Source organism: Centruroides vittatus, unplaced genomic scaffold (assembly GCF_030686945.1).
Source record: "Centruroides vittatus isolate TY-2023 unplaced genomic scaffold, ASM3068694v2 contig_377, whole genome shotgun sequence".
NCBI classification, from domain to species: Eukaryota; Metazoa; Arthropoda; class Arachnida; order Scorpiones; family Buthidae; genus Centruroides; species Centruroides vittatus.
The window spans coordinates 927,089-1,071,267 of NW_027122198.1; the positions used below are offsets into that span (position 1 = coordinate 927,089).

General features: G+C 34.6%; 2 protein-coding genes across 2 annotated transcripts; both read right to left on the reverse strand.

Annotated features, from left to right (window-relative positions):
• Positions 1-13,827: 13,827 nt before the first annotated feature.
• On the reverse strand, positions 13,828-18,275 carry LOC136975624 (ETS domain-containing protein Elk-3-like). The gene is given in 4 exon segments (XM_067270692.1): positions 13,828-14,066; positions 14,069-14,920; positions 15,907-15,958; positions 18,122-18,275. Coding segments are annotated over 2 exon segments (918 nt in total). The 5' UTR covers positions 14,919-14,920; positions 15,907-15,958; positions 18,122-18,275; the 3' UTR covers positions 13,828-13,998.
• Positions 18,276-26,603: 8,328 nt separating this feature from the next.
• Positions 26,604-110,977, reverse strand: LOC136975651 (actin nucleation-promoting factor WASL-like). Its single transcript, XM_067270746.1, has 12 exons — positions 110,695-110,977; positions 99,287-99,427; positions 87,687-87,773; positions 82,677-82,773; positions 78,523-78,579; positions 57,637-57,760; positions 46,158-46,194; positions 41,669-41,828; positions 35,125-35,588; positions 28,121-28,213; positions 27,660-27,765; positions 26,604-26,970 (listed from the first exon to the last, which is right to left on the reverse strand). The coding sequence occupies exons 1-12, from the start codon at positions 110,800-110,802 to the stop codon at positions 26,921-26,923; spliced, it is 1,524 nt and encodes a 507-aa protein (XP_067126847.1). The 5' UTR covers positions 110,803-110,977; the 3' UTR covers positions 26,604-26,920.
• Between the last annotated feature and the right edge of the window lie 33,202 nt (positions 110,978-144,179).

A 144,179-nucleotide genomic window follows, 5' to 3' on the forward strand; every position in this document is an offset into this window, starting at 1 on the left:
CTCGAGTCATTAGCGAAGGGAAGAATGACTTCTGTCATCCCTTTGTGTCGCCAGAGTTTCGTAATTTCCGTAATTAAAATCGAGTTTTAAAATTCTGCTCGTTTAAAAAAGAAACACGAGTCATTACGCGCTCTTTTAATTGTAATTCACTATTTTTACATTCAAAATTAGAAGAAAATATGTAAAATGTCGAGAGTAACGTCATTAATTTCAAAAAATAAATGAAATTCTTCTTCTCTCGTCCTCTCTTATTGTTAAATAAGTCGAATTTTCCAGCCGTAATATTTTTCTAATTTCCTCTCCCTGACGCAAATAGGGTCTACATAATAGTCTAATAGTCTTTAAACATTATTCCAAGTTTATTACTGCTTTACCAAATATCTTTCGAAGTACAGACCGACGGACGGACGAGGCGACAGAATAACATATTTTCGTTAACGGAAATTAATTTTTTTTTTAAAATTTGATTGATCCAAAGAAGCTATTACAGAAACTTTTAAAATAAATCTTAAGTTTTATCCAATTAGAATGCATTTTTAATGAAAAAATTAAAATTTTATTATGAATTTTCTTGGACAAAATCAAAAATAATGAAGTAAAATGCCCAATTTTCATTATTTTTTTATAGATTAAAAATTTATTTGTGTTTTTTACTTAATTTGATATTTTATTCTGGCGATAATCAATAACTAATGAGTGCCGAGACAATTTTATTTCTTTTTATAAAATGATTAATTTAATAAATATTTTATAATTCATTATCTATGTAAGAAACGTCAAAAGATTAATATTTTAAAGCTTTATTTCTTCTCTTCACTTCATTTTTGTGTGGAGACAAAAAAAATTGCAGTTATCGGCTTAAAAATGCTTTTAAAATAAAAAAGATCCGTATAAATTAAACGGGATTGGTATCTATATCATAATAACTACAAAGATTTATTAAAATTTCTTACAAGTGTCCAAATTTCAACTTCTCAAACTTAAGATTCATCACGTCTCATACCGACTTTAAGTGTCAAATCTTTTGCATTTTAACCTAAAAGAAGTTTTTAATATCAAAAAACGCATTAATTTATACTGAAAATTTGAAAAAAAAAGTATTAGGAAACTTATAAAGAGGACAAAGAAACGATAACTTATAACCTTGAGCATCCTTCCAACAAACTTCTCCAGTTTAATTGCCTTAATTTTTTTTAAAGATAACCATTAAATAACCGCTTTCTTCTTTTGTTAACCGTTTAACTATTTGAAGAATTTTAATTTAAAGACGTAAATTTTGCCAAAATCTTAATAAAAAAAGTATTTTCAATTAAGTAAGTTAGAAGATAGTTAAACGAAAGCGCTTAATATTTTTCTGATCGTCGGACGTTGGCAAAATGGTATTTTCTTTTTCCATTTGAAATGTTAGAAAATAGAAAATGATGTGCGCGTGAGGAGTTTAATTAAGGATATCCATAAAATCATAATCAGAAACTTCAGAGGAAAAGAATTAGATGAAAGTTATTTTTAAAAGAACGTTTGTCGCGGTAAATTATGTAAATGTAAATAACGTTTTCTTTTCCTTCCGGAATGAAATGATTTAAGTTGGTAAAATTGACTTTTCTAAACTAATTGAGCTTTAAATGTTAAATATCACTCGAAGATTTAGAGTAATAAACGCATTCCTAACAACAAATAATGGAGAATGTAGGAGCATCTTCCAAGATCGTCCTTTCCAGGCTTTTAATGATCGATCATCGATCGATGGTTGGGCCGTAAAATCGACCATTCGATGCTAATTCTTGCCACCGCGTTAAAAACTTTCTAATCAAAATATATTTATTTTAATTAAAGTTTTAAGCTACGTCATTCTGTCTTTCGTTCCTTTGAGCATTATTAAGTCGTTTTGACGAATAATTTCAAGTTCGGCCATCTTTATCGATATTTAAACGAAGAAAGGTCGTGGCCTTCCCGAAAAATATGAAATAATTTGTCCACAAATTGTTTTAAATTATGTACAAATCGTAATTTAATTAATTGGAAAAGCATTTATTATATCGTAATTAACTGTTTTATTTAGAATATTTCCGTTTGCAAACGAGGCAATTCTAAGACGGTTTTGGTAAGCGTAAACAATGTCTGGTGTTTGCAACTTGTGTTAATTATCTTAAAATTGTTTTATTTTTGATATTTCGTTGATACTTTTTGAAAAGTACTTAAGTTTTGCATAATACCCTGGCACGTATAAACATAAATAATTACAGTCATTTAAATACGTTATATTCTAGCTCTTATAATAAATATGCTGTAACTGATCAGTCTCATCGTCTAAATCTCCATCTTTATCCACGCGAAGATGTTTGGGATTTACAAGAATGCTTCGGCAAACTGCCGGGAAGATGCTTCTTGTGGAAGATCTCATTCTCCTAAATGCCAAAAATTATATTTTGGAAGACGATGGTTGCGATTTAGGAAGATAAAAGATGCTTCGATAACGGTTCTATTAATTGCCTGCACGAAGAATTACATAAGTTTCTCAGTGGATCTTTCTACGGAGCAGTGCAAATATAAATTTGTCATCTCTCTTCCCTGATCCGACTCCTCTTACCAGACAAAACTCTAATAAAAAGAAAAATTAGACGTTTCAGTCTGTCATCAGTTAAGAGGTTTATCGACCACGCAACCGTTTCGCTAATTGCAATTAACGATTCAAAATTTATTCAATAAAATGCGAAAAAAATCCAAATAATTAAACGTTAAAAGAAAGAAAATTGATATTATTTACCATCCAGACCGACGGACTAACTACGATTTTTGTTACAAAACTTATGTTTTCTTATCGAATTACCGAAGAGATGAATTTAAGTAAACTTCAAGTTAACGAAACCTTTGGGACGATAATCCTCAGATAAAACATTTCACTTAGATTTTTTTTAATTAATCGTTAGAGCCGCGGATTATACGACGATAAATTACTTTTAAATCGGTCCCTTAAAATCGCCCAATCGATTCTTTTCTATACGAATGCATTTATTTTGCCGGATTAAGTGATTAAAATAAAAATTTAAATAATTTCTACTAAATAAAGAGAATTAGTCGCTGCTGGGAGGAAGGAGACTAGACCGAGTTACTCACTTAAGGCACGAAAATTTACGTCTTCCCGAAATTATCATCGAAAGAAAAGGGAAGATTTTAGCTTCTTTTCGATCGGCCAATCAAATGAAAAAGATGTTTGAATTACTTTCTTGCCAAATTTCCCTTTAAAATAGACAAATTATTTCGTTTCTTTATCGGTACTTGTTTTCTCGTTACGTACATTACGTAACGCAACATTTTCTATTTTTCGACTCCTCCCTTCCTCTAATTAAAAGCCAAACACGCCCGCGTGAGGATGTGACGTCACAAAAACGACCCCCGGACTTCCGCTGGGCTCGACGTTTAAATGGACATTAAGATTAAATTACAAAATTTATTTTTAAACTCTTCGTAATTAATAAAAAAAAAATAATGCGGCCGAGTAAATATTTTGTAGATTTTTATCAATTTTAATGAAAGAAAATTCGATTTTGTTAGGGAAAATTTTTAGAGATTTAATATTTCATCGGCTTCTTTATTAATAAAAGAACAATTTTATTTTCGTATTGTATTCGATTGAAGAAGAATTTTTTGTTTGTCCAATTTATGAATGCGCCGGAACATTTTTTCGTAATTAATTTTAGACTATTTAAACTAAGTTTTAGACCACGTGATTTCATTTAAATTTAACTTTAAAACAATTTCTGTGTCGTGACATAAAAACCACTTTTTATAAAAAACACCAAAGCGTAACGTCTACCGTCGATTTCTTTCTTTCTTCAGCCCAAAATTTTTGATAATTCTAGAAAAATGTTTAATAACAACTGTACAATTATTTCTGGAATTTCCGGAGTATTCCGACGTAACGTTACTACTACTAACGTAACTAAAATATAGATAAAATCTCACAAATTTTAATGCCGAATTTATGGCGTAGGTGGAGAGAAATCACAATTAAAATTTAACTTTTTCCTATTGATTAAGGAGTGTGTGAATTATTGGCCAACGTTCGACGCAACGAACACAATATTATTGGAAGAAGAGTAAACACTCGCTGATAGACGAAACAACAGAAACGTACGAGAAACGAGTAACTTAAACGCGTTACAAAGAACAATATTAAGGGAATTTGTCTCCGATAAAAAAATAATAATAATAATGGAAATTATTTCCAATAAGACGATAGAATTCACGAAAGAATTTGTTTTTCGGTAAAAAGAATCTATTGTTTTTACACTTAAGTAATTGCCAGACGAATAATTTTGTTGGAGCAAACAAAAAATCATTTTCTAGATGCACTCCTGTGTATCATTTTCCAATAGAAACCAAGCGCGGGCATCGTTTCTTCTTTAGGGCAATACGTGATTTATCGATCGACCAAAATTCCTTCTCTTCTTAGGGCTGTCCATAAATTACGTCCGCATTTTCTTCGAAATTTTTACTCCCCCTTTCCCTCTCGTACCAGTTTGTTCAAGCTTCCTCAATCCTCCCCTCTTCGGACGTCCGACAAATAGCCCTTAAAACCTTTATCATTTCACCAATGACGGATACCATCAGTAGAAATTCTGAAATAAATGTAATAAAATGCATAAACTGTATAAAATTTAACGAAATAAACGGACGTCCACCGAATTTCAAACCCCTGTCGTCCGACTTTGTCCGACTTGTCGTAACCCCCTCCCTCCCAGTGTGTACGTCGTTTACGGACGGCCCTCTTATACAATAAAAGTATACAAAGAACCTTTCGTTTCCTCTGCTTTACACTTCGCTACGATCTCCTCGTTCTATATTACACGAATTAAACTGTAGCTTGTATCAGATTTATCGGAAAAATTACGGGCTGGCTCTTAAAGCACTCTTAAGGCAATTTCACGTGACTTAATCACCTTGGTCTTAAAGGAAGGAGCGAAGAATCGTTGCCTTCGAAGGGTATGGCTTACTCCGCAACGGAAGGGAAAATCTCTCTCCAAAATGAATCTTTGGTTGGGAAAATGGCGATAAGAACAGAAACAATCGCCGCGATAATAAAAAATAATAAAAGGGAAGATAGAAAAAGCAATTTGTGCGGTAAGCGGCATCGTCGTTATCGCGGAGACCACCTTCCAAGTAATTGTGCTAAGAAAGTAATCGTCGTTTTATCGCATCGGAAGTCGGAAGCCCAGCGCGCCTCACGGCTTCCGTTTTTCGATCCCCTATCGCCATCTCGGAACATTTTCCGGAACTAAAGACGACTGACGTTTCGCTATCGCCTTAACGCTATATCGGGGTCGAACGGTAAGACCAAGCTGGAAAAGTTGTCTTATCGAAATTTCCAGAGAAAGTTTTGCAGAAAATAACCAGGAGACGGAAAGAGTACAAGTCGGAAGTTAAAGTTTTACTTCCGACTTTCACGTGACTTCCGACTTCCGATTTCTTGGTACGGTGTTATGGATATTGCAGCTGCCGTAACGCGATAAGATGAACGATTTTCTACTTATCACGCCCGGCGAAACGCAGAAAAAGAAATAAAATAAAATGGTTTAACCCGCCGAAACCATAACTTACATTTGCGTTCGAAAGATTAAAAAAGAACAATAAAGCGGGGATTTAGTTTACTAACTTGGCCACTCAATATCGGGATAAGACCTCGAGATAGAACGTACAAGACGTAAAAGACGTTATATCGAGTATGACAGAAGAGATAGTAACGCCATCTGACGTGCCAAAATGTCGTTAAAGAGTTATAACACCGTAACTCGTGTGACGTAATAAAAATATACTAGAACTAACCGAGTTTCCAACGAAATAAATTGGACCGAACGTTTAATTATTATACGAAAAACGTAAAGAGGCCTAAAAGCTGTTTAAACGCCATACGTCTAATAAAAATACGTCCTTATTCTAGAAATTAGGAAATTTACACTTAACGCGGGACATCGATATCCTCAATTTAAAATAAAAACTGGAGCGGGGAAGTCTGTAAACGCCATCAAAATAATCAAGAAAAGTGCAAAACGTCTCCCCGTAATTTACTTTTTACTCGACAGATGGCGATAGAGTGGCGCTTCCAAGACCGGAAGCGCGACGAAAAATAATTAGCGGAGAATACAATAAATTTTAATAGCAAAAGTACGGGTATTGTTGCGAATTACGTAAAACGACGACAATAGGAGAGGGTGTACGGGACGGTGGTTATAACGAGAAAAAAAGTATTTTCAGAAAAGCCACCAAACAATTCTAGTGACACTAGGGTCGTTCAGGCGCAGTGGTAATTAATGAATAATACTACGACTAACAATTAAACAAACCATCGTTTCTTTGTTTAAAACGCCATTTATATAACAGATTTATTGTCGAAAACACCGAATTGCTCGTTACCTGGCTGTAAATGAGCCCTTCTGTTTTCGATAAATAAGGGGTTTAGGCATAACCGTCTTAGGGCCTTTAGACGAGTAAAAAATATGTTTGTCACCGTTCGATCTGGTTCCAGCGCAGGAAATTCGGCACTACGGAAGGCGTGCGGTGTGATACTGGCTTTAAATAATATAAATTAACACGGAAGGAGCCCGGTGAGTCTACTCCTATCCGGGCCCGGAGCTATCGGCCGTAGAAAGTTTCGTATAGAAATTAAATAGTTAAGGGAATTTCTCCCCGACACTATGCCACACTATAAAGTGGTAGTTAATTGTAGGCAGCGATAGACACAGTCACAATGGACTGTTCTGTCGATCGGTCCGGATAAATAGTCGTTGTCAGGGAACAACGAATCTTTCACACTTTATTATCAACAGGTATGACCGTAACCCATCTCTAAGATATAATGCGCTCGTTTATAAATGGAAAACATGAACACAAAGATAACTTTCACCCTATTTAAACCAATTCGTTTCGTTTAGAAATTCCGCATAACGCATTTTTTTTTTCCGGGCTAGTTTAATCCGAAATTCTTGCCTTTTCCCTTTATTTTTTCGATATTTTCAGAAACAAATTTTATTGTTTCAACTTCCGGTTAACTTTGACCGGAACGTGTTAATTGTCCATATTTTGCGTCCATTGTGGAAAAATGTTGGCGCGTGGGATCTTTTATGCGCAACTTCCGAACGAAAAACGGGAAGAATGTGATAATAACGAACGAAGTACAGACAACCGGATGGACCGACCAAAATTTACATATTTTCGTGCAAAGTTACCTGGGGAGGAGAGAAAATACGAAGGCTTTTTTCGTGCCAAAGCATATTAAGTACTCGACAATAGAAAAACAAATAAATCGAAATATTAAATTATACTTTTATTCTTTCTCGTTAACGATAAATGAGTAATCGGAATAACATTTCGTGTCTTTTTCCAACGTAAGAGAAGCCGAAACACTTCTTATTGTGTGCGATAGGATGTTCACTAGTAATTAGAATAGATGTTATCTTTTCGAACATTTTTTCCACTAATTAGAGCTTTAATCTTGCAGAAAAATTTGACAAACGTCATTAGTGATATAGATAGTCGGTGGCATATGGAAGCCATGCAAAGTATTTATAAGGGCAATATCAAAAATACACCACTACGCTACTTACAAACACTAAAATTTACATCTTTCTACTGCAGGAAATTAGTTCTACTCGTAGTATGTTCACTCCGTAATTATTTTATACACTTTATGTATAGTTCGAATAATTCTAGCGACTTGTAGCTTACATCACACTGGTCTTCTTTTTAAGTAAGGTATACAAATTACGCTTAGTTATATAGGAGCGAGTCGCATTTGGAAACAGATGATCCCGGTGAAAACGTAAAAATTTCGCTGGTTTAAATCAAAAAAAGTAGAGAAGGGCGGGCGATAGAAGAATACGATGGTAAGTATTGTTTACAAACGCAACTTTGAAATTAAAAACGGCAATCGTGTGATATTAGAATAAAGGTAACGTAACAATTAAACGATCTCGTTATATTCTTCGATAAAGAAACCACCAGGCGCATCGAACGCTTCTCGTTAGCCTCGAATTTTTGGCACTTGTGACGTAATTGGGGGAAACCACGCGACACGAATATCGTGACGAACGAGGAACGAACGACATAATTCGATCCCGACTCAAGAAAGTTACGAAGCACAATATGTAATTATCGTAGTCGAAGTTTTAAATAGCCCGGTGACGTCAAATGCCCCGTATTCTCTATTGCAAACAGATAAATAAACATTGAAATTTCGTAGCCCGTCGGAGGGTCGTCGATAATCAAATGTGACGAAAATAATTGAAATAAGACGAAATTGCAGGTATCGGCTAAATAAATTTCGTCTTTTCCTTCAGATTCTTACAAATTTTCCTGCAAATTTTACATTGGCAAATAAAAACATTTCAGCTTTTTTAATTTTCACGGTATCCTGAAAACGATAAAACTTTAAAAAGTTGATTTCTACTTTATTACTCTCCACTTTTTCAACCAATTCTCACTTTTTTATGTATAACCCGCGGGATTTTTCCCGCAGTCACGAAACATTCAACTCTTTTCTGGGTAGCCATTTTCTCGAGTTTTTCTGGTTAATAGAATGACGTAACTATTATATCAACCCGAATTAAGGCAAAGTTCGAGTGACGTCACTGGCTTTTTACGCCAATCGTATTGTAGGGAATTTATTGAACATTTATTAATTTAATAGCATGGAGAGGCGGGCGCGATTTTTGGCGCCAAACACGGGCCGACGTGCGAATTCGATTTGGAAATTCGGACGGAGAAAGAAATTGCGGACGAGGATAAAAGTCGAAACATCCGCGCTCTTTCACTTCTCGCTCGACGGCCGTATCGAAGGGGGAGGGAAACACTTCGACTTTCGTCACACGTCGTAAGCTCCGTTATTGGGATTCTAGGACAAGCAGATCGTTCACCGGAAATTCTAGGTCAAACAATGATAGAAATTCAATGGCGACTTTCCTCTACGCGTGCGTTTCTTCCAACCTTTATCGTTATAGAAACGACCGACCGCGAACAAAAACCCCGCACCGCGATTCCGACATCGAAAGGTTCTTCCTCTTCGGGCGGAGGAAAATCCTCCGTTTTCCTCCTTCCGAGGCGTAATTGACCTTTTTCCAAGGACAAAGTAAATTTCGACGACACAAATCGCTGCTTCCACTTCTCACTTCGCCACATTTCCCCGTATCATGCCATCGAGTGCAACAACCCGATTAATTGCCGTACGCGCCGGGCATTAACTACTCGAAATACCCTCGGGCCCTTTCCGATAACGCTCCCCACCGACGGGATAAATCGTAACAAAATGCGAGTTACGCGTAACTGGCCTAGCTGCCTCCACTCCGCCTCGCGTGACCGGCAGTAAAACCTTTAACGGGACGGAAATTTTGTATAATTTGGGTTTTTGGCCGGTAAGAGGAAACGCGAAAACGCGGTTTACGATATAAACGGGTAGGTTAATAGAAACGTAATCCAAGACGGTTGTGGGTGTAAGGCGTCTCGTCCAGACATTGTTAGGGTACGAAACGGAGATCCGTTTGAGCACTCCGGCGATAGAGCGAAACAACACTTTTATTGTCTGCTCTTCGAATGCTCCGAATCCATCCACGAAAATCCTACTTTCAAGCGCGTCGCGTAACGGATCCGGAATCAGAAAAAGGATATCGAGTTACGACGCAAAACAATACGTAACCACCGTCTCCAATCAAAACGCTATCGGCAAAGCGAAACGTCAATAGAATTTGCTCCGAAAATTCAAATTATAAAGTTTTTCGGACGTTCGTGCGGGTGTCGCGACCGTTACGCCGTTACTTTCACCCCCGTAGAGACACCAGAGATTTCTGCTCGTATCGATATTTAGAGTTGAAGTTTGCAAACTGTCTAGGATTATTAAATAATGCGCCACGTAAAAGACGACATTTTACACCGAGAAGCGTCGAATTTTCGACGGAGCTTGGCACGAAAGACGGCGGCAATTTCTAAATTTACGGATCGAATTATTTCTTATTTGCCCAATTCAAAATTCAAATTAAATAAGATAATGTAGATTATTTTCCTGGATCGGAAGAAAGATTAAAGAACGGAATAAAAGGGATGGTTATCTCCGCCAAACAATACGTCTGTAGTGTTTAATAGAAGTAGATCCGTACTCGGACCGACCTATAGTCGTAGACGACGTCCGAGAATTAACGGAAATAAAGACGTAAGAAAGAAAATTTTCAGGCTAGAGAAGTTCTTAGATGCAGTTTTAATTTCGTCCGGCCATACGCGTCTAGTACCAAACACCGGGACGATTAAGTCCGCATCGTATCGACAGACGAAGCTGGCGAGAAGTAAATTTTCGTATTCCTCTTTACACTAGTTGGATCTTCTTTTATGCAAATTTCTTCTTTCGTCGCGCCTCACCGTAGGTGTAGACTAGGTCGTATCTAAATCCCCGTTTGTCAAAGACCTCCAACTGCTAAAACGGGAGATTAAAATTGCAGATAATCGCTTGGTAATCATCTAGAGCGAAATTTCCGAGTGAAAGCTCAACAAAAGAGGAAAAACAAAAATTATGTATGCGAGACGATTTCTTGTTTAGTTTTTCGTTAACCCCGGGCGTAACTAAGTATTAATACGTCTTTAATCTTAGCGCGCCATCGCTTCTCGTCGATAGAAGAAAGAACCAAGAAAGATTACGTTTTTGCACGCCCGTAACCTTCTCGCAACACACGCCAAGTACAGAATTCGTCCACGACGTCTCGAGCGTAACTTACTTTTCTAAATGCCTTATTTTTGTTACGTGTATAAAATATAGTAATATAGTTTTTACGCCGCGTTGGTAGTGGTTTTTTGATAGCGTCGACCCTGATCGTATTTAAAATAACCTCATCAATATTCGGTACTTAATGTTTATGAGGAAATCCTTATAGGCCGGCAGAAGAAATGGCCATTTTTCGCTTCCATTTTAAAGCCGCGCCGAAAACTTAACAAAAAATTGTACAGTACGTCCCTTCTCTTCTTCTTTGGCCAGAGAATAACAGAAACGCAACAAATTCCATTCCCCATTTGTTGGGTTTTTATCTACTTATTTTATTTAACACGAAAAAAGCTACTTGTCGCGGCATACATCTTTCGGTCCCCCACCAAACAAGAACAAAACGGCCGTGGAGTAAGCGCTTTCTACATATTTAAATTAATATTTTAATATAAAATTATATGTTTTTTTTTATCGAAGATCATCTTGAATAATTGAATTTCTGGAATTGCGATATACGGAATTCTGCGATTCGTAAGTAGATGGCACCGGGAAAATTCTTACACAACAGGAAATTAATATTTTATAAAACGTGCAACAACTCGAACGCAATTTAAACGAAATGCGTCTTCTCCCAGTCCGATTCCTTCTTTTAAATTCGAACACAGGTGGGTTCGATTTCCCCGAGACGATTTGCACGGAGATGCGAAACAACAATAGAACAAATGTTTGTATCGGGTCTCCGACAATCGAAATTCCAAAATATATTTATGTTTAATACAGTTTACATTTATATAATCAGATACGATGCAAATCTTCTTGTCCCGTCGACGAAGATTTGGACCCTTTCGTCGGCCGCACCGTCTCCACGAGTGGAAAGAGCAAAATCAAACCAAACACATTGGATAACGTAAGCTTACGCATATAAATATAATACCGAAGGTTCGAAAGCGATTCCGTAAATATCGATTTATTTCGAGAGGATTCCGAAAAAGCGATCCCTACCCGTCCCGGCCAATAATTAAAATATAAAAGTAGGCCTAAGTCGTGGCCACGTGACCAACCAGGGTATATTTTAGGGGAACGTAAGCCCGCGACCTTACGGATACTCTGGGAAAATTTTGCAAGTAAAACGGCGCCGAACAATTAATAAGTAGTCGAGGTGAGCTGGTTAACGGCCAATTATTATCGTAAATTTGATAAATAACTATCTAAACAAATAATAATTATTCGCTTCCTCTGCGTCGTCGTTTAAACAACTCCGCGCAAAAGTGGAAATTCAGAAAAGGTCAATTCAATATCCAGTTCGACCTTAGGAAGTGTTTCTCTACTTCAATAAATTTCGTCACTCGCCAATTTATCTCTAATTATCATTTCGGACCGATAAAAATCGTTTTTAAATTAAAAAATCTATTTTGGCAGGTGTATTGACATAGATTATTATTATTAGAGGGCGAGTGATAATAAAGCCAGATAATTCTCTCTTAAATTCAGTCGCTTATTTGAATTTCGAAACGAAAAATACTTTTCTTAGAAGTATTGCCACGGGCTTTACTATTTCGATTACGTCATCGACAACCAACGTAAATATTCGATTATTTTTACGTCTCTGCCAATAGATTAGCGTTAAGGATGTAGCCACCAATAAACGGACGGAAAATGCAATTACGTCGCCGCCGCACTCGGAATAATTAAGTGCATGATCACGTCGAACGTCGTCGGAAAATTCCCTTTCGACCAATGTAATCGATCGTCCGACCAATCGGACGATGGGAGAGGCCGGCGTAGTACCGGAAGTGACGAGTAGAATTTGGACTGGTTTTCGTAGAATAGAATTAATTCGGTAATCGCGCGTAGATAAGGGTAGAAGTATTAGAAGAGACCCAGAGACGGACGACACCGCTAATCCTTCGACGTCTGCCATCCGGTGGTTACCAGGACTGTTAGCGGATGCGACGTCAAACGTCCCCCCCCTCTAAATAGACTATTTCTATCCGGATCGTCGGTGGCCGGCGGTGACGTCCGCACCGTTAAGCCTCCGACGTCACCACTTCTCGCCAGTTACGTAAACTCGGTAACGGAAGCGGAGAAGGATCCGATAACGATGTTTAGCAACGCTTACGATTTATGTAAACTCGGAGAGGGGGCAGTTACGTTTAGGAAGCGGCGGTTAACGTGGAAGAAAGGGAGGAGGAAACAAGGAAGAAACCCGCGCCAGGAGGGTAGAGAAGGAAAGCACCTGTTGATGGGAGGACCCGGCCGGGTTGGGTTGTCTTTGACAGGTGCGAAACCAATTATTCGTACGATACGACGATTAAAAACTGCATTACGTACAGTACGTTTGGTGTTGGTTTTATGTATAAAATTAACCACGGAAGTAACCGGTGTGACGTGGAAATGCTAATTTTTTCCTGGTAAACGGAGGGGGAAGATCCGTCGGTTCCGGGACCGGCGTTTCCGGTTAAGGGAGGCCGAGTCTTCCTAATCCGGTTCGGTACCGGATTTCCGAGAGACGATGGCGCCATTCGACGGTCAGAAAGGAAAAAATAAAACACTATACGAACGCAATTTTGTGGATAACCGCGAAATTCCTGGCCGAAAATATCAAATTTCGTCATTCCGAATTTCTACTTTAATCGGTTCGTATTCATTTTTGTAATCTGCCAGCGGAGAAGACAAAAGTTTATTAACAAAGGGCGTCACTTGGCGCATACCTGCGAGAGAGACGAGTTAGGCCAGCTTTCAGTCCTGATTGCCCTCGTAAGAAGCGTTGTTTGATTTATTCACTTTTACAACGAAAAAGAATGTACGGACAGGAACTAACGGGGAGAGTGTTACCTCGGGCGCGGAAGGAGTTACATAAAGAAAGAGATCGGAGTATGGTAAATGGTAGAATCATTTTATTGCTGTACAAAAAATATACTAAGATTTGAATCGATACAGAACGAGCGATCGGGACGACCGCTTGGCACGTGGTCAAACCACATATTGAGCGGAGTGGAAGGAGGTGGTTCCACCGAGGTTGTCCTATATTCTCTAATATATATCTAAGAACTATATACACTAATTATGTATACAAAACACTCTACGTGTGCCTATATTCGATAATAACTCTTTGGAAAATGCCATCGTTACGACGTGTCCGAATAGATGGAAGAGTGGAGCCAAGTACGGAAGACTGGTGTTTATATCCCGACTCGGGACGGTCCTTTGGTGGATTTACGTAGAAGGAGACGTCTTCTACCGTCGTGAGTCCTCCCGCTCCCTTACTCCAGCACCGGGATGGACTTGGTGGGCGACAGCAGCAGCTGCGGGGCGAAAGGCGAGAAGGGGGACCCAGATAGGGCGCGAAGCCCAGCTCTGGACAGGGAGATGGAAACTGGAAGTGGCCGGCGGAGAAACGGGGACTGCGTAGTCCGAACGGATTCCACAGCGGCAGAGTCATGATGGGGGTCTTGTTCTGGCCCAGGAAGGGGCTGGCGAAGGTGACGATGGGCGTCTGAAGAGAAGGAGGAAAGACCGAAGAGGAAGAGGTGGGGCCCAGAAGGGAAGAGGACCCCACCGACGACAGGGGAGGAGGTTTGCACTTGGATTTGGAGCCCGAAGACGAGACGGAGGGGGCCGGAGATGGGCAAGAATCGCTGTCGCCGTCCGTTTTGGGGCGCTTGCTGGAACTGCAAGTGGAAGTGGGACTGGCGGGAAGCGATTCGTCGTCCGCCAGCGCCCTCTTGAGCTCTCTGCTCTTGAGCGGGGATTCCGGAGAACCCTTGTCGTCGGCGGTGGGCGTTTCGGGCGAAGCCAGGGGCTGTCGAGTCAGAACGAAAGCGTCACCGGGATGCGTTCGCTGATAGACCCCTCCCGTCTTGCTGATGCTCTCCATTTTGACATGGAAGGGGATCTTGTTCTCCATCTTGACGATTTCCGGAAAGCTGACGAATCGGTAGACGAACTTCTGTCCCAAGACCTTCTTGATAATGTTTTTGTCGTAGTAATACCTGAGGGCGCGACTCAGTTTGTCGTAGTTCATGTTGAGCTTGTTCTTTCTCAGGCCCCACAACCGGGCCACTTCCTCGGCGTTGATCAGCTTGAACTCTCCTTCGCTGTTGGTCCACGTGATGATGTGATTGTACTGGTTGCTGAGCAGAAGCTCCAGCAGAAACTGCCACAGGGTGATGTTGGTCTCCATACCTGAAAATGAAAGCAGAGAAGAATTTAGCACTCCGGATGGGACATTCATCGATCGACGGGAAGTCGTAACGCGTGTCCGGTAAATAGAATCGGGGATTAAATTCAGTTACAGGAAGACCTTCGCACCGCCGTTTCTATATATCCGCATTATATGTAAATACTCTCGTCGATAACAGATGTACGGGCACATCCGGCGCCGCGCGGAAATTCTTTCCACCACCGGAAATCACCGCTGACCCACATTCCCGCCGGCCAAACCTGGCTTCCGGCCCGCGCTTACTCTTTCCCCGGAGGCCCGCGGCCCGATTCCCACCGGCACTCAGCTCTCGGCAACCGGAAACGCTAAAGTTGGCGGGTCACAAGGCGCCGCGACTCGTCCCGCGCTCGAAGGTCGACTCGACCCAGCGCGCGTTACGCCGAGCCGGAAGAGGAAATAGTTATCGCGACCTTCGAGGTCATCCGATCCACGAAACAGCTTCAGGCACCCTCCTCTCGCCTCGACTAACCTCGGCTCCGGAGCTTGGATTCTCGTCGTCTTTTCTTCGAATCGGGCCGAGATCCGGAGGAAACTCGAATTTAGACGGCAGAAGGGGCCAATTGGCAGTTTTTCGGAACTCTCGACTGGGAAACAGAAAAGAAAAGTAAGAGAGCCGCACCGTCTTTCGTTGGCCGCCATCCGGCGGGGACGTCGCGTGGCGGCCAGAGGGACGAAGCGACCGCCCGGCGCCCGACCGCTCTTCTTCGCATCCGGGTCACGGCCGGGTCACTCGGGCAAAATCGGATGTGGAGGGGAGGAGGCGCCGCCTCTTGGCGGAAAAAGTCGATCGTTGGCCTTTCGCAAAAGTAGCGGAGAAAATATTTACCGGCACGCGGTTTCGCAACCGCCGCTCCGTCATCTATCGCATCCTGTTTGTGTTTTCTTCCGTCGCGGCCCGCCGAGCGCCGGAAGTGGAGAAGGCAGCGACAGAAGAGCAAAAGGTTCTTACCGTTGGAAGTCAGAGGCGTTCCATGGGCGGGAGGCGCGTCGTCTGGGATTATCTGAAAGATAAGAAAGCAAAATTAAAACGGGAGTTACAGGGATAAACGGCGAACGGAGGTCGAGTGTGTCTATTTACAGTGTTATGCAAAGCGGCCAATGGCGGCAGGAGAGAAAAAAAGCCAAACAAACGGCGCTTTGAGAGCGACGACAAGTAGCGCTATCTGGACGCCGTCGTAACTGTCGAGTTGCAAAACACGTCCGAACCTCTAAACAAGATGTCGTCCTTCGCCGTCAATAGTTTAATTGCCGTCGGTGACGGAAGAAGGCCCCAACCCTTTAACTCGCTCACCCCCGTTTAATTGGCCGTAATGCGGCTATTCCCGGAAATGGCTCATTTCGCCTCCATTACGACTTCTCTTTCGTGTGAAGAGCGGGACGGCCGCCCGCTCGGCCAATTACACCCCCGAGAAAAGCGGCCCGCCCGCCCCCGCGCCGCGCCGGGCCACGCAGCACGCAACGCACCATTCGCGTCGCGCGCGGTGGGCGTCCGTCTCGCGCACCGGATTTCCATTGTCGCTCTTCCCGCCACCAGGACGATCCGACGCTACTACTGCGCCGGGAGAGAAACAGGATGTCTGCCTCTGCAATTAATTTATCCAAACCGGAAGCCGTCCCGATGGGGAAGTTTAAAACTAAAGGATGTTCAATCTGTGCCGTTAATTCACCCCGGTCCGGGCAAACCGGACAGAGGGACGTTAACGTCACCATTTCCTCAATCGCTCGCTCTGCATCTATTGGATTACGTCGCGCTTTTCTTACGCGCGCGCGCGCTGGCCAAGGCACGCGCAAAGGGGTCGGGCCCAAGAACGTAAACCGCTGGCCCCTCCAATTATTGTTTTCGCCCGCGCGCGAGAAGCAAGAAATCTTGTTACCCGAGTCGAGGCTTAATTCGTCTCCCGTCGCACGCGCGGGCCTCTTTCCTCTTCTGATTAGCGATTTAACCAGCGCCAACAGACCTTTTACTCGGCGACTCCTCGGGCGGAACGGGCCTTCCGTTTCCGGTCGGCGAAGATCCAAAATCGCGCGCGCATCTGCTGGCGGATGCGCGAGTTAAGGTCCAAGTGGGAGAAACGGAAAAAAGCGGCCGAGGGAAGTCGAAGTTTCTTCGGTAGGCGAGTGTGACGTCAGAGCACGTCACCGCCGTCGGAGGCCTCTCGGTGGGCCAAGATCCGTGTCAAGGACCTTCCACACAACCGTCGCGGGGGTCGTTCAACCTGAGCGTGTTTATAAACTTGGAAGCGAGGTTGGCGCTGGAATCGCGGAATAACTAATTAAAATCGGACGTTTCCCCGTCGCTCCCGAAAGTACGCCGACATCCAGAGATCGTGTGACAATTGCGGTTCGTCGCACCGCGGGTTGTTGGCCCAAATTCGCTTCCTCGTCCGCCGCGGGAAGGGCTCCGGGCCTTCCCTCGCCGGTCGTTGGCGGGCCCGCCGACAGAGGGCATTTTCCCTTCCGACCGCCGATCTACTTCCGAAGAAGACGACGCTGGGCGCGGCGCGCCACGGCGTCGGTTCGTTCGAACGAGAGAAACGCGAGGAAACGGGAGACGAATTACCTTTAAACAGACGACTGTTAATTGGAAACCGGTCGGCCAAGTTCAAGGTACGAACCACGCGTCGTCGGCCCGACGTTCCAAATTCCGTCTCCTGCGCCGGCGCGGCGCGGCGCGACGATGGAGGCGGGAGTCCCGGATCCGAAAGAGGACCCGGGACGGAAACGGAGCCGCGGGACGAGTGTGTCGATCTCGGGACGACGCACCGCCGGTGACACAGATACGAAGAGGACGCGCGCGACCGAGACCGCGGCGCAGCGTCCAGGGAGGACGAAAAAGCGGCAAGCAGAAGACGTCGACTGACCTAGAGCGCTCGTCCCACATTTCTAGCCACTGTGCAACCCAAATTGTTTCCAGCGTTTTTCTCCGGCAACGGCGCGCGGGCGAGCGGAACGGCGCCAAGCACCGTTGATTTCAATGCCAGGCGACGACAAGGTGAACGCCCAAGTTCGTTCGACGCTCCGGCGCGCGCTCGGCCCGGCGCCGAGCCCGATAACTGCGCAGAAAGCGGACGGCGCTTTCCGGGAAGGGAAGAGCGGCGCCCGCCGGACGGCCGACGGCGACGCGCGAGAGAGAAGCGCGGCGGTGGCAGCGCCGAAATACTTACGGAGCGAGAATCCCGGGAGCTTCGATGCCGGGGAGGAACGAGCGCTGGCGCATTTGTCGCAGTCAGACGAACAAATAGACCTTTGACAGTCGCGGCTCCGAGTCCATTCTAGCACGTGCCTTCGCCAGTCTCCTGGTCTTTAGAAACCGGTCGTCTCTCATTGGCTGCCGCTCGGAGCACGTGCTAACGGTGACGTCGGTGAACGGGAATCAGCGCGCGACGGTGACGTCAAAATGCCACTCTTACCGGGAACTCGACCTCTACTTTCCGCGCGCGCGAGTTTCGCCGGCCCGGTTTTAGGGCGAAAACCCCGCTAATTCGGCGGACCGTTCCGGAGAAGGTTCGGGCCGCGCGGTTCGGCGTACGCGGGCCGACCCGAGGAACGGTGCGGCGGGCCGAGAGAAATTGCGGGAGGGAAGCGGAAGGGAAGAAGACGCAAAATAAAAGGGCGCGAGAAACGGAAGCTAAAGACCCGGGGAAAGAGAAAATCGGCGACACCGGTGGGTGGAAGAACCACCGGCGGTGGCGGTTGCGCCGGCGCGGGGGGGGACGGAGCCGCGGCTTCGGAACGCATCAAGGTCAGTATCGCCGGAGGAAGCGGCGATGATACCAATTAAGGTCATCGCAATTTAGGCGAGACGGAGAAGTAGAGCGTAAGCTTCGTTTCCGCCACTTGGACTTTCAAAAACGCATCTTATCCGAGCGGAGAAATCTCGCGCGGCGGAGAAAGGTGGGCCCGCGCGCCGGGACGGCGGGCCCGGCCTTGCATCGGACGGCCAGCGCGCGGCGCCACCGCCGAACGAAGGGTGGGTGTCGCATCCGGGTCGGAGTCGGTGGGCGTAGGCTCCCCGGCCGGATGTCCGCTGCCTCGATTGAAACCGGCTCTTTAAACGCTTCCGTTAGCGTCGTTTTACATAAAGCCCGGCGTAATCGATTCGGAACGGCGCCCACCCTCTCCTTCCGTCGGCGCTCGCCGCCGCGCCGCTCCGTCTAAGACCAAGACGGAAACGACGGTGCGGTCGCCACTTCCGTTTATTTACCTCTTTCCCCTGGAAATTCGAACCCGATCCCTGGGCTTCGGCGCGCGTAACCGCGTTGGAAATCGGACGGGGGAGCCAAAAATTGCCTCGACCGAGCTCTTTTTCCCTTGGCCATCCGGAGGTCTCGTCCTTCCCGTCAGCGAAGGGCGAAGAAGAGACGGAAATCCGTCGGTCACCCGGAAGTGGCAATCTCGGTGGCTAGATCGACACCCCACGCGCCTGCGCCCGTGGAAATTATAAACGTACTGTCGTTGACGTTTAACGTGAAAATATTCCGGCGAATCGATAAACAGATTTGTATCGATTATAAACGGGAACGGCGCTCCGATACGAAAATGATCGATTCCCCGCATTACGCGGAAAAGCGGGACCCGAAAGAGTCGGACGGGACGGAAAAGTTGTCCCGAATGCAGCCGACAATAACGACGACGTTTCTCGTTTACGTATTCTTTTCGGCGCTCGTCTATTATTAACCGGGACCGGGCGAGAATCTTGGAGAAAGAAGAATTCCGGTAGACATCGAACTCATTCGAAACAGAAAAACTCGCCTCGACCCGTCTATAATTAAGCGACGTCGTTACGCGGCGCAGAAAAAAGAAGAGTGCAATAGTTTTCTTCGGGTGTTTCCTATGGATATTTGGGGCATCCGACGAAGGTTAGGGCACGACACCTCTGGCATTGTTACTCGGTTTCTGTCTTTTTTGCGCCGCAAACTGCGACCACTTCATTCTCCATTAGATTTTAGTGGCTAATTATCGGCGCAACGTCGGCAATTTATAATTATACCAGTAATTTTGCGTAACAGATATTAGCGTAGGCCACGTAACTCCGCCAACAAATTTGAAAATCTGGCGAATTTACGCGGGGTCGAAGGACAATTTATATTTTTCTCCCCGGGTTTTCGGATACGCAGCTCGAAAGGGGTTTTAGAAACCGTACGATTCGGTCTTGGTCTAGAAAAGCCGCTCGATCTACTTATAAACGTATTTGGAGAGCGCCGGAGGAGGATAGAATTTCCGTTCGTCACGGTAACACTTCAAATAATATTTCGTTAATAAACGAAATCGGAACTGGCAGAAATACGTCGGAGGAGTTTCGGCGGAAGAAGCCGGTCCCGCATCACCCCTTCGTCCGCGGGAAAAGTGAAGCGGCAAATCTCTCTCACTGTGGCGTTTAGAGTTAAGTGACAATAACCGCGTCCAAACAAAGGATGGAAGCATACGTTGTTATTTACATTTTTCTGTTTTAGTAATACCTGGAAGGGTAGTTTTCTAGAATATCACCCGTAAAAAAAGTAATAATAAAATACTGGAATACGCCACTAGACTAGGGAAACTTACAAATTGGAGGGGGGTCGGAAAGGAAGTAAACTTTTCTGGCGGAGAGTTTTCGGGACGGAGCGATAAAAAATAAAACGAGTTAAATAGGACAAGGAAAATCAAAGGGAAAAATGTGCGGAGTGAAATTATTGTTTGTTTTCGAGTCGACGAAGACGCAGGAACGCGTTGGATACCGGATGCCGCGTCTCGGAACGACTCCCAAACTATTGTACGGCGTGGCCGCACCGTCACAGATCGTATTTTCGTCGGGTGAATATTAAAAAGAAGGAAGATTGTCCCGGTTATCCGATGCGTTCGATAACGGTGACAATCACCTTTCTTCCTTTTTTCCACTCTACGCATTCCGCACACGCAATTAAATACTCTCCGTTACATTAAAAAGTGCTGGTTTTAAGTGGAACGAACGAGGGTTAATAAATTTTACCCGGGTCGACGGAGGTTTTGCCGGCTTAAAAATTACCAACGGAGATGGCGCGGTAAAAGTAGGGGCGAAAAATTTATCTAATAATTACGAACAGAAGACTAGAAACGGCGGGCAGGCCGCACTAGAGTATCGAAGCGGGCGACGACCAGAAGCGCCCTCTTTCGGACCCGATTAGAAACAGAAAGCCGGGACAGGTGGGTTGGGGCTAGGAGAGGGGGGCAATTCGAACGGCCGAAATTCCGTTCCGGAAGAGGATTTGGCCAAACGTGGTCGGGGCACGGATGGGCGGATAAATTCCCTCCCCGTCCGGATTTACGGACCGGTTTCCTCTTCCGGAATTTTCCGGGACCGGAGGTCTTTCCACCTCCTTTTACTAATGGCCATTGACGAATTTAGCACTCGAGAGGCCCCGGGCGCAATTCGATTTTGAGATCCCCTCTAAATATTTTCACTACCCCTACACCCTACAGTGTGCATTCTACGCGCATATTTTTTACTCTGGTAGGCAGTAGCGGATTATGTTCCTCGGAGGCCTTAGGCACAATTTTGTTAACAAATAAAATCCTTAAATATTAGCAAGTTTTTCTTTATAATATACTTTTTAAACGTTTACTAAAGTCTTAGAGGCATATTATCTTTTTGCTATGTAGACTTTGAGGCCCCTTGTGACGATCAGGCCCAAGGCGCGCGTCTATTGGATAATCCACCACTGTTAATGGCGGGTGGCTAACGACGGTTATCTTTTTTTTTTTTTTTTTTATCAGAAAGAAAGGGAACGACGGTCGGGTGCGGACGAAATTCTTACGGAATTCAGAAAAACCACGGAGATTTGGTTGGACAAAAGTGGCTTTATAAAGGCGTGGCCGAAAGGGTTAGAAAATTGCCAGGGCAACGAAGGTTTTTGTCCAGGATAGGACGGGCAAAATCCGCTGGCAATCGTTGTTACGGAGCGTTTGCAACTTTGCTCCTCGACGGTTCTGTTTTACAAGCTTCGAAAAGTTGGGTAAAAGCAGCTAACGGGGGCAATTAATCATTTGTAATCGATCGGCGGCAGGCGATTCCGGCTTTTCCCGAATCTCGTTTATTTACCGTCGGCGCCGAAACGACCAACCGCCAGCAAATATTTTGCAGACCGGAATTCTTCAATCGCTCCGACGCTTTACGCAACGCGTAAAGTCATCCCGGTTTCGCTTCCCACGGACGAGAGCTAAACGAAAACGGCGGTAGCGAAATTACCAAGGCGACTGCGCAAATGTTTTGGACCCTATCGTTTTCCCACCATCCCACCGGCGGGAGGTGGACGAAAGGTTCCGGTTAATTATTCAAATATTTTTAATTTCCCGGTTAGCCCCGCTATCGTGCGCCATTGGCTTTAAAAAAGTTTCGGCGCCCGATATTCGTCCCGTTAGGTGATTTTGTTAAAAAGTAACTTTTATATAATTCATTTATTTTAAATGGTAAAAAATCTGGGCTAAGTCGGAACCCGTCGGAGACACCCCACGACTTTCAATCGCGAAATTTAATACCGTCGTGCCGAATTTCGTTTCTTAATGGTTATCCCGTCACGAAACGTTAAACGAAATAAACACCCCGCGGAATATTTTTCTTTTTTGGGTTCGGAGTGTCCGAAGGTAGATTGGCAAAACTCCGAAGGGTGAAATCGGACACGGTCCCAATGTTTTACCAGCCGGCGCCGTTTAAACGGTGATCTACAGTTAGCGTACGTACTTCGTTACGTAAAGTAACTACGGACCAGCCTGAGAGTTTTAAATACGCATAATTACCGGTCCGCCGTCGGAAAGTCTGGTCCGTTTTATATTATTAAAATTGTTCTTATTGCCGCAATAAACGTCCCGAAGTTAAATTGCCCGGTTAATGGAAACGGCACCGACGCATTGCTATTTATTATTAGTTCACTACCCGTCATCTATTAATAGGACTTACAGTACCCACCAAACCTCCGGTGGCAAAAACCACGGGTTTTACTAGTCTACGGCGACGATTCTCCGTCTTTCCCACCCAGTGGGGAACCACTGGCGCATTGTTTACTCGGAACGTTAGCGCAGATATGTCGAAAGTCGATAAGAAATTACTTCTACTATCCTGGGGAACCCGGAAATAAGTTAATTATATCGAATAAAATACTAAACACGGAATTGTCTACCACTAAATATCTTGCAACACATTTAAGCTTTTATCAAAAATTCTTTTTTTGTAGAACACCCCGGGCACTTTGAGCAACGCCCGCCACGGGACAAATGAAAACCGTAGACTAATAAAATCTCTGCTTTCTGCCACCGGGGGTTCCGTAAGTCCTATTAATAGCAAGGTCTATAAGGTCAGAACACGCGTACTGTAGCCGCCATTTTGGGACTTCTGAGCCGCATGTTTAAAACAAACTTGTACGAACAGTCAGTTTTATACGACACAATTTAACTACAATTTCATAAATTAGTTTAATTAATGTCGTATAAAACTGATTGCTCGTACAAGTTTGTTTTAAACATGCGACTCAAAAAGTCCCAAAATGGCGGCTCCAGTACGCGTGTCCTGACCTTCTTATATAGATCTTGATTAATAGATTATAGTGGCAGTAAATTAATAATAAATAATGCAACGGTTAAGCATTTCGCTTAAAAATAAAATATTTTTCTAGCCCCTCCAGTTTCGTGCAATTTGAAAATTGGGCAAAACTAATTTAAAATCTCTAACCCATGGAAGGCCGAAACGTTGCATATAGAACTACGACGGAACGTTAGCCTGGCATTTTTCAAAACGTTTTCGATGGGAAGGGCCGGGCGAAAAAATAATTTCCGGTCCACCGAATTTCAAAATGGTAGTGTTTGCCCGTGTAATTTCGAAACGTTTTCCACCTCGTCTTTAATCCCATTTTATCCTTACGTCCTTCGGCAACTACGGCCTCCGTTTTATCAACAACGATCCGTGCCGAATACCAATTAGCCATTTTTCTATTTCCAAAAACGCTCCCTAACCGTAAAATTATTACCGGAAACAAAATATTTTCACGTAATCATGGGGGGAATCCCTACTATATTCGCTGGGTTGACATTGGAGAGGCCCGACTGGCCGTAATATGAAAGATGCCGACTTATGAGAAAAGGTAATTCATTTTCTAAATGAAGGCCGCAAACATTTCACCCGCGTCAGATTATAAACGTTTGTTGTATCAATCGGTCGGGTTAAAGAATAATTGGATGGTAGACGATCCGATTATCGTTCTTAGCCGAAAATACCACGCGACTACTAAATTTTGTTAAATTATTAAGTGGTTCGCATTTACCCCATTCCGATAACGTCCAAACCTTTATCGTTGGGCAGATATTTTATAATAAAAAATTAATGGAAATCGCATTTATCGTAATAAGTTAGAAACCGTGGAAAACGATGGAACAAAACAAATTACGCCTTATTGAATTTTTACGAGTTTATAAGGCAGAGGCTGGCCTAAACGGGTTTTTCTCGGCTCTCCCTTAACGAGACAATACGAACGCAAACAAACAATATCGTGTTTACTTAACTATTTTCGAACAGACTACACAAACCCAACTCTATATTCTTTCCGCCTATAACACTTACTTCGTATGACAATATTATCCGACCGTTCTCGCGCTAGCACCGTCGGAGAAATATGTCGATAAAAATAAAAATAGCATTTTATTTAATCTTTCGATTATAGAAATTTTCTTCTTCGGAACATTTAATTATAAATTATAAACCAGCAATTATTATTGTGACGTGGTCACCATGTCGGGCTGCAATTTTTAATCATATTTTTCATTTACAATATATGCCCTCCACCTCAAATTAATAGTGGCTTGCCCCCGTACGTCATACTTTTCCTTTAACAATACAGTCGTTCCGGTCATCTATTAACTCCTTTTCGGGGAAAGTTGTAAATTGAAATAACCTGACTTCCGGTTTGCATCCGAAGTTCTTATATAGTTAATCGGGGCCTCCCGCCCCTACGGCTTCCATATCTGGTCCCGTCTTTCATCTATATAATTCTGTTCTCGAGATTAAGGACGGACAGCGACAGTGAAAAGTTATAGGTCTACAATTTTTTCAAATTGCACCCCAACAATTATTTGATTAAAATAAACTTAATGTAGAAAATTGAGCTTTTTGTTTTTCGGTCAAGAAGCTTTTAATTTTCCTAAAAACATATTTTCTGACAGCATTTTGTATTTAATTTAACAAAGCTTCCTTCGTACGTTTTTATTCGATTTAAAATATGTCCGCAACTTTAATTGCCGATTGTACCGATTGTCGTCGTTATAATTAAGCTATAAATGATTTTTATACAAATATTAATCGTATTTACACTTAAAATACTCGATATAAATTGCGAACACACACCAAAACAAAGAATTATCACCGGCGAGAAATGCTGCTCTCTTTAAATTTTACTCCGTACGAAGGGAAAAATAAAATACAATTTTGGAAACTATGGCGATGCACTTTCTTCGCAACTATCTTTCGAGTATATCTCCTCGGGTTACTTTTCAAAATACTCACTGGCAAAATATAGAAAAATATTTCTACCAAAAAGTACCGGAGTGGAAAGACAACAATCCTAACAAAATCATAAGGTTAAAAAAATTTTGTTATTATTGTCATCTTTGTGTAGTATGCAATCTCCACATACTTCTTTTATGATTAATACGAGTAAATATCAATGGATACAATTTCGTATTAGTCACGTTTCTAAGTCGTGAATCCAAATACTCAAATTATTTCCTATCTAAAAAAATCTGAAACGAAAAGCATTGGAAACATTCGGCATTATTTAAGGGGAGAGAGATGAATTCTTGGAAATTCAAAAATTTAAGAATTTCGACTAAAGTGTATACAAGTGAATGAAGAAAATCATTTAATAAAATAATTACAAAATTTGGATAAAATAAATTAAATAATCCACTACTTTTATATAATCACAGAATTAGGCTACTTTAATGTAAATTGCTTAACATCACTATCTTTATTCTGCTTTTAACTAATAAAGTAATTTAAGTTTTAATTTTAAGTAGATATTTATTCCAAAAAAAATAAATAAATATTTGCTTTTTTTTAAGACCAAAAACAAAATCGTTAAATTTACAACAAAATTTTCGATGTGTTGAATTTACCATTTAAAATAATCATATTATTGTGCCAACAATAATCTGCATTCAAAAACGTTACAACAGCAGATATCAATTTCAAAGAATGTAATATAATTACTTGGAGTATATATTAACAGTCATTACCAATAGTTAATTTAATATGACATATATAAACGTGTTAGTAACTTGAGACACTCTCAGCATTTTCAAACTGTTACGTTCCACTTTTGGGAAGCAAATATAGAACTATTCAAGTTTTGTACAAAATTCAAAACACTTGTCTGGAAAATCAACTTATTTACATAAAAATATTTATTTTTGAAGAAAGTGTGGAGAGTTTCGTACGTACAGTTCGATACAACGGAACGGTAATTTATGAATCAATACTTACCTTCTTAACGTTCCATATTTCTGAGCGAAAGTTCGACTTACACAAATACCAACTCCACGTAGCGTATGTTTTTATGGATAAATTTTCCATTAAGAAGATGCTAGGGAAGTATTTTTATACGCCGTACTTTCGTAACGCACGAAAACAATAGAATACAACTGTAATGAAATCCATAATTTATTTCCCGTTCATTGACAAAACGTAACAACAAATTGTCACCCGAATCCACACAAAATATAATTTGGACAGGTGATATTTAAGTCTGTCGATCGTAGCTTTGGTATAAAGAGCGAAAAATCCGAACCCAAATCGATGTTGGAAATCTTATTCCGAATTCTCGTTGGCGAAAAATGGATTCTGGCACGTAAGGGCAACTCCTCCGTTGCCCGCTCTGGGAAAAAAACGGAAGATGGCCGTGGATGGCCACCGAAATTTTAAGTACGGTAGATCTCGCGTACAAACCCTACTCGAAATCCTAAAATCAATCTTCCCATTCGTCGTCGTCTTCGTCGCTTTCCGAATCGCTATCGTCTGCAACATACAAAATATTAAGTCCTACTTTGACCTTCCGAAACTTGCTTACATTTATTTTTGTGTATTTCACAGTTCACAAAATAAATTATTCAACTAGATCATTCTAAGCAAATTCAAAATTTAAATATATTTTCGGTTAATGAAAACGTAATAATTGAATTGGATCGTCTAAATACAATATTAAATACTGTAATTCAGTTATTTGTTATTAAAGCAATAAAAATGAGAACTATTTCGTAAAACTACAAATTTTTAATTGAAGATTTCCTAATCACCGTTAACTTCCTGTTTCCGGTGTCCACTGTCTTCAATTAAGTGATCATTCGACATTGTTACTGCAGAGTATAAAAGTGTATGTAATTTTTCGAGTCGGAGTGAACGTCGAGATTTAAAATTAAAACCAACTGTTTCCATTGAAATCCAAGAAAACAGGTCGTCCGATGCTTTCTTAAGCCACTGTATCTCGATAAAGTGTTATGTTTAGACCAATACACAAATTTATTTATTTTTAAACGTATCTAAATATTAATAAGATAAGGCGTGGTGAAATAACCGGGAGAAAATGTGGCCTTTTCCATCTGACGGTTGACCACTAATTTTTTTATAGTGTTTATTAAACGAAGTGACAACTTTTAACTACCATCGATTTTATATTCGTGGACTTTATTAAATTAGACAATACTCACCTGTTTCTTGCAGAGCTCGAGCACGTTCTTGAAGAGCGTGTGCCAGAGCTCCGGCTAGTCCTTCTAAAGGAGCAGAAGTGGGCGCATTCCTAACTTCTTCCGACACCTAAATCATAAAACATTCGACATTATTAAATTAATAATTGAGATAAAACACGTACTGTTTATCCAACTATTATAAGCATTTAATAATTACTATTGAAACTGTATGTTTTGACATTAGATTTAATAGATTTATTTGAAGTTTAATCGTAACGAAACGCTTAAATTTTTTATTCAATTTCGAATTATATCATGCCAATGACAATACCGTCGTTTAAAAAATACAGTGTTAAATATAAATAATTATTAACTTAACATTTGAAAATAGTTCGGAGCACTGTCAGAAAATAATACGGCCATTAAATGCAAAAACTTTTAAAAAATCGCAGGTCATTCTATGTTGAATATTTTTCACTTACCGGTCTGAGCTCTATGCCTTGACGTATTTCGTCTAGAAGTGCACTTCTGTCATTTGGCGATACTTTAACAGACTCCTCGCTGACATCCACGTGCTTTTGTAGAATAAACATGAAAATGTACATGTATTAGAATACATCTTTTTAAAATTATTATTTTATTTATTTTTTATGTTTTGAAGGATTCGCTGGAAATGGCGTTTATCATTCCAATCTTTTATATTTGAAAAATGGTATGAATATTACAAATACGTGGAAGATGGCAAAAATTGTATTAGTAAAGTCACAAGCATAAAAAATTTTTTATTTCCAATTGCCAGACAAATTCCACCGAAAATGCTTGGAAAATGTATTTAATTCTTTCTGTACCAATGCATTTTAAAAACCTAATGGCCCTCTTCGGTACTGCATATATACGACTCAAGAATTCTCAAAATTATCAAGCAGAGGTTTCTTTGAATATACTTAAATTTGCGAACTTGATGTCCCGTTTGACATCTTGAGGAATTGTGCAGTACGTGAATAAGTCATTAAATCTTTGCAATTAAACGAGCATGTGATAAATTTTAGCAAACAACAACGGCCGGATGACATTCGAACTATCATAAGGCTAATTAATAAACAATTGAATAACAAAATTTGGCCTAAAGGTAGGAGGTTAGGCCATCATCTTGTTTAATTTAATAATTATCCTACAATTTATTATATTTAACAAATTTAATTAATAAGTCTAAAAGTTTGTGAGGCTGATTTGAATATAGCTATATGAGTAACATGGTGGGGTAAAGCTTAAAGTTATTGCACTTGAGAGAGTCACAAGAACAAAGGATGAGACGATTATCAAGTTAGCCGATTAACGATGAACTATTAACCGGATTGTATAACTGTACGATTAATTATTAACTAATCTTTATATTTAAAAAAACCTGACAAAATTTCAATTTCTTTTAAATTTTATTTTTTACAACCTTTTTCAGTTTAATTTAACCATTTGAAATAGTGGTTTTGCTTAGTACCTGTCAATTAAATACAATTAAATTATGTATGGTACTTCTGGTGTAAAGTTGTATGAAAATTTTGAAAATTAAATTACATAAATTATCCTTGATAAAATTAGGTTCTACTATTATATTAAGTTTTATAAATGAGATGAAAACCATATTTAGACATTTATCATTTGGGTGTAGGGCATGGAGGCTTGCTTTTGCTCATTGATATTGATAGTTCATCAAAGTGCTTCTTCTCCATTCTCCCCATCTCTTCTTTATACTGCTGTATACTCCAATAAATGTATGCATGCACTGTATACACGTATATTTTTTGTGATGTGATTGCTAATTATTCAGTGAAATTTGCTGACACTGGAGGGGCAAAATGCCCATCAAACCCTATTCACCAATCAGATATTTGATTTGTACACAAAGAAAAAAGGCTGATTGCTTTGTTTTTTTTCCTATCACTATTGATCAGTAAGAAACACTACAATCTCTATCAGTTTATTCAGTATACTAGCAAGCAAACAGCATGATATTGTAATAAAGTATGTTTATTATGCATCATAAAGAAATCAATAATAGAAATCAGTCTCTTGCTTAGTTAACATCCTGTCAGTATTCCATTCTAGCAGGGCTGCTTGCTTGACGTTTAAACTAAGAATAACTGTATAATTGGCTATGTGATTGACAAAACTGATACAACTGGCACATAAATAATTACATTCATCAGCTATGTGGGATTCTTAAATTTAAAATGCTTGGACACTATGCACACACTCTTCCTCCATTCCCTTAATGTCCTGGCAGATCATTTTCTATTCTCGAGTGACAAATATAATTAACCAAACTCATCCGTAATAGCTAGGGTTGCCAACTGTCCAATTTTGTCTGAAACTGTCTGGTTTTATGAGTCTTGGTTTTAGTTTGGTCTCAGCTGGAGTCCAGCTGAGACCAAACTAAACATTGAACAATTTCATTTGAAGATTGTACTGTGATAATTTACTAATAACTTAATTTATTATGATAATTTTGATTATAATAAGTTTCTTGATATTAATTCAGGATAATGTTTTGTTATCTTTCTTAATATGAAGTGTGGATTATATACTTTCTTAGCAGTTCTATATTGATGTCATTCTGAGGAATAAATGCTACTTCTGGCAGTCACATTTTTCCATTATTCTATATATATAAAATTACATGTCCTGACTGACTGACTCATCACCACCCAGAGCAAACCACTGAACCCAGAGGTGAAATTTGGTACACAGTTAGGGTACATCATGAAAGTGCACACTAAGAAAGGATTTTTTGAAATTTCCCCCCACAGGGGAGAGGGAGAGGATTAAGTCTTAATCTAAAGAACAGCTTCTACTGTACTATTTTAGATGTGAGTTTTTGTTTTTGGTAGAATAACAATTTCCAAATGTACAATATTTACCAAATCATCCAAATCATTTGCCTGAGCAACGCCTGGCTCATTTGCTAGTAATTGATAAATTAACTGATTTATGTCACAATTACCGCAATGCAATGCAATTAATAAAATAATTAGCAATGCAATAACTATCTACTTATTTAAAAATGAAAAATTTCTTTCAAAAAATAAGCAAATGGCATTGAAAATTAATCAATTTGATGTGGTAATTAGATCTGAATAAGGCTGAAGCTTGTTTTTTAAAAATATATATTAGTACCATAATAGAACATTCATTTTGAATAAAAAGTTTAGACTGAAAACAAGTATGAAAAGCTAGCAATTTTTAATGAAACAATGTGTCACCACAATTATTCTGAAACATCATTATTGATAATCGTCATTTCTTTAAACATCAGTCATTTTTATTTAATATTAATTTACTACTTTTTAAATTTAAAGTTATTAATGTCTTTTTTCCAATGGAATGATTATTGGAGGAGCCTATTAGCAAACTTAATGGTTACATCTCCAACAAAAACCACATATCTCTGGTATTATATCAACACAGCAACATGTCTTCATGTGATTACATGATCTAACTGAATAGCAGGATATTCCTGTAAAACTGACCCCACTACCAGGTCTGAATAGTAATTTATAGTGCACATAATAGGTAAATAGAAGTTGGTTGAAGCCCCCACTCCGGATCAATTTTTTTTTATCAAAATCTTTTAAATTAACTTAATTTATAATTATTAAATATAAGACAAGATGGTGGCCTAATCACTTACCTTTAAATCAAACTATATTTTTTAATCAATCACTTAATTACTAGCCTTAAGACAGCTCAAATTTAATATGGCTCTAGCTGTTATAATAATTAAATATTTAAGTTGGTGTGAATACATTTCAACAAGTTAGAAAGCTTTATTTATTTGGTATTGTTATACATTTCAAAAATGAGAAGCTTCCTCTTCAGATACAATTGAGTACAGTATTTTTTGCAGCAATTATAATAAGTTACAAATCCGAATGCAATAATCCACGATAAATCTTTTAATTATTATTCTATTGCTAATAAAGTATTATACAAACAGCTATTTGTAATGTAAATGTTTAGCATCCAGACCTATGGATCTACAAGCAAATCTTGCCTGTGAGTATTTTCATATTAACAGGATGATAAATATATGTTTTCCTTATATATAGGGTAAATTTAAAAACTATAAAAATTTTTTTTACTAAATTTGATATAGCTGCAAAGTTAAAGAATAAAGTAGATTTTAATACATGATGATCAAATTAAATTGCAAAATGTGAATTTTTCAGGTGTTGTGTATAAGTTAAATTGTACTTGTAGTGAAGAAATGTATTATATAGGAGAAATTAAACACTGGGAGCAAGACTGAAGGAGCATGAAGCCATTTTTCAGTTAAAATATCATGGTTCTCTCATTGCAAAGAGAATAATTATGGATTGATACCCGTAATATTAAAATATAGGGTTGAATCAAAAGTTTGTTTGGGTATTTACATAGTGTCATCTCTGTCATGTTGATCAAGTTTTAACTTGTCTAGGTCAGAATTATGAATATGCAACAAATGCAATTATGCAACAAAAACTCAAAAGAAGATATGTGCTGTATATGGGAAGATGCAGTTAACTGATTGAACATGCCAGAAATGGTTTGCAAAATTTAGGGCAGGAGATTTTTCTCTTGAAGCCACCTGAGTCAGGATGGTCCTTGACCATAATGGCTTTAATCCAAAATGATTGGGATAGAATAACACAAGAGATAGCAGACACCTTAGAGACATCCCAAACATCTGTTGTCAGACATTTGACTAACCTTGGATACAGTTCCTGTTATGTTTGGGTTCCCTATCAGTTAAATGAATGAAACCTTATTGAGCATGTTTGTTTGTGATTCACTTTTAAAATGCAATGATGATGATCCAGTTATAAAGTGATTATAAAATGATGATGAAAAATGGATTGTTTACAACAATATTCAATGAAAGAGATCTTAGAGTAAGCCAGGTGAAAGCTGGTTTGCATCCCAATAAAGTAATGATTTCAGTTTGTGGGATTGGATACAGGTTCTTTATTACAAGCTTTTAAACAACAACCAAACAATTGATTCCAATAAATATTGTCTCCAACTGGATGAACTGAAGGCTGCAGTGCATCGAAAAGTCTGAAACTTGTGAATTGATGAGGAGTGGTATTCCATAATAATAATGCAAGGCTGCACATATCATTGAATGTGTACTAAGAACTTCTAGATTTCAACTGGGATGTTTTGAGTCACCCTCCATATTCTCCAGATATTGTTCCCTCAGACTATCATCTTTTTCATTTGTTGCAAAATAATTTAAATGGTATACAATTTCAATCTTTAGAAAGTATCAAAAATCACATTAATATTTTCTTCAATCAGAAACCCATGCAATTCTACACAGATGGAATTATGAAACTACTCATCAGATGGTGTAAGATTATTGAACAGAAGAGAGAATACATTGTGTATTAAAGGTTAATTATTTATTCCAAAATAGTGTTTTTTTATTTCTCTCTAAAAACCAAACAAACTTTTGTTCAACCCTATATTATATAGGGAAAAATATGTATATTTGCAATGGTTTGAAGAACACATCGCAATAATAAAATGTAAAAATTAGTTTAATTTAAATAATAGAATGGATATTATGGTATCCCTTATAATATGATGTACTATACTTCTCAACTATAAAAGAAATTATAAACGCAAACTGGTAAAAGAAAACAAGTTACATGACTAATTTGTTGAACAATCAGTACTTTGTATCTTTTATTAGATATATTAATTACAAAAATTGTAATTATGTATTCCTTTGTGAATTTATAGCCTGAGGAGGGATTAAGAAAAATTTAATCCAAAATGCAATTCTGTTTATAAAGGAAAAGAATAAAATAGCTGGTTTTTTTAAAAATATTATATGTATATATATTTGTGTATATTGATACAAGTACTTTTGCAGATTGTATTTATTTATATACGAGCCTGTGCATATAGGAAAATTCAAAAATTTATAACGTTCCAGAACAAATATCTGTTTAAAATGAGAATCATTCAATTATTTTTCTGATGAAGGCCTTTCAAAACGGCCGAAAATGTTTGATAATTTGAATTAAAAGCTGCATTATAAAGGTGTTTGTGTGTCATTTAGTACTAGTTTAAAAAAAATATAAATTGTTCATCTATTAAGACATTTAACTGGTTCTGTGTTTTCCTTTCCTATTCAGCTGAAGCGAGTACTGAGACATATTTTGTCTCCTTGATGATGATAAAAATTTGAATGTATTGAATTTATTTAACAGATTAAGAAGTAATAAGAAGTCTTAATCTATTAAAATGTGTTGTACTGCAATTCTTTGTATTATCAAGCAGTTATAATACATATCAATACCCTTTGAAATAAAATATATTTTTTTAAAAGTTCCATGACACTGTAATGTTAATATTTCATTCTTTATACACTAACCCAGAAAATTATGGATGTAATTTTATATCAAACTTTCAATTTTTTGTATTTATTTTAAGCTATTCTTAAATATTTCAAGAATAAGCTGATTGCAATGCATAAATTTTGTTTGTGTTTTAACATTATTATAATGTGATATTATTCCTTTAATATTATCTTAAATTTCAGGATGTATTCAGTTATTTGATCCATTTACAAAATATTCATAAAACTTTAAATATTTTACTGCAATGAAAGAATTAAATTGAAATTCAATGAAACAATATTGAAACAAATTATTGAAGATAAGAAATAAATTTTCCTTTCCTTTGAATAATAAAGAAGATTCAGGTTAAAAACATATTAATCAAATTAAATAACATGTTAGTTGAAACTATTCAATTTCCAATGTACGTACAATGTACTGAAGGATTTCATTTATATATTTTCTATGTATTTATAATCTCTCTGTCCTGTTAAATCTGCTTTGAGTTTACGAAAAACATGAAATATACAGATAAAAGTATAGATTACAAAGAGAATGGTAAAGCGCACTCTCTTTCAGTTTTCTTATCATTTAATATAATAATGGTGCACAACTATATTTTGGGCATTTTTTAAAATTGGTCTTAATTGTTATCTTTTTCAAAAAAGATCAGTCCTTTGTAATAATCAATTGTTCAAAAATAAAACTCTTTCATAATATGTTAATAGATCTCAACTAGTAAAATAAGTTTATAATAATAAATTGCACATCACTATGACATTATTTTGAAAATGTTCATATAACCTGCTAGGGATTAAACATTTTGTTCATTAATCCTTTAATAATTTATTGTTCACATATTTGAACAATCAACTTATTTCAAAAATTATTAAAACAAAAATATACTTTATAATACACAATGAGATCTAATTTAATTTAACTAGTGGAACTCATTTTCAGTTATTTAACAAAAACAAAAAAAGTTATTAATTGAATTATTGTGAAATATTTGGAATATAAATAAATTTTTAAAATATTTATGCTATGTTAGAATTAAGATTATAGCAAAATTAAAATGAAAAATTTTTTTAATATATACTTACATTTAATGTAACACCTTTTCTAATACCCTCTAAAAGAGCTGATCTAGCATCTGGAACTGGAAAACTACTTTTGCTATTATTTACATTATTCTGAGCTGAAGGACACATATCCGGAGGAGGTGGCGGCGGCGGCGGAGGAGGTGGTGGTGGAGGCGGAGGAGGAGGAGCAGAAGTGGGTGCCGAGGGTACTGGTGGAGTGGGAGGAAGAGGTGGTGGGACACGCATGGATGTCGGAGGTAGTGGGGGTTGAGTAGTATTTGAAATTAATAATGAAGTAGGTTTATTGCTTGGAGGAAGTGGTGGTGGTATGGCGGGACCTCTGTTTGGAGGTACGGGTGGAACTGGCGGTGGCGGAGCAGCATTTCGCATTGGTAATGCCGGTGCAGCCACCCGTGTCGACGGTACGGGACTCGGTTGGTGATGTGCTGCGGAAACATCTCTGGCAGGGACTGGAGGTGGTTGACCTAAAAAGTATTAAAATACTATATTAACCTTAATAGTCTAATTTATTATCCAATTTAATGATTTAAACTCATATAAATTTAAATGCCTCAAAAGTTAAATGGCAATACCATGAAAAAATGCATGTAGCCACATGAGAACTGCTGGACTGGTAGGTGACAATGATATCCAAATGATTAAGTTTGCATAAACATCAGGTCATGTGCTATCCAGTTTTGGGCTATATAGACCAGCAGCCAGTTTGGGTGTTAAATGCTATTGGCAATGGTTTGTGGCAGCCAAACTTTCAAAGAAGCATAGAAAATGCCTCATAGATGTCAGTGGGCTGAATATCATCAGTTAATGGCTGGGGAACAAGACCGTATCCTGGAGCTTCAGAACCTTGGTTTGTTGATGTGACCAGTTGTTTTGTGTTGATCACGACGTGAATACCATCCATCAATTTAAGACACGACAGATGTAGGAACATCTCCATGCTGAAGAGGAGTGAATTGCACTGTCATACGACAGAACGCACAAACCAGCAAATTTGTCAAAAGGCCGTCAGAACCCATTTGCCTTGGCACAAGCCACCAGTCACCGTCAACAGGTGCATCTTTGTCCACCCATTCACAACAGGTATGAAGACAGGCCACGTGCACGACAACTGGAGTGCCATTAACTGATTAATATGGAACTGTATGCCTTGTGTGGTTATTTGTCATCACAACTGGACCATTGAATGGCATCAGGTATTGTTTACAGATGAATCCCACTTCTGCTTGTGAAGGAAGGATAGCTGAGAACAGGTGTGGCAGTATCCTGGGAAACACTATGCTAACCCTCTTCACTGAGAATCACACTGGGCATCATGTTCAATCAGTGGACAGCCCTGGTGCACATTTCTGGTACTCTGACAGCAAACCAGTATGTCACGTGAATTGTGGAACCAGTGGTTCAGCCACTGGTGCAGGCTGCACCCAACATGGTAATCCAGAAAAATAATGCCTGATTGCATGTCGCAAGACAATCTCTCCAACCTGAACAGAATTCGCATCCTTCCCCAACCAACAGCCCAGATCTCTCTCATGAACACTTGTGGGACCTCATCTGATATGAGGTTCACCAAGGACTACTGCCACATACTGTAGATGACATGCATGCCACAGTGGATGCAGCTTGGCAAGGGATACCTTGGGCAACCATCAATCACTTCATTGATAGTATGCCTTGCCATATAGCGACCTGTATAGTTGCCCAAGTGAGCCATATTTGTTACCGAATAAATAGTCTGTTGCATATCTTTGTTCTTGTAATCATTTGCACATCTCTGTCACCTCTATCAATCCTGCAATGTGCATGTAGCTACATACACATTGCAGGATTGATTGGACCTGCATTCCTTCATGGTGCTGTGATTTCACTTTTAAATTAAGGAGTGTATAATTATAAATAATAACAGTAAATGCAATATAAATATTATATTTAAAAATTTCAGTATATTGGAAAAAAATTTATTCTCATTATAAACTTTTGTTAATAAAACTGTTCTTATTACAGAAATCTATTTACAATAGACTGTCAACAGTTAAACTTTTGTAACTCAACTTTTATTTTTTAACCAATTTCCACTGACTTAATGCATCTGTAGTTCTGTAAGGTCATGGTAGTTTTGAGATGACATTTTGCTACTCAAAATTTAAGATCAAAAGACTATTTCAGATCTAATGTTGTGTGCTTTCTTTTGTATTTTCAAGAGGATGGATATTATCATCACAGAATTGAAGATTTGTATTGTGTATGATTGCATCTCTGGTTCCATGACATAAAATTCAAATTTTTGCAACATTTTATGCCTAAAATAATAATCTTATTCTTAAATGCAAATTGGTCAATCAAATCAGCATTTTAAAGTCTTTTTTAAACTTTTTGATTTTGAAAATGAAAAAATATAACTAACCTAACATATCTGTGATTTGACAACTTACTGAATTATCAACTAATCAAGTTCATCTGTATCTCATGATTTAAAACTTAACATTCATACTGTACAAATTTCACTATAAAGTTTGAATTGTTTGCTGATATTGGCTAGTTAAACAATCATTTTCTTTCTAAATTAGACAGAAATGGCAAACAAGAGAAAACTAAAGACTTTTTTGTCAATATAAAAAAAAAATCCAGTAATGAGTTGCTTAACTTTCCCAGCAACATTTAAAACTGTGTGTGGTGTTATCTGTTACAATATTACATTTTTTAAAAAACTTTTATATTTTTAACTATTATAAAATGGCAAAAAGTTAATTTTGAGTGTAGGGATGAATTTTATAAAAAATTGTAAATGCTAATAGTAAGAATGAGCAGGGCTGTGGAGTTGGAGTCGTGGAGTCAGAGAGGAATTTCTGGCCAGAGAAGTCGAAGTCAGAAAAAAATGTGTCGACTCCAACTCCCACATTTTAAATTTACTTCAGTTTTTTTTATTTAAATGAAAAAAAAATTATTATATATTTATTAATTTTTAAAAATCTTTTTATATTTTGTTATAATTCGCTGATTTTAAATACAAAATGCATCAATTTAATTTATTAAATATGTAGTGTTCTTTGTAGTATTTGTGTTTAGTAGTTAAATTATTTTGACCCAATTGAATTTAAATATTTTTGAATCATTCTTTTATTATCCCTGTAATTTATACATAAAATAACTGTAAATTACATGGATTTATACATTCTGTCTGTTTATTTTCTATTAATAATGTGCATTTTCTCTTTGAAAATTTGTTTTTGGAATTGCTGTCTGTTAAACCTCAATTTAAAGTTTTTTTTACATTTGAGAATATATGATTATTATGAATAATTTGACATTTTAACAATTAAATAAATTTGAAAACTTATTAGTTATAACTCTCAATATCACACTGAATTGTTATATGTAACAGTAAACAATCATCTTTCAACATCACTTCTCTGGTTTCTTATTGTTTATATAAAAAGTATATTCTTTTTTCATAATTAATAAAACAGACAGACATATTACGACTTAAATTTATTTTTAATAAAAATAATAAAATCAAACTATAGAATAATTAATTATTCAAGTTTTAAAAAAACTTAAATTTAAACAGACAATTACAAAAATAAATTTTCAAAAAAGCAAAAATTCAATCTTTAATACAAAATAAAATAAACAAAATGTATAAACCCATAAAATTTACAACTACTGTACTTTATATAAAAGTTGCATTGATTTGAAAAAGTTTATTCATTGAGACACAAACCAATGATCTCACACCATACATTTCTATATTCAATGGTGAGAAAATGCTGTTTCACTGTTGAGCTCAGTGGTCTCAATGACCTGAAAGACTGTTGAATACTCAACAACTAACATGGCAACTTCCCTGAAAAAGTAAATTTTGCTTATAGAAACTATCCATTCACTCCTGCTGTGGATGCTGTAATAGACGACAGGTTAATGAACAATCTGCATACAATAAAATGATTGCATGATTATGTTGGACAATTTGGTCAATATTGAAATATTAAGCTTTTTTTCATAAACAATCTACCTTCACGAATTTGTCCAAAATTGATTGAGATGCTATTTGGCCCTCTAAGTCTTTCTAATGATATAAATATTCAAGAAATTCAAATTATTAAAGAAAGACGCAGTATACAAGAAAATGATACAGATAAGGGTTCATTTGAATAAAAAGATTTATTCGAATAATGGTTAAGCGAGTTACTGTAATTATTTAGCAAAACAGTCACAATTGTTGTCTTCTCCTTAATTAAGTCAGCCGTCATAAAAAGTGCCCTTTCAACGAAACCATTTCTTTTTTCTACAAAATGTGACATCAGATCGTTCAACGGAGGGACTCAATGGAAAATTCACTGTTGAATCAACCATTGAATATAGAAATGCAAGAACAAATACGAGTAAAGCACACTGCCACTGAACCATACAGTCTTCAATGAAAGATTCTGCAAAACTTACTCATAAATTACTTGGAATTTTTTAACTTTAATTTTCTTGAAAACATTTGAGAAGCATGCTTTCTTTGTTAGCTCAATAAAGGTTTATCCACACAAGCAATGTTAATGAAATCCCAAAAGACCATATAGTAACCTGCCCTTGTTAGAAAAACAAATGAACAGTTCAGACAAGTTTGGACATACTGGATCAAAACAAGCAGCAAGTGATTGTGGTGAATGTGCAGAAGTGCAAGAAGATTGCAAAAAGTGGCTGAAAAATTTAACAAAAATTATAAACTATAGCCTAGATGATGTTTTAAACCTAAACAAAAAAAAAAAGACTTAGTATTTAAATTTCTACCAAACAAAACAAGTGTTCAAAGGTGATTCATATCACAGAGATAAATAAACAAACATGTAACTCTTCTTTTGAGAGCAAATATAACAAGTAAAAAAAAAAAAAACCGTTGTCGTTATTAATTAGAAAATCTTTAAAGTCTTAATGTCTCTACAATGGCAAGGTGTTTCTTATAGAATGTGTAACAAAGAAGAAAGCATGTCATCTTTTTCTGACTGGTTAAAAAAGTTAGGCACCCACATGATTACTAAAAGCACAAAAATTATTCTTTTTACCTACAATTGCAGTGCATATTCAATGATTTCCATTTCTTAAAGCTATAACAGTTGTTAGCCTTCTTAACATCAACCACATTCCACACAGTCAAATAAGACAATGTGTGCTTAAAAAAAAACCACTTCAAACATCATCAATGTTCTTTTTTGTCATCTCCATGTGTTGGGTTATTTTATATTAAATGTTCTCCATGCAGTACTCTACACAGTTACAAACTGGTAAGCTATCTAAATCAGGGATTTATGCATTAAGGCTATCTAAACACAAAAAATTCCCATTTTTACATTGGCTCAACAAACAGATTTGTTACTAAAAGAAATTAAATAACATTTTAATTCAGTAGCTTGTGGGCAGGCATATGATCATCTCACATTCAATGGACTTGGCAAAAAGAAGTTATGGTGCACAGGGACAAGCCAGTCCTTATTGAAGAGTATAGAGCACAAGGCACCACAAGAATACTAGATCAAATAGACATTTAGACTATCTAAAAATATCAATATCATTAACACCAAAGAGGTTATCATTATGCAGGTTAGCTGAAAGCCAATTTTAAACAAAACAATGTAAAGAAACTTGTCAACAGAATATTAAGAGAAAAAGAATAAATTTAACATGCAAGTAATTTAAAAAATTGATACTTGTAAGAATTTTAAACTTATACAGTAATACTTATGTGTAAATATTTAACTTAATTTACAATATTTTTAAATTGTTATTGTTTAAAAAATCTTATGCAATTTTATTTAAATGATAAAATTTGAAAATTAAAAAAATAAATAAAATATCTATAATATAAAGTGAGTTGTTCTACATAATTTAAACTTAAATCGTCACTTTCAAAAGGCGGGGGATTCAGTCGGAATGCTCAGGTGATAAAGACTGTTTTTCTGACTTTGTTTACATAATTTGCAAAACCAGTAGTCCAGTATAATAAGTCCTAATAATAGATATGTCCTAGTTGACAATTTTAGTTTAAATTATTAATATAAGGACAGAAAGGCATATAAATGAGTTGCTCTAAAGCTCAACTTAAATATTTTTGTTCTTTTAGTCAAAGCCTGCTATACTAAAACATAATATTAAATTATTTGTTGTTCTTTAAATTTAAAACTGGTTTTATGTGGAGATGGAGATGGCTCTAAAGGAGCCAAAAATTTTTTTAATTACAGTATATGCTTGGTAACCTCAATAAGCAGTATGTTTAATATTTGTTATTTCTTATCATTTTTTTACATATTAAATTAACCTTTTTTTACTATTGTACTAAAATTAAAATTAATGTTTTTACTTAATTTAAGAAATTTATCTTTTATATTCTTTTCCTACAAAGTGTAATCAATTATCTGAAGTTGTTCCACATAGATTATTTTGGATAATCAACACTACTGTATTATGAATTGTATTACATTATGAAAAGATTTTAAGTGTAAAACAATCTCTGCATAATATACAATTAATTAAAAAGTATTTTATATCTAATAACATTTCATACCAGCTGGTTTTACTTCTTTAATTGCATTCATAACATTATTTTTGGACAGGAAATCATAAATAAAATTTCTTGTCTGCTTATCAGCCAAGTGTTTCTCAGATACACCTGCACATTTAAAAAATTCCCTCAATTGTGGATCCAATGCCTCTGATTGCGATATCTATAGGAGAAAATTAAATAAGTGAGAAAATATATTATTATAGCAATTATAACTGTGAATCATATTCATAATTCTTCAATAAAATATAAATTCATAAATTAATTAGTTTGTTTATTTTAACATTTAATTGAAATTTACAGATGCATAATTTATCTTAATCTTAATTCAAAAACATGACTTTGATAAATAAAAATAACATTTGCTTGTCAAAACAGTAAGAAATTACTATTAAGACAGACAAAACATTAAAATTAAAAATACAGTAGAGCATCGATTATCTGACCCCCGATTAACCGACTTATCGGTTAACCGACTGCGTTCTAGTCGGCAAATTCAAATGTCCGCTAGTGATGTGACATTACAATATTTGGTTATGTCTTGGCTACTTTAATATTATTTTTGTTAAATTTTTGCATGTTTTAGCTGGCAGCACTGGCTCGACCATGAAAGGGAGGCTAGTGTTTATTAAACTAGGCCTAATACACTATACTAATAATGTATTTTTTCATACTTTTCGGTTATCCAACTTTTCAGTTATCCGACCAACCCCAGTCCCCAATTGAGTCGGATAATCGATGCTCTACTGTAAATAATTTTAATATTAAATGAAATCAGATGAAAAAGTTTGCTAACTTTTTTCAAGCTTACATTCATTATTTCTTTACAATAGTAATAAAAACCTTTAAACTATCAAATATTTTATCAAAATATTCATGGCTTATTTGTTCTTTGCAAGAAAGTCATAAGCATCTCAATGTCCTTTACTGTATATATTAAAAGTAGCTGCTCCTAGGTAGTAAGTGTTCCTGGGGATATTCTGATCATTCTCTCTCATCTTCGAGAGGTGGTATCTATGTCACAAGCTGATTTTTGGTGGCTAAACATTTGTTTACATCTCGAGAAATCATTGCTTCTCCCAAAATTTGATTCTGGACAACTTTTTCTCTCAAAGGTTCTCTTGTTTTCCAGAGACAAGTGGATAGCTGTCTTTTGAAAAGTCTTTTGTCTGTAACTTCAATTTAGTTATATGAAATATGGACAACTGAATGCTATGCATGTTAGACAATTATATCAGAGGACATCCTCTATCTTGGAAAAGAATATTTCAAGATAGAGATAAAACTTTTGATCTTTTTTTTAAAGCAATCACTTATATTTCATTCTGATTCTGAAACACCACTGATTTCATCTCTTTTTAATAATTTTACATTAATTATTGAACCAACTGAACATGCTGTTTGTTAACCTTATCCATTACTTCCAGCCATCCATCCCTAAGTATTTTTCAAAATATTACCATCACTTTTCTAACTAACTTAGATTATTAAAAGTTCTATTTGTCAAGAGAGAACATTATCTGAAATATTTTAACATTATAAACAAATACATCTTTGTCAAAATTACAGGGTGGGAAAGTAAGTCACTTAACACCACTGCTACAGAATATAGAATATACCCAAATTTAATTCACTTATGTTAAACACATTACATCAAGGGTCAGAATTTCACAAGAAATTGATTACTGAAAGATTTATTGACCTACCGCAAACAGTTACAGAGTTATTAATGTGTTTCCTTTGTTGTTACAGGTGTGAAGAACAGACAACACAATGTCCCTAACAGAAAGAACAAATTGAAATCGTCCTAATGATAGGAGAAAGAAGTTCTGGGTGAAAGAAGTGATTGCACAGGATTTTTAATCAATGTCATCCACACTGAGAGCCTGTGTCACACATAGCAGTTGCCAACCTATTCCAGAAATTCAGGGAGACAGGATCAGTCCATGGTAAGAAATGTTCAGGCCTGTGCAACTGCCCTGAAACTTCTCTCCCCTGCTATCAGGATAATTTTAATGCATTCTTTGTGTTAGAGGCATTGTGTTGTCTGTTCTTCACACCTGTAACAACAAAAGAAACACATTAATAACTAACTGTTTGAGGTAGGGCAATAAATCTTTCAGAAATCGATTTCTTGTGAAATTCTGACTCTAAATGATGTGTAACACGACTCCCTTCCCATTTACAGTTTCAGAGTTGCATTCAATATGGCCATGCCTGTAACACACACAAATCTGTTTCCCCCTTGGTGTAATGTGTTCCTGACATGAGCAAATTAACTTTGGGTACATTCTATATTCTGTAGCAGGGGTGTTAAGTGACTTTATTTACCACCCTGTACATACAGTACTTTATTTGAACCTCATGCTTTCCTTATAACGTGATCTCTAATTTTGTACTCGAAATTTTCAAAAAATTTTACAATTTCATTGGTTAAACTCTGTGTCATATTGTGCATGCAGATAACCCGAACATGTATAATCAACCTAAAAGAATTGTGACAATAACAAAGACCACAAAAAAAAAAAAAAAAAAAAACCACACTTTTACTGACCTCCTTCAGTTACGAAAGAATAGAACCTGAATACAAAAATTTTAAATTTATTTACAAAAATTTATTGTACATATACAGTATAATGATAGGATTACATGATTAAATTGATAGGTAATTATCCAATTTTTTCTCAGCAGCTGCAACTAATTATATCAACATGCTTGAATTTTTTGCTGAGAAATAAAGAATACGTTTGAGAAATAAAATAATTTATTTCTCAAACGTTTTCAACCTACTTGTTATAGGCCATCTTCAGGCTTATGATTACTGCATTTGAGAAATAAAATAATTTATGCTCGGCAAAAATTTCAAGTGTGTTGATATAATTAGTTGCAGCTGCTGAGAAAAAGGTGGATAATTACCTATCAATTTAATCATGTCTTCCTATCATTATACTGTATATGTACAATAAATATGATTCTCTATTTGCTCTATTTCCTGGTGTAGCATTTTTAATGGCCAGCAGTGTATTTTGTGATGTTTGAATCAGATTATCAATCCTCAAACAATACCCAAGATGTCAATATAACCACCAGGAATGAAACATCAGTATCATTTGATATACCAGGTAACATAACTGTTGTACTCACAAGATCAAAGAGTGCTTCTGTGAAAACTCCTGGCCATGAGAAGGACCATTTCACTATAATACTTTCTAAAAAACAAAATTATAGCTATTCATAATGTTCTGACATAGCATTTGTGATGTAAACAGATCACAGGATTTTAAAAAATGCCACAATTACATACTCACAAATGAATGAATAAATGAAAAACTAATAATCACATGACTGGAACAAGTCTGGAAAATTTCATTCCAAAAAAAACTGCTTATATGGGATACCACTGTCATATTAGTAACAGTATAAGAAAGAAAGGAAAAAATATATATATATATATATATATATATATAATGGACTTGGCTGTTATTTCAAGTGGTTGCACAAAGTACGTTCAAGTTGCTAATGCAGTATGAAATAAGCTATTTAAGAATAGCTTATTTCAGGATAAAATGTAAACTTATAATAAATGAATGACTGGTGATAACAGCAAACAGCATCTAGTTAAAAGTACTATCTTGGCATTTAATAGTGATCTGAATTCTATCACTTGGAATAAACTCCCACAGGATAAGATTGAAAAAATAATTTAAAGATTGTAAGATAAACAAGAGAAATGGGAGTGAGGACAATTTGTTATGTTGTTTTAAAGACAAACAACCATGTGCATAAGGAAAAGATGAGCTCTTTTCAGTCAGACAGTGAGAACCACAATTGACAATACAAAAGAAAGTAGAAGTATAAAATTCTGATGTGTTAGATGAAAATGAGGTAGTGATTTCTGAATTAGACAAACAACATTTGAATTAAAAGTAAAGAAAATTCAATAAAACTTCTGAACATTTCTAAATTTTGTTATTTACAAGAAAATTAGTGATATTAATAAATAAGAACATATCATGTGCATTATCGTAATAATGCCATACTAGATATTACCGAATAAATGCCAGTCAGCTTTAATTTTAAAAATAAATACCAGTTTATTGAAGGAATTAACTTACAATATATAATAATTTCAATGTGCATACATTTTTTATTATTTTTGTCATTTTATTTGTCTTTCAGAATTTCCAAGTAAGAAAGCAGATATATTTATTGATTTTCTTCATGAAGATCCATATTACTATAGAAATATTAGTAAGATAAAATAAATTTTTATATCTGTTTTCTTAGGAAAAACTTTCAGATAATTTGGAATTGAGTACAAACAATGGAATTTATTTTTTGGTTTTAAATTTTTATATAGTAATAACTTGCAGAAACACAGTTTTTTTTATTGTATTAGATTTATAGACTTTTATATAAAATTAAACTAAGAGAAGTTATTTCCAATTTATATCTAATCACAAATATAATTAATTAGTTATATAAAACTTACATCAAAATCATTATCCCAACCAACATGCTGGATATGTCTGCAAAAGTAATTATATATCAATATCTTTCATTAACTACTTGCATAATTTTTCAAATATTAAAATAAATTTTTTACTGATAGAAAATACTAATTTATAAATTTTATCTGAGTATTATCAGATTTATTTTAAAATAAAGTTTACATGTATTATTGCATTTAAAATACAAATAATAATAATCCCATGAAAGTATAAAAAACATAACAACTGTGATACCCAGCACACAACACAGATATGGAATAGCAGGCTGAGGTATTCCAAAATTTTATGACTAGGGAGAGAAGAGTTTTTAAGGAAATGATAAAAATGATGAGAGCAGAAAAGAATGAGGAAGTGAGAAATTGACTAGTAAAACTGAAGTTAAACAGAGATGGATTCAAAGTTGGGAAAAAAGTGTCAACTTCAAAAAATAACATACAAAACTGTACATTGTTCTTTAATTAATGAATTTTTAATTATGACAACATATAAACTTATTATTAATTAAAAATACTTATTATTACTAAGCCAAATGATTACCATAATTAATCAAATTATTATTATGCTATAATTAATAATTAGAAACTAAGTAATTTGGTATTAGAGGTAGACATTAGGTGCCATCTCTTATCTAAATTAATAACTGTTATAATTTATTAAATAATTTATAACATTCTGGAAGAATGTTGATATATATTCTTATTATTTTCATATATAGATTTTAATAGGTGAAAATTATAAATTTTATTATTAAATTATCCTTTAACATATTTTATTCATTTAAACTTATTTTTTAATTATATTTAAATTATTTGACTTACTCTGAAAGGCAAATTTATGAATGAATTATCCAAAACCCATTTGCTACTAAACAAACTTGTCAATCTACCTTACACCATGTCTTCCAAAATAGCTCATGCCCACTTAAATCTTCCATGTTTTGAAGATAGTTGTCTGTTTTGGCAGATTACTCACTTAAATTTTTTAATGGTTTTATTTCCCTTTTATTTTAATTTAAGCACACCAAATTTTAATTCTCATAATTTCCTCATACTTTAACACTCCTTCTTTTGATAACTGGCATCACATTTTTGTATTTCATATAAATAAATTTATTTATTTTCAATTATATTTTTGTGAAAAAATAGTTATGGTAAAGAACAACATTTAATGACATTAACTTAAAAATAATTATTCAAAAACTTATTTAATTTCTAACTCTGCTCTGAAAGCACTAAAACGAAAAGAGTCTTCATTATTGATTAAGCTCTATTTAAAAATATAAATCATTATCTCCAAATATGGCTATAAGATATATTATTATAGAACAACATAGATTACTAAAATCAATATACAAAACTTCGCAAAATAATTTAATTAACTATTACTTAAATATTAAAATAATAATTTTTGGACTCAACTTTTCACATTATTATTTAATAATGATATAGTCATGAATTTAGTCACTTTATTTAAAAAGTAATTACTACATTTAATTAGTTAGCAATTTTGTAAATTTAATCAAGTTCATATTATTTATTTGTAATTCTATAAATAAAAAGTCATATCAAAAAGAAAAGTGAGAAGGTATCTTGTTTTATATATCAACAGATCTTAACTGATATGTAAGAGAATCAGAGAACATCAAACAATTATACAGGACCTAAGCCAGTAAAAAAATGGCTTCCAACCTTGAAATCTATTTGTCCATGACTAAAATCACTGTTGACCAAATGTTTTTAGTCAAGCAATTAATGGGGGGGGATTACCAATTCTACTAGGATACGCACTTGCTCTATATCAACATCTCTACGGCTTATAATAGTATTAAATGAGAGAAACTAAAGAATGATGCTAGAACTAGGGATTCCAGAGAAACATATAAATCTAACAAAAATATGCATAAATGGAATCAAGAAGTATGTCAAAACCCAAATTGCTAAATTCTCAAGCTTTGAAAAGGTTAAGGAACACTATGACTTAATTACTAGGAACTTGGGAGGTATGACTTTGACTGCCAATGCATCAGATGCAGATTTAGAGATTTAATTTGACAGAGCTCACCTTCTGCATCAAAACATGGTACCATTGCATCTAAAATACTTAGAGATTCTTGAAAGATACAGGGCGATTTTTAGAGGAATGGCTATAAACAGCAGGGATGCGACTCCCATATCGCATGCATGGAGGGCAGTAATCAAGTGCATTTAGCAACTATGTAATGTTTTATAAACAGTTCTGGTTTAGTATATATATTTTGTTCATATCCTATCATTATATATCAGCACTCCAGTTGTTTTGGAGTATAGTTTATTCTAACTTTAAATGCTTATAAATAAACAAAATCTTATTGTATGTGTTGTTTTCTTTTGTATTTGTTTTTATTTTATAATGTATTACTGTACTGTGTTCCTGTGCATGCGACATTTGTACACAAGTGTTATTTAAATTACTTTTATGTTCAATTTGCACTCTACCAATAGAACCTAAAAATGGCTTTTGTAAAGGTTGAAAATGTTTGTTTTTCAATAAATTCAATAAATGTTTTTATTTTTCTCATTGGATTTTACATTTGGAAGTGTTGAAGAACAAAAATATGAAAAAATAAAATATTAATGTTATTTTCCCGCATCATGGTTAAAACCAGTATGCATAAATAAATAAAATGTTATTTTCAAAATACTAAAAAATTTTATATAAGTGAACAAATTTCAATTAATTGCCATTTGTTTGCATTAGTATTATTATGATCTTTCATTTGAAAGTAACTAATATAAATCTCTTAAGAATGTGTAGACATATTTGTACATTTGATACTTTATAGTGTTCTTGTGATATGTGCAATTTCCATTGTTTCGCTGTCATGCAAAATTAAACTGCTTAATAACTCATAAAACAACTTCTCAAGTAGATTTTAAATAATCTGCATGTTATCAAAAAAAAGCAATACAGTGGTGCCTCGTATAATGTACGCCTCGAACAACGGACTTTCTGTTTGGCCATTACGTGACTTGAGCAAGGGACTGGCTGTGAACAACGGACTTTCTGGCATAATTGGTGACTGCTCCACGGGTGCGGTCTTTAATAGCGGTCACTCTGCGTCTCCACTACCACGGAAGTGCGCTGCTGTTTGTAGGCATTTAGGAACGACGATGAAAGAAAGAAAGATAACAGCTCCACACTATCGATAGTATCGTGATGGAGGAATCTATAATTCTAAAATATGAGCTTTTAAAGGCAAAAGAAGGATCCCAATTGTAAAATTTAACCATAAAATGGATTATTTGTTGAAAGAGCATTCAAAATAGCCACGGAAAAAATTAGAATGCCGGCTACCACTCGAAAAAAATTCGTAAAGACACTTACATCACCGCATGCGCTAACTCGTGCTTTCACAATTTGTAAATTTTCATTCATAAAACCACATAATGGACCCGGAAACGAAACTATCTGAGCCATGGAAAACGCCATGTTGCTTTCCATCGTAAACTACTGTTACAAACGCCGTTTTTGCCGTTCGACGGCACGCGCTCCCACCGGAATTTAGGAACGCGTTCTGCAGAAACTTTTAAACGGATGTCGCTCGCGCAGAGTTACGCGGAGGAATAAAAGAACGCACCCCATGTTCATTTTTTTATGATACAGTACGGTTATTTTATGCTGCGGAACGAATTAGATGCTTTAATATGTATTTCTGTGGAAAAATGAGTTTCGTATAATGGACGTTTCACTTAACGGACGTGCACCTGGAACAGATTAAGTACGTTATATGAGGCACCATTGTATATATTTTGCATTTACAAACTGTAAGCATAATTTTTGATAAAATTGCTTTTATATTATTTGGATAATGAGGAATAGTTTGTATTTAGAAAAGTTTAAGTATATTTAAAATAGAAATCATAGTATCATACTTATAAATAATATCAAAAATAAGAATAAGATATAGTTATAACTTGAAAATTTAGAATAAGCATAGTAAATCTGCCCATCAAGAATGTTGAATCATATAATGTTTTTTAAAGTGAAATTAAATGTAATAATTACTGCTAAGTACAATATTTTACATTGGGTACATATATAAGCTATTTTGCTGCACTATTTGAATGTTTTTGGTACTGAGAATGAATGACCTTGAAAAACTGAGCATCTAAATTGTACAGTTAGGTATAAATTAGATGCTTGAGCTGGATATACTTTTTAATCATACAAAACAGATGTAGCCAATCAGCAAGAAATAGGATAGTTTGATGTCATTTTCTACAAAATGGCTCAGTGGATAAATATACCAACTGAAAAATTAATAATAGTAGTTTGCAATTTTTTGAAAACTTTTCATAGAAAGAAAACGTATAAAGATGAAAAATGTTAAATAATAATAATAGTGAGTCATTTTCTTTTTTCTATAAAGAATAAGTATGTCATTAAGATGATTGTGTCACTGTCATCCATCTTTGATTTATTCTCCTTTCTGCCAGATAGCATTCTGATAAAGTGTGAATTGCATAGTGATATCAGCTGTGTGAAGAGTATATGAAAGTTATATGATTACATGCTGGCTTAGTGCAAATTCTCGTGTGGACATCTAGCTTTAATGAAGTAGAATTTAGCATGTACAGTGAAGCATTTGAAAATCCAGATTAATGAAGCCAGATCCCATCTCCAGATTTTCAAATATATGTGCAAATTAGCATTTTAAGCACTGTCAACTCCAAATGCACTATAATTAAAGTTTAGATGTTCTAAATTCAAATCAGTATTTCATAATGAATGTAAGAATACTTACAAAAATTCAAAGTATAATTTACAGAATCACTACATTTAAACAATAAATACACTATAATTTCAAAGTTAAAAACCTACAAATTCTGAACAAATATTAGAACCCATCAGCAGTGCAGGATCAAAAGAACAACAACAAAGTTACTATTGAAAAGGTTAATTCTTCATTTAACTGCACTTAATTAATCGACACACACAAAATTTATAACGTTCCAGAACAAAGATCCATTTAAAATAAGAATCATTCGATTATTATATTCCTGACAAAGGCCTTTCAAAATGGCCAAAAACATTCGATAATTTGAACTAAAGGCTGCATTATAAAGGTTTTTGTGTGTCGAAAGGGTTAATATCCATTTTTGATGGCCAAATCCAAATTTTTGATGTCTAAAAAACCAATGTTTCTGATATATCTATCACCATCACGTGTAATTTTTATTTTTATGAAAAATATTACTGGCTAAACTTAAAGTAATATCCTGATTAACACCATTAGTGGCTCATCTGAAGTTCTTTACAGTTATTTAAACCTGGCAGCTTAATGTAGAAGAAAGCTGACATCTTTTTGGAGATCCACCAGATGTGAGCAAAGAACTTAATAAGCTACTAATCTTGACTTTAGAATAGTTATTTACAATACACTAAACAATATGGATTACTTAGATTATTATGTTGCCACAAAAATATAAACTACATGCACTGATAGGTACTTAAAACCTCCAATGTTTTATTCACTAGTTACTCAAACTTTATGAATTAAAATGAAACATGTGTAAACATCTTACTTATGAATAATATCACCAAGGAGAAGTAGGTGATAACACAAACACTCAGTCATATGAGAAAATGTAAAAGTTTTTATACATATAAATGTTACAAATGGATTTGAAGCTTACAATCACCACAATACTACTGGTATATAATTAAATAAAAAAACAATTACCATTAAACCAGCATAGTTTAATGGTAATTGTTTATTTTTATTTAATGATGATGTGTGATGTGTTTTTATTTGATGAAGATGATGTGGTAAAACCACAACATCCTCATTTACACCAATTACCATTAAACCAGCATGGTTTAATGGTAATTGTTTAATTTACCACATCATCTTCATTTTTAGACTATCATCTACAAAGAAATAATGCTTTACAAGTAACAGGATCGCTTACAGACTCCGACTGTTTTTTCCTGTATTAGAAATGATAAGGACCGATTGGACCAAAATTGTATCCCAGGGGTCGATACTATCCCTATTTACAATCTTAGAGTGAACTGACCTGGTGAATATATTGGTGCTACCGCATGCAGTCTAAAAATGAGGATCAAGGAGCATAAATACACCATTCAGAAGAGTCTTTCCACTACCACATTGGATTCTTTTGCTGTCGATAACAATGTCTGGGTTGACTTTGACAATGCCCGATTACTGCAATGGTGCGAGGACATGGCCAACCTCAAATATCTTGAACAACTGGAGATATTTAAAGTGTTTAAGAGGGGAATAGCGATTAATTTTAAGGACATGGACTCATTAGCATCTGCCTGGAGGGCGTGCTTTGACGTATGATATATAAAAACAAATTTGATGAGGGTCTATCTTTATAAACTTAATATTTTACAACTGGAATCCGGCTGGAAGACTAATTTTTAAATGCATCATTGAACATGTGCGTATTTTCATGACATGCAACTTTTTAAATTTTGGAATTTATGTTCTTTTACAAACATTCCATTGAAACCTGACAGCAACAGTTTAAAACAAAAGAAAACATTTGTTTAAATGACAATTAATTGCTGGTTTAATGGTAATTATTTTTTTTTATTTGAAGCTTTGTAATTTTTATGAAATATACACATTAAGACAATTTAAGATACAAATTATCATATGTTTGCAATGCAAAAGTTTCTAATAATTTACCATGTGACAGTATTACTGGTCATGTAAATGACACAATTGCTAAAATTTTTGATAATTCATCAACTCAAAATACATTTAAATTTTTTTCTGCACATCTAGAAGTCATGAGATTTAATTTGAGACCTCATTTGCTAAATTTGATCAATCAATAAAAAATCTGATTTATATAATTGTACAATATCCTATAATTTACAGCTAGTACAATAAACTCAATAATATACAGGTAACCCTTGACTTTCGCACATAATAATTGGTTCCTGAAAGTGTGTGCAAATGTTGAATGTTCGAAAGTAGAGGGATGTAAAAAAATATGCACCAAAAACTGTGTTTTTAAAGTACAGTAGAGCATCGTTTATCTGAAAACTGATCAACCAAAACGTCAGTTAACCGAAAGCTTTCCAGTCGGACTGTGTCGTGCTGAATCAAACATTTTTAATTACATTAGAAACATTTTTAATACTAGATTTACTTCTAAAGTATAATTTTTTTGTTTTTATATTTTTCAATATATTTATTTTGTTTGTACAAAATAAAGAAATAATTTTTAACGATACAATAGCCTCGATTATTATTATAAAAATTTTCATTAGGCTTAAAATCTACGAAAATTCAACACGAAGCGACACGTAACGGAGAAAAATTTCAACATCGGATAGGTTAATATATTTTTTCGTACGTAATTGGTTATCCAAAAAATCAGTTATCCAAACAACCCCAGTCCCCAATTGATTTGGATAAACAATGCTCTACTGCCATGATACTCAACCTGCAACCCTCTGAGCTTTTGTAAGTGGCCCAGACATGATCTGTAAATAATGCAGTCAAAATATAAATTTTGAAATTTTTGCGGCAAAAAATAGATTCGGTCACTTCGCCCACACTGCTAAGTCCCTTTTATTCTTTCTGTAAAAAAATGTGCTCAAATTTTACGTTGTTTGCATCAACGTATCTATGTGAAACGTCATACTCAAAAATGAAATATGCAAAGAACATATATATATAGAAATTGGCTTACTGATTCACACCTGGATGCCGTTTTACGAGTAGCATGCAGCAGTTACAAGCCTAATTTAAATGAAATTGTGAAAAAATGTTTGCAATATCAACAGTCACACTAAATGTCTAGGGCAAATGAGAAGTTATATAAGTTTTTTATTATAATTGTTATGTTGTGGCCCGCACGTGATAGCTATCATGTGTATGTGGCCCGAGAAAAAAAAAGGTTGAGTAACACTGCTCTACTGTATTTATTTATCAATATGTATACTTAATGAAGTTAATGAGGTGTGTTTAAGTGCTTTTGGATGTTTTCTTTATAAAGTTGTCAAGAGTTAGTTCAGGGGTGGGGAACCTTTTTGTTCGTGAAGGCCACATTACAATTCATCGTCCTTTATAGAGACCGCATTGAAACTTTTTTTGTCATTTTATCCCTAGGCTTAGGCCATTAAGTAATTTGAAAGTTATGTAATAAAAGAAAGACAGTCTATATATGCGTGTGTGTATTATAAATTTATGTATAATAACTATAAAAAAAAATTAAGGTCTTAAAAAATATATATATCTCAGTTTACACCACAGGCCGCAGAAGGCCACACTTGTTGGCCCAAAAGGCTGCAGATTCCCCATCCCTGAGTTAGTTGAATACCGTATCTCATTTTAAATTTGTCGAACCAGCCATTACTTGCTTGAAACAGTGTTAGAATCTTCATTTAATCTAGTCTTCCAATCTTCATGCAAACTAATAAGCCTTAGTTTGAATAATTAAAAAACTCAGAGGGACATTATTTTAATGTTGTTCATCAATCCATGATGACAAATATCTTTCCATTTCATCCATCACTATGCCGTGATTTTTGGAAACAATCTTTGAAGATATATTTCCACAATTTTGAATGTATTCCTTAATTTTACTCTTATTTTTCAAAATTGAACATATCATAGATCTGTTTACATCATACAAATGTCCAATTGAAGCAAAAGATTCACCGTTTTCATGTTTAATTATTTCCATCTTTGTCTCGATTGTATGAAGTTTATGAGTCCTTAATTTCTTTTTGTTCGTATCAACACTGCAGTTTCTCCATTTCTCACTCATCAAGAATGAAACATTTAAACAAACAAATAAATTGGCAAAACACAAAACACATCAGCGCATGCCCTAATGCAAAACTGAAACTGTTTTGACCTCTTGCTCAGAACAACGCAGTAGTGATTAGGATTCTGAGAAGTCAACTATTGTAGGAAGAAATGTGTATCCGAGAACATAGAGTGAGCTACCGCACTTTGTAGTGTATGAGCGTTCTGCATGGAAGCAAATTTTTTCATTATCGACAAAAGTATTAAAAAGTTGAATTTTTAAAAAATGTGCAAAATAATGTGCAAAAGTAGAATGTGTAAAAGTCAAAGGCCACCTGTAAATGCAATTTTTTTTGTATCATTTTTAGAGTAATTCCATATTTCTTTTTCCATAACTTCGCTTTTTTGTTTTTTTTTATAGAATTAATATTAAATGTCTAAATCTTTATTTCTACACATTTGATTTTAAACCTTAAAATAAATGAATAAATTCTGATTTTGTATGGTTGAAGGGAATGTTTTATTGTTTACTTCTAAACTAAGTATAGAGAAAGAATACAGTAGATTGCAATTGACAAAGGCAAATGCACACAGATTATAAATTTAGTAGCATTGGAATTAAAGTAATTTAAAAGTGATAATATGGCTAGATATTACACTAAAATTAAAATCAAATTTATGTAATTTGTGCAGTTGTGAAATACAGAGAAACATTACTTAGTGTTATGGTTGTAATAGGTCTCAAAATAGAGGGGAAAAAATTTAATCTTTTAGTCAATAATTTATAAGATAATATTTGCATTATAAATCATAAGGTTCCATAAACAAGTTTTCTTTTTCTTTCAACTGAAACTATGCTATTATTCTGCAACAAAAATTCAATAAACTAGAAACAAATGGTATCCATAAAATGATTACTTAGTATATTTTGCAATATATTTGTGAACTGTTACAAAATCATATACATGTAGTTTTTTAGAAAGATGAAAATAAATATTCTCTATTAAAAATCTAACAAAATTATTTCACTTACTCTGAGCAAAATTATTTATTTTTGCTTGATATAAGTTAATAACAACAACATAATATGAACTGTATCATCTGGAAAATATTTTATTTTTATTAATTAAAGAGAACTAAATAATTTCTTATTAGTTTGTTAAAGTACCTGGCTGAAATCCATTATACTAAACTTAATATTTTAAATACTATAAGAAAGTTATTTTAAGTTTCAAATATTATTATAAAATATTACTCTCCTATTCACACTCAGATTCTTTAATTTTATAAAATTAACACACCTTAATACTGAGAAAGCTCATTTATTCAGCTAAACAAAAGAGCTTTTGGGCCATCATCAGGTTAAAGACCATGGGCCATTATCAGGTCTTTAACCTGATGATGGCCCATGGAATGGGTTGAAAATGTTTGTTTAGCTGAATAAATGAGTTTTCTCAGTATTAAGGTGTGTTAATTTTATATAAAATATTAGTTAAAATATATGTTAAATATTTTGAAAACTTAAAGCTTTTTGCTGAGATTTGTTTATATTAAAAGCAACCACCAGTTTATTCATAAATATTAAAACAGAAAAATGTTCTATTATTTAACTATATGTTTGGAAGAAATGTTAAATAAAGTTTCTAGCTGAAATCAGATTTATCAGAACAAAACTACCACATGACAATACATTAACCTTACTGTTAGTACATTGGCCTGTGAAACAGTAAGTTTCACAGGCCAATGTACTTAATCATCATTTATTCAAAACATAGAAAAATATGCTGTTATTTAACTGTCTTAATATATGTTATGAATAGACAGCTAATTGTTTTTACTATAAACAAATAGTACCGAAAAAAAAGCTTCAAGTTTTCAAATAATAGTTGTTATAAAAATATTAAAAATGTATATTAATATTTGAAACTTAATATTTTAAATAAAATAAACAACTTTAAGTTCAGCATAGTAGTATTACATTAAACAATATTTAAATTGCACAAGATACTCAACATCACTTTAATATTCAAACAAACAAACATAAAATTTTTAATTGTAACTTTTATTCTAAAACTTTTACGTTGTAGAAAATAATTTTCTAAAAAACAATTTCGTTTTTAATAAAAAAATTTTTATAACAACAACTCAAATTAATTATTATTTACTAACCACAAATTATTACACTTGTGACTTTAACAACAGAAATAAAAATTTCATAATTTATCATAATCAAAATTATAAAATTATTTTTAATCCATAACAAGCGTTTTAAAATAAATACAAGTGTAAATAAACTGCTAAATCGGAAATAAATAAATAAATTTTGTCGTTAATAAGTTAAAGTATAAATAAATAAGTTTTTTAATATTAGATTGTTACTTTTGGTTTGTTTCTATGTCAATGCACTGTATCCATGGCAACTTCATTCTGTCATACTCGTTCCCCCCCCCAGTTGCTTAAAAATGATTGAAAAGCCAAAACCACATACTCATATTTATTCAATCCACAGTTACTTTGATTAAGTAGTTTATCAACATTTATTATTTTTTGTCAATAAAGAACAGCATTATATATCAAAGACAATGACGAAAAAGTCCATAAAATCTTTAAAGTTAATTAAAAGACTTTCCATTTCTAAAACTAGATTATAGAATTTGACTGATAAGAAAATTTAAAATACTTACATGAAATTTTTTGGCAAACCAATATCTTTTTTCGTGATCTTTGGTCGTTTTTTATGTTTTTTCTTTTTCTCTATGTTACTGTTATTACTCAATGATGGCAATGATTCAGCTCTTCGTCCTGTTACTTTAAAATTAAAGTAGCTTTAATAAAATGTATATATAAACAAACATTATATGAATCAATTTGATATATAAAAAGTAATTATACCCAAATTCTATTTTTCAATATGGTTTCATAAAATATATATTTAAGAAATATTTTAAATATTGAAAATTATACAGAGGTGCCTCGTATAACGTACGCCTCGAATAACGGACGCTGTGAACAACGGACTTTCTGTTTGGCCGTTACGTGACTCAAGCAACGGACTGGCTGTGAACAACGGACTTTCCGGCATAATTGATGACTGCTCCATGGATGCGTTCTTTAATAGCGGTCGCTCTGCGTCTCTGCTACTACAGGACTGCGCTGCTGTTTGTAGGCATTTAGGGATGACGGTGAAAGAAAGAAAGATGGTGGCACCTGCACTATCGATATTATCGTGATAAAGGAATCTATAATTCTAAAATATGAGCTTTTAAAGGCAAAAGAAGGGCCCCAATTGTAAAATTTAACCATAAAATGGATTATTTGTTGAAAGCGCATTCAAAATAGCCAAGAAAAAAATTAGAATGCGGGCTACCATTCGAAAAAAATTCGTAAAGACACGTCACCGCGTGCACTAACTTGCGCTTTCACAATTTCTAAATTTTCATTCATAAAACCACATAATGGACCCAGAAACGAAACTATCTGAGCCATGGAGGACGCCATGTTGCTTTCCACAATAAACTACTGCTACAAGCGGCCGTTTTTGCCGTTCGACGGCGCGCACTCCCACCGGAATTTAGGAACGCGTTCCGCAGGAATTTTTAAACGGATGTCGCTCGCGAAGAGTTACGCGGAGGAATAAAAGAACGCACCCCATGTTCATTTTTTTATGATACAGTACGGTTATTTTATGCTGCGGAACGAATTAGATGCTTTAATATGTATTTCTGTGGAAAAATGAGTTTCGTATAATGGACGTTTCACTTAACGGACGTGCACCTGGAACAGATTAAGTACGTTATATGAGGCACCACTGTATATGAAAATATCTTTAAAATATGAAATGTAGTAAAACAAAAGTGTAATTATATGAATACATAAAATAATGTCCCTTTATTAGTATTTTTTGGAAGTCATCTAAAATTATAACTGAATATAATGAAATATCATTAATCTTTAGTATTAAAACAATACAATATTTAATTTTTATATATAAATAAAAGTTATATGCTGATTTTTTTTTGGGACAACATCAACTGAATAATGGTGAGTGGGCAATGGTCATCTGGACAACTGACTGGGTGCTGGACTTCTTATTGCAATGTAAGATCAATAAAAAGTTTCCATTTGAATGTTCCAGAAATAGAACAAAAAATAAATTTATGTATACGTAGACCTGAAGTTGATCTGTAAAGCAGATCAAAAACATTTGTCCAATTATTAAATTTGTGCTGGAAAGTGAAAAGGTTATTTGCATGGTATTGTTTGATTATTTTCCTGTTTGAATTTCTTTTTCATATGACGAGATAGTTCATCAAATTTTTTTAAACAAAATTACCAATTTTAACGAAACTGATTAACTTTATTTCTTCTGTCATCTTTGATTCTATCATGTTAGAGAATCAGTTTCCATTATATGATTTAAAGATTTATGAAGAGCAACACTCTTTTTAATGTAAATTATATAATCAGATTAATTTTACAAAGAGATCATTGTCATTAAGTAAATGGTCTTCTCCAAAGTCAGAATTCATTAATTGTTTTGTCATAAGTTATCAATGAATAGAGAAAACAGCTCAAATAGAAAAATAATAATAATAATTTGTTATTATTATTATTATTTTTCTATTTGAGCTGTTTAATAATAATATAATTAAAATAATAATAATAATTTGTTATTATTATTATTATTTTAATTATATTATTATTTATAATAATTATTATGTTGCAAATGTTATGCTCAGCTGATATTGGTGCCAGTACTAACACTGAACTAAAGTCAAGGCATAGCTACCCAAACAATTGTAACATTGTGTGTGTGTGTGTGTGTGTGTCAACATCTTGAAACTTCCTAACAATGTGATGTGTTTAATACTGCAGCTTTTTTTAGTGCCATGTAAATGTTTTTATTAAGGTTTAACACGTCTAGACTTGTGTAGTGTATATGGCATAGCAACAGTAGAAGAGAAGACAACAAGTACAACAATATATCCATCTTCCACAGTTGCCTTATTTCTTGGGTGAATAGAATGTATGTACTTGATTTTTTTCAGTGTGGACATTTTTTGTTATGAATGTTTGGAATGTCATTATATAAGCAATCTTACTGCATTTGTCAATGAAAATGATGTCAGGTCTATTTTTATGAATTGTTTTATATGTGATTATGGCTCTGTCGTAGTAATTTTCTATGTTTCATTTTCTAATACTGACTGTGGAATATATTTGTAGTATGGTAACTGGGTGTTAAATATGTTTTTGTGTGCAAGCTTTCAGTGTATTATATTTGCCTATTTGATAATGCCTAAATGTAAATAGTCTGAGCTAAGAGCTTGCAACCAAAGGTTGCATGTTGTATTGTTTCTGGCAGAATGTGACATTTTCTGCAAGAGTCATTTGTAAGTGATATATCCTTCAGGATTTGTTTTCTGTAGTTTTTAGTGTTTATGACCTGATCTTGAATGGCAACCAAAAACTCCTCAATCTTTTCAAACAGGCAGCCCTAGTCAGCCAGCAGTTTGATGCAGTTTTGTCAACACAGTCCTGGGTCAAGTCATAGGCATACTTGCCTTGAAATGCCTTTTCAATCTATCACTGCTTAATGGTGTCTACAATATTTGTGTGTTGAGCTATGTCTAGGTGCTCAGAGCGTAAGTTTAAAGGTGTGTTGTTACTGTATGCTAGTTATAGTTTTATGTAATCTTGATGTTTCTTGTTTTTTCTGAAAAAAGGAAAAACTCCCACAACATCAAAATTTGTTTGTAGTGCAAGTTAATTATATTAGTTATGCCAAGGCCACTTTATGAGGAAGAGTTAGTCTTTCTATGAATAATTTTGGGGTGATACTAGGTGTAAACAATAAGGGTTATTCTTGTTGTCCTTAGCTTGTGATTTGTGCATGTCCACTGTATAACTCCAAAAGAATGAGTGAGTATAGGGACAACATAGGCATTAATAGCTTTAATAGTATGTTTTGCATTTAGGTGTGTTCTTAGTACTGCATGTAATCTGTTCTGGTATTTGAGCATTAATCTTTGTTTTAATCTGTGCATATTCTGTATGTTTGAGTTTGGCCTGTTGCAATCTTAAATATTTGTAACTCCCACCCTCTTCCATGGATTCAATATCATCACTTTTGAGTACAAAGTCTCCTTCGAAACTTCTTTTTCAATGTGTAATGTTTTGCATTTGTCTAGACCAGTGTTGTCCAACTGAAATTGCTTACTGGCCAAAACCAAAAATAAAAAAACACTGTGGGCCACACATTTATTTACAACAAAATATATACAAGTATACAGTATTTTGTATGTATTTTAATGTGAAACTTGCTTTTCAATTTTTTCACTTAATTTTTAATAATTTTTTCACTTTATTTTTGATGTTGTACAACATAGTTGGTTTTTTATTGGTCAACCTATTCCGACTTTTACATTTAACAATCTTAAATTTTGAGAGAAAAGATTCACAAAGCTAGGTGATTCCCATTGCAGCTGTAATGCTTATCAAGTTTTTTCAGGTCAGAGAATTTATCATTACAGATATATTTTGAATAAAACTGAACTTTGTCATTGACCTCAAATCTATATTTCAATTCAGAAGATGACTGGAGATCTATTAAGTCTATATGAAAATTTGTTGGAGCTTGTTCCACAACAATGTCAAATGGACATAAGAGAATATGGTTAAATTTCGCTTATGTATACTGTCATGGCAGCATTTCCATAATCTTGAAGTGGACAATTGTAGTGTCGCGAAGTTTGAACCAGGTGACGGTAGTGTTTTTTTGTTTCTGCCGTTGATGTGTGATTTTTGCTGAAGTGGTGATTTTGTATTTGCGAGGTTTTAATAAAATGAGATTTTTTTAATAATGGAATTTTGGAATTTAACGTTGAGGGATTTTTTTGTTATTTGAAAATGGATTATCTGGAGTTAAGTATCAATGTAAGTATTCCTTCTGATATAAAATTCGCCATTAAGATGGGTTTGCAACTGATTAATGCGAAGTGTGTTAGGTGCAATGGCATTCGTAAAATTATTTATAGAAAAGGTACTGATTCAGTTTATCTCCGATGTCATAAGAGTAATGTTAATACTTCGGCATTCGAAGGAAGTTTCAAGGGTAAATTTGGCAAAATTTTGTGGGGGATGATGTTCACTGTCATATGGCACCTCATTTGCATAGATAGTTCATTGAAATCTTCGAGTTTGGCAGTTGCAGTGAGTTCTAGTACTGGTGTTGATTGGGCTAATTTCATTAGGCACGCGATGACTGTTTCTCTTGTTAATTTAACAAATTTGAAAATTGGCGGTCCCAGAAAAACTGTCGAAATCAACGAAACAGTTGTAAGTAAGCGGAAGTTTCTGAAATGGGTTAGTTTGAAGCCAGGCGAACGTTTTGAAATTTTTTGTTGTCATTTTAGCCGAATTTATCCAGGAGCAGTGCCTTGTGCCCAAATGGAAGGAGCCAGAAACTGTTCTGGCAGCCCCGGGAGCAACACCAAAGCGTGCAAGTGGTGCAAAGAGACTAAAGAAGGATAAGTGTTGTTCCAGTGTAAAGAAGCAATTATTGACAAAAGAAGAAGGAAAAAAAAAAAAAAAAGGTTAATACCGAAGTTTGCAAACATAGTAATACTCGGTCAAAAAAGTGTTTTAAAGTTGACGAATGACTGATACTAAAGGTGAGTGGGCTGATTTTTTTTTTTTTTGTAATAAACGGTTTAGTTTTATATTTTTTTTGTGGTCAATATTACCTACGGTACTGAACACAAGTAATTTATTAGAATAGGTTAGGTTAGAAAGTGCATCCCCACTGTTTTTTAAAGACGATACGCCCCGCCATGTTTGCTACAGTATGTATAACATTAACCCCATAGGGATCTTTTTATATTTCTGTTTTTTATTGTTAGTATTAGTATTTTGTTTGTTATTTTAGTATTATTAGTTGTTATTATATATTAGTATAAGTTATCTTAGTTTATCATGTGATCCAGGCCGGTAGGGTTGTCACGTGATAACAAATCGCTCCAAACTGAAGGCGTCGGGAGCGAGGCTAGCTGCAACAGGAAGTGCTGCCATGACAGTATACGTATCTGAAATTTATCCAAAAATATTAAATATATTTTCAAAAATTTTTAAATATGAAAATCATCGGCGCTTGAAATTAACTGCCTACGTAAATTAGTAATTTCTTGTGCATATTTAGAAAAATGTTTTTGTCACTATTAAATTTATGTAATTTTGAAAGATGGATTGTAGTTTTTGATTTTAACTGACTTTCATAACGTTTGAGTTTTGCTATAAATGCTTCTATATTTTCATAACAGTCAATTTGTTTCCACCTTGAAGCTGTTTATTAAGTTTGTTTAATTTCATTGTGACATTTGTAAGGAAACATAAATCCAAAAGCCACTGTCCCTCATATAATTCAGAAACATTCTGATCATTTTCATTCATACATTTTAAGCTTTGTAAAAAATATTTAATTAATAACTGTTTTAATTTCTGAGTGTATGTGATAAGGTGTTATAATCATATTAATGTATTTAACTATACATGTATAGATTTTTATTACAATGAAATATCACAAGATAATTACTGTTTTAAAAGGGCTGCACAAAAACATTGAGTGAGCCACATGCAGCCTGTGGGCTGAACATGGCAGGTCTAGACCAAACTCCATTTGTATATCACTTGAGTAGCATTGGGGATGAATTGGCTGCTGCCAAGTGTGGGGGACACTGTTGAATGCTTTGCCTTGTAATCAATGTGTAAGGAACTGAGTCCGAACGTTATTTTTATTTTATTATTATTTCTGTTTTATTATCTTTTGTTTGGGGTTTATGTTTATTTAGGACGAAGGTTCCCCACCACTCTCTTGTTAGTAATGAAAAATGAAGATAAAACAACTCACGGAGAAATAAGCGCCGTAGGAAACATCTTGCGCACTTGCGCTGCCCGGCAGAAGTAACAGTCCGCAGAGAAAAAAAATGGAGGGGGAGTCCCCACAATCACTAGTAGAGAAATACTTGATAAACCGTCTTAAACATCCCAGAAAATTATGATAAATATTTTGTAAACGGTTTATAAGCTTTGTCGGAAACTTAAAGCTGCCAGAAAAGAAAAGTTAATGTTAGCAACTAAGTATGTAAATAAGGGGAGTAACCCAGCTCAAGTGTGACGTCACCTCACAGTATAAAACCCGTACGTTAACCGAAGAAGGAGAGGTGAATTCCAAATCCAGGCGACGTTGAGAGCGAGGTAGATTCGAAAGCGAAGTATTTTCTGATAGAAGTCCAGATTGATAATTGAACGATCCAAGGTGTTAAAGAGGAGTTCGATTGACGATTTGACGATATCGAAAGTATTGAGGAAATAGTTTTCTTCGTATAGTGAGGTGACGGATAGACGTTTAATTAGTAAGAGATTTTGTTCATAGTTTCTAAGTATTTGATTGTCGAAATTCAAAGGGGAATTACTATTAAGTTAAGCTAAGTAGCTGAGTTTATTGTCGGGTTGACTTGTTGATTTTCGTTAATAAATTTTGTTTGGCTTATTGACATTTGTACGTAGTACGTTCTAGTTATTAATTAAATATATTTGAACTTTTGACTTTGTATTTTGACTTGGTATTTATTAACGATTTGACTTGGTATTTATCGTTATTATTACTAATCTTTCGGTGCACGCTTAAAAGCCCAGGCCTGGAAAACTAATCTCGAATCCGCGTAAAGTACCCGTTAGGTTAACGGAAGTTTCACCGACCGTAATTATAGTCGGTTTCCTAAGATACTAAAATTAAGTACTTCACAAATGTATGCAGTTTATATATTTCTGTGTTGCTTATGAACTTGCCATAGAATGACAGAGTCAATGAGTAGTTGTTCTTTGTACTTTTGCAGTTTCTACAGCAGCCTTTTTTGTTGTTCTGTAAGAATGTTGTATTCATCAGTATACAGTAGAGCGTCGATAAGTGGAACCAACTGGGGACTGGGGTCCTTCCAGTTAATGATTTGTTCCAGTTTCTGACTTTGTACGAAAAAATACATTAACCTGTCCGATGTTCAAATTTTTCTCCATTGCGTATCGCTTCCTGTTGAATTTTTTCTCCGTTGCGTGTCGCTTCGTGTTGAATTTTCGTCGATTTTAAGCCTAACGAAAATTTTTATAATAATAATCGAGGCTATCGTATCGTTAAAAATTATTTCTGCATTTTGTACAAACAAAATAAATATATTAAAGAATATAAAAAACATGAAAATTATACTTTAGAAGTAAATTTAGTATCAAAAACATTCGATTCAGCACGACACAGTCTGACTGAAAATCGTTCCACTTTCTGGCCATTCCACTTATCGACGCTCTACTGTAATTGCATATTTTGTTTGCAATGCAAGAGGTAAGAATCTTCTAAAGTGCTGGAAGACACACACAGCCTGGTACTCACATGCAGCAATGAACAATAAAAAGGCAAAATGATGTCATTTTTGCCATCGAAGCCAATGGAATACAAAGTTGAAAATTTTCAACTTTTGCCGTGGCAGAAAGCGGAACGGTAAAAATCAGACCAATGGGAAGCCTGTTTGACAATGTTGTCATAAACATCATGTGGGATTCGAACTATGGTGGTCAGCATGGCTAAAAAGCTTTATTTATATACTAATACACTGTTATATTTCATTTATATGCTATATTACAATCAGATTTTAATATTAACGTCAAATAGACGTACTTACTGCATAAAGTATTCAGAATGGCATAATCATAATTCAGTTACAAAAGTATTTGATATTCCTAACTTTTAACAATTTAGAATATTTTTCCTATCCAAATTCTTCGTTTTTGAGCTTTTTTATTTGAGATAAGATTGTAGGCAAACTTAGAAAGTTTAATTAATATAACAAAGCAATTCTTGTAGGTGCCATTTTTGACTATTGGCACGTGGCCTACCTACTGTAGTGTTACATTTATGGCTAGCAGATGGGACTTGCTTCAATTTTAGGATACTTTTCACATGTGAGTACACACAACATGGAAAGACGATGGAATGGCAACCGTTTCCATTGTCCGTTTCCGCATGTGAGTACCAGGTTTAATTGGTCTGTACTGTGCAAGGTCATTGGTGTTATTGTTTTCACGTAGACAATGTCCTGCATGAGAAAATTTGGCACACCTTGTAGATTGTTGGTGATTTTCAACACAATGCATATTAGGTGTGTCCTGCATGTCTGCTCTCCTCTTTAATCCAGTCTGCATCAGCATTGTGCCTGACAGCAGTAAACCAAAGAGAAGACCAATAATTTGCGAGTTCTTCTTCAGTTGGCATGCAATTGTGTTGGTAATCAGTAGTGCATTTAGTATTAATTTGTCTATAGAAAAGTTTTCATTGTTTGTGAATAATTTATTTTGTTGTTTCTATACAGAGCAAATTTTGTATTGTTTCTGTCATCATGCTTTTGCTGCAAGTTTTTGTTTTTGTGTATCAATGTATTCCGAGATGTGGACATTGTGTTGTTCATGCTTTGTGTGTGTGTTTTAAATTTCTTGAAAATTTTTTTAGTTGTTCCATTAGTGTAGTTGTTGTTTTGTAATTAAGCATATTGTGTCAGCTTGCCTAGCTACTGTCTAATATTGTTTATTTGTGGTTCTATTCTTTGCCAGGTAGGTTTCTGAAGAGGTTTTGATTTGTGTGCTTCTGTCCGTGGATGCACTTTTAGTCCATGGTAAGTCACTAATGTGACTGTACCAGCATAGACTAGTGTGTGGATGTCTGAGTGTGTAGAAATAGAAAGAGTACAATCTGGTAATATGTTCACATAGTGTTGTGTTTTCACTGCTAGTTTACGCCATAGTGTAGGGTCACTGACTATAAATTTTGTGAGTGCTTCCTGGGACAGAAGAGAGAAAATATAAAATTTATTATCTGAAATAGATTCAGGTCTATAACTGTTGATATTGTTAGCATCTGTGAAAATAGTGTGGTAAGAACAGTATTGTTAATGCAAATATCTTGATGAGCCTGAAGGATTATGTGATTGTGGATGATGTTGGGAGTATCTGTTTGTTTATTTAATTGTTTTGTGATTTATTGTTTGATATGTTCTAGTATTTATTTGTTTTGTTGAAACAGTGTCTTCTTTTTCTTGTTTTGTTTGGTGTCATGACTTGGTGAATTTATAGACACTTGGCAATTCATCTATTTAATCCATAATCTTTACAGAGATGCGTTTTGGGCTTTCGCCCCTCATCAGTCTGTTACGAAATTACACATATGTTGTATCTGGTGGGCATCTGTCCGGCACCTTCCGCATTATGTCTTCCCACTTACTTTCCCCTCCCTGCTAACTTGACTGCTTCCCCCGCATGTCTCACAGCGTGTAACTTCTCCCTCTCAGAATGCTGACACAGCCATGCCTACAACTGTATAAATATACTTTTTAAGATATTTTATTTAATAGTTGTGTAAGAAGTTTTTTAGAGAAAATCCCGTGAGGAGGCGAAAAAAAAAAGCAGGGGGCACTAGTTGTTTTTTTTTTCGACAAGAAGAAGAAGAAGAAAGATGGCTGCTTAGTCACTGTATATAGTCTTTTTTGTTATAATTAAAAATTAGTTCAGTCGTTTTATCATCGTTGCCTTCTCGTGTCTTTTAAAACAAATTGTACACTTCAGCCGGAGTCGTACAAGAATTGGCGCAGTCGACAGGATTAGCTGATGTGCCACTACCAACCACGTCTACAAGAAACGAGCCGAAACGAGTAAGGCGCACGGACGAAGGTAGGAAGTCTTGAAGTTTAAGATTGAAGCTAAAAGTGTAAAATTTTGGTCGTAACCGAATCAAAGTTATAGAAAAGTTTAAGAGCTAACTCTAGGAAGCAATAGCTTAAAGATTTAGCGCCGATATTAGAAAAAAGTAAAGAATTTAAGTTGACGACCGTGATTTGGTTAGAAGCTAACATGTCTACGGTTGAAGAAATTAAACATGATTTAGAAGGAAGGACCATTGAATATTTGAGAGAGGAATTGGAGAAAAGGCAATTATCACGAGTCGGTAAAAAATCTGAATTAATAGAACGACTAACTAGTGCAATGTTAAGTGAAGAAGAGTATGTTAACAAGGCTAGCCAGGCAACGGAGGAAGAAGTCGTTAATGAATCTCCTTCTGAAGATCAAGCTGTAAATTCAAATCCTATGAGTATGATGCAAACGCTAATGGAAAAAGTAATATTATTAATAGATAACCAGCAACAGACAGTGCGAAACCCAAAGGAGACAGTTATCGAAGTACAAACTGTACCTGATTTGACGAGTTCTCTTCCTGAATTTAGCGGTACTACTACAGAGAGTGCTGACGAATGGTTGAATTATATTGAATTGACTCGAAATCAACAGAGACTAACTGAGACCCAAGTTCTTCCGCTAGCCATCAGCAAACTGAGAGGAGCAGCAAAAAACTGGCATAAAGCAATGGGTTACCAGCTTAACAATTGGACTGAGTGGAAAACAAGCCTAAAAAGCGAATTTGGTAAAAGACTGACGTTGAGAAGGTGGTGTGACAGAGTGAAAGAAAGAGAACAAAGACATGATGAGAGTCTCACAGATTATTTCTATGCTAAGCTGTGTTTGTTACGTACCAACTGTCCTGTAAATGTTACTGAAGCTGACGAAATTGATTATTTGCTGGATGGAATAAAAAATAAACAACACACAGTTACTATTGCTACTCATGATGTGCACAGTATTGCAGAACTACAGCGTATAGCGCGCAAGATAGATGAGCAAGAGACTGAGGTCAGGATGCATATGAAGACTCAAGTTCAACAACCTCATAAGTTCCCAAATAATACAAATGCTCGAGTAAAGGATCCGGCTATTGCAGGTGATGCTATTAAACGTACAGACGAGAAGTCAATAAGAAGAGACCCCAAGTGGAATGCTCAGATGCCTTTACAAATGACCCGATGTTACAAATGTCAACAGTTAGGACATCTAGCCAAGACATGTCCAAATGAAAATAGTGCACAGGCCAATGAATACAAAGCTGAAAGAGGAAGTACAAAAGAGATTAAAGACAGCAAGAAACAAAAACAAACGAGCAGCGCTTTAAACGTCAATGCTAACAGTTCTAAAGTTCATAGCCCATATATTAATGTTGAAGTGCTAATGATAGGAAAGATAAGAGCCCTTGTTGATACAGGTTCATGTCGTACAATAATTCGTCGGGATCAGTTACCTGTTGGTATAAGGATGTTAGATGACGACACCACTGAGTTCACTGGTATCGGCATGACAAAGGTGAAACCAATTGGATTTGTTGATCTACCTATTCGGCTGCAAGGACAAGTCACCACAGTGAAAACAGCAGTGTTCGAGAACAACCCAGTCCCTTTGACTTTGGGAGTAGATTGGATTGGCCAAGCAGGAGTGAAAATGACATTGAAGGAAGATAAATGTGAAATAGTCACAAGAGATGGTAATGTGATTCCAGCACAACCTCCCATTGAAGAATCAACACAAGAATTATGCTTGTTACTTCCTAGTGCTGTAGCAATACATACAACGGAGAGTAAGACTAAGTTTGAAGATCAGTGGAACTATTATCCCCATTCTGAAGAATTTGACGAACTACCAAACCCAGAAGAGTTCATACTTCAGAGTACAGAGAGCCAGGAATTAATTTTAAATGAAGAACAAAGGAAGGAAATTGAACTGCTAATTAGACAATATGACCGTATATTGCAAAATGAACCGGGAGAATATGATAGAGTTCATCATCGTATAGAACTGACAGACAAAACGCCGGTAAGAAAAACACCATACCATTATTCTTGGAGTGATCGAGAATTTATTAATGCAAAAATAAAGGAAATGCTTTCGTTAAACATTATACGAAAGTCAAATTCACAGTATGCATCTCCAGTCGTATTAGCCAAACAACCTCACCATGTTACGACAAAAATACGACTTTGTATTGATTATCGGGATCTGAATAGCAAGACAAAACGCGACTCATTTCCATTACCAAGAATAGATGATATTCTAGATAAGTTGCATAACGCCAAATATTTTTCGTCTCTTGACCTTGAGAGTGGTTACTGGCAAATTCCGATGGCAGAAGAAGATATACATAAGACAGCGTTCATTACAGCAGACGGATTGTATGAGTTTAACAAAATGCCGTTTGGGTTATGTAACGCTCCTGCCACTTTTCAGAGGGCGATGTCAGAATTGTTTCAAGGACAAGAAGGAATATTAGTTTACCTGGATGACATCATTCTGTTTTCATCAGATTACGAACACCACAAGAACTTAATCAAAACAGTACTAACAATACTAGCAAAAGCTCATTTAAAGATATCACCACAGAAATGCCAATGGGGATTAAAGGAAATTTCTTGTTTGGGATACCTTGTGAATGGAGATGGCAAGCGACCGAATCCAAAGAAAACAGAGGCTGTTAGTCACATAAAAACTCCTACGACCAAGAAACAGTTACAATCTTTCCTGGGACTTATGTCGTACTACAGGAGGTTTATTCCAAACTATGCCTTGATTTCAGCACCATTAAGACGAATGATGAAAGCAAACAACTATGAATGGAACGAAGAAACTCAAGATAGCTTTAATAGATTGATTCAGTGTCTGAGGGAAGCACCTATACTTGCCCACTTTGACCCTGATGCTCTAACTGAGGTACACACTGATGCCTCTCAAGAAGGTATCGCAGCAGTACTCGTGCAGGAACAAAATGGAAAGAAAGTTGTTGTGGAATATGCAAGTCGAAGTACCAGTGATACAGAACGCATTCTTCATTCGACCGAACTCGAAGGGATCGCAGTACACTGGGCCATCTGTGAAAGATTTCGACATTATTTGGTTGGAAAGAAATTTACCCTATACACTGATAATTGGGCAATCAGTTGTTTAAAGGCTAAAAGAAAACTTGGACGCAAACTCGCTCGCATAGCTTTAGAGTTACAGGAATATGAATATGACGTTAAGCATAAGAAAGGAGCTACCAACGTACTACCTGACATTTTATCTAGAAATCCAATCCCAGAATTAAACGTACAAATGCTGAGCTTGGAGAGGAGAATCTCTAGTGAAATCGAACGTCATCAAAGCGACGACCCAAAATTAGATAGCATAATTAGAATATTGAAAGACGAAAATCTCTCACTAGAAGAACAACGTAAGTGTACTTCTACAAAGAATCGTTTTGTGCTACAAAATGACATATTATATCATTACGATGTTCAAGATAGAAATCATTTACAACTTGTTGTACCAGAGAAGCTCAAGCCTGAAGTTTTGAAAGCCAATCACGACAATATTTTAGCTGGCCATTTTAATGCAGAGAAAACCTTGTCAAGAATCCTAGATCACTATTGGTGGGAACATATAGTGAAAGAGGTTAAGAGTTACGTTAGCAGTTGTCAAGTATGTCAAATGAATAATGATTATCCATCAAAAAACAAAGCTTTCTTACAAACAAAGGACGTACCGTCACGGCCCTTTGAAATGTTGGGTCTTGATCATATTGGAATACTCCCATCAAGATCGAGAAATTCAAAAAGATGGATTTTGATGTGCATAGATTATTTTACCAGATATTTAATCGCTATCCCTGTGAGTAGTTTAAGCACAGAAACTACATTGAGAGCTTTACAAGAGAGTGTATTCGATGTGTATGGATTTCCAAAGACGATCATTTCGGATCAAGGAACGTCTTTTGTGTCCGAAGATTTTGAGAACTTTTTGGAGGACCATGGCGTTCGTCATATCCGAACTTGCGCTTTCCACCCCCAAGCAAACGGACTTGTGGAGAGAACAAACCGTACTCTAGAAGACATCTTTAGGAAATATTCTAACGACGATATCACAGCTTGGAAAAGACATGTATCAACAGCAGTGTTTGCTTATAACACAACAAAGCACAAGTCAACTCAACAAAGTCCTTTCTACTTGCTCCATGGTTTTGAGCCAAGAACACCAGAAACACAAAGATTAGGGGAAGGACAAACTCTGAAAGAAGCTGAGAATAGATTGACTGAACTGTTTATTAATCGGATACAAGCAGTTGAAAATCTTGCTCAAGCTCATGATCAGAATAAAACATCTTTTGACAAAAATAAGCACGAATCGAAGATTAAGGAACACGACTTAGTATTGTACCGTCGTTTAAACAGACATAAATTTCAGAACAAATGGAAAGGCCCATATATAGTAAAGAAGATGGTAAATCCCGTCACCTATCTTATTGAGGGAATTCAAGATGATGACAACAGGATCGTACACGTGAGTCAGATCCGTCCTTATCATCAAAGAACCGATCGAGAAGGACAACGTGGAAATGAAGCTACGAACAAAAAATAACTGTTACTAATGTCTCTAGAAGATAATTTTAAACAAAAGCTGTTGTTTTGTATAAAAGCAGTCGTAGCCGAGATGTAAGAAGTTTTTTTAGAGAAAATCCCGCGAGGAGGCGAGAAAAAAAAGCAGGGGGCACTAGTTGTTTTTTTTTTCGACAAGAAGAAGAAGAAGAAAGATGGCTGCTTAGCCACTGTATATAGTCTTTTTGTTATAATTAAAAATTAGTTCAGTCGTTTTATCATCGTTGCCTTCTCGTGTCTTTTAAAACAAATTGTACACTTCAGCCGGAGTCGTACAAGTTGTAACCAGCTTTTATGAATTTCTATGCTTAGGTTCTTGTTAATATTATTTTTGTCTGTAGTAATTTCATAGCTTTCTTTAAATTTTCTTTTGTACCAATTTTTTTCTGTACTATTTAACATCAGTTTTATCTATGCTGCAGTTATGAGTTGTGCAATGTTTGTAAAAAACAGAGTTTATTTTCTATTATATTTTAAATCTGCAAATGTGTTCTTTTAATCTTGTTTCCAATCTTCTTTTTGTTTCTCCAATGTATGCTTTTGGTGATTCACATGCGCAAGGTATTTTGTAAACGATGTCAGTAATGCTGTATTTATCTGGTTGTTTATTTATGCCAGGTTTAGTCTGCCAGATTCTTTTTTGTAAGTTTCTATAAGTTGGTGCCAGTTTTATATTTATTTTATCAAAACTTTTATTTATCTGTTCGAAGAAGCCACGAATGTAGGGGAAGGATATCTATCTTAATCTGCTTTTATCTTTGTTTTGTTTATTTTCCAGTCTTGTATTGTAGATTTTACTTTCCCAGTTATTTATTATTCGTTGTGGGTAGCTGTTTAATAGAAATTTAGTTCGTAGTTCATTAAGATGTTTTTACTTCTTCTGTAGTGAGCTTGTTCTGTTCATGATTTTTTTTATATTTCATGTTGAATATGTTTTCTTTTATGTACTGTGGGATGTTTGAATTGTAGCTTATCACCTTCCTGATCTTGCATGATTTAGTCTATGGCTCAAAGTCAATTCTCTTTGCTTTTCTGGTTAATTTAATGTCTAGGTAATTTATTTGTGTTTGTCTCCTTCTCAACTTAAACAAATTAAATGATAATATTAAATTTAATTTTTTCTTCTATTTCTTCTAATTTTATTATTTCTTAATCATATAGTATAATTATGTCATCCACATATTGTTTATAAAACTCTATGCCTGTAATTTCATTGATTGTTTGATCTATATCTACCATAACAAGTTCTGCTAGGCCCAAAACTAGAAGAACTTGTTATGGTAGATATAGATCAAACAATCAATGAAATTACAGGCATAAAGTTTTATAAACAATATGTGGATGACATATTGATGATAAATGCAAATCACACAAATTTTCATATTGATATGTTGATTATTTTTTAGTGTACAATGCCATGTCTAGATTTTTATCCAATTTTTGCTGAAAAAAATTAATGTTATTCAAATTTTTGAATAATATATATATAATAATTGATACATTTTAATATAATTCAGCATCATAATAAATGTATGTTTTGACATTGATTTTACAAGATTTTAGATTCAGTAATAATTTATTTTATCCCAAGCATCCAATATAGCTAATTTCAAATCATTAATGTGTTTAAACTTCATATTTTCTGCATAAACACAGTGTGTGACTAAATACCAAATATTTTCAATTGGATTTAGGTCTGGGCTTCTAGATGGCTATATAAGAACAGCAACACCTTGTTTAGAAAGACATTTTTAAATTGATCTTGATATATGCACCTGGTCATTGTCATGCTGAAGCGTCAATTTGGCCCTCCACTTACAGGTCCAAACATTAGATGATTGTCTTGAAATATCTCTTCACAATGTTGAGAGTTCACATGACCATTTTTAAACACTATCTATCCACATAAAGCAAAATCACTCTCACTATCACACTTCCTCCACCTTGCTGTCTGCTCAGTCTTGTTTCTTTGTTCTTCCTTAGATTTTGTCAATAATAGCTCAACCATCTAGTCCTTACAAAATCCATTTCTTTTCATCAGAAAATACAACTTCCTCCCATTCAGTTGTCCAGTTCATCACACTCTTTACCCATTTTAGCCAAGCTGTCATGAGCTCAAAGGTCACTTTTAGTTTGGATTTCATTTTGCTTTAATCCATTAAACTGCTCTGTTCTTTTTTTCATCCAGGTAGACATATGGGACACTGGCTTTTGAATTTGTGCTGCAACATTACAAACACTCAAGTTCCTCCTTGATCACTAGGCTCAGAAACACATCTTTGTCACATTCATTAAATTGCTGTGTCTTTACTGCCCTTAAGGTTTTGTAATACTTTCTTCATTTCTAATAACATTTGGCTACTGCAGTCTCAGACCTATTCACTTCTTTGCAAATTTGTCTATAAGATATTTATCAATTGCATGGTAAAAGACTTTTCCTTGTTTCTCTTTCACTCTGCTCACAAGGAGCAGATGGGCTCCAAATCCAAATGTTAGCATGTAGCCCTAAACACAAACAACTCCTTGTCCAAATAATAGGCCCCACTTCTTGAGTTTTCAAAAAATGGGCCTCTGAAAATTGAGCATTTAGCTTATAAGTCTTTGAAAGTTTTTATGTCTCCTCAGAATGATGATAGCCAATTGGGTAAGATGCTAGGCATTGGACCTACACCATGTAGGTTTGAACTTTTGCAATTCTTTTTATTAATGTGTAACAAAATTATTCTATATTTTTACTGTATCACACTAGCATTATTATTACTATTATTATTCCACACATTTAAAGCTTATGAAACAAGACATTTAAAAAATGTGACATCATTTCTTGTTTAGCAAAAATGAAATCTCTGTAAATTTAAACTCTTGTATGTTGTCAAATAAAATTTTCATTTCTTCATATTTATTTTCAGATCTAATGGTATTATTACATTTGAAATGTAACAAACATGAGTGCATGAAGAAAATGTCCATAACATTAACAATTGTAAAAACAATAATAAAAATGCTGCAACTATGCTATCCTATTTTCGTATCAGACTTGTCTTTTTTGTTCACGAGCAGTAACGTCTGAATCTTATTTGCTTGTGGTGACATAGTATTAAACCAAGAGTGAAGATATCTGAAAATGGATACGAAGAAAAATTTTATTTCTTCATGAAATAAAATTTTTATTTAACAACATACAAGAATTTAATCTACAGAGACATTGTTTTTGCTAAATGATATAAAACAAGAGATTAAAAATTGTGACAAGCTTTAAACATGAGGAACAATAATAGTAATAATAATGCTAATGATATGATAAAATAATAAAATAATTTTGTTACACATTAAAAAAAATTGCAAAGGTTCAAACCTACATCGTGTAAGTCCAATGGCTAGCATCTTATCCAAGTGGCTATCATCATTCTGAACAGACATAAATCTTCCAAAGACTTATAAGCAAAACACTCAATTTTCAGAGGCCAGTCTTTTGGAAACACTTGAAACGTGGGTCCTATTATTTGGACAAGGAGTTGTTTGTGATTAGGACAATGTGCTTGCCAATTTTCATCCAAATCAGACCTGAATGTCTGGCCCTCTCCTTGTCAGTACCATGAGACATTTACACATTACTGTTGCTTTAGAAGACACTAAATACTATAGAACATGCTGAAAAATGTAAAGATGGTTTTGCAAGTGACAGATGCTAGTGCGTTTTGCATTAGGCTGGGGTCACACTTACAGAAAAAAAAGCTAACTGAACCATAATGGCAATTTTCCGTTCAGTATGAATTCAGTGTTTCGCAGGTAAAATTGCAAAAAGTTCACATTACTAGCAGCGCTACATGTACATTCATTCTGACTCCCACCAATTCAAGCCAAACATAGATTCTTTTGTGGTGTTACCAATTATACATTGCTCAATTTTTAACTGTATGTGTGGTGTTTCGATGACATCTGAAGAAGCTTAAGATTTGGGTGAGGAAGCTGTTTATAGCTTGTGAGCAGCTTGGTTTCAGTGGAAGCCTGATTAAAGAATTTCATCTGCATGATTGGCAGTATTACTACGAGTAAGTAAAGTTTTCCATTCCAGTGTGCTTTTTAAGGCCTAGGGTTGTCAAGTGTCTTTTATTTCAGCTCTGTAACTTTTTTTTGCACAGAATATTTTGTCATAAATTTGAATAAAAGCTCAATCGGTTTCTTGTTTTCAGCCTCAGGCAGCACAGCAGCAATGTCAGTGACGTTGTAAACACATCATCACTCCCAGGAATCTGATTGGCCAACATCTACATTTTACGCAACCAGAAAAAATTCCACTGAGCACCTCTTGACTTAATTTTCCAGAAATTTTGAGTGACAGACAAAAACTTTTTCTGGCTTTGGCTTTCAATTTGCATTTTCAATGGTGTTAATTTAAAAGATAAAAACAAAACTTTTCCTATAAATTAACATCAAAAAACTAAATACAGTAAACCTCTGAATGAGCTAATTGGGGAAAAAGGTGTCTTGTCGTTGCTGAATATATATATACACATGCAGCCAAATGATTGCCTTAAATACTAAGGCAATAAGTCTGCCAATTTTAATAATTAATACTAAGTAATTTGCTAGTAGAGGTAGATGTCATATAATAACAACATTTAACAAGTAAAATGGCAAAACCATATTTGGGACAAGATTGTCTCCGAGACTCACTACTAAGCGGGATCACTTTGACGCTCAAGGCAGATCTTGTTCTCATTCTCCAATCTTCTTCGATATTGTTGGTTTTGAGCGTGATCGTTCAAACTTCGCCAGCCACGACCACAAGGTCATCCACGATGCATTTTCACTGAAATTAACCTATCCAACGTAGAAATTTCTTTCTGTTGAGTGTTGGCCCAGGTTGAATTTTTTCCAATGCCTAACGGAAATTTCCCGTTTTTGAAAAAAAAAATCGTGGCTATTGTATCATCTGAAATTATCTTTTTATTTTGCACAAACAATACTGGGTCGCGTCCTACCTTGTCTGTTGACCTCGACCATATGTTCTGCATCTTTTGTTCTGCCGGTAAAAATTAACTGAGAAACCAATAATTTACTTAATTTGTATTGGTTACGTGATATTTACAATAATGTCGAGATATAATATAAATCCAAGATTGGCACGGCTGTCAAATCGAAAAGTTAACTGAATGAAATAAGAAGATGACTCTCCCTGTTAGAGTTTAGGAGCAAAGTGAGGTCAAAGGGCAAAGGTGACGCAGTGGCGCCCCGTGCCCTACACATCAAATTTTTATCAGTTCCACAATTTTACTATACTAGATAATGTTAAAAAAAAACCCACTTGTAATGACATATAACCCTGTTTTAACATCATATTTGAAGTACTCCCAAATTTACAAAATTAGATTACAAATTTTATTTAACATAGAAGATACTATGTTTTCAGTCCTAAGGTCACTTCTTAGAATGACTGAGGGTGGTACTCTCCCCACCTGACTGTAGTGGGGTGAGATGCCTGTTTCGCCTGTTCGTAAAAGAGGGTCACCATTTTGTATTTTATTTTGACTTGGTTCTCTGTCCTCTGACTACCTACAAGTCTGAATTTTTTTATGCGCAAATGATTTGGGCACCTAATACTCTGTGCCAAATATCAACTCTTGACATGTACTCCTTCATACCTCTAAGCTGATAACAAAAACGGCAGTATGATTTTATAGACAAGACATAGTTTTGTCAATAAATTATTTAAATTATAATTATTAATTTAGATAAGAGATGGCACCTAATGTCTATCTCTAATAGCAAATGACTTAGCATTAATTATTAAAATTATTAGATTTATAGCCCGAGTATTTAAGGCAATTGCTTGGCTATGTATCAATGTACATTGAGTAATTTATATTTATTGCCTTATTGTTCCAACTTTATAGCATGCTTTACTCAAACAAAAAAAAGTTTCAAATTTTTCCTAAAGGACAAATTTTTTATCCATTAAATTGAGGGTTTACTGTACCTACAAACAAAAATAAATTTTTCTTTAATTTATTTTAAAGAAAAAAAATTACACACACACGTGTGATATATATATATATATATATCTTATCCATATGTATCTATATCTTATCTATATATTTATAAGTATGATTTATATTTTAAAATACATTATAAAAGCCACATCTTAAAAAAATAATATTTTAGTTAGTTATGTTTAAATATACATACATGAAGCAGCAACACTTCTTTGTGAAGGCTGTAATGACTGATGTGCATGTTTTCTTTCTAAACAAAACACAAAATTTATTTAATATGTACAACAATAATAAAATTTAACCAACCAATTAAAATTAATAATAAAATAGAAAAAAAATATATAATAATAAAATTCTTTTAGTTTTTTTGTGTCACAACTAGGTGCATTGATAGACAATGGGCATTTTGGTATCACTCTCTATTCTGTAATATCTTGTGGGCCCACAAGATATCACAGAAGAGAGTGATGCCAAAATGCCCAATGTCTATCAATGCACTTGGTTGTGACACAACAAAGTAAATAAAAAACAACACAGTTCCAAAATAGGCAATAAAAATTTTTTAGATTAAAATTTAACAATTTAATCACTTTTTAGACAATTTTTAAAAATTATTACTTAAAATTCAAAACTTTTAAATTCTTGAAAATCTTTTGATTAAATTGGAACACTTTTTTTTATTAAGTCAGCTTCAAAACTACTGCATATATTCAATAGTAAAATTTAAAATCTGAGAACACAATAAACCTTTAATCCAAACTTAATTAATAATCTAAACCTCTTTAGTTTCAGTCATTTTTCATTAACAGAATGATCTTATGGTTTTCAGTGCATTACCTTAAGGCAGTAAACTTTAAATGCTGCAAATTTTTATAGTAGTAAGAAAAATTTCAAAAAATAACTTTAAAATGCTAATTGTTTCTCTGATTTTTTATTCACTTTTTATATAAATGAATACAGATTATCACCATCATTCTTTGTTTATATATACAGTCAAACCTGTTTTTATGCAGTCTTTTTTTGTGCGGTATAGTTGGCGACTAGTCTCGTGCGATTTGTCATGTCTCACGTTGACTTATTATAGCTAAATAAACTTATTATAGCATAAATGAACTTATTATAGTAATATTATTGCATGAATATGCGAAAAATGAAATAATTTATTTTTTAAGTCAACAAAACACCACCTGGACAAAAATATGTAAAACAGACGATAGACGAGACAATGCAGTCAAGTGCCGACATCTGTTGTCAATAAATTCTATTTCGTACGGTTTTGAGTTATTTTCTATGTGAGACTTTTTTTATGCGGTCCCTATTGACCGCATAAAAAAAAATATTTTTTTTAATTGTGTTGCGAAAACTATTTTTTATAGCCACTCGTGAAGTTTCGTGCAATTTTTTTTATGCGGTCCCTATCCACCGCATAAAATCAGGTTTGACTGTATAAGAGTATATTTGATGCAATACCAGATTGCTGGTGGGCTATCAAAAATTGTGAACCTGCAACTAGCTCACAAAGCTTGCAAGCCACTGCTTAAAGAATTATGAAATGATTTGATCTAAAGGTAGTTTAGATACAAGATTCATTGCATCCTGCCCTTTATATTAGCATATTATATAAATAATGTTTTTAAATGAAGCTCAGTGAATTCATTCTTCTTCGATGTTATTACTGAAAGCAACTGAAAATTTTAAAAAGGAAAAACTTTTGATTATTATTTTGGATCGTATAGAATAAATCAGGGGTGGCCAACAAGTCGATCGCGATCGACCGGTCGATCGCCAAGCCAATTTTGGTCGATCGCTAGCGATGTCTTGACTTAATGTATTATATTTGTAACCGAACACAACTGTTTGCATGCAGTTATGACTCGACTCACAAGCAGTGAGTGGACTTCGTACTGAAACAGTGTATAAACATAGTATGTATTTCACACTTCCCCCTCCCCACTTAGACTATGCCTATGACAACAAGTCGATCGCGACACATTTTTACGATAAGAAGTAGATCTTATGTGCACAAAAGTTGGTCACCCCTGGAATAAATAATACATTATTTATTATTTCTTCTATTTTATAAAGATTATTTGATGAACTATTAAAAGTCTCTTTAATCTGAAAAAATCTTTAACGGTAGACTATCCTTTAAAATTCAATAAAGATTATTGTTTATCGTTTAAAAATTATTGATTATTTTATAAGGACATCGTATGGCTTTGTTGTATTGCAATAGAAATGAGGAGGGGCCAGAAAGAAGCAATCCAAGCATAGAAGATGCAATCTTTGTATCTGACAGACTGGACAGGTGAACTTTGCACTTGCCACCAAAAAAGAGGCTATCCTTGTATGTGCTGGCCATGGGAGACCTGATCCTTGCACTTGCTAATATGAAGAAGTGATCAGAGAATAAAGCAATTGCCATTGATTGCGTTGTTTGTGTGTTTTTTCTTTTGTTTTTCACACCTATTTTCCATTAGGTGTATGCAATGCTGTTTTCATTTTTGATCCCTAGACTAAATTCTGTTAGGCATGTTCACAAGTCAGTTGCATCAGAGAGTATGGACATTGTCACTTTAATACTTCTGTGATAATCTGACTTTTCCCATATTTCGATCGTTGATGTCGTCATACTTGCTCAGTGGTTGTTGTCATCTACTACCTGAGAGAATCTCCTCTTACACTTCCCCGACGGCAAAAACAATGCATTCCTGTGATCCGCTGACCTCTTGGCCAGATGATATCGTATTATTTATCACCACGTGATATCAAAATTGGCGGCCGAAGAGTCAGTGGTTGCCCAGTCCTGCAGTCGCCGTGATCTCCGGCTCCATAGCCCTTCATGTGCACTCTGTGCCTCCCACTTGGCGTAACTTTGTCGTCCATCAGACTTATTAAGTGCCCCTTATTTGGATTTATGTCGTTGCTGAACCGGAATACTTGATTGCCTAATTGGACTAACTTCTTCAAGAAACTCGAGACTTACAAGCAAATAAACCAAACTTCAAGTATTTATCACCACGCGAATCTTATATAAACTCTCTCTCTCAAGAACCGTGAAATTAGGCCTATCTAACCCTATTTTGGCTATTGCCCTCACTGGCTATGTATTGTAATATAATAAGTTTTTCATCCTTTACAAATAAACGTTGTTTCATTAATGTGGTCTCTGCATGAGTCACTTCCAGTGCACAGTCTCTCACTCCATCCCAAATCCAATCGCCCGCACACACGGCCACTCGCATGACTGAAGCCACACACTGTCTCGGCTTCCGTGTCAATCGAGACACAATGGTGTCTATCCTGACAAGGCACTAAAGAGGTGTTGACCCTCTGGTCACACTTCTGTACATTGAAAACAAAATCATGGACTCATTACATTTTTGGATTCCTCACTGAAATTAATGAAAAATGGCAAAGTCAATTCTATAAGCCCATAGAAAGCGTGCTAGCAACTGTGAAACACTGCACGACTTTCTCATGCAATTTGTGCAATATTGCTTTGTTGCATGTGCTCGTGCTAAAATCTTATATCTCGAAAACAAAGTCATGGACTCCCATTTTTTATTACACTTTTTAAATCCTCATTTCAATTAATGAAAAATGGCAAAATTTAATCAAAATTGATCAAACAGATTTTGAGAATGAATGTAATTCTGTAAACCACAGAGAAGAGGCTTTGCTAATGCTCTGCATCCATAAAATATTAATTTAAACTTAGACAACATATCTTATATCAAAATATAGTGCTGTTTAAATTATTCAGTTATTTATCATAATAATTTAATTCTTCAAATAAATCACCATTTATTAGTTTTAATGAAAAGATAACAAAAACACAACCTTCTATTTAAATACTTAAATGAATAATATTTATGATTACAATATAGTGTAAAATTAGAAATAAAAATATTATTCAAACATTTAAAAAATTAATAATTAATAAAAATGAAAAGAAAGTACTTTTAAACTAGTTGCAATGATTTATTCTACATATTTCATTTTGTTTACAGAAGAATTCATCATGCAATTCATATATTATTATTATTAATATATACCATATTTATTCTAATAGTAAGCAACCTCTAATAAATAGCACGATTTCAAAATGAAAATAGTTAGACAGCACACTGTTTATTTGAAAATAAATATAGTATTAATTGTATAACAACTTAAATGCACAAAAATCAGCATTAACTAACAATTTTAGTACATATACTATACAATAAGCTGTCAAAAAAAAATACATGAATATTGCAAGAATTAGTAAATAATTTGTCATTTAACATTATTTAAACAGAATTATTAATTGTTCTTAATTATTAAATTAAAAATAATTTAAGTCACCTTGTTTCTGCTGCCATTGCCTTAGTTTTGTTGTAACAGTCTGTCTAAAAAATTCTGCTTCATTTTCATCCGCAAAATTCAGCCCTGTTAAACAATTCTACAAAATAATTTCAATTACTAAACAATCAAAATTCAATGAAAGAATAATTTACAATTTAATTAAAAATTAAAGAGTAAATTGAAAGAAGTGTTTTAAATCCAATTACATGATTTAATATCAGTTCTTTTTCAACAATGATTAAATATGGAAAAATTTAAAATCAAATATTGCTTCTCTCTCACAGTTCCATGCTATGTGGCAAGAGTCAAACAAGTTTTCTAACATAAAACATTTTTCCAAGAAGATCTGACAATAAGCAGGCTTAAAACATTAAAAACTGTTGTTTTTTGCCTTATTACACATCAAAGAGTAACATATTTGAATTCCCATGCATAACATATAATATTGAAAATCTTTTAAAAACAGAGATAATTCATAATATAAACACATGACAATAAAACATTACTCAACAAAAAATGTTCATATACAATAGTTAAATCTGTAAAAATATAAACATGACAATAAATTTGATTGTAGTATTTAAGATGTTCATCTGAATTCAATGTTGATAAGAGAACTTAAATCTCTGGATTTAAATTCAATACAAAATGCAAGTTCTGATTAATTCCCAGAATTTGAATCCTATCATCATCATGTTTAGATGAATATCTTAAATACTAAAATTAGATTCATAGTATATTAAGATTCATGGTAGCACTAGATGTGTAAAAATGAATTTTTTAAAAGTATTTTGGGCTACCATAGTAAATTCTTTTTTTGTTAAGTTGCATTTATATAGTCATGCATCATCTACATTAAAACTTTTTTTTTAGTTGCTTGTCTTCTGTGTTATGTTTTAAATTTTAAAAGTGGAGATGGTGCTTTACAAGATTTCAAAGTCACACATTGACTATGAATGAAAGTTTGAATCTGGAATCTTAAGTATAAAACTATTGTTTTTTTGTTTGATTAACATTAAGATCTGATGATGAGACAAACTGTCTCAAAAAATGTTTTATCGTATAAAATTTGTTTGGCTCCTAGTGTTTCATTACTGACGAAAAAATTAAATAGCAAAGAAAACAAGCTTCATTTTTCTTTCATATTCCATGTTTAAAAATGACAAAATACATAACAGTTTCAGTGAAATTGATTTTAAGTTATCAGTTTAGTTTTGATTTTAGTATTTTATTACTTTTTCTTATTTAGCTTAATTTGATATACATTGTTGATATTTCATTGTCTCTAATGTAGTAAAATATTTGTTGTGATTATAAACAGTTAAATGTCTTACTTAGATATTTAACTGTTACTTTGAACAAATACTTAACTATAATATATATTATTTATATTTCTCTTATATTTATAAAAATTGCTGTATAGTCCATTTATTATAACCTTGGGCACCTCTTTCATGAGAAATATTGTTGGTCAATTCAGATTTTCACATCTGCATTGCAGAGACCAAAAGGGAAGAAAATGAATTCAAATAGCCCAAATGGCATTGTAATGGCTGTCTCTGGCACGTCATCTGGGTTAACTGGTATGTGATGGAAGGCTCTAACCAAATTGATCTTGGAGTAGAACGCGGGGTTTCTGATCCCCTAACACCAGATCTTCAAGCAAAATTTTAGCCTCTTTAGCAGTGGAGTTCTGGAAAATTTCAAGGAATTGATCTTTGTGTTTAGAAAAAAAGGCCTCGGCTGGACAGTCAAATACTAAATCACTGACATTAGATAGAATCTCCGCATCCAGAGGAGTGATTAAATAGTTGTAATTAGTGTTCTCACTTGTAATCTGATTAATGGCAAAAGCTGCATCTAGCTGCACAAAAAATAATCTGATGTTGGTTTTAGTGAAGATAGGCATTTTTGCCTGTACACGTCTGATTTCCAACTCATTCTGTTCGACCATTCCAGGCACCTACTATGCAGCTACAAAGAAAATGCAGGATAGTCTTGGATTAGGCTTAGCCCAAGTCATGTACTCTTAGTCTTCTTATTGAATTTATGGTTCAGAAACTAATCATACCTGCGTGTCCTGTTAAAAGGTTCCTTCTTAGGCACAGAGTTGTTCAACATCCAATTCAGTCGAGAGTCCAGGCAGTTCATTAATTGGATTACATTCAGGTCACTACTTTGTCATTTGATCCCACTTTAAATACTGAAGCTAAACAGTCACACATGAACAGTAACAAAAACTTTATTAAATAAGGTCAGAGCTGTCATCTACATCCTCAGGCAATACTCGAGCAAAAGTAATGAATTTTTGCGTGCTTTTTCTTCTTTCCACATTGCCAGCCAACTCCTGTTAGAAAGTGTTGCCAGACAGTGTTCTCGATCTCTGGCACTGGCGGCCTCACAGTAATGCTTGATACTATGTATGATAAATGTATCCTGTATAAATTACTTTTCTGGTAGAAACTAAACTGTTCAGTAAAAATAATTGTTAATGTGTATAGGAAAGCACTGGAAGCAAACTGAGTGATGTAACTATAGAACAAATGCACAAACTGTGTAAAGTCTTTAAAATAAAACCAATTATACAGGCAAGTACGAATTTAAGAAGCATGTATAATACAACAGTGTTGCAAATGTTTTCAAGCTGCTTTACAGTTCTATTTTAGGCCTATCTGTCCATCAATTTGTTTCATATGTCGATTAATAATTTATCATATTAAAATTATTAATGGACATTTATTAAATATAAAATAGAACAATATTTAAAATATTTGTTTTCATAAAATTCCACAATTTAAAAATCTTCCTAAATGAATTTTCAACCTTTGAATCTTACCAAAATAGAACAAAAACAAGTTAATGTACCAATAGTCCTGAAATAGAATTATAAAGCAGCTTGAAAACATTTGTCAAATCTTTAAATTAGTGCTGGAAAGAAAAAGGTTGGTGTGGGATTCTGTTTGATTATTTTCCAGTTGAAATTCTCTCTCATATAACAACAATGTTGCACAAGAGACTGGTTTTAAAACTGTACAAGTTTCAACTGTTGCAATAGATACATCATGTGACAAGTAAGCATGGCTTAAATTTTGTGTTATGTTGAACTGGCTTGAAGAGGACAATTCCTTTTTGGTCTGTCAAGTGTTCAGTGGCAAGGAAAAAGTAGATCAATAAAACTTATTAATATGGGGTTACACTAATTCACAAAAGTGTTTGCAATATAGTCCCAAGTGAAATATGTTGGATGTGAGCAAGGTAATTTACCAACAAGATAAGGCTCATTCTCACTACCATGACAATTTACCTGAATTTTCAATCAATGGTGCATGGTAGGACTATAAAATATCTGGCATTATCCAAACTTAATCACTGCATTTCTGCATCTGGAGCTTCAAAGTCAAGGTGTATGTACCATCCATGCCAAAAACCTTAAATGCCCTTAAACAGAAAATTATGAATTTCCTGTAATTGTTCAAGTTCTTGTTGACTAATGACAGGAAATTCACAATTCTTCGTACTGACAAAACTTGAAGTGTTACTGCATATTACTGTATATTTCACAACAAATTTCAAATCTGTACCTATAATAGTATCATCAGAATGAAATGTCAAACTTGTTTACTGCATTAAGAAACAACCAATATTTGAAAGGTTGTTTCATAATGCAATTGACTGATTGTAAATGATAATATAATTTTTTGATATTGACTTGTATGCTATGTTCTTTTTATTCTAGAACAGTGGTTTCCAACCTTTTCTAGGATGCGGAACACTTCTGTGAGCAATTTTCTTTAGCGGAACACTTACTTAAGTTAATATGAAATACATAAGCTTGTCATCAGTTATTTTATAAGAATTGAGCAGTTATAATTCAAAATCTCTACTCATATTATTAACGCCAATTCTAAGACAGGAAAAAATATACCTAAATAACTTTAATGGGAAACTTGTGCCTGATGTTTTTTACATATTTCATTCAGTTTTTATCATTGCCTTTATCTTATTTGAAACAGTAGTACACTCCATAAGTACGAGTCGTACATATATATTTAAGTTTATGAAAATTTTATGATTTTAATTTTTTGATATTCGGCGGCTCGAATACGATTGTACACTTTCCGATTTGCGACTAAATCTGCAAAACACTTGGGAGATGCTAACGGAACACTGGTTGGGAACCACTGTTCTAGAACAACACTCAAGTTTAAACTCTGGCAGATGTGTTTCAAATAAGAAAATTTGTTCAAACAGGAGTTTGAAAGCATTTAGTTTTGTGATTTTGTTTTTTTAGGAACTCCAGTTCAGACAGAAAGGTGATGTGAGATTGGTCATTTTATGGAATTAGATTACTTAATTAATAAACTGCAGACAGTTATTGTTGCAGTTTAGAGAAATATAAAAATCTGATTACAAGCAAAAATTAAGAAAATTTGTTGTATATATATATATATAATTTTAAGGAATATTGTTGCATTTGGAAACAGTGCAGAATAAAAATTCCAAATTAATCTTAACTATATAATATAATTATTTTAAAAATCTTATTTACTTAAATTAAATAGTTTTAAAAGTTTATATCAACAATTACTGCTAACTTGTAAGATTAAAATTAAAGAAAAAAATTTGTTAATAATAAATGAGCCGTTCACTTGCCAAATTGATTAACTCCACAAAACAAAAAGTATAAAAATTGAGAACAAATTATTTAAAAAATTTCTTTTAAACTTTAAATTTAAATAAACATTGCAGAATGTATTATTATATACTGTTATATTAAAGCTATGCTTTAATATAACAGTATATAATAATACATTCTGCAATGTTTATTATAGTATACATTCTGAATGTATTATTATATATTGTTATATTAAAGCATAGCTTTAATATAACAATATATAAAATTAGTTACATGAAAAATTTGAAAATAACAATTATATTATGGATTTACAAATGGAGTTAATCAATTTGGCCTGTGAATGGCTCAAATATAGGTAAAAATTAAAATCTTACATCTGCTTCAAATGTATGAAAGAATGACTTTGGTGTTTTATATTCAAACTGATCATACAGTTCTTGATCCCATACAACTTCTTGTTTCTGTAAAAAAGTTAAATTTAAAAGCAGCTATAAGAACAGATAAATAATAATTATAATGTTTTAATTTTTTTTTAATTATTATTTTAACATAAAATTATTATATGTTAATTATTACCACAATTTTTCAACAAAATTTTCTTGAAAATATATACAGTAGTATTTCAACAACTGATTCAGCATTTGAACACTAAATTCATAATTTGCCTTGAAATTCAAACAATGCTTAGAAGTTAAAACTGCATGATGTACAATGAAAAAATGTGCTCAAAGCATAAACACAATCTGTTGTGTGTCCAAGTCATCTCACTCTCATATTACATTCATTTCATTGATTTTTTCACTGTGTTCTTGGTGTTTAGTTATTTATATTAAATATATACTTTGTGTATTATTCATCGATTTTTAGCTATTTCTTCTTGAATTTTTTCTTTATCAACAGCTTTTGGGCATCCCCAGTGGCGTAGCGTAGTGGGGGCGGCAGGGGCCGTCCACCCCAGGCGGCACTTTTAGGGGGCGGCAAAATTTCACAATAAATAATAATAATATCTTGTAAAAATTTAACCTGTACAATACACAATAATGATGATTATTCTTGCTGAAAAGTTTTTTAGAGTTATTGTATATTTTAGTCTTTTAAATTGAGATACCTAAATAAGGGGGCGGCGAAATTTTCTTCCACCCCGGGCAACTGACACCCAGGCTACGCCACTGGGCATCCCATACATTTTTGTATCTTTTAGTTCAAAAACTGGAATTTTTTAAACCACTTTTGACATGTTCAAAGTTTAGCAGCATCTTTCCCATACACCCTGCAGTTTCTGTTTTTTACTGTTTATATAGCATTGTATCCTTTCCAAAACACAAAGCATAATATTCCAAATATGTTTTTTCTCTGAAGGCATTTTGACTTGATTTTATTCAAACAAAATGTGAAGTAAAAAGTTTAAAATAAGCTTCTGAACTAAGAATATAATCTCACATTAACAATAAATACGTTAAATTTCACAATTTTTATAATTGAATCACACATCTATGTCTTTAGCTGTTAAAAATATGCCAGAATTTGTTGTTCAACCAAACATACTTTTACTTATTAACCATGGCATCCAAAAAGTGTGTGGAAGCAATAAAGGCTGAAAGAAAGGCTGTAGTATTAATGTGAAAAAAAACTTATCAGAAAGCATAAAAGTGGTATATGTGTGGCAGATCCAGTGGTAATGTTTAAGATGCCAAAGTTGATGTGCAACCAGTAAATGAAATTTTCACTATATTATAAAATATTTGTGTATTTTACTTTTTACTTATTATTTTCATATTTTAATTTATTTTTATCTTAAATTATGTGTATTTGGTGTTTTAGATTTACCAAAAGTGTTTAGGGTTTGAATTAATTCACTTTCCATTATTTCTAATAGGAAAAAATTAATTCAGACTTCTAACAATTTAGAGTTCAAACAGCCTCCTGGAATGAATGAAATTTGAAGTATGAAGGCACTACAGTAGTAATAAAATTTTGAAAGAAAAGTATAATAAATGTCTGTATCTGAAGACAAAATAAAAAAAAATTTGTAACTTCTTTCACATTATTATTATTAGGATCCATTATTACATTTTAAAAATTTGACTCTCATTTCAAATATAATTTTAGAAAACAATAAAAAAGCAATACTAAAATAGATTACTATTCACCAAAAACAGTTGAACATAATATTGAAATCAAAACATTAATAAAAAAAATTACAAAAAAAAGTGCGTGTTATAAAGATATCTTCTAACTCAATTACTGGTACTAATGACAACCAACAAAGAACTTAAATCTGATAACAAAATGTTTAATAAAACATTCAATGAATGCTTTCTGACTTCTAAAGCAATTTGATGGATTCAAGAAAAGCCTTCAGTGAATAAAATTTATAAAACAGTAGGATTTTTGAAAAATAAATAGAAATTTGATTTAAGATCAAGACCAACAATTGTAATAAAACATCTTTGTATTCCAGTTTGTAAATTTGCAGTTGTGACATTCTGAGGGTGCAATTAAATTAATTAGTAACTTAAATTAACCAAGAAAAAGTCAAGCGATGACGAAGTGGAAAACCCACACAAATCCTATTTCTCGCAATTTCTTGATAGATAAAACAGATCAAATATCCCTCCAAATGTCCATCCAAGTTAACAATTATTACTCAGGTTGTAACCTAAGACTTGACCTTAGTCAATATAGACAATTAGTCATGAGGAGAACTGTCAAAAAACCGAAATTTATGAAGTAATTTGAGCCATGATAATGGCTGGAAAATGGCAATAAATTCATTGATACATCCGATTCTTGACAGCTCATATCCACAACACCCGGACCTAAATCAAACTTTGAATGCATTACATCATGAGTAGCATCAGTCAGTTCTCACGCAGACACTCTTCCAGAAGAGCAAGGACCAAAGCTTCCGTCCGTCACCACCCTTGCCTCGACCACCCTGCCTCCAATCTCTCTGCCAGGATGATCCCAACATGGAAGAAAGGAGGACTACTTGCCAACCCTAATGATCGCCGATCCTGGTGCGTTTCACCGACGTCCCATACAATGAGATCTGGAAACATTGGTCTATGAGGTATTTTATACATAGAGAATTGTAAACCTTCTCTCTCTGTGCTAAGATTAGGGCCTAGATTAGCAAGCACGCATATCATGAGCTGCATAAGAAATCTTTGTCACTCGGTTTATACTTTGTAGTTTTTAATCACATATATCATCATATTTCACCATATCTTTGTAACCTCATGTATCTTAGCTTTAAATATATATTAAACTGTTGTTGTTTTTTTTTTAAAATCTGTCTACTTTCCAGAAATGTGAACATCTATCAACTTACTCAGCAAGCTTCCCCACTCGAATGTTTAACAAGCCCTCCTACTCACATACCATGTGAATGATCACGAGTTAGGACGCAATTTAATTCATTTTAAACTTTATCCTAACTGGTGTCAGCATCCTGACAGGACAAAAATCTTGTGGCCTTTACATCATTAAACGCCATCCGATGACAACGAGAGCGGATTTTACAAACCTGTGCCGATTAAGTGGCATTTAGGAAACAGCCCGTACCCCGGCTACTCACACAGTTAAACAACAGATTAAATTTGAGGGCATGTCAATTTCCATCCTAATTCCTTAATAAAATTAATACAAATTCATTCATTCAAAATCTATATCTTTATCTCAAGCTGAATTTTTTACATTTGTAAAAAATATAATTTTTATGATAAGTATTTATGATAATTTTTATGATAAGATATTGAATTCTACACCAGTAATATCATGGTGATTGTATTTATGATAAGTAATAGAAGAAATGTTAATAAGTATTTTAATTAAACAGCAAATGAATTTTAATATATATAGATAAACAAACAATAACCCAAAACATATAAGCCAATATACTACAGGCACTAAGATCTAAAAACCTTAGCAATTTTTTCAAAATTAAATTCAATTAAAAAATTCAATGATGTTAATTAATAAAAGTATTACTTTCTAATACTATACACTATACTATTAATAATAAATGTATATATGTTTTCTGATGTACGTCTAGCTTCAAAGTTTAATCAGGAACATTTCAAAGGAACTTCATTCAATTATAGGATATGTATTGATTGTTATTAAATCAACAGTTTAAGCAAGATTATCGATCAGCAGCTTTCAAATGAAATCATAAATATATAAACTGATACTTTTGTTTAATAGCTAAAAAAAATAAGAATAATTATTTTATTCTTTCATCAAATAAAATTTTTTGCATTTGTTTATTATCAGTATAGATTTTAAAATATCATCAAGGCAAACTGAACGTAACACAATTAGATAAGGAAACATACCCTTTGATTTCCAGTACCATAAAAATGTTTTTGACCTATCCATAGGTCTTCCTCAGTTTGGACTAATGAATCAAATATATAAATAGCATTTGAAATTAAAATAGAATAAAATACAAATTTAAAATAAAATTTAAATAAAAAAAATAAAACTTGAAAATTAAAATTTTAAGATAAACGAAACATAAGTAAATAAATAAAGAATACAAATAAACAAAACATATATAAACAAATAAAAAATAAAACATCTAATATAAATGTCAAAGTTTATGGTTCAAAAATATTGAGATATGTACAAGAGAAGAATGTTCCAAATGGGCAAGCTGTATGTCAGAAATCCTTTGCATGCTGGTCATATAAAAATTACAAAAAAAAATCATGATCAATAAATTCCAGCATCTCATCTTAATCTATGCCCAGTATTTAGACATCATTTTCACTTTCTGGTGCAAGAAACCTGACTTAAAACTATTATTATACAGGTTCAACAATAATTCTTTTGAGATAAATCTGAAACTTGAACAAGAAAGCACCACTTCCAACCATTTTCTAGACATCTCCATCAATCTTAAGGATGGTAGCTTACACACCAACATTTACCAGAAACCTACATACCAATCAATCTTTGTTCCATACAATTCATCAAACCCCTTCTACCTCAAACTCTCGGCATTCAGATCTCTAATTAAAAGAGCGCATACACACTGCACAAGTGGTATGGATACAGTAAAGAAATTAGATTACATTGTTAAATTTGCCATACAGCATGGTTATCCATCAACAACAATATGTAATCTAATTATGGTATATATTTGGACAAGTAAATCCTTGTAACAGAATACCTTAAGGAGGTGCATGGTAAATTACTTTCCCGCACTTGAAAAAAATCCATAAGCAGGTCACTAAGAAAAACAATGTAAGAGTAGCATATAAACATGATCATACAATTTCAATATATGCAGAAATAATAAACTGAAAGAAAACCATTCCAACATATTGGGAGTATAGTCCATTTCTCAGGAAGATCGATGTTTTCAACATAAACTTATGTACAGGGTTCCTACTCAAATTTTTGTTTTGAATTCCCTGAATTTCCCTGACCAACTTTGTCCAAATTTCCTGACCCTCACATTTCTTACAGTGTGGAATATCAACATAATAAAACAGCATTTCATTTACTGTGAACATTGAGTACATCTATCCCTCTTTTTGCACAGTTGATATGTTTCAAAGACTGCCACATTAAAAAAATACAGTACATACATCATGTAGAAAAATTAAATAACTACTCACCACATCAAAATTATCTAAAAAAACTATGCACACGGAACCAGTAGCAAGGGCCATGAAAGTTCTCCTGTGACAAATGTCCGCCTGATGTTCTTGTATTCTGACACCCATAGACTGTTTAGTAGAGCATATATATATCATGTCCCTTATCCCTTAAAAGGGACACTATAGACTCCAGGGCATCTGCTGGAGTTAGGAGAATCCTTCCCATTACGTAAAATGTTAAAAATAGTAGGGCACCTCCTGAAAGCAATTCGTACCTGGCGTTTCCGGGCAATGTTGGCATATACAGATCTTAGGTACGGGTTAAAGATGGGGATGCATTCTATGTCTTCTGGTTGGTTATCAATCAGCTGGTCTATCTCCTGTGCATTTTCCGAATGTATACATTGATAATGTTGTATCAGCTTATGTATACCGAAGTCCACTTCCTAGATATAAATATTAGAGTGGGAAGCTCAGGCATCCACACTTTGATGTATCATAAACCAAGATCTATGTTGTCATACACTCCGGTAGGGTTTCATACAAGACTGTGGCCTTTAAAGCCTTAATCAGAAGAGCCTTTACCCATTCTTCTATCACCCAGGCTCACAATACCAAACTAGCATCTACAGAAAGCATAGCCGCAGAACACGGTTATCACAAAAATATACATAGGCTGATACATTATCATCAATGTATACATTCAGAAAACACACAGGAGGTAGATCAGCCAACTGATAACCAACCAGAAGACATAGAACGCATCCCCATCATCTTTAACCCGTACCTAAGATCTGTATATGCCAACATTGCCAGGAAACGCCAGGTACGAATTGCTTTCAGGAGGTGCCTTACTATTTTACAAACAAAACATGAGCTTTTTATTTTATCATCATTTGTATGTAAATCTAGTAAATACAAGGTAGCATAAAATCAACAAACAGTATTCTTTGATATACAAATAGTACTGTACTGAGCTTAAAATGAACTCTTGACTCAGAAACATGTAATTTTAAAACCAATCTTTCAACAATAGTGTATGTTGCTGTTAAAAAAAAAATGTTAATTTTAACAAAAAATTTTAAAATTTTCAAATAAAGCATTTTTTTACCTCAAAAAAAATCGATCATGTAAAAAAAGAATTAGTTTTCTTTTGTCAACCACATTATTTCAAAATTGCATAAAAATAGATTGTATATATAGAGGGATTTTTTGATTATAGAGGGTGTAAGTTTATACTATAGCTTCTCTAACAAATGCATCTAATTTATTGTAAAATCTTTCTATTTTTTTACAAAATGGACAATCAAAATACAGAGAAACTTCTCAGTATTAATTCTTTTTTTTTCAAAATACAGATAATTAGAAAATAAAAAATTAATTACAATTCACAAAACACATGAAATATTATATTAATGTAGTTTTAACTGTTTCTCCTCAAGTGTATTTATTTTCATTTCAATCTCTTTTTCTTCCTTTTTGTGATTTTTTCTTAACATTTTCTTGTGTTGTTTTAAATCCTTAAGTTGTGTAAGTTTTCTTTTTTCTTCAGCCCTCAATGCCTGCTGCTTCTGAATATCTTTTTCTGTTGCAGTGATGCAGTATATTGCTGTCTAGATCCTCTGACTGTTAACAATATTTTCTGGTCTGTATTTATTTGATCAGTATCACCTGCAAAATGGATCCCATCATTGAGCAACTAAACTTTCTTTCTTAAGATTTTCACTCAACAGTGATTTGTTAACCAAGAAACTACTCTCAACACTTGCATTCCCATATGAGAAAGAAAGAGAAATTTTGATAACACACCATATTTCTTGAAGTTGCCTTCATAATTTCATAATAAAATGTGTCCAGACCATCATCATCACTCCTTTCAGATATGAACTCATCAAACTTTGTAGAATAGGGTTTTATGGACACTTTATTGCAGAGTATATCATACTGTTCTTTTGCTTTGACAGCACATTTCTCATCAATCCTGTTTGTATCATGTAAAACCTCCAGTAAAACATTGAAATACAATTTTCCAACAAATGATTGCATTTTAATAATTTCTGGGTCTAAGCTGCTCAAAGCCTTCACACATTTGTACTTGACATGTCCCTTCTCAACAACCTCTTGTGTCATAACTTTCAGCACATTTCAACAATCTCTTAGAAAACACAGAATATCTTTGTCGCTTTTAAAATCTTTTTTGCTCCGAAACCAATATCCAATTCTTCAGATGACCAAGTTTTCATTAACATTTAAATCTATTTTTAGAAACTGTTTGTTGGTGGCCCTGTCATTTTTCACAAACTTTCTCATCAGGTTCATTAATAATTGAACAACTGCTTTACAAAGATAGGATGGAAGAGGTTTGTTGCTCTGAAATCAGGTGAGAAAGCTCTCACTTTGTATACATATTTACTGAAAATATAAAAGTTTAACTTTAAAGGGATCATTGAGTGCCTGTCTCAAGAATGTCTGAAAGACCATTGAAAAATGCAGAGATCATCATCTGCTGTACTATGATCCAGAAAGACACTATTTAAATACCTGGTCATAACTTTATTTTTGTCTCAGTATTTTATCAGAAGAGCCATTTGAGTACTTTGAGCAACTTTGTTTAGTGATTCGTCAAAGGAGATAGTAATATTATCAAAACTTGTAACATTATCAATTAATTTTTCTCTGAAATAATGGGCTAGGCTTTAATTTATTATATAGGAAGCTTTATATGGTCTCAATTGAAATTGTGTGGCTATAGCACTGTCAGGGAACATTTTTTTTAAAATGTCATTCAATTCATGCTCTGATATTAAAAACATCTTTTTCTTTACAACTGCCAATGCCCAAGTTCTCTCTGCTTTTATTACATCACCTTTTATCACAAAAGGTGTTATAAAAAAGGTTGATTTGGTGAGAGACTGTTCATTAGTGATAGATCTATCTTCCACAAGAGAAGCCGTTTCACACACATTTTGTTGACTATTAGAAGAGTTTGAATTTGTTAGGGTTAAAAACTTATCAGTGAAGTTTGTTCCGACTTCAATCTTTTTATTTCATCTTTATTTTTAATTAATGCACATAACTAGAATTATTTACATGTGATACTAATGCACGCTTTCCCATATTACTTAATGAGAAAACTTTACAAGAAATACAGCAAAAATGCATTTGTATCATCATCTTTTACAGTTCCTAACCAGGAATTGAATTCTGGATGAATAGCTGGATCCAGCCATTGAAGATTAAATCTCATTTGTTTCCGTGCCATTATAATTTAAGAATGTAGAAAAACACACACCTTGAATATTATTATTAAAAGGCAGATGAACCAGATCAGAACAGAACTCGTGTAAGACTTGTTTTGTCACAACACTACGTAAAATATTCAAACGACATCCAATCCGCATCTGCATGTATATTAATTAAAAGTAGTGTTGCCAACTCAAAATTCAAATTTACAGCTAGATATTTTAACAAAAATACTCAAATCATATTGTTTAATTTTTTAACTAAATTGTTCATAAATCCACTAAATCTAGCAAAAAAATTAATTGAATTGACAACTCATTAAAAGAAAAAAATGTTCCATTGCAATCATTTTGATTTTGGTCTCAGTGTAAAGCTCAGAGTTTTAATAATTATTTTTAATAATTTTTATTTATTATTTATTTAATTTTGCATTAAATTTTGTCTTTGTATAAAATTTTCTTAAGAATGAGGGAAAAATTTATTTATTTTAACCCTTAATTACAATTATTATAATTATTGCAAATTATATCACAAACCATCTTTCTCACTTTTATAGCAAATTTTAATTAAAACAAACTAATGTTTTCAGCCATCTTAAATAGCCTTCCTCAGGTTTAACATAATTTCAAACATCAATTACAACATAAGATTTGAAACTTCTGAGTTTCGCTTGTGTGAGATACGACGACTCTTTCCCTTTGGAAAAATAAAGAGGATAAAATTAATTCTCCCAAAGTCAGGAAAGTCGAAGGACTAATAAGTATGTGGGAAACATGGTACAGACAGACGAAAACACTTCTTTACCATTTAAACCTGTTTATTGTACAAATATGCTTACAATATAGTTAAAGTTGTCTTCGTTTTTTGTCTTAAGTTCGTAGCAGCGTTGGTGAAATCCGGAGCAATGTTCAGTGAATGATCCGGAAAGGAAAGGTCATTTGATTTCTGTCCTATGTCTAATACTAATGTAAATCACTTGTGTTTGTCCTGAGTTGAAAAAGTCCTCCTTTTGAAAGGCAAGTGTTAGTTTGTGGAAGGAAAAGGCAGCAGTGGCAGTGAAATAGCAGAGATGAAGTATGGGGAAAAGACAAATGACCGGAGGTGATTGGTGGCAATGGCTATGGAAGAGATGACTCTCGACAGTCTCTTGTCCTTGAGACACCTACTTTTATCACCTTCCTGTCCCTTGATTGTTCCCTGGATTGGTTTCGGACCCTCACCCACACTTTTTAATGGGGATTTAATGGATTCTTTGATTTACTTATGTCAATTGAAGAATCGGAGTTTGCAAAAGAAGTCATCATTGTCTTTTCAAACAATGGAAAATCTGACTCCAATCCAAATGATCAATCTTGGAAGCTGCACTGTCTACACTATTTCTCAAGCTTTTATAAAAAATTTTTGTTTATTCCTTTTTTCCTCTAACAATTAAATTATTTTACAATTTTTTAGTTTAGTAAGTTTCAGGACAATTCCAGAACCTCACACTTGTATTCCTATGATGTCACAGTATTACGAAAATTGGGATTCTTAAAACTTATAGAATTTAAATGAAATAAAATAAATACAGAAATAAGCATCAAACGAAATTACAATTATATGTTAATAAAATATAGAAGTTCAGTGCATGGAAGTGTAACTACAAATCTCTTTCTTTTGCAACATAACTATAAAATTGTTTTGTTGTTGTTTTGCACAAAAGATAATCAAATTTATTTTAATTTTTTAGTAATTTAATTAAGACAAATTCAGATTTTATAACAAAATCTGATAACAGATGGACACCACACACAATTTTATTTTTTGCTTAATAATGTAAATCTTTTTTAAATAAAAATTCATAACAGCCAAAAAAGTTACAAAACTCTCATTGCTAAAGTTTTTTTTTACTGACTATGTTCACTGAGGGAAAATGAAGTTCGTTTCTTGAATATTTGTTTTTGTGTTTACACTCAAACCTGTTTTTGTGCGGTCTTTTTTTGTGCGATTTTTCATTTGTGTGATTTGTTTTGTGCAATTTTTTTTGTGCAGTATACCAATTTGATTGAAATTCATATACCGCACAAAAAAAAAATCCCACAAAAACAGGTTTGAGTGTATATTTTTACAATATTGTGCTTATTCATGCTCATTGTGCAAGAAAAACATTAGAAAATGTAAATTTTGCTTATTTTTCATATTTCATGGGTTAACAAAGTAAATTCCTATTAATATTATATCATTAAAAAAATTTACTGAACTAAGTACAATTTCTATTCTTACAGGCCTGGCTTTGACTATTTCTGTTACATTTCTATGGCTAGTGTTTTTCTCCAAAGTTATACAGCTCAGATTTCAATGTATAGTGTATGTTGCAGATCTGCAACATATGGCACTTAATGTGTTAACAACAGTTATAAATATATTAATAATTTTTAACCTAACAGCTTGTCAACGTAGAATAAACAATTTAATAAAAAATATAAAATTTCATAAAAATTAAAAAGTGAAAAATTCTAGAGAATGTTTTAATTAAAAATAAAAAATGTAATGAATAATAATGAAATATTGATTTTTAAAGTATGCAATATGTACCAAAATACTTGAATGAATTTAAAAAGTAGCCCAATGTAATCCGGTGGTCGTTTGGCTTTGAATTTACAAAGTATATAATTATTTAATTATTCCTACTATTGACCCAAGAAAAGAAAAAAAGAACAGATAAAATATTAATTTAAGGTAAAATGATAGCACTTTTTAAAATTTAATTTCTTTACTTTATTAATCAATTCATCACATACCAATAAAACAACTAGGGTGTTAAGAATGTAGATAATTTTGTATATTTCAGTCAACTACTTCTAGTAAACTAATAAGCACAAATTACTTTTTTAGTGCCATTATCATCACATCTTTTCTTTATTATTATTAAAATATATTTTTTTAAAATTATTAACAAAAAAATATTTCATCTACAATTTTCTTGATTTTTTTATTATTTGACAAAAGGTCATGCAACATTAAATAGTCTATAAATTTTCTTTTCTTTTTAATAGTTGTATATTTTGATGAATCTTGAAGTTTTACATAATCATAAAACAAATTTCAAATATTTCTTAAAAGTTAAATATAAAACTTACATCCATGTCAACAAGTCTAATGAAATAAGATCTTCTAGGATTATCTTTAACAAGGCATATAACACCACAATATTGTTTTCTCCATTGATGATGTTTGGGAGGTTCTGTCATGAAAACCTGAACTACAGTTGTTGCAAGAGACTAAAAGATAAAAATTTAAGTATTAATTATTAATTCATGAATAAATAAAATATATATACATAATAATTTTAGCATCACTGATTTTAAACTACTTGTTGTTAAAAGAAACTTATCAAACTTACATTTAGAAATAATCTGAAATGTTTCAGTATACCATCAGCAATTTAAACAACATTAACAACTACATTCTTATTTATGATTAAAGTTAATGTCTCAAATCTCAATCATTCATTTTTGTAATTTTCTCTCACCATAATTTAAACTGTTATCTTAAACAATCTTGTTTTACTTTCCAGGCTATTACATATAACAGAAAGAAAGTATACAATCAATCAACAAATAGCCTCTCCAATATTTTTATATTTTTCTACTCAGGAGACCTTGAAACTCCAAGAAATGCAAAAAAAATTTGGGAGTCTTTTCTGAATATATTGTTGTTAGTGTGCATGTGTGTGTGTGTGTGTTACACAATATGTATTACTACTTGTTTGTCCATTTTGAAAGTTAAGAAGTCCTATGCCTTTTGTCAAAGTTTCTGAAATTTTGCAGGGAGATTTGTGTATTAGAGGAATTGATGCTATTAAATTTTGGTGGTTAAAGTTTGAGGAGATGGGAAGATAGAGGCAGTCACTTGTCATATCTCAAGTGGGATCAGACTTAATGAAGATTTTATTCATTATTACAGTTTGCAATTGTTTATAAAACTCATTTGTACCCTGAAAATTAAGCTTTTTGTCATTTTATAATAATTAATAATATAATGAAATCAATAAATCAGTGCTTTACATTATATTTTTCTAATTAATAATACAAGAAGTTTTTAAAATAAAAGCTCATAATAGATAATAAACTCACAACAACCTTTAAGTGACCAGTAAAATATTTAATTGTAATACAAACATTTTCTTTTATATATTCTTTTGTTTAGGCAATGCTTGATATGCACGCGCAGAATGTATTTTTTATATGCAAAGTTTGATACGTTCTGATACAAATGCCTATTTAAACTAAAGAATAGCAAGACAAATTACAAACATTTATGAATTTACATATAACCTATTCATTTTAATGAATATCACAGTAAATTTGTCTGGCAAATCTTTGATTGCATGTAACAACTGTCTAGCAAATTGCAGTGAGACTTCAAATAAAAAACAAAAAAGCAAACTTTGCAATATTTTCATATTTTACAACATGGATACACAAGCTGTTTCTTTATCAGGACCCCTTTCATGTCTGAAGATAATTATGTGGACAATGAAACATAATAAAACTTATTTATTAAAATGGTTAACAGTAGCATTCCTTTGAAACATATGATCACTGTCTCCATTACAACAAATCTCTTTAAAACATGATAAATTAAATATACCAACAAGAATAACAAATAAAGTGTATTAGTAAAACACCTAGTAGTACAAAAAAGCTCCAGTAAATAATCATGGAAAGAAGGACTGACACTTTCAATCCTCTACACAGATCTTCAGGTCAAATATTTTGAATTAGAATGATATTCCAAACATCGCCTAAATATCGGGCTACAATATGGCTAGTTAAATGATTAGCACAAAGTAATTTGTCACTAGAGGTAGACATTAGGTGCCATCTCTTAAGTAAATTAATAATTATAATTAAATAAATAAATTATTAAATAATTTAAACAATAATTCAAATAATAAAATGGTAATTCAAATAAATAAATTATTAAATTACTTAAGAGATGGCGCCTAACGTCTACCTCTAGTGACAAATTAATTTGTGCTAATCATTTAACGAGCCATATTGTAGCCTGATATTTAAGTGATTGTTTGGTGATATATTATAAACTCATCAGGCTTAAGATGTTATTATTTGTATAGAATGATATTCAAATAGGCGTTAGAAGGACTCAGTGAGCTTAAAAAAGAGGCCTTTAGATGGAGAATGGTTTTTAAAATTAGCAGTGAATGTGCAAGAAAAACGCATGACGCAACATGGAAGAATATAAGAGAAAGTAAGAAATGGGTGTATGATAATGATATAGTGCTCACAAGGGCTGACAAATCTAAAAACATGGTCGTTATGAAGAAGGACATGTATAAAGAGCTTTTAGCAAGTTACATAAAAGACACTCAATGCAAAATAGCACACCCAAAAGTTATAGAACAGACGCAAGCAAGAATAAAGCGTTTTTCTACGACAAGTTTGGCTAGGCAGCTAAGAATGACGAAGATTATTGTGTCCTCCCCAGCCATTCCAAGGCTCTCAGGTTTGCAAAGATCCATAAACCGGGAAGAAGCTTAAGGCCTGTAGTAGATAAATGCTGTGCTCCTACGATACTACTAGAAAGGAAGCTTAAGGAGTTTATTAAGATAAACATACCTGCACATGGATATAGCATAATGCAGCCAGTAGAAGTGATACAGAAGTTAAAGCAATTGAAATTAAGCAAAAAAAGCTACACGACAGTGTTCAACTTTAAAGCAATGTACCCATCCATAAGGTTGGAGCCATGTTTTTGTTGCTTGAGAGATTTTTTTATTAGGCAGTGTTGCGAATGCAGCAAAATTAAGAAGGCAAATACTAGAATTGGCACACTTAGCCACTTTTTCATCATTCTTCGCGTTCGACAGTAGTACATACTCACAACATAGGGGTGTATCAATGGGTAGCCTGGTATCAGGGTTACTGTGTGAGTTGGTAGTAAGGTCTCTGAAAAATAGCACGTTGCAGAAGTATGAAGGAAGAATGCTACTGTATGCAAGGTATGTCGATGATGTGTTTATTATTTGGAATGAGAAACCAGACGTAGTAAAGCTTATTAGAGATATAAACAACAATAATTTCGTCCTGGAGCTAGAGCTTGAGCAACAAAGCCATAGAAAGATACATTTCTTGGATATAGAAATAAAAATAAAAGAAGAGGGAATAATCACTACTAAGGTATATCGAAAGCCATCGTACATTCCGGAGATGATACCATGGACCTCCCATGACCCTACGAACTATAAGCTAGCAGCGTTCAGAGCGCTGCTTAAAAGAGCGTACACGCACTGTAGCAAAGTACAGGATGCAAGAAAGGAAGTGGATTACATCATAAGGCTGGCAAAAGAAGTAGGAATAAAGAAAAGTAAAATAAAGGCTTTAGTGCAGGAAGCAGTAAAAGGAAGTAACGAACATAAGGGGATGAGAAAAAAAGAAGAGGTTACCGTAAAGGAATATAGGGCGCAATTAAACAACATATACAGGAAAATAAGAATAGAGAAAAATAAAAAAATAGCATATAAGAGGAACCCTACTATATTTCAGTTGCTACGAAATGACAAAGCGCCCATAAACAGAATGATGGTTCCAGGCATTTACAGAATACCGGTGCAGGACAAAAGGCGGAAAAAGGAACTATATTATATAGGGGGCCACAAAACGATCGCTGGAGGTAAGGTTAGAAGAGCATAAAAGGAATATAAGGTACAGGAAACCCATTACGGCGTTAGCGAATTACGTGATTGCAGATCCATTGGAGGTGTCAATCAATTGGGACAGTGCAGAAATTATACAAAAAGTGGCAAATAGAAGACAGCTTAAGTATATGGAGGCTTGGCATATTTGCAAATACAGTGAAAAAGAGCAAAGTATTAATTTTAGAGAATCCTGTAGGGTCCCATCTGCTTGGAAAGTAGCCAATATGCATCTGTAAAAGAGCAAACTAAGATTGCGCGGCTTTGGTTTTTTAAAAACATTCTAAATTTATGTTTGGCAATAGAATTTTTTGAAATAACGATTCTTGTTCGATCCCGAGGATGGTCAATAAAGTTGACCGAAAACGTTAGATTGTTTTGATAATTTTAACTGCATATTAAAGGTTCTTGGAAGTATGTTTTGTGATCCCTTCTCCCTTCAGGCTATTATCAATTCTCTACGTTCCATTTTTGCCAGCTAAAATCTAAAAATCAACATCCATAAAACTGTTATTTATGTGCTTTTCCCTACTTCGCAATCCCTACCACCCTTCCATATTTATAGATTCTACTAAAATAAAATATGTTCAGTCTCATCACGACCTTGGTATCATATTTGATGAAAAATTAATTTTCCACAATCATCTCTCTTACATTATTAAATCCCTTGCCATTAGACATGGCTTTATATGGCATTTTTGCAAAAATATTTCTTCAAAAGCCATACTCAGAACAATTTTCTTTATTAATTTTCAGTCAATAGTTGATTATTGTTTACCCGTCTGGGCCATGGCTGCCCCTTATCTGCTTCAAAAAATACAATCTGAATTAGATAAAGTTTATTTTCTGATACATAAATTCTGCAATTTATCCTTTACTGATAACCATGATGTGGCAAGAGTTTGCCTTGGTCTTCCTAATCTTTCTGATCGCTTAAAATATTTTGATCGCATTCGCTGCTTTAAATACTTCAATGGTCTAATTTCAAACTACTGGTTAGGTCTCTGCATCCCAACTGTAAGAACCCGCAATACATCATGCTCCTTCATCTCATATTTTTGCCTTTCTCTCTCACAAAAATATTTTTTTTTACCGTATAGCATCTCACATACAGCCTGTGGAACCATACCTATATTGTGATTTTAAATTTTTTAAAAATAAATGTAACTCTATTTTATTAATACATAATGTAACTTTATTTTGCTATATTTATAATTTTTATTAAGTCTTTTATATTTTGTTGTTATTTTATTGGGGATCATTTATTTCTTGTTGTCGGGGGGTGGAATACAATCATCTCTGACGTTTCCAATTGTACTTAATAAATAAATAAATGTTTTGGCAAAATAAACACTGATATAAAATCTTTTTTAATAGTAAGCTTAAAATTCAAATAACTAGATTTAAAAACAAAGGAAGTTTGGTTTAATTAGCATGAATTGAAACAGTTGATAAAATAAAATGATAATAAACTGAACTGAATATAAAACCAGAATTAAAAAAAATTGAATGATGTAGTTTTGATGTCATTTACTTTAGAAAAAACTTTTTAACTATTTGAAATATTTCATATTGAAGAGTAAAACAACAGAATATGGTATATTATTAATAGTGACACTGCACAACAATAGAATTGAGGCAGAGCATCGTATTTTTGTAAATAAAAATTTTTCAATTAGTATTAGTACAGATAAATTTTTTGCTCTATCTAACCCAAGCACTAATGTGTTCGAATGTATATGTAAGGATATTCATCTGTGTGTATGGATGAGTGAGAGAGAGAGAGAGGTTGTGTGTGTGTGTGTGTGTGAGTGTGAGATCAGAAGAAAACAGTTGCTGGCCATATGGGAAAACAATCTTTACACTTGTTAGTCATAGAGAGACAATCCTTCACTTGTAGAGTATGGGCATTTGAACCTTACATTTGCTCATCATCAATTGGTTTGGTCTTGTGTATTGTTTTGGTGTCCACTTTCCAGTAGACTTGGATAATGTTTTTATTTTATTTCTACCCTCTAAATTTCATTACACAAACTCAAATTTCATCACAGAGCATGGACATTGTCACTTGTATTTATATTGTATTCCATTGTATTCCAAAAACAAAGTCATGGACCCCAAATTTTTTTATTACATTAATAAAAATGACAAAGTTTTATCAAAATTGGCCCATCAAATTTTGACAATGAACTCAATTCTGTAAGCCCCATAGAAGAAACTTTGCTAATGTTCTGCCTTATTTTTTGCAATTATCATCAAGTGAAAAACAGATCACGACATGAGATATACTGGGCAAATTCTTTCAATGCAAATTCTTGAGTATACGCATCATAAATTTACAACCTCTCTCAGGATTAGAGTTCCTAATAAATTTATATACAAACAGAAAAAAGTGAAAAAATTTCTAGAGTTTAAATATTAATCCACAAACCTGAAAATAACAGCCTATATTAATTTATCTAATACAATATAAGCATTAAAAAATTTTAATTAGAATCCTGTTTACCTGGATAAAATGAGATCAACTATCATTTAGATTTTAAATTCTAGATTATCTAGAAGAGAAATCAAATATTTTAACTGGAACAGTATTTGCTCTATTAGACAAAATGTTTGAATTTATATTATCAATTAGTTTAATTTATATAACATTTTATTAAGATTGTTTAAAAATTAATTGGATATGCATATTTATTAACATGCCAAAAATTAATTTAAATGTTATGCCTTTTATTTTACTCTCAACAATCTTGGACATAATATAGGTACAAATGATATATATTATATCACTTATAGTTGGAAGTTTGTCTTTTGAAAAGCCAATGATATCAATAAAAACTGAATGGGAGACTACTAGAAACATAAAAACTTGAAAATACTGGAAATATACAAGGGTCATAAATAACAAACAAGCATTAATTTTAGAAGTGCAGACAGTTTATCCACAGTGTAGAGACGTATTTATAAACTTTGAACTTCAATCATTATTGTACAAAGTTGTTTACCCCATTTGGTATTGTTTCATGTGTTACTTTCTTATTGGTTTATGCTAAAACTTTTAAGTTTTTGTATTTTGTCCTTTAAATTTTGAAAGTTAATTGTGTGCTTGATCTGTGATTTAATTTATTTTGAATTCTATGTGTTTCTTAACTGAGGAATGCTTATGAATAGATCAAAGATACTTTTTAATGTATTAAACTAATTGTTAATGTCAATAAGGTGTGTTTATAGTATCTCATTTCAATCATTAGTTTCTTCTTCACAACTTACCATTTGTTGTGTAAAATGGTAAATTGTTTATTATAAGTTATAAAGAGCTTGCTAATGATGTCAATTATTATGCTAAAATATATAACAAATACCATTCTAGACAATCTTCTCTTGCATGATAATTTTTAATATAAATTTAGAATAAATTTATTTCCAATTATTAAATTTATCATCAGTTGGTGGCCTAACTGCCTACATAAAGTCTAATTATTTTATTTCTAATCATTCAATTAGCTTTGTTGTAGCCTGATTAATAATCCAGTAGTTTATTTGGCAAACATATCATTGTAATGCAAGATGACATTTGAAATTTGTTTAAATATTTATATTTTTAAAGTATATATTGTCAAAACAATTCTAAAATTATGATACGAGGTACCTGTATATAGATTACTGTTTCAATAAAAAAAATTCAAAATTGTTCTAAAAGTAAAATTTAAGAAAAGAGATAAAAATTTGATAAATTAATATTTATACAATTCTAAAATAATATAATATAATGTATTGCAGATGAATGTATGTATTGTATGTCAAGCATATGGAAGTAAAATTATAAGAAAGTGATTAAACCAGACATATATATATATAAATACACTCCAAGACAATATAGAAATAAAAGTTAGTGGGAAAAACAGGAGAGAAAGATGGCAATTGCTGATAGATCTGATCATCCTTACCCAACTTTGGGATAAAAGGGGAAAAAAATTATTGGTATCAATTATTTAATTAACATTTCAAGAATATGTGTAAAAGGCAAACAACAGAATGAGAAATTTTTTAAATTTATATTTTCTAAAATATTCTTAATATTTACCGAGATATAGAAAAAAAAACACCATACATACATCAAGGCTTCATGAAAAAAATTACTACTGGTAGTTTGGCCATGTAAAATTAAGTTGATCTATTGCAAAAGTAAATTTTATTAATTATCTGTGACCATTTCACAAATGCATTTACAACAGGAGACAAGAGCACTGATTATTCTGTCTATAGAATATATAGGTCATTCAGTTTGCTTGCAAAATAAATAATCAAATTACAAAAATTATAACAATTTCCTTTTCTTAAAATACTACTAAAAAATGAAAGAAATGCTTATTTTCATGTAACGTAAACAACTACCCATTTGAATTGGGTAGTTGTATTGTATTACCAAACAATCACACTTGTACTACAAAACAATCTGCCAGATTATTTATCAGGCTAAATCATATACTTATTTTCAGTTTAATAACTAATACTTTCAAATAGGCTTCGGATTAGATAGAACATACAAGTTTTATTAGGTATAATAAATTAGTTATAGAATTACGAAGTCATAGAGACTGAATAATTATATTATAAATGAATATCATCCAAAATGAAGAGTATGAAATTATAGTAACTTCATTGTAACTACATGCATGTAAACTACTCTAACTGAATGAAGAAGTTCCATTTAAATTGTAACCTTCATGTTTTTTAAGAAATGTATCCAGTTAGAATTTTAAAAAATTCTTTAAAAGCATATTTGATAATTAAATGTATATTTGATTTTAACTACAATGTAATTACATTATTTGAAATTGTTTATATTTATATGAAGTTAAAACTATGTATTTAATTATAACCATAAAATTTTGATCATTTTTAGATAAACATTTAATGGCTCAGCAAACTAAAATGAAATGAATATGACTTCTTTATTTACATTACTGGAATTGCTTTCAAGATTTTTTTTTACAGATACATGAGGTTTTATATTAATACCAATTATCATCCTCAAAATATGTTTATTTTAAATAAATCTTTAATTCTCAAAATATTACTTTTTGGAAAAATATTCAAACCAAAGATTGAAAGCAATGTTATATACAAAGCATCAGTTTTATTTGAATAGCCACAGATGTCATGTTAAACTGCATATTTTCTATGCAGTTACTATTCGAAAATGATTGTTATTTTGTTTGCATGTCATTCAATGTCCATTAATAATAAAACAGTTAAATATTTCTTTATGAAAGTTTGATTTTTACATCAAGTTATAGTTCAATGCAACAGATTTCTTTATAATGAATGTTATTTCATATGTAATGGTAATAAGATGATAATTAAAAAATACACCTACTGTATATTGTATATTTTAGATCTTTTATTATCAATTAAACTTTGTTAGATAAATAAATATGATACCTATCTACCATCATTAACAGTATTTATCAGTTTTCCATTGTTTACCTAAGTTTTCAAAAAATCCTCAAATAGCAGAAATGGCTACTACTCAAGGGCTATTATTATTTGAACTTTAAGTTACTAAAGTAGAGCATCGATTATCTGAATACCAATCGACCGAAACGTCAGTTAATCGAAAGTGTTCCAATTGGCAAATTCAAATTTCACTGGTACCGTAGTGCTGCACCACTCTCCCTCTCCCCGCCAACCTAAACTGTAGGCCTACTTTAACGTACTACTTTACATAAGGTGCACGCAATACAAAATATATACAGTACAGTTTTGTGTTTAATATATATTTTTTAAACAATCAGTTATTTGAATGACCCTAGTCCCGAATTGTTTTGGATAATCGATGCTCTACTGTATTTAAGAGTGGTTTTTATTCAAATAAAATTACTAGTATATGCCGTATTAAATAATACAGAAGAAAATACATCTTATAAGGAATTAATTTATATTATAAAATATTTATCATAGATAAAGTGTTGCACCAACCAGCAACTTTTCATCAATATTAAATTGTACTTATGAGAATGGATCAGAAGTTGATCCAAAAATATTAAAGTTATTAAATTAAAAATTCAACAGAATTTTGTGGTTAAAATGTCTCAAATGAATGATCAACACGTTTGTGATTTTAAATAAATACCATATTTTCCGGCATATAAGATAACCCCCGACTTTTACAGTTAAAATATAGAGTTTGGGATATATTCGCCCTATAAGATGACACCCGGCGTATAAGACAACCCCGACTTTTGAGAAGATTTTCTTGGGTTAAAAAGTCGTCTTATACACCGGAAAATACATTAAATATGTTTAAATATCTTTATAATGTACTTAAATATATTAAATTAATTAAATACAATAAGTAAAACTAATAATTGCTACAATATATCAATTAATTAGCAAGCAATTTACATATTATTATTCTACATTAATGCTAGTACTTGGCATTATTTTTTCCTATATTTTAGATTTTCTCAAATTTTTAAATGTAAGAAATTAGCAAAACTATAAAATAAATTATATCATGTGTAAATATATTTAATATATTCTTCATAAATTTCAATGCAATCTAATTTACCAAAAATCTTTATTCTTCAAAATGTCTAAATTTTTATACAATAAAAACCCCCAACGAAAATCATTCAGAACTCATCACCCCGGCAATCTAGGGTTTCTGGACACGGCCCGAATTTAAATTGAGACTCTTGCTACAGTAACAAGTTTATAAAAGATCAGTTCAGAGTCCTGACCGAAGGGGGCCCCCAAAGACCGTCCCTTCTGCCTGTAGGATAATGCATCGCTGCACATCATATTCCAAACTTGCAATTTGTTAGAAAATTCTCATTCTTCATCGACGAGGGTGATAAATCGGAACGGACGTCACCGAGAAAGAAACGACAAAATATAGCTCGTCAAATAGTTTTAAGTAATTTAGGGCACACGAAGGAAAACGGACAAAATTCAATTGACGAATTCTAAAACAGACAATAATAACCAAATGCCGGAAGAAACCAAACAAATAAAAGTATTAACGTACCCAACAGACGGTTCAAAATATTTAACAAAATGCACAAAAAGGGTCTCGAACAAAAAAGAAAAACTTTAATTCGACAAAATTATCCAGAAGAGCAACGGAGTTACCAAATTCCTCCATCTCCGGGAGACTCTCGGGAATGGGAAGACACCGTCTCGGACACGAAAGAAAGGCTGGGAACTCCCGGCGGACCACCAGTGGGTCGGAGGCAGAACGAAGGACAGCAAGAGGCGACCCAAAGACGAATTCTCTGTGGCGGCCGGCAATCCGCACGAATGTATTCGACACCATCTAAAACGACCAAGAACAAATGCACCACACCGTCCTCTACACATTCGTCTTTAAACGTCGGAAGGATGCGAGCCGACACATTTATGGTTAAAAACAAGGAAATTTCGCGGGTTAAATTATTTTTAACGTCCTTATCGATCTATCCATAAAACAACCACAGGGAACGATAAAAATACGCAATGCATCCCCAAACGTATTCACCATATTCGTATCCATTCCGTAATAACACTGTACTCAATACTGGATGACAAACCAAAATAACCGCGTTTTCAAATAGTTAAACACGGCTAGATTTCAATATTTAACTTCCTGGCGAGGAAATAACGTAAAAGAAAAATCATGGGATGGTGACGACGGTAGTCAAACGATTAGTCAATAATTCTATTTTGAGTCGGAACAGAAGTCACGGAGATGACGTTTAGAGCTTCCACCCACAGGAAGAAAGGGAATTGTCCGAGACGTTATCGATTCGGCCGTCCGTTAGAGTCACGTATAAAGGATATACTCACGATGCATTTTTTGCCCAGAAGACTGAAGACCAGTTCGTTCTCGTCCTTAGTCAAAAGACAGGAAGTCTTGGGTTCGGGCGGAGGACGGTTCCTCCGTGTGGCATTCATCGTTCCTTCCGTTGCTATTTACACGTATTAAAAGCACGAAAAAGCTACCGTCGACGGAAAACGTCCCCAGCAACGACGTCCGTCAACTTACGATACATTTCGAGAACCCACCATTTAACGACATCAACAACATGGCGATCGATTCGCCTCCGGAATGGACGGGTGGCGCTATCTGGTTTTCTCCTCCGTTTACTTTCGAATTCGTCACTTCCGATAGATCCGACGCACGTTCGTAAAGTGGAGTGAGTTAAACCGGAGTCGACTCTGGTTAAACGAGAAGGACTTTGGCCGGACATTTTCACCGTTGGTTTACAACAAAATGGCTGTTTCTATACGAATGTTGCTAGTGCGGTCTTATAATGCACCGTTTCTATACGAATGTTGCTAGTGCGGTCTTATCCGAAATATTTTCCTGCCAGTTTTGTGTCGTTTAACATTTAATCCACAATTTAAAAATGAGCGTCGGTCCTTAAACTATCTTCCTTCGTGCACTTCGTTAGAGTTTAGTACTTTAGTTGGAAACGTCGTCGCGATAGATCGTGCGCCTCGAGCCCAATTAGTACTTTAAGGGCCGTCCATAAATTACGTAAGGTATTTTGGGATGGGTGGGGGTCAAAGATTTCTTACGATTTCTTACTCAGGGGTAGGGGGTAATAGATCTTGTCTTACGTAATATATTGTTTTTATTTTTTGATCTCGTTGAGTGGTGGAGTTTTGAATTTGGCTTTAATTTGGCGGTTTCTATTAAGAACGCTCGTTGTACTAACGCCATCAGATGTGACGTGATAGAATAATAACGCTAGCAGACTCACTCTCTACACATTTTTTATCATGGGAGAAAAGCCGTGTAGGGGTTTCTCACCGATTTTTTTTATTTGAATAAGTGCACCACTCCTATGGGTATATAACAATAAGAATACATAAACCAAAATACATGATACAAAGTAAACATAAAATTAGTATTCGATTTTTAATGAAAACTAAAATGTAAAACTAGAAATTAGAAATTATAAATAATCTTATCTTCCATATTTTTATAAAATAATTGTGAAAAGTATCAAACAGTGGCTACTGAACAAGCTTATCGAGTGGACATGGCCACCTGAAACCGAGCGTAAAGATTTCTAATTTCAGAATAAGTCTATCTTGATCGTAAGTTGGACAATGATAGATCATATGGTCGACGGTGTCTAGGTTTTCTGTTAAGCAAAAGCAAGAGGCAGTTTCTGTCCGGTTATACATGCTCAGTAAGTAGTTGAGCAGTAGCAAACGTTAAATCTCTAAGTGGTGACGAGAACCTGCATTCAACGCTAGGAAAATAATCTTATTCTACCAGTTTTACTGCTCAACTATTGTTGATTCCACTTTTACATAGCGTTGTCATAAATATAATTTTTAAGGCTGTTGCGTGAGAGAGAGTTGCGAGTGTAGTCCAAGTCAGTGTCCTTTGCAGCTGACTTAGCCTCAAAGTCGGCTTTTTCATTTCCTAGGATGCCAGTATGGCCACGAACAAACATAAAAGTTATCTTATTTACAACATTTGTAATATGTTGCTGGATATATGTGATTTTACTGCTATTGAGATTGGTATTTATTAGAAATTTTAGGACGGACTAAGAATCACTGCAAATGTTGATAGACAGAGTTTTGTTTGGTAGTGAAGTGACCCACTGAACAGCTTGGTAGACAGCATCTTCTTCAGCTTGATGTGAGGGTATCTTCTAACATATTTTGGGCAAAATATGTCAGTTTGGAGGAAACTACAGATACTTGAGCGACATGAAGGGGGCTTTTGGACCCATCTGTGTAGATATTAATGTCTGCATGGTTATCCATGGAGGAATGTACCCTGGGGATAACCTTGTTTACAGGGTGATGATCAGAGATAGGGTAATTGCAATACGGTAGCATTTAAACAGCCGTAGATAGGAGTAGAGACTGTTGTTGAGCTTTGATATTTGTAGTTCTGATGTAGAATAGTTCTGAACTTTTCTACAATACATAGTGGCAAAGGAAGGAGCTCTGCTAGAATCAGACAGGCATTAATAGAAACAGTTCTGCAGCACTTTGAAATTCTGATGGCAAACTGTCTTTGAAGAGAGAGTAATTTACTTGCTACTGAATTTTCACTAGTTACACCAGTGATTCTCAAAGTGGGGGTCGCGACCCCCAAGGGGGTCGTGAAAAATATTTGGGGGGTCGCTGAAAAATTGATGCCAGATCAATTTTTTCAAATATTTTATAAATTTACTATGGATTCGTGTTTAGAAATAATAGAAATAAAAAATATATAAAATAATTTTTACTTAAATAAATTGCACATATAAATAATATTTAAATACGAGCCTAACCCCCTCCCTCCGGGATGTTTTTCGACACACACTTATTCTTCGGGGGTCCTTTGAAATTTTTAAGTGCAGAAGGGCGGTCGCGGTCCAAAAAGTTTGAGAAACACTGAGTTACACGATCCCAGCTAGAGGCCGCGTAAAGTAGCATTGGTTGTATTGCCCCGTTATATAGAGTTTTATAAGCTTTATGATTTAGTTTCCCGGTGCACCTAGCACATTTTACAGCATGTAGTTTATTTTCTTGGCCTTAACCAAGATGTAACCAATAGGGCAAGAGAATGTGGTTTCTATTTCCTGTTGTTTTATTTTGTATGAAGTTTCTGTTTACACGTGCACTAGCTAGTCGATCTGTCGAAGTTTTTTGCGTCTTTTTGTGAAAATTAAAATTAATATAAAAATGAAAATTATGATGTTGATTAATGATAATTACAAAATAAAGTTCTTAAAATAAATTGTTCATTCGAATTCATTAAATTTTTATATTTTTAAATTTGTTAACATGAGTCTTTTATAAATAATAGTACATATTAATTAAGTAATTAATAATTATATATTTTGGACCTAAAGTTTTTAGGGTTTCATTAAAAAATTTATTTTCGTTAAAATCTTTCTATAAAATTATGCCTAAATATTACGTAAGATAGGGAAGGGGCGGGGGGACCAAAGAAAATATTACGGTTTCTTACACAGGGGTGGGGGGTCTAGAATGGCCAAAATCGCCCTTACGTAATTTATGGACGGCCCCTTACCATCGACGCTTTAACTCGATCGACTATACGAATGTACCCCCCTTTTTTTTAACTCTTTCCGCCCTGTGGGCACTAAGAAGGCCTAGTAACGTCCAACCAGTTAAAAGTAGGCATTTTTTTATTCCATGTTACAAAATAGTTAATAAAATAATGTAAAAGATAAATTACTTCGAAACAACTCTTATCTTAAAACCGATGGAGTCAGATAAAAATCATTCTTTTTCTTATTTGTACTATATATATTAGTACACGGAAACTTAATCTCCACTCTTTTCTGACGTACGGAGGCTAGAAATTTTACAGTACTCTAAAATGTTTACTTAAAAACAAACCCGAATAAAATTAAAAATTGTAAGGCAAACAGGTAAATCTTGAGAGAGAAAAAAATTTTTTATTATTCATATTATATTACCCCAAATGCATTTCGCCGTAAACGGCCTCCTCAGTAGGGCTTTTTCCGAAAGAAACTTTGACGCAAGTCATCCAACAGCAACAGAAACATCATCCACACAGTGAATACTTCGCGTACAATCTTTATATCCGATTAAGTTATCCCATCATTCCGCAGTAATCACACCATTGTTCAAATTCATTGTGCTGGTTTGCATAATGGTTGCGTAATGTTCTTTAAATTTTCGCTTAATTACATTTTTTTCCCGATGTAATATTTTAATATTATTAATATCGGTAGAACAATTAGCTCGGCCATCGACCTAATGTGAAAAAAGAATTATTGAAAGAAGATGGTGTGGTTTACAGACTTCCATGTTCCTGTAAAACTCCTAACTTTTACGTGGGGGAAACGAAAAGGAAACTGCAAGTAAGGTTGTCGGAACACCTGGACTCGATACGTCTTAAAATTAATACTTCTCCAATATTTTTACATTGTCGGGCTAATAATTGTTCTATCGATATTAATAATATTAAAATATTACATCGGGAAAAAAAATGTAATTAAGCGAAAATTTAAAGAACATTACGCAACCATTATGCAAACCAGCACAATGAATTTGAACAATGGTGTGATTACTGCGGAATGATGGGATAACTTAATCGGATATAAAGATTGTACGCGAAGTATTCACTGTGTGGATGATGTTTCTGTTGCTGTTGGATGACTTGCGTCAAAGTTTCTTTCGGAAAAAGCCCTACTGAGGAGGCCGTTTACGGCGAAATGCATTTGGGGTAATATAATATGAATAATAAAAAATTTTTTTCTCTCTCAAGATTTACCTGTTTGCCTTACAATTTTTAATTTTATTCGGGTTTGTTTTTAAGTAAACATTTTAGAGTATTGTAAAAATTTGGTTAATGTTACCTTAGGATCCAAAATGGCGGCCAGGGAAATTTTTTCCCTACGTTGGAGACTGCGACGGGGAAAAAATTTTTCCCTAGAGTCGCGACGTCGACGACGTGGGGAATTTTTCCCCGTTCGGTTTCTACCCTGCGTTCGACGTTGCCGAGTATTCTGTAACCTCGAAACGGAGACGGTAGTGGGAGCCTTTTCGTGACGTCGTGCAAGAGTAAAATCGGCGGGAAATTCGTAGGTGTGTTACGAACGAATATGCAAATGCATGATCTGTGACGTGATTTCTGGTCATTTCTGGGCAATTTTATGCAAATCGACTAGTTTCCAGTTGGAATCGTTTACTGCTGTGTTGCGACGAATTGCGTATTGGATTAATTGCTGTGTTTTTTTTTTTTTTCGTAACGATATTTCATTCGCACACAAATTGCTATCGTTGAATATTTATTATTATTATTATTTTCCTCCAGTATTAGTAAGTACTTTTATTTCCTTTATAACAATTTAATCCTAAAAGTTAGAGAACCAAGTAATCAGAAATTAAGGAAAAAGCGTCTTTTTTCCCTATCCTTACCTCCTTTCGTTTAGTTTATTGCCAATTGTTCGATAATGACTAGTTTTGCCGATTTGAGTTGCAACGACGAATTTTGGTCGAGATGCACTTCCCGTGATTTCTACAAGTTGATGGAAGACGACTTTTCGGAGCTAGGTTTGCGTCCCCGTATCGATAACGCATCGAATTTTGCTGTAAAATTAGGCATACAGCCGACCGAGTCCGTTTGCATTCATTGCGATGAAGATAAGAATTGCTTCATATGTCAGGTGAACGACAGATCAGAAAACACTGTGAATTGGATCGTTTATAAATACTTGAATTCCGGCAGTACGATAATAACGGACGAATGGAAAGGATATATGCATATTGACGACATAGAAGGAGTAGTGGTCGAACATAGAACTGTCAACGATTCGAAAAATTTCGTCGACCCCCAAACAGGAGATCATACTCAGAATATCGAACAATCGAAAAGTGAGTCAAAAACTCCTGTTTTTGTTGTTTTTTATTGTTTATTTCGGTGAAAAAATCCGCGGAGTCTGCAGAGAAATTCAAGATGGCAGCCTGAACCGCGGCCATCTTGAATGGAGGAAAAAATTTTTTTCCCATCGCAGTCTTTAACGTAGGGAAAAATTTCCCTGGCCGCCATTTTGGATCCTAAGGTAACATTAACCAAAATTTCTAGCCTCCGTACGTCAGAAAAGAGTGGAGATTAAGTTTCTGTGTACTAATATATATAGTACAAATAAAAAAATTTTTTTAAAATTAGTTTTATTAATATTTAATTAAAATGCAATTTTAGAAGCTCTGTCCTTAGACCAAGTTAACTAGGGGGGGTAGCAAAAAATCAGGGGAAAAACGAGATCGCGAGCATTTTTTACGCTATCAATTCTTTTTTTTAAATATTTTTTTTAAGTTTGTTTTTGGGCTGCAATTTTAAATACTTGAATAGTCTTATAAATCTTCCTTTTTTTCTGTCTGTTTGACAAAATATAGGCAGATATATTGATAGCATCACCACCACAATTTTCTACCTACAGACAAATACATTTATGTTGCTGATTCATCTTCTACATTCATATTTCCAATGTGTAATAGCACATCTGTGTCATTTTTAATAAAGTAGAATTACTACATTAAATGCTACCAATGTGCTTTAACAATAAGCAATTATTTATTGTGACATCGTCACGATGCCAGGCTGCAATTTTTAATCATATTTTTAATTTATTTAATTTAAAATATATGCTCTCCACCTCAAATTAGTACTGTAGTGTTTTGGACCATACTTTTCTGTTAAAAAAGGCTGTGCCAATCATCCATCTCTAACTCAATTTAAGGAAAAATTTTTGAAATAAAATAATGTGACTTCCGGTTTGCATTGGAAGTTCATATATAGTTAATCAGAGCCTTATGCCCCTAAGCTTTCCATATCTAGTCTTGAATTTTGTTTATCTAGTACCATTTGTGAGATTAAGGAAAGACAGTCGGACAGACTACAGTAGGAATTTATAGGTCTACAATTTTTTTCAAATTGCAGCCCAAAAAGTACAGATTACCAAAGAAAACTATATAAATGAGCAAAGCAAAGAAACAATTGAATGCACAGTTCCTTACTCATTTTTATCAAATTAACAACTTTGTTAGTTCATTTAAATAGATATACTATTAAAAGATTGCAGCCTATTTTTAGGAAAGGATTTTTAATTCCCAACTCTACAGCAGAAGCATATATTCAGAATTAAACCTTTGTATTCTAGACCATATAACAAAAGCAGCCATTCAAGATCCGCCCTTAAAACAGTTAAAACCAAGAGAGCCAATAATATGAAAACAGCATTGTGATCCGCTAAATAAGACGACAACACAGATGTTTTCATGTTTTGTTCTCTAGGATTTATGATGATTATATTAACATTTACTGTAAATGTATAGTACATATTTTAATATGATTTTATATGCTTTTAACGCTTTTCTAGTGATATTACGACTTCAATATTTGTGCCGGACGGATGTAAAGTCGAATAAAATGACTTAAACTTGATTTTTATTTTTCCATATACTTTTTTGACAAACGACGTATAATCGGGAACGACATAACTCGAGGTATACCTGTATTGGAATCCCTTTCCAAATCCACCAACTGTAGTCTCCGCGACACAATTGCTACCACTCGATGAAATTTAACGGTTTTCGCCATCAACTTTCCGCCCTCCGGCCACCGAAAAGGCTCTTTTGTCCGTCTAATCGTCGATTCGGCTGGAAAATTCTTGCAGCTTTTCCATCCGTCCAGGATCCCCAAAGCCAAAGACCGATTTTTTGGCTTCCTCGGCCATCCGACCTTCGACTGATATAATCCATTAGCTCGTGCCCGGTTGACGATTATTCGTAATAATATGTATACGAAAGGGGAATAAATCCTCCAACCGTTTCGATTTTTAGCGTTTTGCGTCGTAGCTTTATTTTTGACGGGCAGTGCGTGATTTATTTTCCCAGATAGTTTTACCGAGTGCCCCTGAATGGCGCTAACCGGGTGAAATGTTGGATGTCTAGTGCCCGTAGGTTGCCAGATTGGTTCTTTTGACACCAAGTTTCGGAGAATCGGGCATTCTTAGTGGGCTGGATGGCGTCAGAAAATCCGGTTTGTACTTTGGCTCTTTTTTAGTTTTTTAAAATGATTTACATGTTTTTTCTTTGTACGTGTGTTGAATTCAGAAAAAGAATCGTTTTTCTGGAAGCCAGCGTAGAAAACTTTTGCGTTTCGAGGCATAAATTTTATTTTTCTCTCGCAATCTCTTTTCTGATGTCCCGTAGTGAACTTTCTTCGGAAACTTTTAAAATTTTTCATTTTTATATGGCTATCTGAAATTCGTGTTCGATATCTAAACTTAACCATCAGTTTTTTCTGTCTCAATAAAATTAAGTAACTCTTTAGCTAATGCCATGATAAAATTCAAAAATAAAACATTTTGGCTCTTTCTAGTTCTTTAAGCAGCGTTGCTGACCGTATAACTAGGTCGAGATGGCAGCCTACCGTTCTGGGAGACCCGGGACGGGTCGAAAAATCCCCAGATATTTTTCGGGGGTAGTCCGATCGGACTATCCCGTCCCTCACCACCCGGCCGTCCCATTGTGGGCCTGACCGAACCCATAGTGGGCTTGCTAAAAAGAGGCCTTCCTAGTGCCCGCAGGGCGGAAAGAGTTTAAAAACAAAAAAGATATATGAGTAGCATTCGAATGTGCTGGAGCGTCACGTGTCGGGAACTCGTTCGGTGAGACCATTCACCCAACGAGTTGGTATCACGTGATATTCTCAACAGGTCGGTGTTACAACTGGCATAACTCGACCCTAGCATCGATTTGCAATGTTCGATATATTATCGATATATAATTATTTGAAATAGTACTGGTTATCCGGTTAGGTAATATTTATAAAGAACATATTCAACCATTAAAATTTTTCATATCACGCAAATGTAACAGATCTTGGATTATTAACATAAGCTAGCGAACCAACTAAGCAGAGAGGAAATACGCGCATTTGAAAATAAATGCCACGTCATTTTTAACATTACTTTTTAAATATAAATTAATTATAACACTTATAGAGTTTTTATAGTAGCGTAGACACGGGTACTTGGTACGAAAAAGCAGTTGCAATTTATTGTTTACGGACGACGTCCTGGGTTAACGCCTCGGAACTTCAGAAAATATACGCATCATTAACATGTTCTTCGACTCATCGTGACAAAGTGAAAAACAAAAGTATGTATTCGATGATAAATGTTCGGAAAGAGTTTATTGTTTTATTTTCGATTCATTGCGTTTTCACAACGCGGAACATCTTTACTACTTTTCCACCACACGTTATCATAGTGAAAATATTGAAATTTTGGCAATTTTGGAGAGAAATTTTTCGCTAAATCCGTAAAATATTGCTATATTTATGTTAGCGTATTACAGTTCCAAGTTACGTTTATTATACGAACTATAAGAGCTTTTAGTTACAGTTTTCGTTAAGAATCTTATAACTTAGGCTACTACAGAAAATCATTTACTCTTATTTTAAAAGTGTAACCGTAAATTAAAGTATAGTAGCCCTACATTGAAATCTTTCTTCGACAAGATTATCAACGTTGGAAGATAATTCCAAGTAAAGATTAACAATTATAATATTAATAAACAATAATAATAATGACACTTACAGACGAATAGCATAAAAACGAAATACGAAATGTCCTCTATGTTACAACGTTTATGTTAAAAGACCCTTTTTCGTAGACACGTAAAACATATTTAAAAAATAATATTGCATTTTTTGTTGTCCAATATTTATATTTATTTACGTTTCGTAATGATTATTATCTAAAATTCGAGTTGGTCACCAAACATAAATAACAATGAAAACATAAGATAAAAACTATAAATTATATCTCGTATCGGCAACATTTATTCGTAATCTTAATTACTTTTTGATTAATTTCCACCAGAATAATCTATTATATAATATCAACACTAAAATAATTTCTGATTAATTTCCACATCTACCACAGAATTTCATAACTTTATTATTAACGTCTCTAAAATTATTTCCGAAAATCTGTACTGGCGGGATCAACGAAAACGAAAAGTTAATAAAATAATTCTTATACTACCAGATAGAGTATTCTAATGTGTTTCTTGGATGTAAATTTTTATTAAAAATATAAGTAAAATAAATAATTTCGATCGAAAAGCAAAAGCATTAACACGAATTTATTGTAGCCTTTTACTGTAGATTAGTCGTGACAAGAGCAATAGTATGAAAAACATTTTTTTCAATAAAATTTGCCAGCGAAAAATTAGCTTTTAAGAAACGTTTTGAAATTTTAAATCTAGAAACTATTAGAGAAACTGAAAGTAATTTTTGGTAGCCTACTTTAAGATTAGATTTAAAGTACACGTTTGAAATAGCGCATTAGACGATAATTACGATAAACTTCTGATAAATTCGAAGATAAAGATTAGCGAGGTTGAGGCCGAAGTTTTAAACACGAAAACGTGTGCGTCGGACGTTGAGCGCCGCCTCCCTGTAAACCTAGAAGTTTGACAATGACGTTTGGAAAGTCAGTGGAATCATGCTCCACATTCCAAACGCCATTGTCAAACTTCTAGGTTTACAGGAAGGCGGCGCTCAACGTCCGACGCACACGTTTTCGCGTTTAAAACTTCCTCAACCTCGCTAATAATATAAATTGTTACTAATTGATAAAACATTACTCATTTCGACTTAAATAACCGCCTGCTCGATTAATACGGTTTTTCTATTAATTATCTAATAATAAAAGAGCTTAGAAAAATGATATCAATAACTCGATGCGTAATTAAATAAATTTCTGTTTTTATCGCAATTTTTCTGTTACCAGAATTTTTGTTTCTAAAATAAAGAAAGCTCTTTAAATACGCAGAAACATCCACGCCGACGTTCCTATTCTGCCAAACCAGAATATTGTTATTTGTCGCGCTTTACAGAATCCCCGTGTACGAAAGGTCCCGGTTCGAGTACACTATCCACAGTACAATCTTTCAAGGTAAGAATTTGTTTAATTTCATTTGATCAACGTAAAACGTTTACGAATATTTTTCCTGACGTTTGCTTGCAGTTATGTGCAATTATAAGTGACTTAATTGAGTACGGAAACTACCCGATTCATTAACTGTACCGATGACGACGATAAAGTGACGTATATTATTTGATAAATGACTTGGTAAGTGATGGATTTCAATAATAATAAAATAAATCGAATTATTACCAACGTAAATTGGTAAATGGGTTCAATTATGTTTCTGCTATTGTAAAAAGTTTGTCGGGAAATTTCCGATTGTTTCGTTGATAAATAAAGCAAGAAATTACAGAAAATTTCGTTATTAGAATCGCAAGACGAAACAAAAATGTATAAAAATAAACATCTCATTTTATTCAAAAACGAACATTTTTGCTGCGGTAGAAAGATTAAATTCGTTTCGCTTTTCGTTCGCGTTTGCCTAATTAAAATTTAAGTAAATTACGTCTTTCGTTTTTTGTTTTATTTTATTTTATTCCGTTCGTTTATTTATTGACTAAATTACAAATGTGTCGGGAAAGGAAATACAATTCTTTGGATAAATATTTTACGTCTGTAAATAAAAAATAGTACACCCACACGCAATGGCGTAGATATGTATGTGTATATTATTAAAATCAATTTTAAAAATATTGCGATAAAATGAAACCCAGAAATTGCGGGACCATCTCGGTTCTACATCAGCTTATTGATATTTCAAGATAAAAGTTTAATTTATTTTGCTACGTAAATAACTTAACAAAAAGGGAACTGGATTTTACTTTCGTGTTGCATTCAAATATTAAACAGAAGAATATTTACTTTCATCTAGAGAAGTGGCAACATTCAAAATTTTCATTGTAAGGAATGTTTAGTTGTTTCGATTATCAAATCAGAGTATGGTGTAAGATTTTTAAGCGAATTCTTCTCATTTTCTGAATTATAAATAAATACACTATTCGACAGACTTCCCGAAGAATTTTTTCATTTAAACGATGCCAGGCCTTTAAAACTGATCAGATATTAATAAAGTGACCAACCGTCCTCCTTTTGTAAGTTCTGTCTTCCCTCGACACCCGACTGTGAAAAAATAAGTCGCGAAATAAACCTTGACAACGCGCTTTAGCATTAAGTCATGGTAAGTTCGACCGACTCAACAACTCATGACTAAAAATAAACAAAAAAATGGCAACGGATTCACGCTACTCAATGTAAACCTATGTGATGATATCGCTTATTCCAGTGTTTCTCAAACTTTTTGGACCGCGACCCCTCTTCTGCACTTAAAAATTTCAAAGGACCCCGAAGAATAAGTATGTGTCGAAAAACATCCCGGAGGGTGGAGGTTAGGCTCGTATTTAAATATTTATATTATTTTTATTATTTATACGTGTAATTTATTTAAGTAAAAATTATTTTATATATTTTTTATTTCTATTATTTCTAAACATAAATCCATAGTAAATTTATAAAATATGTGAAAAAATTGATCTGGCATCAATTTTTCAGCGACCCCGCAAATATTTTTCACGACCCCCACTTTGAGAATCACTGGCTTATTCGATATAGCGTTCAAGTTTGCTCGAGTGCGGGCATGTTACAATTCAATAATCCGATACTGTTTTATAAAACAGTTAAGAAGGGTGACACCCATGATATGACTTGGGGTGACACCACGATATCCGCCCCGGGTGTCTCCCATGCTAGCTATGCCACTGCGTATGCAGTAGAGATTATTATAGTGTGTTATTATTGCAATGAATAAAATGTTTCTTTTATTTACAATATTTTTTCCTTCAATTTATGTGTTCTCCTTTTCATTATAAAAAAGTTGGTTACCTTAATATTAACCCACACATGTCTCTACCGTATGAAAAACTAGAGATTTGTTTTTCATACCGAAAAGTAGCACATGCGGTAACTTCGTCTGCTAGAAAGCCCTCCATTTTGTATTGTAGTTGTCACAGAATGCTTAAAGCGGATATTCCTACGTCGAGTATGAAACCAGCGGCCTACCGACACTATTGTTAACGCTATTTACTCAAAAGCAGGAATAATCTATTGATGTGAGGTACTTCGAGTTCACACGCATTCCTTCCGACAAACTGTCGATCATTTCATTAATCGTTATCGTTTATTGTCGATCTTATATACACCCGAATAATGGACCCAATCTGCTGGTTCCAAGTCTGAAGGCCTATCAAATGTCTTGGGTCAAAAATTGAAATCGAGAAAATTTTAAAACAATATTTTGTCTACGGGATTGTATAATAATTTCGAGATTCAGTGAATAAACATTATTTCATCAACTTGTCTACTCCACACAATAGACTCTTGCAGATGACAATATTGGCTTTTTTCCAGACGTAAGCGAGTTATGTGAAACTTGTTTGTTTGTTTATGGCAACGTAACACTTGGGAGATGCCTTTCGGGAGAACTTTTTGAAGGAAACTGGCTCCTATTCGAACGTTACAGACGTGGAAAAAACCCGGAAAAATTCCACGTAGCCAGCCCGTCCGAACGAGACTCAAGCCCACCACCGAACACCCAGTTAAACACTGGGTGTTCGGTGGTGGTGGGAACGAAGACCGCTTGTCCACTGGTGGGCCAATTATGTGAAACAACACCCTGAATTGGTATTCTGCTAATATCGAAGGCCGGATGGCCGAACGGTCAAGGTGGCAACCTACCACTCTGGTTGTCCCGGTTTCGAATCCAGATGAGTCGATAAATCCCCAAAAATTTTTCAGGAGTGGTCCGTCCAGAATATGTCGGGTCCCGTCCCTCACCACTCGGCCGCCCCATTGTTGGCCTGGCCGAACCCATCATGGGCTTTCTAATGGAGACCTTCTTAGTGCCCACAGGGCGGAAATAGTTTTTTAAACAAAAAAGCTGGACACCACTTAACGCGATTCAGGCGAGAAGTGCGTGCGATTTTGAAACGAGCGTGCGCAGGATACGTCGTTTCCTTTTTTCCCTAGCGCGGTTCAATTATGGCGAAGCCAACGAAATAGTAAAAGCTGGTTAAATTATTTAAGAGTTTTCCAAAATGGGCTAGCAATTGTCAGTAGTTTACAAAATAATGAAGGAGTTAATCTCGAGAAACGATTGGTCAGGATCTACTTCTAGCACACTATCAAATAAGTAACCATACTTTGGAGTATCCGTAGTGATTTCTTTAAGAATGGGATTTGGCCACATTTTTTTCTTCAAATTCACCGACGGCAATAGGTAAAATGCTTCCCAGTGACGCAGCGTAGTGGGGCAGCAGGGGCGGCGCCTTTAGGGGGCAGCATTTTTTCACAATAAATAATAATAATATCTTGTAAAAATTTGGATCGTTTCATTTCATATTCTTGTCGCACCTACGATTCGGACCGATTGAAATGAGCACGGAATTTTTCATTACTTATTCTGTGACGAAACTGGGAAATCCCCTTTCTTTAAATGAATGTATAATAATGACATCTTGCTCATTGTAGCGACTGACAACACCGTCTGTACTGACTTGTAGGGATTCCCCGTATTTTATTTGGGGGGAGGCGAAATTTTAAGGGGCGGCGAAATTTTCCTCTGCCTCGGGTGGCTGACACCCACGCTACGCCACTGACTATTACTGAATTGTTTACAATATCTGATTTAAAAAACTGTTTATATCTTTCGAGTAGTTCCTTTAAATAAGAAAACGAGTTTATTAGTTTAAAAAAGTTGTCGCTTATTCTTACAAAGCTAACGAAGGCCAAGGCAGAAGAATAAATTACTAAATCGAAAAATGAAAGTAATATTCTCTATTTCAAAGTCTTTAAATTAATTACAAATATAATTGATATCGTTGTAAATGCTTATCAGAAAAGTAATGGTATATTTGGTAAGTACACGAATAATTTTTACTCAATTAATTAAAGATGAAAGAACGAGTTTTGAGATAGTAAAATCCTATCATTCAAAACATTTAAAACTATCTTATGTATATGTTACAGTAAAAACCCGTTTTTAGTTAAAATGCGTTTTAACTAGTTGAAACTAGTTTTTACTGGATGTCATTGTTAAAACCCGTTTTGTCTAGTTAAAACTGGTTTTAACTCAAATCATTTTTGACTAGCAGTAAATTCTAGTTATAACAATGACATCCAGTAAAAACCCGTTTTTAGTTAAAACGCGTTTTAACTAAAAACGGGTTTTTACTGTAACATATATAAAATATATACAGATACATTATAAGTACAGTATACAGTATATTTATTGTACAGTACCTATATGTATCTACAAACGCAATATCATTTAAACTATTTTTTAATCAAAGAGATTTATATTCTTAACTGATATTACGTTTGTATTTACGTATAGATACAGTATCTACATATGTTTGTGTGTACTTACATATACTGTACAGTACGCTTGTAATTAACAAAATCTCTTAATTGATCTTAAAAGTATTTTTAATTAACTTTATATATTTTGGTAACCACTAAAGAGAAGTTTATAGATTAATAAACAAATTTGTTATGTCTTTCTAATCCGACAATCACCAGAGGTCAAGAACAATTCGGAAGACAATTTTAATTCACAGATCTCGTATTTATTTATGTATCCGGAAAATATTGCTACTTTATAATGTATGGTTATTTTAGTTTTATGTAAAATTCTATATAACTTAATTGTGACAATATTAAATAATGTTTAAGCCGATAGACATATACTATCTTACATTATATACAGTAAAACCTGTTCAAAACGGAAACTTCCCAAATCAGAAAAATATTTGGTATCGTGCGAGTCCGGTTTAAACAGGTTTTACTGTTAATTTATATGCCTATATGTCCTTATTTTCTATTTGTTATATATTTTGTCTACGAGGACTTAGCCTATTAATAGAACGTATTGCACTGGTGTTTTGGCTTTAGCAATCGAGGAAAAACTTATTCAGAGAAAACAAATAATCTTTATTGATCACCTTGTATTATACCTGGTATTGTATCAAACAGGTTTTACTGTATATACAGTAGACCCCCCTATAACACGGTAGATACGTTCGTGTTACACGAATCCGTGTTGTACGAGTCACTTAAATACATGAGCCAATTACAGCCCGTGTGCCGGGCTGTGATTGGCTCATGTATTTAAGTCCAGTTGATTGTACAGACTCAGATACTCAGTTGAAAAGATTATTTACAGCTCGCCCAAGTAGTGTCCCTACATTCGATATTAGAATGGAAAATGTAAACAGCACGATTGGCCTGGACACAAGCAACATGTCACAGGCCAAGGTTGATAGTATATCACCTTGGTCAACTCCTCTGATAGAAGTAGACTTTAGCTTAAAGCAGTTTCCAAAAGAATGCACTTTAGATTAAACGTATAGACAGCACTTTGCAGAAATTCAACACCGTGACAGGAATTCAATTCCTATTTATACTGATGAATCTAAATCGGATGACTACGTTGGCTTAGCCTTTGTCTACCAGGATAAAATCATGGCAGAACAAATAGCACCGAATTCTTCCATCTTTACTGCAGAGCTGCAGGCTATTTACCTAGCCTTAAAGTATGTAATCAGAAAAGGTCATCGTTGCTGCATGATTTATACTGACTCAATTAGTGCACTTCAGGCTTTGATCTCATGTGAACCTAGTTCTCACTCCATAGTGATTAAAATTCGTAAACTGTTTTGCCATGTTACTGCGAATAATTTCTCTGTAAAATTTTGTTGGATCTCAGGCCATGTAGGTATAAAAGGAAATGAAGAAGCTGACGCAGCTGCAAAGCCAGCAAGTCTTTCACAGTATACATTGCCTACTGAAGAAAATGATTTAAAGCTAGCCGTTATAAAACAACTAGCAGAGAGATGGCAAAATGTGTGGGACGCCCAAGTCCACAATAAACTACATGAGATCAAACTTATGATAGAAAATTGGACACGCAGTAAACAGTACGATAAGAGATCTAAGGTTATCCTTACCCGTTTGAGAATTGGACATACTCGGTTGACTCATCAATACCTTTTGAAGGGTGATGACCAGCCAGTAGTATGCCAGTATTGCAACAACCAACGGACAACGGACTTTCTGTTTGGCCGTTACGTGACTCGAGCAACGGACTGGCTGCAAACAACGGCCTTTCCCGCATAATTGGTGATTGCTCCATGGGTGCGTTCTTTAATAGCGGTCGCTCTGCGTCTTCGCTACTACGGGAGTGCGCTGCTGTTTGTAGGCATTTAGGAACGATGGTGAAAGAAAGAAAGATAGCGGCGCCCGCACTATCAATAGTATCGTGATGGAGGAATCTATAATTCTAAAATATGAGCTTTAAAAGGCAAAAGAAGGGTCCCAATTGTAGAATTTAACCATAAAATAGATTATTTGTTGAAAGAGCATTCAAAATAGCGTCGAAAAAAAATTCGTAAAGACACTTACATCACCGCGTGCGCTAACTCGCGCTTTCGCAATTTCTAAATTCTCATTCATAAAACCACATAATGGACCCGGAAACGAAACTATCTGAGCCATGGAGGACGCCATGTTGCTTTCCACCGTAAAATACTGCTACAAGCAGCCGTTTTTGCCGTTCGACGGCGTGCACTCCCACCGGAATTTAGGAACGCGTTCTGCAGGAATTTTTAAACGGATGTCGCTCGCGCAGAGTTACGCGGAGGCATAAAAGAACGCACCCACGTTCATTTTTTTAATGATACAGTACGGTTATTTTATGCTGCGGAACGAATTAGATGTTTTAACATGTGTTTCTATGGGAAAATGCGTTTCGTATAACGGACGTGCACCTGGAACGGATTAAGTACGTTATATGAGGCACCACTGTATATTTTAAAGTATGTATATATGTATATATATATAGTATTGGGTAATTTTACCATTTGTCATGGCGCAGCATAGCCTGTATGGCTCTTGTGCCAAAAAACGCCAACCAACCAATCAACCCACCCCGGTATGTGCAAGGAAAACAAAAGGGAAAGTGCTTAATTACGTTAAATTTGGCTTGGTTTTGGAGGGTGCAGCTGAGGAATACGTAGGCTTCTAAGTTGCTTGAACTGCGGGCTTAACTCGTAATTATATTATCATCTTTTAATATTTAAAATCCTTTAATATAATTCTGGAAGAATCCTTTAATAAATCCTTTAATATAATCTGGAAAAATCTTTTAATATAATTCTGTAAGAATTATATTAATTCTTACAGAATTATATTAAAAGATTTTTCATTTTTTGTCATGTTTTTGAATTTTTGCTATTGATTTTGAAATGTTCCTTGATATGAATCTTCGTAAAAAGACAAAAGACAAGCTCATCATGTACTAAACAAACTCAACATTTTTTTGACAGTTAATTGATTTTATAACTCATTACTTTGTAATCTCTTATAAATGCTTAATTTTTGTAGTTGAATTATTATAATGATGTTTTCCTTTAATTTTAGCATTCAGTTATCTTGCTTAGAAATTTCTAATTAGAAACTTTTTCGATTTACTTTTAACAATTACATAATTAAAATTAATGTATCAATATTGGCTATTGTATTTAGAATTTGTAAATAGAATATAGATTAAAAACAAATTGTCGAACAGCCCAGAATAGAGTTGTAATATGGTACTTTTAAAATTTAAAAGAATTGTGAAATCGTAATTTTAAAAGATAAATGACGCTAACTACTTTTTTGTTTAAATAAAAACATTTCACTATTTCCATGTCTGCAAAGTAACGATGAATCGGTACCCTCGAAGTTTTGCTTAAAAAGCCAGGGTACCGATCGATCGGGGCCTTCGGGGATAAAAGGTTTTTTTTTAACTCTTTTCGCCCTGTGGGCACTAAGAGGGCCTCTTTTAGTAGGCCCATTATGGTTCGGCCAGGCCCACAATGGGGCGACCGGGTGGTGAGGGACGGGGCCCGACATATCCGAACGGACCACCCCCGAAAAATTCCTGGGGATTTTTCGACCCGTTCGGATTCTATCCCGGGTCCCCCAGAGCGGTAGGCTGCCACCTTGACCGCTCGGCCATCCGGCTGTCAGGGGGACAAGGGGTTAATTAATGTTAATAACACATGTCAATAATTAATGTTAATGTATGACCAATATTTTCAATAAACATTGTATTAAATAATACAAATGTTTTAATCCCAATCATCACTTTATTTATTTTCCCAAACATATTTATGTAGCCAAAATTAGTTTTAACTAATGTTAAAAGTTAAAACTAGTTTTATCTAAAATCAAAACATTTACAGCAGTAAATTCTAGTTTTAACTAGACAAAACGGGTTATAACAATGACATCCAGTAAAAACTAGTTTAAACTAGTTAAAACGCATTTTCACTAAAAATGGGTTTTTACTGTAACAATATATATATATATATATATATATATAGTCGACTCCGCATAAGTCGACACCCAAATGGAAATGGAAAATGTCGAGTTATCCGATGTGACGACTAAAGCGAAGTTGGGAAAAAAACCACAAAACTACAATTAGGAAAATACAATAGTGCGTTAAACAGTAGTATAGGCTTACAATACATTGTGTCCTCCATTTACAATTACTCTGTAGATGAAAAACTGAAAAATTCGTTTCGTGTTGTTTGTTTTGAGCACTTAAATGTCTCGACTTTCTTTTTCAACGATTATAATCGCCTTGAAAACATCATCTTCGCAATTGTCAATTGTTGGCAAGTAACGTCTAAGGATTCTTAATGCCTCTGGCGTGAGAAAATGCAAAATTGGATTCTGGTGTGACGTTGATGTAGATTGTATATTTTCTTTTTGTTTATCTGTTATTATTTTATACATAAAAATACATAAAATGTTAAGGCATTTTTATTAATATATATATATATATTAATTACATTAGAGACTCGTAAATCGGCACCCCGGTAATCGGAATCGCCGGTAATCGGCACGATTTTCAGTCGGACTGTGTCGTGCTGAATCGAACGTTTTTGATACTAAATTTACTTCTAAAGTATAATTTTCATGTTTTTATATTCTTCAATATATTTATTTTGTTTGTACAAAATGCAGAAATAATTTTTAACGATACGATAGCCTCGATTATTATTATAAAAATTTTCGTTAGGCTTAAAATCGACGAAAATTCAACACGAAGCGACACGCAACGGAGAAAAATTCAACAGGAAGCGACACGCATCGGAGAAAAATTTGAACATCGGACAGGTTAATATATTTTTTCGTACATAAACCGTAATCGGAACAAATCCTTAATCTGAACAACCCCAATTAATTCCGATTTTCGGTTCACTACTGTATATAATAATAAATAAATAGACTCCCCTCTCCTGAAAAAAATGAGTTCGCACCACACGTGTGGAGTGAATTCATTTTTTCGGGAGGGGGTGACGACTTATCGAAGTGTGGGACAACAAAAGTATGTCCACAAAAGGGTGTCGGCTTATCCAGTAGTGACGAGTTAAACGGTGTCGAGTAAACAGGAGTTTTTTAACATTAATGCTTATGTAAGTCGGCCGGGACCAGAGAAACTGACTATTTAACCGAGGGTGCCGAGTTGTCCGGGTGACGACTTATGCGGAGTCGACTGTATATATTAAAAAAACTAGCAGATGAGTCCGACGTTACTTGGGCAAAAAGTAAAACTAACAAAGGTTAAGATAAGAGAGGTTCAGGTGCAAGTACAAACGTTAAACTTGTACGGCAAGCAGAAGTACACGATTGACGTTTTAAGTCAAAGTAAAAGACCTTGCGGCGCTGGTTCACAACATCACGTGACTCAGTGAACGTCGCGCATTGACTCACGGGAAATTTGTTGAAAAAATGGCGGATATTTAACATCGAGGGTTACCAGGGAAGGTAAATAAACAAATTAAACTGTTTAAAAGTATTTATAGGATGTTTAATAACACTAAATTATTTTTAATTAGCGTTGTGTCTTTTACCGTACGATCGGACTACCTCATACTTTTGTCGAAGAAAGTAGTGGTTATGTAAATTCGAAAGCAGCTCGAAAAATTGATTTTTAGAAAATTTACAAACGTATTACGCTATTGATGGTAGATGCCATGGAAGAACAAACCTACCTTAAGATAAACTATTACGAAGGCAAATATATGTAAATTCTATAGGCACTTTCCATCACTTGCTAACAAATTGAATAATTAAAATCGTCTGTTTCTTTACAATATTATTCGTAAATGGTTAAATAATCATTATTTTAATAAAATACGTCATAATTTTAACCACAAACACAAAAAACGAAGAAGTTTAAGCCGATCGTCTACTCGCCATTCTAGACGTAGCAAACGCCATTATCGGCCGTATAGAATTGCCAGATGGCGGCGCTCGTCCGTCCGCCGTTCACGTTTGGGGCTTAAATACGAGCGCCTCAACCTATTATTAAATTTTTTCATACTTCTAATCGTTCTATTATATTATATTATATTATATTATAGTACTTGATTTATATAACTACGAATGTTATGTTACGTAAGGATTTAAAACAAGCGCCTAATGTCACGCATTATAAAAATTCTTTAAATTGTATACAGTAGAGCAGCGTTTCTCAAGCTGGGGATCACGGTGATACTAAAAAGAAGTCGTGAAACAATAATGAAATCATTTTATGAGAAAAAATCATTTATTATAAACTTATAAACATTTTACTTACAATAAGTACACATGTAAAGAAAAGAATTTAATGTGATGGTTGCATGTTTTTCATTTAAAATTTTCTCCATACGTGGATCTACGTTAGAAACACACAAAAGCAAATTGTTTTCGAGTGATAAAAGACGATTCCTGTATTTAGTTTTTAGCACAACCATAGACGAAAAACCCTTTTCACAGAGATAAGACGTGGCGAAACGGATTAATACTTTCAATCCTTCTGTGACTAAATTTCCATATTCGTGTCGACGAGCAAGCCAAAACGTATTTAAATCTTTAGATGTAAATTGCAGTTGTAGCGTTTTGTCGGCAGACATTTCGATGAGCTGGTCGTGAATCTCAACTAGTAACTTAGCAGCGGCAACAACATTTTCACTAAACGGATTCAGTACCCATCTCTTGGAGAAATAATTTTTATCTTCCGGGAAATACTCCGTCAACTAAGTTTTTAGCTCACGCAAATGCATTTTCATGCAATCCAAACTGTGGTGAATAATAATGTGTTGTTCATTCAAATTTTTCTCAATATAATCCGAAGTGAGTGGGAACATATCCAAATTTTGCTTTGAAGGCGAATAATCCATATATCAAGCTTCTTAACACTCCCTCGTGATAACCATCTAACTTCTGTATGGAAAAGAAGAGATTTTTTATTTTTGCCCATTACATCGCATAGTTTAGGAAACAGCCTATTCTGTAACGGTCGGCTTTTAATAAAATTAACCAACTTTACAACTTCACGAAGAATTCGATTGAGATTTTCCGGCATATTTTTTTGTGACAAAAGCATGTCTGTGAAGGAAGCAGTGCGTCCATTCCGCCCTTGGTATAAGACGATCTCTTAATACTTTCATTAATCTGTTCTTTCCTGTTATCGCCTTTGCACCATCGCTACATACTGCAATACATTTTGTCCAATCTATGTAAATGTAGTTTCTCGTAGCTTCATAAAAAACATCAAAACGACATTGTCCTGTCGCATGACCCAGTACTGTTTTGCAAAACAACATATGTTCTTTGATTGATGTGTCCCTATCGCATTCATGCCTCACAAAACATCAAAACGGGTGTACTATATATAGATTACCACCTATGGAATTTCGGGACTTTGAGTATATATTTGAACTCAGAGGACCGAGACGAGTTCAACGATACCCTACTTTTGGACCGGAGACGAAAAATAAGAAAGTTATCATACTTTTTTCGGCGATCGCGCGATGATCGGGAGTCGCGTCGCTCTCTCCACTAAGCCTATCGCGTGTTTAACAGGCAGTCCGGCAAGTCGGCCATATATACCTTCAACAAAGGCAGATGTTGATCCACGAGCACACTGATCGTCTACAGTTCGAGTTAAGTCCTTTTTGCACACCCTCACGCTCGTCGACCTCGGGGGTCTACGACTCCTCAGTCTCGCTATCGCTCGCGGTCGGCTGGTACTACGAGCCGACCGTGCTATCGCGATTGGGAGTCGCGATGCTTGAACGAAAAGAGAAAAAGGAACTGGAGTTCGACTGTTCGTGCTCCCGACGGACTCCCCCGGGAGGGAAGCCGCCGGCAGGCCGCCGATTGTTTAACGTCACTAGTTATTGATTCACGGTAGTTCTTGAACAAAAAAAAAAAGGAAGTGGCATTCGACTGTTCGTGCAATTTCTTGCCTTTCAGAGTGCTTTTTTTAATTTGTTTGCAGACTTTACCGCGAGATGGCAGCACCAGCAACTACGGTGCCGTCTGCATGAAAGCATTAAAAAAGTATGATAACTTAAAAACTATGATAACTTTCTTATTTTTCGTCTCCAGTCCAAAAGTAGGGTATCGTTGAACTTGTCTCGGTCGCCTCAGTTCAGATATATACTCAAAGTCCCGAAATTCCATAGGTGGTAATCTATAGTATCCCATAAAAACTGAGACATGTTTGCTACATCTGTTAATTCATCAAATTGAATACTAGAAAAATTCACTCAAACTCACTTGCTGAATTATCTGATCGCGAACATCGGCAGCGATGTCATCGATTCGCCTTGATATTGTGTCATTAGAGATCAGAATGTTTTTCAATTTTTTCGCTTCTTCCACACCTATTAAAACACTGACCATATCAATTGCAGAAGGCAATATGAGGTTTTCGGTGATTGTATGGGGTTCAGTGGCGTAGCGTAGTGGGAGCGGCAGGGGCGGCCCGTTCCGAACGGCACTTTTAGGGGGCGGCAAAATTTCACAATAAATAATAATAATACAATACACCTATACAATACACAATAATGATTGTTCTTGCCGAAAAGTTCTTTAGAATTACTGTATAGTTTAGTCTTTTAAATTGAGATACCTAAAGAACGGGCGGCTGACACCCACGCTACGCCACTGATGCTTCCCATTACTACAGCGATCATCATAATGTCTGTGTAGAAGAATCGTCATCCGACAATCGCGCTACGTAGATACCTAAGAGGCAATACGAAAGACAAATGGCCAGCGCGCTAAGTGAATGTTTCACTTCGGCCAGTCCGCAATGCGAGAAAAACAAAACGAGCGACCAATCGTACGTGAGTGAAGTAAAACGTCATCAAAACAAGATGCCGGCCGACAAAAGCTAATTAATTAATTAACGTCGATGTTAACTTCTTGAATTTATTTAAATATACCGATGACGATATTAATAGTATAGTATAGTATTTTATAGTATTTTTATTAATAGTAATATTAATTTATGTGTACACTGCAATCAATAGAAATACAGATATTCTCCGTATATCAATAAAGAAAATATTGCAATAAAAAATAAAAAAGCATCTTTTAATTTTTATATATAAAAACAAAACATAGTGACAGTCTTTCGGGTTCGTTTAGATTATTATATCCGTTCGCACCGAGCATTTCAATCTAGATTGTTATAAGATCCGCGCTGCGCCGTGGTGCGGCCTCTCTCCGCCGTTTCGATCGAGATCGAAACGAGGTTCAATCGCGATCGACACAAGAGAATTTTTGAAACTAGATCCAGTCATAAGAGAGTTCCCACAATCCCACGCGCGCGAGAAGAAACGAGATGACGACGGATCACGTGTCGGGCTATCAACGGAGAAATAAAAAGATATTTGGAGAGACGATGAGATCTAGCTACTCTTAGATACGAGCATATGGCAAGAAAAAGTATTTGTTTCTAACCAAAACTTGCATGTTTTTGTTGGTGTTGCGACCTATCGAGTAGTTACGTCAGTTTTATCGTGATGTGCAATAGCCAGGTTCTTCTGGAACGGACTGCCTGCGCAAACAGCTGGACGTTCGACTGAAACAGTTGCAATCGAATCATGGATTGTGTGCGAACGCGGTGTTAGAGCACTATCACCAATGACAGAGACGCCTAGTTTATATCAAAGCTAGAATAGGAAACTAGGACAAGAAAAAAGAAAAATTGTTTCGTGCCTTTAGTGCAGTTCTCATTAAGGAAAACTGGTAGAAAGGCACAAAAGAAGATTGAAAATTTCAATATTCTAAAAGCCATGGGCAAGTATGAGACAACACGCCCGCTTGCACAAATAAAAAAATTACGAATAACGGCGTTTGCACTTAAAAATTGTGACGTTTTGTACGGAATGTTTAGAACTGGTTTTTTATTGGTTTATTAGGCGACAGGTGGGCGATCTGCCGAGGGGTGGAATGCCTACCGGTGTTTAAGGGTTTTATCCACTCGAGTACTGGTAGACACCAATTCTAGAACCGTGTTAGTGCGAAACCGTGTTGTAGGAGGGCTACCTATTTATATTAATACAGAAAATGTCTGTAATCTATGTCTAGATATAATACGATATAATACCGAAGCGTCGGCGAGCATTTTGCATCGACCTTCCTTTAAATGAATGTCCTTATAACGTAAGTCTTTTTTTTTTTTTTATCAAACAAAAATGAAGCTTCATTCCTTCCATTGAAAGTGTTCGGACATCGTAGTTGGAAGGCGCAAACTTTATCACCCTGACTGGAAATTCTTACGTCCAGAAATCCGCGTTTCCGATCGGCTAGCGAAGACTTGGACGCGTCGGAATTGGCAAAAAAGAAAACTCCGGAAACGAAACATTTCGCTGATCAGCTGCGAAATGTTTACTAGACGGAGCTTTCGGCAGGTATTGTTTGGGGGCGTGACGACAGGGCCAAAAGCCTAGTAACTCAAGCCCCAGCCCAGTGTCGTTGGCAACAACGAAGTGTGACGATTGCTTTACTCGTATTTACGTAACTCTCCTCGAATTTCTTAATAAAGAAATTTGATTTTTGGTGGAATGAAATATTATCCCTTCATTAGGTTTGCGTATCGGCGGGAGAGTTTCGCCAGCCATTAAACGCTTTCTGAAATATCGAAATTTATCATTTTGATTTTTCCAACCTTGATTACCTTTTTACTCTGTAGCTTTCCACAAAATTACGGTCCGTACGAATGGCGTTGGCGGTATTCTAATTAAAATTGTAATTTAGTTTTGTATCGGCTTATAACGAGGCGGGATAATTAAATTTGCGTTATGTATTATATCTATCTACCTTAAAAGAGGTCGCGTAATAAACATCTATATGTATGATCGAGATGGGTTGATAATGATAATAATAATAATAATATTATTATTATTATTATTATTAAGCGCGGAGCTTAAACCGTTAGGAGTTGGAAATTGAAATTTGGGACACAGTATGGGTAGTCATGAAAATGTACACAAGAAAGGAATTTTCCAAAATTCCCCCTCGGCAGAGGGTTGAGGATTACCCTGAATTCGGATTTTACTGTATTATTTTAGATGAGGTTTTTTGCCGGAAATTGACGATATTTGTAGACCCATCTAAAAAGTCTAACTAGTCACGGAAGAGAGTGAACCTAATTCTTGCACCCGGTATAAACGGGTAAGATGGGCTATAATCTAATAACCTGAATCTTCGCTATCGTTACTTTTTGCCCGAGAAACGCCGGGCTCATCCGTTAGTTTTTAATAATCCTTTCTAATCCCGTTAACATCAGAGAATTCCGTTCGCACTTTCTCACGATCAATAAAATGCCGAAACGTTGGTAATTCGCAATTTAAATATACTGTATTTGTTTTTGTAAATATCTAATTCCGTGACCATTTTAAACGCGTTAAATCTCGTAACCACATACAATTTTCTCGATTTATTTTTAAAAATTTCCAATAACTGAATATTTTGTTTTATATTTTTAGAATTTACCAGAGATTTATCTGTTGATTGAATATTTCTGTTTATAAAGGCGCCCATCACCGAAAGACTGCATATTTTACGCGATAAACGTTATTAGTGTAAGTAAAAACGCGAGTTTTTCGATAACTTTTGAATCTACTATTTTTTAATTAAAGCACATTAACCGCCAAGATAGTAAATTTAAGTTTTTCGATCGTTTAAATATCGTTTTGCATCGGAAAAAGTTTAATCTTATAGTATACCAATAGCGGGAGTGCCAGTGTTTGACAATAAAACTTCTCCCGTTCGTGCGTTTTAAATGCAAAATAGGAAACAAATAAGTCATTTTGATGATAAATTTACAATTCGCCCATTGCGGAGCCCGAGCAATTTGTATTCCGTATCGACGCATTGTGCCGGGCGAACAATAAACGAAGGTTTCTAGAAAACAATTAATAAATCTTTGACAAATTATTAATTTCGCTCCGTTGGAGAATTGGTCTTTTATATTCAGATAGATTGTCATCGATGCCGATCGATGGGCGCTCCGTTCTTTGGTGTTTTCTGTATTGTCATTTTTATAGTTGGACGGAAATGTAAATTACCTATTTAGCAACGAAAATCTTCTGGTCTGCCAGACAGAATAATAATATTAAATTTGTTAATCTGATTTTAACTTAACGCCACGCAAAGTTGTTATTCCAAAAGACGGAATATTAATCGTTGGCTTTCAAACTGCGGATGGACTTCTTCGGTCGATTACTTTACACGAACCGACAACAAAACTGAAATATTAAATAACAAACAGACTTGGTATTAATATTTTTACACATTGTAGAATTTTCGCGTACCACAAAAAAATTGATTATTGGAAACAGTTTTATGTCGATTAACGTTCGAAAGGCGAATATTGGCCAAGGTAAATTAGGAATGAAGTGGATATTCTGCCTGGTTTTTCCATGTTTAAAGACAAACGACTACGACCCGTGGTTATGGTGGTGGCCGCGTTAACAAATGGCTCCGCGTAATAGGATAATGGTGTTAACTACGTATTGTCTCGATCGGAGATAAAATAATTTTGTCCAGACTTTAATAAAAATTGTTTCTTTATTATTTATATAATGCATTTTCGTAGCGCTAAAATTCGTTACTACGTCATAGATTAATACATTTTAGAATTTACATTGCGAAGAATTTCTCGAAAAAATTTTACCGGAAAAACGAAAAATTCGACTATCTGCAACGCGAGAGGTGTAACACCTCTCGCGTTGCAGATAGTCGAATTTTTAATGCAGAATTAATTACCATCGACTTTACTTTTATTCCGCAGAGATTCGATCTATCAAAGTTAACTTCTAGATAATACGGATTATAATACGGATGCCACGCCGTTACACTAAATTTCCAACGCCCTCTGGTAGCTACAGGAAAAACTAAATGTATTGCATATTGCCAGCTTAGAGTTAAATCATTGCTAAAGCGTACTTTTTAAACGTATTGTTAAATTGTAGCTTTATATATACTGTGTGTGTATATTTATATATATATATTACAAATTTTTTTAAAACAAACAAATTTTGATATTAGTTACAGAAAAGTAAAAATTTTTTTAGATATGAATATAAATTGAAATGTGTATATTAGTACATTTTCGTACACGGTTAAACATTTTAATTTTAGGTTGCAATAAGTTTTTATTTTTCGTTTTGATTGATTACGGTATTTTTATTTGAATAAAATAATAAACGGATTACATTATTTCCGGTAGTTTGTCTAGCGGATCAACTCTTGAGAAAAACGAGCCGTGCACTTTGTAAGTACAGTACAAGTGATAAATTTAGGCTTTGATAATTTTTTCAGGTAAATTCTTTCTTAACCTAATTTTACATTTATATTTCTGACTAAACAAATCAAATGACATTTTACATCTTTTGGAAAGGCAAAAAATGATAAACCAGGCCTTTTCTTTCTATAGTTTTTACAAAGAAACGACGGAACGACAAAAATTTCCTCCCTCCACCATATTGAACGTTGACTGGGCGCCCTCTGGTAGCGACAGGAAACCGAGTAGTGTCGTATCCGTATCCTAATCCGTGTTTTAGATATCGAGTCAAGATTTAAGGGGGAAAAAATGCAAACTCACATAGAAATCTCCATATAAACATTTGAAGAAGAAGAACTCACAGAAAAAAATATTTTTGTCGTACTTTTCTACGCGATTTCGGATCACCGGTACATCTGAGAATTTTTACCTTAGTTACAATTTTAGGTTTTTGGCGAAATGGGATTCGACCGTTACGGATTGTTAGGCTAACACTTCAAAAAGTACTAAGATATGGAAACGACGAAACCCGCCAATTGCCAGTGGAACAAACGAGTTTCTTCCGGGAGACTTAAGACCGTTAAATAAAAAAAAAAAAAAAAAAAAAAAGAAAAGAAAAAAACACGTAACGTGGAGGCAAGAAGGAAAGTGCACACCAGAATCCGAAGACCGTCCTTTTAGAAATTGGTCTGGAAGTCGATTGGCCTTTGGTGCAGTTTCGGCGCTAATTTGGCAGAAGCCGGTGCATCGAGAAGAGAAGGAACGGCGCAGACCCGGATCGATGCCGTTGTCACGAATCCCGAGCCGAGACCACGCCCTTCTTTACCGATTTATTATTCACGACCACCACCCCGATCGATGGCGCGACGGGTCGATGAGGGATTCGACGGCCAAACGGTACCCAAATCCACCGCAGAACGTCAGACCGGTGAAAAAAATTTCTCGTGCCGAGTCGGAGAACGTCGGTTGGCCAGATTTATGCGTAAAATAGGTAGAAACTTAACGAAATCTCGAACGGGAATCTTAAATGATCAATGTTACCGGGCGTGAATATCAAATCTTCTAATTGAAAAATGGCTGGATAATATGGATTGAAATAAAAATTATTTCACTAATTTTCTTTGGCGTCGTTTTCTGCGCCGGTGGCATCGGCAGGAAAGTCTTGGGTGGGAAAATAATTTTCAACGGATGTTCGGAGGTTTATATTTCAATTTTAATGCGGGGCGTCGTCCCCCGTCCCTGGGCCGCCCGGTCGCCTGTCGGATCCGCCCCAGATCTTTTCGATACGATACTAAATACGGTAGGTAACGCGCCGTACATTACTTTCCAATTGCCACGAAAAGCCCAACAAAACAATTAAATTGGATTGATGCCAGACGCTAGACCCGCCTACCGCCGCGCTCTCCGGTATATTTAAATTCACTGGTAACTCGAAAGCGCCAAGTTAATCGTAATTAAGGATTCTTAATTAAGTTCCGAATTGGTCTACGGAAGGTAATTTTCGAGTTGGGGATGTGTATTTGCCTACGTAAAGTAACCACTGGAAAAGAATTTCCAAGAAGAATCGAATGTCAGCCGGTGGATCCGCGGAATAAAACCATATTGGACGGATAGAACATTTATCCAAAGCTTTTCATTTATACTTACAAAAAGGAACGTCTTAGAAGACAAAGAATTGCAAACTCGTCCGCCATATCCCAAACAAATCGCTTAGTTTAAATCTTAACAGTACCAGAGTTTGCCACCATCGATCTGAGCGTAAGGCGATACGTACTGGTAAGTCGTAGACTATCGATCGAATGCCAAACGCCACCAAATTCCAATAGGAAAAAATAACCTACCAGTCCGTTACAGACCCGGCAAAAACGAATAGGGAAGAACCATGGCATCTTTCGTCGACAATGGCGGCGTACCCATGAATTAGCGGACGTCGATAGGAAATTTTTTCCGTTCGTACCTCCAAACGGTAACGCTTGGCGAAAAAAAAAAAATGCGCCAACGCGGCTTTTATTTAATTCTCGTTTTCCGGCCAAGAGTATGGCGAAAGTTATATACGAAATTCGCGATTTATTTCGTGACGATTCCGGACGTCGATCGTCTGGGGGAAGACTTCTAAATGTACTCGGATCCGGACGTTGAACGTCACGTCATGTCTTTTTCGAATAACGTGCGAGGCCGGGCCCGTCACGAACAAGTAATCGAACGGGCGTTCACGCGATTGACTGGAAACCGTCGAGGGTGGCGCCTGGCAACCGAATATTTTTTGGCCTGACCAGACAAATTTTGCCTCTCGCGCATCGAAACATTTTCGTACGGGTCTTAACCGCTAATTTCGTAACCGTAAAAGTAGACGGCGCCTACCCCACACGCGCCTAAATAAATTAGTTTGGAGGGAAACTTTAAAAACCTAATCCGGTTTGTGGGTCGGCGGGACCGTTTCCTGGCCCGGGCGATAAACAAATATTTCCAGCACCCACCTCCCGGAGGACGATAACCGTTCGGTCACACCGCCGATGTCCAATCGATAACGCCTGGGTACACGTATTTGTTAGGCAAATATTCTTGGCGGTGACGGTCCGGGACATACGTTTGGGTAGAAGGGCCCGCCAAAGCGTTTCCGGTCCGAAGGCTAAAAGAACGGGAGGTTAAAATTTCTCTCGGACGCATTTTCTTCCGAGAGGCCCGGACCGTCGACTTTTCCGGCTTCTGGTATATTAACCACCCAAGCGACATAAAAAGTGGCGTCACACTTTTCCGATGATAAATTCGGCCAAATATAAAGAATTTCCTCGACTGGAGAGAAATGCCAAGAAACGAGTTATTTGAAAAAGGGTCCCGGGAGCCTAAAAACCGGAAGTGAACCTTTCGATCTCCTATGGGTTTACTAGTCTACCGTCCTCACTTTCGGATATTACGTGGAAGCGTAAGAAAATCCGACGACTTTCGATCGATATCGGCGTGGATTCTAGGAAGCGGACGATGGGACTTTCCCAATAACGGTCTTTCCCCAAGTACCGACGCAATTCGCAGTTTGGCGCGGAAATTAGAATCGGCCGATTTCTTTGGTCCGGATTGGATGTTCAACGAACGTGGCGCCGGTGCGAATCGATAGGGTCCGGTCTCCAGGGTAGGGCGGGGCACCGTCTGGTTTTGAAAAAATGCGTTTTGCGGCGCATGCCCCGTCGTTTCGTACCAGAATGACGCCTTTGGCGGTTAACGAAAGCCGGTTTGTATTTTGCCGGATTTAAGCGGGAAACTTTTCCCGTAAACACCGGGAACATTTCCATCCCGTCGTGTTTTTAATAAAATTCGTCGATTAAAAATCGCGTGCGGAATTCCTCGTTTCGTTTACGGGTTTCCGTCACCGGTGTCCAACGAATTCTTTATCGGACGTTCCACACTCTGTCAAAAACCAAAGAAAACGCCGTTAGTTTTCTTTTTCTCTCAGCCAAATCCGGGAATTTCGGGCGCAGAACCAAACACAGGATCGAGACCGGAAACCGGTCGAAGGATTGCGAATTCGAGTCCGTCTTAGGCAAAATTTCATAAAAATTACGGTACGACGTTATAACGTCGACCGTAATTTTTATGAAATTTTGGCTACTCGCCCGCTCGCCCGCCTCTCTTTTCTAACTTAATCGAAATTCGGAAAATAAAGTTATTATTAATTAATGGAGAAGCAAAATTCTTCCACTCGGAAAAATTTTTGGAAATTTATTTTATACGATCGAAGGCATTTTTTCGTCGTTCGATACCGGGATAATTTACTTTAATATAATAAAAATAAGAATAATTAAGTACCGTACCGCATTTATATATTCTGACAGGCGCTTACCGTTTACTTTTCGCTCTTCGTTGGAAATTATAAAACTTCTCGCAAAATCGGTGGGAGTAAGAAGTTCTTTCCCGGACAGAAGCCCGCCGTTTTAACTTATTTGGGTATTCGGGAGGTTATAAAATAAGGAAATTTCTATTTAGATTTAATCTAGAGGATAGGACGCGCCACTTTGCGGCCGTAACCGGGAAATTTTAAGGGAATTACCACGTCTTTTGGACAGATTCGGTGGGCGTGGGAAATAATTAACCAAGTTTTGGCTTAGTCTATTAAAACGCCAATAAGTTTGTTGAAAATTTCTTTATATAAATAGAAAATTATACACTTGTTATTAATAAATTGATAACTAAACTAAACCGTACAAACCGCTTTTTAATCCGGACGTAAGGAATATTTAATCCGACTCTTCGTAATCGGCCAGGTAGATAAACGCCACTCTATATTCGACCCCCACCACGTTCGTTGTATAAATAGTGGATGGAGTCTGGGGCCTAGCCCACACCCGCGGTCGACGTTTAAGATCGATTCCTTTCTTTACCGCGGGGTCGATTCTAAACATTGCTTCGTCTCCAACGTTTTTCGTCAATTTCGATCGATTCCTTTCAAATATTTACGAAGATGTGACGTATTGCCGATCCTTTATCTTTCTATTTTTAACCACGGAACGCGTGTTAATTTCTACCTTTATCCGTTACCGTACCACCCACGTATATAGGCCAACCATTCTTTCTACCCGTTCAAGTTGCTATAAAGGTTTTTAATTTGTACGCGCTGTACTGTACGTGGTGTAAAAGTTACAATACACCTGCGGTACAGTACCTATACATTTTAATAAGTAATTCTGGAAGCGAATAACCGCCGTACGGCATGGGACTGGAACGAAATGTTTATGGGGAAAAATAGCCCAATGTTTGTAAAATTATAGTGAAACGCCAAACTTTTCTCGACCATCGTTTATTGAAAAAATTTAAGGAGCGAACATTTTTATCCATTATCCATTACCCTCTACGCTTAGGACAATAACCTTCGTGGATTCTTTCTATGGTTTTTCTTTCCATTTTCGTATGCTCAAACGGCAGTCCCGTCGGATGGTAACAATCCCACAATAAAAAATTTTCAACGTGAGTAATTTAATACCCGCTGTATCCATTTCGGTTCCTGTTTCCTTTACCGTTTTCTAATAAGTACGCGTCGAATCCAAAGGACACTTATAGATAACGGTGTGTTGTTTCGGCCCTAAAAGGCCATCTCGGTAGCCACAAACAATTAAAATACCCAGCTTAGGCCAAACTTCCAAATTAAAGACACAATTGCGTAATTATCTTCTAAAATTTTCGTAATATCGGCGATATTCTTTAACCGACACCTT

Coding starts and splice junctions, on each gene's coding strand:
- LOC136975651 (XM_067270746.1), bottom strand. CDS start 110,802: ATGAATGCCACACGGAGGAACCGTCCTCCGCCCGAACCCAAGACTTCC. Junction 99,428..110,694: donor TTCTGGGCAAAAAATGCATC/GTGAGTATATCC, acceptor TTTATCTTTTAG/TCTCTTGCAACAACTGTAGT. Junction 26,971..27,659: donor TCGAGCTCTGCAAGAAACAG/GTGAGTATTGTC, acceptor TGTATGTTGCAG/ACGATAGCGATTCGGAAAGC.